Source organism: Pristiophorus japonicus, chromosome 5, assembly GCF_044704955.1.
Source record: "Pristiophorus japonicus isolate sPriJap1 chromosome 5, sPriJap1.hap1, whole genome shotgun sequence".
Classification (NCBI taxonomy): Eukaryota; Metazoa; Chordata; class Chondrichthyes; family Pristiophoridae; genus Pristiophorus; species Pristiophorus japonicus.
The window spans coordinates 57,782,996-57,927,174 of NC_091981.1; the positions used below are offsets into that span (position 1 = coordinate 57,782,996).

Sequence of the window (144,179 nt, forward strand, 5' to 3'; positions counted from 1 at the left end):
GGGCCTCACAGGGTTATTGCCCGGTCATTGAACATTCAACAGTTCACAGCTTGACTACCTGATTTCCCATCATGCCTGGGCAGCCATTTTATGTGTGGCCACTTTAAGCTTATATGCGTTTAGATATATCTAGCAGGTGCCTAATGCCTAGTGTTCTGGTATATTCTAAAGGTGCCTACTCCTACAACACCCACAATGGGCCTTTAGCACCCTAAGAGGATTGTGGAACACTTCCCTTAGCACTCCACCCCTCTCATGGCACTAAAAAGGAATATCCCGGTTGGAGGCGGTAAACATCGACCGGCGCTAAAGTTAGCGCCCAGTCGGTGTCATGGTCACAAACCGGACTATAACATATTTTTAGCCCAGGATTCAATACTTTTATTTCATAACTTTAGAAACTTGTCCTCCCAGAGCCATACTGGCCAGAGTGTTTGTTTTGGATCGATAATAATAGACCCAGGTTCGGGATCTGGATGAATGTTAAATAAGAGACACGACAAATGAAGTAAAGAATAAAATACCGTTTACTGAGAGAAAAAAACATTAATAATACAGTTTACGAAGAAAAGAGAAGTAGGATAAGATGCAACAAAGCTCACGGCCTTCAGCCCGTCGGGAACTTCACAACGATGGCTGGTCTGGAGCATTAGGGGTCACGGCACCGCTCGCGAATCATGGTCCAAGGTGAAGTTCAAAGAGCTACGGGACAGTGATGTACCGTTATACTATCAAATAAACATACTATTGAACAAAACATGGGTGCATGTGGCTTATGGCCAACTCCTAATCTGTAAGGCCCCAGGTGCTTGTCCACAAAGCATGAGATCTCGAGCCGCGGACCGTCTCATAACAAGCTGGTGTGCGTCCCAAGGTCGCTTTCTCTCTCTCTCTCTCTATATAGCAACAACAATCCACAAAGCATGGAGCAGAGACACACTGTGAATGACTAAATATCATAATTAACAGTATGTGATTAACCCCATAACAATACAGTGTTATAAATGTATAGACCAGAAATTCTCCATTCCAAGCGGGCTTAAGAAAGGGCTTAAGAAAGGCAACAAGCCTGGTGGAGGAAGCAGTTGTAGGCAACAAAGATTACTTCCACAAGAAGGTGACATATTAGGGTAAGACCGTCTTTTGGCTTCAGGAGAAGAGTCCTTTTGTTTCAACTGGATCAATAGGACACATTACATACAATAATATTTTTATATAAACAAAACAAGAGTCAGCATTGTTATGTATTGTCATTGCATTGTATGCATTTGATATAGCTTGTCCTCACTATATTTATAGAAGTATTTTATTTTTGGTCAGCCAGGTGTCCAACACAAGGAGCTTCATCATTTTGTTTAAGAATCTCCAAATCAAGCTGCTGAGAAATCTACACTTACTTGCAGGGTTTCTGGTTGCTCAATATGGAGTTGGTGAGCCAAGGCAAGTGTGCAGGAGGTTAATTACCTAAAACTGCAACTTGTTAAAGTTATTTCTTACTGTATGTCCACCGAGGAATTGCTACCCATATGATCATTGGTTTGCTGCATTATCTGGAATCAGGTGGGAAGAATCCCAGGTCCGAGTGGCAGACCTACCCATCCGGGTTGCATTGCTAAGCCTGACTGGCTGGTTAATCATTAACAATAAACTGCAGTACTTGTGGACCTGCTTGGTTCAGATACCAGAGTACCAAATCTACTACAGAGCTTAATTTGTTTCTGAGCTTTTATCATTCGACATGACATCTACTCCAGAGATCTCACTTAATGGAAACATTATTGAATACAACCTCACTTATACATTTAGGCTATTTGGGAAGATGTTGTCAATAACAGGGTATAGATTTTCTTTGGGAATGATTCCCTGCTAGAGTTACATTTATTTCCTCTGGTTTTAGGAAAAATGTTTCCTTCATTTCTTGTGCCACTACAAGGTCATTAATTTCATGAAGGCTGTTGAAGTTCTTTACACCTCCATTGCCGAGGCGTGTAGCTATTCTTCGGAGTCGTTCAGACTGATGGCGCATCATGTGACAACATTATGCTAGAAACCTCCCAACATTGAAAACAAGATTACGGAGAAGATTTCAATTAACAGAAAAAATGTAATTGTTTCCTTACGGCCTCTCGTTCTCAGGTTAACAAGCCAAATCTTTTGTCAAATAAAACCTGCACTATTACTGTTTGTTGTTTTTGATTGCTATGGACGAGATCTAGCAATCAATCCCAAAAATGACAAACTGCTTACTGAACAGGTTATGTGAGATGCCCACCATATTTACCGATTGTTTCCAATGGTGAAAAATGACACACTTTTACATCCCTAAACTAGATTTTATTTATAAATAATACATAGAAGCAGAAAGACTATTATTAAGCAGTGCAATACTAATACATGAATTGGAATTGACCCACACGGAATTAGCATAACCTATTCAGCAAGCTGGCTCACAGACTTTGGGCACATAACTCTTTCTTTGGATAAACCAACCAGACTTTCTGGTTTCTGTTTTCTGTGCGTAATCTTTCAGGATTTCATATAAAATGCATGAGTCACACATGCTCATGGAGCCCAAAACTAAAACCTAGCAACCAGATCGGTGACATCTATTCAATAAATCAATGCAAACAATATTTGCAGATAAGGAAACAATTAGGTAAATGTAAATAAAAGACAAGGTCACGCAACTTGTTCTCATAATTTAACCCTTTTAGCCCAGGTAATATTCTGGTGAATCTGCATTGCACCTCTTCCAAGGCTAATATCTCCTTCTTCAGATGTGGTGCTTCGAACTGATCGCAGTTACTCCAGATGGGGTCTGTACAACTGAAACATAACTTCCTCCCCTTTGTATTCCAGCCCCATTGAGATAAAGGCCTCCATTCAATAGTCTATTTGATCACTTTTTGTACCAGTCCATTAGCTTTTAGTGATTTGTGCACATGGAGACCAAAATCTCTTTGCTCCTCCACAGTTCCTAGCTTCTCATCATTTAGAAAATACTCCGATCTATCTTTCTTAGGTCTAAAGTGGATGTCCTCATTTTCCCACGTTGATATCTAGCTGCCACAGTTTTGCCCACTCACTTAATCTGTCTATGACCCTTGTAACTTCCTGCACCTATCTGCACTATTTACTGTGCGTCCAAACTTAGTGTCATCAGCAAATTTAAATGTACAACTTTCTATTCTTTCATCTTAATAATTGATGATCATGAAAAGCTCAGGCCCTTGAGGAACAAATCCTTGAGGAACACTTGTCACAGCCCACCAATCAGAGTATGTACCCTTTATCCCTATTCTCTGTCTCCTACCTCCCAACCAATTTTCAACCCATGTTTCAAGGTTGCCTCTAGTTGGACGTGCTATAATTTTTGCTAATAATCTCTTATGTGGAACCTTATCAAATGCCTTCTGGAAGTCCAGAAAATAACATCCACAGACATTCCCTTATACAGCATAATAGTGACCTCCTCAAAAAATTCAACGAGATTAGACAGACATTGCTTAAGAACATAAGAATTAGAATTCAATAAGATCATGGCTGATCTTCGACCTCAATTTCACTTTGCTGCCCGATTCCCATATCCTTTGATTTCCCTAGAGTCAAAAAATCTATCTCAGCTTTGAATATACTCAACGGCCTGGATTTTATTAAATTTGGCGGGTCCACGGCGGGCAACGTCTGTGGCAGGACACGGCCCCGATGCTGGCTCCAGTCTGCTCTGAAAAATGAATTTCCCTTGATGGGGCTTCTTTCCTTAAAGGAACCATATCCAAATTTATTTTGCATTTGTGCTGTCAGTATTCAACAGCATTGAGGTGCTGTAAACACTGACAATGACTGCACAAACAGACAGGGCTGCACCCAGGCTCTCCCAATGGTCTTTGGCCCTCCATTCACCACAATACTTACGCAGCTGTCAATCTGCTCAACCGCTCTTTCACGTATCTGGTGTACAACTTGTTTAGTCATCCATCACCAGATCTGTCTGGACCATACAAAGCCTCATTCTCCTCTGCCAAAATTGTCCCTACTAAAATGTAGAGTTTTTGAATAAAAACAAAAAATGTTGGAGATACACAGCGGCAGTTGGTGAGAGGCGGGAGCGGCCTATAAAAGGCCCAGCGGGAGATCGAGAGCCAGCGGCAGTTGGTGAGAGGCGGGAGCGGCCTATAAAAGGCCCAGTGGGAGATCGAGAGCCAGCGGCAGTTGGTGAGAGGCGGGAGCGGCCTATAAAAGGCCCAGCGGGAGATCGAGAGCCAGCGGCAGTTGGCGAGAGGCGGGAGCGGCCTATAAAAGGCCCAGCGAGAGATCGAGAGCCAGCGGCAGATGGTGAGAGGCGGGAGGGGCCTATAAAGGCCCAGCGGGAGATCGAGAGCCAGCGGCAGTTGGCGAGAGGCGGGAGCGGCCTATAAAGGCCCAGCGGGAGATCGAGAGCCAGCGGCAGTTGGCGAGAGGCGGGAGCGGCCTATAAAAGGCCCAGCGAGAGATCGAGAGCCAGCGGCATATGGTGAGAGGCGGGAGGGTTCTATAAAAGGCGTACCGGTGCAGCTACAGCGGGAGAGAAAGCAAAATAGAAGTAGAAAGGAATCAAAAGGTGACATCACAGCCAATGGGGTAAGTGATTGGCTGGTGATTGGTGAGTAGCTTTTCTTTTTATTTTTATATCAGTAAGCGAACTGTAACATTGTTATTACCAATTTAAGGGTATCTAATGGTTAAGGCATGGCAGGAGAGCTCGGTCACGTGATATGCTCCTCCTGTGCCATGTGGGAACTCAGGGACGCTTCCGGTGTCCCTGAGGACTACGTGTGTGAGAAGTGTATCCACCTCCATCTCCTGATGGACCGCGTTGCGGAATTGGAACTGAGGGTGGATTCACTCTGGAGCATCCACGATGCTGAGAATGACATAAGTGGCACGTTTAGTGAGTTGGTCTTACCGCATGAGAAGGATCCACAGCCAGCTAGGGAATGGAAGACCATCAGGAAGAGTAGTACAAAGAAAGTAGTGCAAGGGTCCCACCTGGTCATCCCCCTGCAAAACAGATACACTGCTTTGAGTGCTGTTGAGGGAGATGACTCATCAGGGGAGAGCAGCAGCAGCCAAGTTCATGGCACCGTGGCTGGCTCTGTTGCACAGGAGGGCATAAAAAAGAGTGGGAGCGCGATAGTGATAGGGGATTCAATGGTGAGGGGAATAGATAGGCGTTTCTGCGGCTGCAATCGAGACTCCAGGATGGTATGTTGCCTCCCTGGTGCAAGGGTCAAGGATGTCTCCGAGCGAGTGCAGGACATTCTAAAAAGGGAGGGAGAACAGCCAGTTGTCGTGGTGCACATTGGTACCAACGACATAGGTAAAAAAAGGGATAAGGTCCTACGAGACGAATTTAAGGAGCTAGGAGTTAAATTAAAAAGTTGGACCTCAAAAGTAATAATCTCGGGATTGCTACCAGTGCCACGTGCTAGTCAGAGTAGGAATCGCAGGATAACACAGATGAATACGTGGCTTAAGCAGTGGTGCAGCAGGGAGGGATTCAAATTCGTGGGGCATTGGAACAGGTTCTGGGGGAGGTGGGACCAGTACAAACTGGATGGTCTGCACTTGGGCAGGACCAGAACCAATGTCCTAGGGGGAGTGTTTGCTAGTGCTGTTGGTGAGGAGTTAAACTAATATGGCAGGGGGATGGGAACCAATACAGGGAGACAGAGGGAAACAAAAAGGAGACAAAAACAAAAAACAGAAAAGAGATGAGTAAAAATGGAGGACAGAGAAACCAAAGGCAAGAAACAAAAAGGGCCACTGAATATAAAAGGGCTGCAGGAGGAGTAAAAACTAAAAATCATGGTTTAAAAACGAGGATGAAAACACTCTACCTAAATGCACGCAGCATTCGAAATAAAGTAAATGAATTGACGGCACAAATCATTACAAATGGGTATGATTTGGTGGCCATTACAGAAACATGGTTACAAGGTGGCCAAGACTGGGAATTAAACATACAGGGGTATCTGATGATTCAGAAAGATAGGCAAGAAGGGAAAGGAGGTGGGGTAGCTCTGTTAATAAAGGATGATATTAGGGCAGTTGTGAGGGATGATATTGGCTCCAATAAACAAAATGTTGAATCATTGTGGGTGGAGATTAGAGATAGTAAGAGGAAAAAGTCACTGGTCGGCGTAGTTTATAGGCCCCCAAATAATAACTTCATGGTGGGGCGGGCAATAATCAAGGGAATAATGGAGGCATGTGAAAAAGGAACGGCAGTAGTCATGGGGGATTTTAACCTACATATCGACTGGTCAAATCAAATCGCAGGGGGTAGCCTGGAGGAGGAATTCATAGAATGCATATGGGACTGTTTCTTAGAACAGTATGTAACAGAGCCTACAAGGGAGCAAGTCATCTTGGATCTGGTCCTGTGTAATGAGACAGGAAAAATAAACGATCTCCTCGTAAAAGATCCTCTCGGAATGAGTGATCACAATATGGTTGAATTTGTAATACAGATTGAGGATGAGGAAGTTGTATCAGAAACGAGGGTACTATGCTTAAACAAAGGGGACTACAGTGGGATGAGGGCAGAGTTGGCTAAAGTAGACTGGAAACAAGGACTAAACGGTGGCACAATTGAGGAACAGTGGAGGACTTTTAAGGAGTTCTTTCATAGTGCGCAAAAAAAATATATTCCAGTGAAAAAGAAGGGCGGCAAGAGAAGTGATAACCAGCCGTGGATAACCAAGGAAATAAAGGAGAGTATCAAATTAAAAACCAATGCGTATAAGGTGGGAAACTAGAAGATTGGGAAAATTTTAAACGACAGCAAAGAATGACTAAGAAAGCAATAAAGAAAGGAAAGATAGATTACGAAAGTAAACTGGCGCAAAACATAAAAACAGATAGTAAAAGCTTTTACCGATATATAAAACGGAAGAGAGTGACTAAAGTAAATGTTGGTCCCTTAGAAGATGAGAAGGGAGATTTAATAATGGGAAATGTGGAAATGGCTGAGACCTTAAACAATTATTTTGCTTCCGTCTTCACAGTGGAAGACACAAAAACAATGCCAAAATTTGCAGGCCACAGGAATGTGGGAAGGGAGGACCTTGAGACAATCACTATCACTAGGGGAGTAGTGCTGGACAGGCTAATGGGCCTGAAGGTAGACAAGTTCCCTGGTCCTGATGAAATACATCCCAGGGTATTAAAAGAGATGGCTGAAGTTATAGCAGATGCATTCGTTAAAATCTACCAAAATTCTCTGGACTCTGGGGAGGTACCAGCGGATTGGAGAGCAGCTAATGTAATGCCTCTGTTTAAAAAAGGGGGCAGGCAAAAGGCAGGTAACTATAGGCCGGTTAGTTTAACATCTGTAGTGGGGAAAATGCTTGAAACTATCATTAAGGAAGAAATAGCGGGACATCTGGATAGGAATAGTGCAATCAAGCAGACGCAGCATGGATTCATGAAAGGGAAATCATGTTTAACTAACTTACTGGAATTCTTTGAGGATATAACGAGCATGGTGGATAGAGGTGTACCGATGGATGTGGTGTATTTAGATTTCCAAAAGGCATTCGATAAGGTGCCACACAAAAGGTTACTACAGAAGATAAAGGTACGCGGAGTTAGAGGAAATGTATTAGCATGGATAGAGAATTGGCTGGCGAACAGAAAGCAGAGAGTCGGGATAAATGGGTCCTTTTCCGGTTGGAAATCAGTGGTTAGTGGTGTGCCACAGGGATCAGTGCTGGAACCACAACTGTTTACAATATACATAGATGACCTAGAAGAGGGGACAGAGTGTAGTGCAACAAAATTTGCAGATGACACTAAGATTAGTAGGAAAGCGGGTTGTGTAGAGGACTCAGAGAGACTGCAAGGAGATTTGGATAGGTTAAGCGAATGGGCTAAGGTTTGGCAGATGGAATACAATGTCGGAAAGTGTGAGGTCATCCACCTTGGGAAAAAAAAACAGTAAAAGGGAATATTATTTGAATGGGGAGAAATTACAACATGCTGTGGTCAAAGGCACCTGGGGGTCCTTGTGCATGAATCCCAAAAGGTTAGTTTGCAGGTGCAGCAGGTAATCAGGAAGGCAAATGGAATATTGGCCTTCATTGCGAAAGGGATGGAGTACAAAAGCAGGGAGGTCTTGCTGCAACTGTATAAGGTATTGGTAAGGCCGCACCTGGAGTACTGCATGCAGTTTTGGTCACCTTACTTAAGGAAGTATATACTAGCTTTGGAAGGGGTACAGAGACGATTCACTAGGCTGATTCAAGAAATGAGGGGGTTACCTTATGATGATAGATTGAGTAGACTGGGTCTTTACTCCTTGGAGTTCAGAAGGATGAGGGGTGATCTTATAGAAACATTTAAAATCATGAAAGGGATAGACAAGATAGAGGCAGAGAGGTTGTTTCCACTGGTGGGGGAGACTAGAACTAGGGGGCACAGCCTCAAAATACGGAGGAGCCAATTTAAAACCGAGTTGAGAAGAAATTTCTTCTCCCAGAGGGTTGTGAATCTGTGGAATTCTCTGCCCAAGGAAGCAGTTGAGGCTAGCTCATTGAATGTTTTCAAGTCAAAGATAGATAGATTTTTAACCAATAAGGAAATTAAGGGTTACGGGGAGAGGGCGGGTAAGTGGAGCTGAGTCCATGACCAGATCAGCCATGATCTTATTGAATGGCGGGGCAGGCTCGAGGGGCTAGATGGCCTACTCCTGTTCCTAATTCTTATGTTCTTATGTTCTTATGACCCCCTCCATATGCTTATGGAGAGAATCACAGCACGCAAGAAGGTCCTCTTCCATTCCCATTGGCGGAAGAGACCTCCCCAGGAGATCAATGCAGCCTGGTTGCACATTGCAGAGGAGGGCACAAGCAGAGATGTGGTCAGGGGAACCTAGGTGCAATGCCGCAAACATTTCAATGGCCTCAGTAGATCATGAAATGTTAGTACAAAACCACACTCGACCTCATCATGCTATGCCTATCATCACATCCCCATTACTCTGCCTTCCCTTCCCTACTCCTGCACATCCTTACACCAACTTACCTTGCACCTCCACCCATCCCTCTCTGTCTATATTATCACATCGCCATCTCACTAGCCACCCTTCACACTCACCCTCATCTTAGTGCAATCATACCAACTAACAACACACAAGGTTAGGCACTTGAGTGTTTTATGCAATGTTCATGTAAAAAATCTGTTAATTGGTGTCAAACATTGAAACCTTTATTTTCAACACTTTGTGCGAGAACCTCCACTTTTTTTGCATGATTAACGTCCACTTAACACCCATTTTACCGCTGAAATGACGTATAACGTCCGTATATTGCCCATTTTGGCACAAAATAGAAACTGACGGGCATTTTTCAGAAACTTATCGCCGAGCATTGCTTTCCCCATGTGCTTAACACCGGGAAAAAATATTACCGCCTGCCCACGTTTTTTGGGCGGAAACACCTTTTTGGGAAGGTGGCTCAACCGTGGCTATCAAGGGAAATCAGGGATAGTATTAAAGCCAAGGAAGTGGCATACAAAATTGGCCAAAAATAGCAGCGAACCCGGGGACTGGGAGAAATTTAGAACTCAGCAGAGGAGGACAAAGGGTTTGATTAGGGCAGGGAAAATGGAGTACTAGAAGCAGCTTGCAGGGAACATTAAGGCGGATTGCAAAAGTTTCTATAGATATGTAAAGAGAAAAAGGTTAGTAAAGACAGACGTAGGTCCCCTGCAGTCAGAATCAGGGGAAGTCATAACGGGGAACAAAGAAATGGTGGACCAATTGAACAAGTACTTTGGTTCAGTATTCACGAAGGAGGACACAAACAACTTTCCGGATATAAAAGGGGTCAGAGGGTCGAGTAAGGAGGAGGAACTGAGGGAAATCCTTATTAGTCGGGAAATTGTGTTGGGGAAATTGATGGGATTGAAGGCCGATAAATCCCCAGGGCCTGATGGACTGCATCCCAGAGTACTTAAGGAGGTGGCCTTGGAAATAGCGGATGCATTGACAGTCATTTTCCAACATTCCATTGACTCTGGATCAGTTTCTATAGAGTGGAGGGTAGCCAATGTAACCCCACTTTTTAAAAAAGGAGGGAGAGAGAAAACAGGGAATTATAGACCGGTCAGCCTGACATCGGTAGTGGGTAAAATGATGGAATCAATTATTAAGGATGTCATAGCAGTGCATTTGGAAAGAGGTGACATGATAGGTCCAAGTCAGCATGGATTTGTGAAAGGGAAATCATGCTTGCCAAATCTTCTGGAATTTTTTGAGGATGTTTCCAGTAGAGTGGACAAGGGAGAACCAGTTGATGTGGTATATTTGGACTTTCAGAAGGCTTTTGACAAGGTCCCACACAAGAGATTAATGTGCAAAGTTAAAGCACATGGGATTGGGGGTAGTGTGCTGACATGGATTGAGAAATGGTTGTCAGACAGGAAGCAAAGAGTAGGAGTAAATGGGTACTTTTCAGAATGGCAGGCAGTGACTAGTGGGGTACCGCAAGGTTCTGTGCTGGGGCCCCAGCTGTTTACACTGTACATTAATGATTTAGATGAGGGGATTAAATGTAGTATCTCCAAATTTGTGGATGACACTAAGTTGGGTGGCAGTGTGAGCTGCGAGGAGGATGCTATGAGGCTGCAGAGCGACTTGGATAGGTTAGGTGAGTGGGCAAATGCATGGCAGATGAAGTATAATGTGGATAAATGTGAGGTTATCCACTTTGGTGGTAAAAACAGAGAGACAGACTATTATCTGAATGGTGACAAATTAGGAAAAGGGGAGGTGCAACGAGACCTGGGTGTCATGGTACATCAGTCATTGAAGGTTGGCATGCAGGTACAGCAGGCGGTTAAGAAAGCAAATGGCATGTTGGCCTTCATAGCGAGGGGATTTGAGTACAGGGGCAGGGAGGTGTTGCTACAGTTGTACAGGGCCTTGATAAGGCCACACCTGGAGTATTGTGTACAGTTTTGGTCTCCTAACCTGAGGAAGGACATTCTTGCTATTGAGGGAGTGCAGCGAAGGTTCACCAGACTGATTCCCGGGATGGTGGGACTGAGTTCAGAAGAATGAGAGGGGACCTCATAGAAATGTTTAAAATTCTGATGGGTTCAGACAGGTTAGATGCAGGAATAATGTTCCCAATGTTGGGGAAGTCCAGAACCAGGGGTCACAGTCTAAGGATAAGTGGTAAGCCATTTAGGACCGAGATGAGGAGAAACTTCTTCACCCAGAGAGTGGTGAACCTGTGGAATTCTCTACCACAGAAAGTTGTTGAGGCCAATTCACTAAATATATTCAAAAAGGAGTTAGATGAAGTGCAGGGGGATCAAGGGGTATGGCAAGAAAGCAGGAATGGGGTACTGAGATTGCATGTTCAGCCATGAACTCATTAAATGGTGGTGCAGGCTAGAAGGGCCGAATGGCCTACTCCTGCACCTATTTTCTATGTTTCTATGTAACATCAGAATGGGCAAAATCAACGCCCATAATATCGCCCAGCATTAATTTCCGCACTGATTTAACGCCGAGATTCAAGAATATCGCCCGCCCACTTTTTTTTGTTGTAAAGAGCATAATTACCAAAACTAGCAGCCATGAGATCGCTCAGTATCAATTTCACCACCTCGCACACATATTGCCCACAATATCGCTCGCCCAAAAAAACACCCACAAATAGGGGAACTAACCAGAACTAATCACAGCGTTATGGACGCCACGTTCTAGATCACATGTCGCGTCATTTAAAAGGCTGATGTGCTTCAACCTCGGCAGAATTCGGATGTACTCTGCAGGTCATTGGAGTTGAAGTTGACCACACTGTGACCGATTGGAATTGAATAGGTGTCTTCATCAGGACATTCCTTGTTTGTGACCAATCGGTGGAAAATAGAGAGCTACTACAATGTGGTCTGTCCTTTCTCACCCTCTCTTGGTGACCAATTACATGCAGCAGACTTGAGATCACCGAAGGAATGCGCCACTGCATTATGTGCCCAATGAAAGACGTGACAGACTGATGAGGAGGACCAGACGTTACAACCCCCACATGTACAAGGAGAAGCATTCTTACCTCGACTTGCCCGACACCACCTGCCTTCAGAGACTGCGCTTCCACAAAGAGGTTATCACTGAGGTATGCTAGCTGATAAGGGCAGATCTGCAGCTTGCCAGCACCATCAATACTGCACTGTCGGTCTACGCCTCGGGTTCTTTTCAGGCCACAGCTCGGAGACATTTGCGGACTTTCTCAGCATGCCACGCATTGCTGCATTAGACAGGTCACTGAAGCCCTGTATGCACACAGGAGGGACTTGATCAGCTTCCCTATGACCAGGGAGGCACAGAGTGAGAGGGCTCTAGGATTCTCCAGAATTGCAAACATCCCCAAGGTGCAGGGAGCAATAGACTGTCCACACGACGATGTGGGCACCTTTTCAGGATGCAGAGATTTTCAGGAACCACAAGGGATTCCACTTCCTGAATGTCCAACTGGTTGTCAACCACCAGCAAATTATATTGGCAGTGAATGCTCAATTTCCGGGTAGCATCCATGATGCTCACATCCTGCGTGAGAGCACTGTATCTGACTTGTTTAACAATGAGCCACAAGGTCAATGCTAGATGCTTGGTGACAAAGGATATGGCCTCGCCACCTGGCTGATGACCCCCCTGCATGACACCCACACCAAATCCGAGAGGCGATACAAGAGCCACAGAGCAACTTGCAATATGGTGGAGAAAACCATTGGAGTGCTGAAGCAGCGTTTTAGATGCCAGGACCACTCATGAGGCGAGCTCCAATACCACCCTGAGCAGGTAGCTCAATTCGTGGTTGTGTGCTCCATGCTACACAACTTGGCTATCAGGAGGGGACAAGAATTGCCCGATGAGCCTGGCAGTCCACCTCACCAGAGAGAGGAAGAGGAGGATGAGGAGGCGGACGCTGACATCGGCCCACACAATCAGGCTGACACTGAAGCCATGCCCCCACCCCCCTGTAGACCGCATGAAAGGACCCATGGTGGCATGATAGCTGCAAGAGTCTTACGTCAGGATCTCATCAATGATTGCTTTGCCTGAAAGAACATTGGTGTTATTTACAAGGCTGACACACTGCTGGGTGTGCAGGTCATACATCAATCGTGGACATCACCTTGGTGACAATTAAAGTTTAAGTTGATTGAAGTTAAGTGTCATTATACCTTTTGATGTTAAGGAATCACCAGCTTGTAACGATGCAGCTATCTGAGCCAATGCGCTACAAGGTTTTGTTAAATAAAAAACATATAAACCGAACATTAGTCTGAAATCATCAGCATTTCTGTTCAAATCAACCCTTCCCCCCCACTCCCCACCGCCCCCGCTTCTCCTCCCCACCCCTACCCTTTCCCCTTTCACTCCGGACTCCAAGCCGCCTGGCCGAGGGACTCCTCAAATGATGCTTCATTGGGGTGGCGGGGAAAGGGTGTGGTGGCTGAAACACTGCTTGGATGAATACAGGAGAGGGCGGTCCTGAGGTGGGAATGTGCTCCGAGCCAGAAGCAAGATGTTGCTCCTGGCTCTCATGTGTCGTTGGCAATGGGGGTGCGGCATCTTGGGTTGCAGTGCCATGCTCCGGGACCACTGGGAGCCCTCTGCCACCAGTGTTCCTGACTACCAGTTGCAGGGCCCCCTCCATCCCTTCCATGTTATATCTTATTTGTTGGACAAAAATTCAGTGGCAACTATGTTCTTGGTGCTTAGTGAGCTTTTTGCTGCTGGTGAATCTCCCTCGTGCCTCCCACAACATCCAGACAAGCACACACCACAGCCACACATGCTTTCAGTGCCTCTGAGCTTCCTCTCTATCTCCTCTTCAGCACATGTCATGATGACCCTTGACCTCCTGAATCACAGGAATCGTGCGTTGCCATGCCATTGCTAAGGACGGCAACACTTTATGGCAGAAGTTCAGAAAAATTTTATGCTACCGCCCATTTCATATCGCTCACGGTAATGCCCATTTTCAAAAATGGAGACTAGGTGCTTTGAGAATGGGCAAGAAGCTGGTGATCTGAAAACCCTTTTTTACCACCCACACCAAAAATATCGCCCAAGAACAAAAGTGGAGGTTCTAGCCCTTGGTGTTCTTGGACAGATTTGTGTGCTCCTTTGGAAGTGGCTAAATAAGTTGCAATGAATGGTGAGACATAAAGGTACCTCCTCCCCACCCCACCCCACCCACAATGGTGATGAGTGTGAAAAGAATGGCTTGGGCATTATAGGGATGCTTTATGGTGCTGGTGTGGGGTGATGTCAACCTGATACATCATGTGGCATCCAGGGTGTACAGCGTCGTGAAGTTAATCTGGCCATGGTGAGGCATGTGGTCGGGTGCTGATACCTTCTGTCCTGTGCAGCATCAGGTGATTGCAGAGAAGGTTGGTGGCGTTGTTGGTACTGCTGGTGTGCCTGGTGCTGCTGGTTTTGGGGCTGATAGTTGTGGGATTCTGAGGACCAAGATAAGGGAATGTAAAGGGAATCCATGCTGATGGAGTAGATGTCAGGTGAAGTAGAGGTGACAGAAGCGATCTGTCAATGGTGAGAGAGGTTATGAGGTCAGACTGAATGGAAACTTGTGTAAAGACTTGTAGCATGGTGAATGCAGCGAGGAAGAGCTTGTGGCCAAGGGAAGACATCTAAGGTGGAGCTTTTACTGAGTTGTCGACTCAACAGCTGATTCAATGGCCACTGAACTCCCACATCAGCTTAACAGATGTGGTCCACAAAAGTGTGAACCCAGTGGGCAAGCATGTACAATCAAAAGGTGAGCTCAAATGCATTGTTAATGATCTCTAAACAAGGTCATAATGACATGAATTGGGTCCCCCTGCTACTGCGTGTCAGATCTGCTCAATGCTGACAGACCCGACATTGGGAAAGGTGCGTGGCGGCAGGATTCACAGCGGGATCCAGACCCACTGGGGGAAAAGAAACACTTTCCCACCCAACCTGCCACCGATCGTGCTCTCTGAACACCAATATTTCAGAGTTTCTCACCAGTTAAAATTATTCTGTTGTTCTATTCTTTCTACCAAAGTGAATAAGAACATAAGAAATATGAACAGGAGTAGGCCATATGGCCCCTCGAGCCTGCTCCACCATTCAATAAGATCATGGCTGATCTGATCAAGGACTCAGCTCCATCTCGCTGCCCACTCCCCATAACCCCTTATCCCTTTATCGTTTGAATAAATTTAAGACAGAAATAGACAGTTTCTTAATGTCTCAGCTTCCATAACGCTGAGGCAGCGACTTCTACAGATTTACAACCCTCAGAAGAAATTTCTCCTCATCTCTGTTTTAAGTGGGCGGCCCCTTATTCTAAGATCATGCCCTCTAGTTCTAGTCTCCCCCATCAGTGGAAACATCCTCTCTGCATTAACCTTGTCAAGTCCCCTCATAATCTTATGTCTCGAAAAGATCACCTTTCATTCTTCTGAATTCCAATGAGTAGAGGCCCAACCTTTCCTCATAAGTAACCCCCTCATCTCCGGAATCAACCTAGTGAACCTTCTCTGAACTGTCTCTAAAGCAAATATATCTTTTCGTAAATATGGAAACCAAAACTGCATGCAATATTCCAGGTGTGACCTCACCAATACCCTGTATAGCTGTAGCAAGACTTCCCTGCTTTTATACTCCATCCCCTTTGCAATAAAGGCCAAGATTCCATTGGCCCCCCTGATCACTTGCTGTACCTGCATATTATCCTTTTGTGTTTCATGCACAAGTATCCCTAGGTCCCGCTGTACTTTGCAATCTTTATTTATTTAAATAATAACTTGTTCTTTGATTTTTCTGCCAAAGTGCATGACCTCGCACTTTGCAACATTATACTCCATCTGCTAAATTTTTGCCCACTCACTTAGCCTGTCTATGTCCTTTTGCAGATTCTTTGTGTGTCCTTCTCACACATTGCTTTTCCTCCCATCTTTGTATCATCAGCAAACTTGGCTAAGTTACACTCAGTCCCTTCTTCCAAGTTCTTCCAAGAATAACCTCACATTTCCCTACATTATACTCTGCCACCTTATTGCCCACTCACACATCCTGTCTATATCCCTTTGCAGGCTCTTGAGTCCTTCTCACAGCTTACTTTCCTACCTAGCTTTGTATCATCAGCAAATTTGTATACATTGCACTCAGTCCCTTCATCGAAGTCATTAATATAGATTATAAATAGCTAAGGCCCAAGCACTGATCCTTGTGGCACCCCACTAGATACAGCCTGCCAACTGGAAATTGACTCATTTATCCCTACTTTCTATCCATTAACCAATCCTCTATCCATGCTAATATATTTCACCCAACCCTATGATTGTGTTCGCCGTGGTTCAGTGGGTAGCACACTCGCCTCTGAGTCAGAAGGGCGTGGGTTCAACTCCCACTCCAAGGACTTGAGCACATAAGTCTAGGCTGACACTCCAGTGCAGTGCTGACAGAGTGCTCCATTGTCAGAGATGTTCTTTTTCTCTCAGGTGGACATAAAAGATCCCATGGCACTATTTCGAAGAAGAGCAGGGGTGTTATCCCCGGTGTCCTGGGACAATATTTATCCCTCAATCAACATAACAAAAACAGTTTATCTGCTCATTATCACATTGCTGTTTGTGGGAGTTTGCTGAGTGGAAATTGGCTGCCGCGTTTCGCACATTACAACTCGATAAGTACTTAATTGGCTGTAAAGCACTTTGAGATGTCCGGTGGTCATGAAAGGCACTATATAAATGTAAATCTTTCTTTATCTTGTGTAGCAACCTTTTATTTGGTACGTAATCGAATGCCTTTTGGAAATCTGAATATACGACATCCACTGGTTCCCCTTTATCTACTCTGCTACTTAAATCCTCAAGAAACTCTAATAAATTTGTTAAACACGATTTCCCTTTCATAAAACCATGTTGAATCTGCCTAATCATATTATGATTTTCGAAGTGCCCTGTTACCACTTCCTTAATAATAGATCCCAGATTTTCCCAATGACTGGAGTTAGGCTATTTTCTCTCTTCCCTACTTCACAAATCCATGCTGACTCGTCTCTGACCAGCTCAATTAGTCCAAGTGTTCAAGTCATTCTGTTCTAATGGCAGATTCTAGTAACTTCACAAGAACTGTTGGTGGGCTGACAGGTCTGTAGTTACTCGATTTCTCTCTCCCACCATTCTTAGATCATGGAGTGACATTTGTAATTTTCCAATCCAACGGCACAAACGGGAAACAAGAGAGCTTTGGAAAATGATGACTAACAAGTCTGTAATTTGAACAACTTATTTTAATACCCTGGGTGTAACACCATCAGCTCTTGGAGATTTGTCTATCTTAAATCTCATTCTTTTCCCTATTATCAATTGTTTTACTTATATTAAATCGATTGAGTTACTCCCCCTGATTTATTTTTAGTTTCCCTTGGACCACTGGTATCTTGCCCTTTTCCTCTATGTGAAGACCAATTCAAAGTATTCTTTTAACAAGTCTGTCAGTTGTTTATTGTCGATTACAGCATCATAAAAACATAGAAACATAGAAAATAGGTGCAGGAGTAGGCCATTCGGCCCCTCGAGCCTGCACCGCCATTCAATAAGATCATGGCTGATCAATCCCTCAGTACCCCTTTCCTGCTTTCTCTCCATACCCCTGGATCCCTTTAGCCGTAAGGGCCATATCTAACTCCCTCTTGAATATATCCAATGAACTGGCATCAACAACTCTCTGCAGCAGGGAATTCCATAGGTTAACAACTCTCTGTATGAAGAAGTTTCTCCTCATCTCAGTCCTAAATGGCCTATCCCTTATCCTAAGATTATGTTCCCTGGTTCTGGACTTCCCTAACATCGGGAACATTCTTCCCGCATCTAACCTGTCTAGTCCCTTCAGAATCTTATACGTTTCTATGAGATCCCCATTCATCCTTCTAAACTCCAGTGAATCGAGGCCCAGTTGATCCAGTCTCTCCTCATATGACAGTCCAGCCATCCCTGGAATCAATCTGGTGAACCTTCACTGTACTCCCTCAATAGCAAGAACGTCCTTCCTCAGATTAGGAGACAAAAACTGAACACAATATTCCAGGTGTGGCCTCATTAAGGCCCTGTACAACTGCAGCAAGGCCTCCCTGCTCCTATACTCAAATTCCCTCGCTATGAAGGCCAACATACCATTTGCCTTCATCACCGCCTGCTGTACCTGCATGCCCACATTCAGTGACTGATGAACCATGATACCCAGGTCTCGATGCACCTCGCCTTTTCCTAATCTGCCGCCATTCAGATAATATTCTGCCTTTGTGTTTTTGTCACCAAAATGGATAACCTCACATTTATCCACATTATACTGCATCTGCCATGCATTTGCCCACTCATCTAACCTGTCCAAGTCACCCTGCAGCCTCTTAGCGTCCTCCTCACAGATCACACCGCCACCCAGTTTAGTGTCATCTGCAAACTTGGAGATATTACACTCAATTCCTTCATCGAAATCGTTAATATATATTGTAAAGAGCTGGGGTCCCAGCACTGAGCCCTGCGGCACTCCACTAGTCACTGCCTGCCATTCTGAAAAGGACCCATTTATCCCCACTCTCTGCTTCTTGTCTGCCAACCAGTTCTCTATCCTCATCAGTACATTATCCACAATACCATGCGCTTTGACTTTGTACACCAATCTCTTGTGCGGCACCTTGTCAAAAGCCTTTTGAAAGTCCAAAAACACCACATCCACTGGTTCTCCCTTGTCCACTCTATTAGTTACATCCTCAAAAAATTCCAGAAGATTCGTCAAGCATGATTTCCGTTTCATAAATCCATGCTGACTTGGTCCGATCCTGTCACTGCTTTCCAAATGCGCTGCTATTTCATCCTTAATGATTGATTCCAACATTTTCCCCATTACTGATGTCAGGCTAACCGGTCTATAATTACCCGTTTTCTCTCTCCCTCCTTTTTTAAAAAGTGGTGTTACATTAGCTACCCTCCAGTCCATAGGAACTGATCCAGAGTCGATAGACTGTTGGAAAATGATCACCAATGCATCCACTATTTCTAGGGCCACTTCCTTAAGTACTCTGGGATGCAGACGATCAGGCCCTGGGGATTTATCGGCCTTCAATCCCATCAATTTCCCGAACACAATTTCCCGCCTACTAAGGATATCCTTCAGTTCGTCCTCACTAGACCCACTGTCCCCTAGTACATTCGGAAGGTTATTTGTGTCTTCCTTCGTGAAGACAGAACCGAAGTATTGGTTCAATTGGTCTGCCATTTCTTTGATCCCCATTCTAAATTCACCTGAATCTGACTGCAAGGGACCTATGTTTGTCTTCACTAATCTTTTTCTCTTCACATATTTATAGAAGATTTTGCAGTCAGTTTTTATGTTCCCTGCAAACTTCCTCTCGTACTCATTTTCCCCCTCTTAATTAAACCATTAGTCCTCCTCTGTTGAATTCTAAATTTCTCCCAGTCCTCAGGTTTGCTGCTTTTTCTAGCCAATTTATGCCTCTTCCTTGGCTTTAACACTATCCTTAATTTCCCTTGTTAGCCACAGTTGAGCCACCTTCCCCGTTTTATTTTTACTCCAGACAGGGATGTACAATTGCTGAAGTTCATCCATGTGATCTTTAAATGTTTGCCATTGCTTATCCACTGTCAACCCTTTAAGTATCCTTTGCCAGTCTATACTAGCCAATTCACACCTCATACCATCGATGCTACCTCTCCTTAAGTTCAGGACCCTAGTTTCCGAATTAACTGTGTCACTCTCCATCTTAATAAAGAATTCTACCATATTATGGTCACTCTTTCCCAAGGGGCCTCGCACAACAAGATTGCTAATTAGTCCCTTCTCATTACACATCACCCAGTCTAGGATGGCCTGCCCTCTAGTTGGTTCCTCGACATATTGGTCGAGAAAACCATCCCGAATATGCTGCAGGAAATCCTCCTCCACCGCATTGCTACCAGTTTGGTTAGCCCAATCAATATCTAGATTAAATTCGCCCATGATAACTGCTGTACCTTTATTGCACACATCCCTTATTTCTTGTTTGATGCTGTCCCCAATCTCACTACTACTGTTTGGTGGTCTGTACACAACTCCCACTAGCGTTTTCTGCCCTTTGGAATTCCGTAGCTCCAGCCATACCGATTCCACATCATCCAGGCTAATGTCCCTCCTTACTATTGCATTAATTTCCTCTTTAACCAGCAACGCCACCCCGCCTCCTTTTCCTCTCTGCCTATCCTTCCTAAATGTTGAATACCCTTGGATGTTGAGTTCCCAGCCTTGGTCACCCTGGAGCCATGTCTCCGTGATGCCAATTACATCATATCTGTTAACTGCCATCTGCGCAGTTAATTCTTCCACCTTATTCCGAATACTCCTCGCATTGAGGCACAGAGCCTTCAGGCTTTTCTTTTTAACACACTTTGTCCTTTAGAATTTTTCTGTAATGTGGCCCTTTTTGCTTTTTGCCTTAGGTTTCTCTGCCCTCCACTTTTACTATTCTTCTTTCTATCTTTTGCTTCTGCCTCCATTTTATTTCCCTCTTTCTCCCTGCATAGGTTCCCATCCCTCTGCCATGTTATTTTAACTCCTCCCCAACAGCACTAGCAAACACTCCCCCTAGTACATTGGTTCCGGTCCTGCCCAGGTGCAGACCGTCCGGTTTGTACTGGTACCAATGTCCCAGGAATTTGAATCCCTCCCTGCTGCACCACTCCTCAAGCCACGTATTCATCTGAGATATCCTGCGATTCCTACTCTGACTAGCACGTGGCACTGGTAGCAATCTTGAGATTACTACTTTTGAGGACCTACTTTTTAAATTTAGCTCCTAGCTCCCTAAATTCATCTCGTAGTACCTCATCCCGTTTTTTACCTATATCATTGGTACCTATATGAACCACGACAACTGGCTGTTCACCCTCCCTTTTCAGAATGTCCTGCACCCGCTCGAAGACATCCTTAACCCTTGCACCAGGGAGGCAACATACCATCCTAGAGTCTCGGTTGCGGCCGCAGAAACGCCTATCTATTCCCTTTACAATCAAATCCCCTATCACTATAGCTCTCCCACTCTTTTTCCTACCCTCCTGTGCAGCAGAGCCAGCCACGGTGCCATGGACTTGGCTGCTGCTGCTCCCCCCTGATGAGTCATCCCCCTCAACAGTACCCAAAGTGGTGTATCTGTTTTGCAGGGGGATGACTGCAGGGGACCCCTGCACTACCTTCCTTGCACTGCTCTTTCTGCTGGTCATCCATTTACTATCCGGCTGTGTACTCTTTTCCTGCGGTAAGACCAACTCACTAAACGTGCTATTCACGTCATTCTCAGTATCGTGGCTGCTCCAGAGTGAATCCACCCGCAACTCCAGTGCCGCAATGCGGTCCGTCAGGAGCTGGAGATGGATACACTTCCCGCACACAGTCATCATAGAATTTATAGCACAGAAACAAGTCATTTGGCTCAACTGGTCTATTCCAGTTTTTATGCTCTATGTGAGTCTTCTTCCACCCTACTTCATCTAATCCTATCTGCGTATCCTTCTATCACCTGTGTCCTTCTTTAATGGGCCCATACTTCCCTTAGCCAATCTCTTTCTCTCAATATATGTATAAAGACTTCTACTGTTAGTCTTGGTTTCATTAGCAAGTTTTTTTTCCGTATTCGCTTTTGTCAGCTCTTAATATTTTATTTGTATCCTTTTGTTTCTTTTTATAGCTCTCGTAGCATGCTGGATTTCCACTTCTCTTTGCATTTGTGTAAGCCTCTTCTTTTAACTTTTTACCGTAGCTTACATCATTTGTTGACAATGGTTCCTAACTACACCAGTGGAGATTTTGCCTTTTACAGGTATGCACTAGTCTTGTATTGTACCAAATACTCCTTTGAATACCTTGCAAGGTTTGTTTGTCGGTTTTCAAAATCAGATGGGGTTTTGCTTTTACAAAAAGGCAAACAAATTTTCCCTCCAACCTGGCTGAAACCTCAGAAACCTGGCTGAGGGATAATGACAGCGTCCTGCTAAATGAAGCCTCCCTGCCTAGCTATACTTTCCTCAGGTGATAGAAGGATACGCAGATAGGATTAGATGAAGTAGGGTGGAAGAAGACTCACATAGAGCATAAAAACTGGAATAGACCAGTTGAGCCAAATGACTTGTTTCTGTGCTGTAAATTCTATGACGACTGTGTGCGGGAAGTGTATCCATCTCCAGCTCCTGACGGACCGCATTGCGGCACTGGAGTTGCGGGTGGATTCACTCTGGAGCAGCCACGATACTGAGAATGACGTGAATAGCTCAGACTGTCGCAGTGGTGGTGTGATTCTTGTCACCAAATCACACCTTGGTCAGTCCCCCTACTCTTCTGGCACTGTCTCCTCCTTTGAGCACCTCACCTTGTTCCACCCCATCACCTCTCATTTAAAATCCTCATTCTCAACCGCACACAAAAGTACCATAAACATTTTCTCACTGAGATAGCTTCACTGCTTTCCTCCCTCAGCCTCTGCACCAAATGACTTCTCATCCTCAGTGATTTCAACCTCCATCTCAATTCATCATACTCTCTCTCCTGAGTTCACTGCCCTCCTATCCACCCTTAATCACTCCCTCCAGGTGAACTCCCCAACTCATTCATGACCACCTCCTCAACCTTGCCATCTCATCTCATGTGGCCTCGCTACTCCCATCATGTCAATCACAGACAAGGTCATCTCTGGCCACTTCCTTCCATCGCACTCCACCCACATCCCCCTTCCCCCTCCCAACTCTACTTCCTTCTGTGTCCACCCCGGAAAAAATTCTCTCCCAACTCACTAACAACTGCCTTTTCAAAATCCCAACTGTCCAGTCTTTGGCCCTCCATTCACCATATTTCTGCAGCTACTGATCTGCTCTACCATACCCTCATCACCACCTTTTATGCACTAGTCCCCATTAAAACCATTACTCTCACTCACCCTGGCTGTTCTCCCTGGTTCAGTCCTCATCTCCACTCCCTTATGTCCAAGGGACGCAGATTTAAACGGATATGGCGGACAACTGGTTTTGCCATTCAGTGCCAGATCTGGCTGGACCACAAAGCACTATAGGGTTCTGCTCTCGTCTGCCAAAATTGCTCACGATTCCAGAATCATCATAGGCAGTCCCTCGAAATCGACTTGCTTCCACTCTAAAAGTGAGTTCTCAGGTCCAGTCCAATGCGGGAATTACAAGTCTCTAACAGGTGGGGCTGAATGGTTGAAGGAAAGGATGGGTGGGGAGCCTAGTTTGCCGCATTCTCCTTCTGCTGTCTGCGCTTGGTTTCTGCATGATCTCGGTGATGAGACTCGAGGTGCTCAGCGCCCTCCCGGATGCTCTTCCTCCACTTTGGGTGGTCTTGAGCCAGGGATTCCCAGGTGCCAGTGGGGATGTTACACTTTATCAAGGAGGCTTTGAGGGTGTCCTTGAAGCATTTCCCCTGCCCACCTGAGGCTCGTTTGCCGTGTAGGGGTTCTGAGTAGAGCACTTGCTTAGGGAGTCTCGTGTTAGGCATGCAGACGATGTGGCCCAGCCAACAGAGCTAGTCGAGTGTGGTCAGCGCTTCAATGCTGGGGATGTTGGCCTGGGCAAAACCCCAGCCCTGCACAAGGTAGAAAAGGCCATCCGTCAGCTCAAGAACAACAAGGCATCAGGAGCAGAAAGAATCCCCACTGAGGCACTAAAGCACTATTGGCATGAATGCATGACCTCATCTCCCTTATCTGGAAGGATGAGAGCATGCCGGGAGATCTCAGAGATGCTGTAATTGTGACCATCTTCAAAAAAGGAGACAAGTCCGATTGCGGCAACTACAGAGGAATCTCCTTGCTGTTGGCCACTGGGAAAGTCATCGCAAGAATCCTCCTCAATCGTCTTCTCCCTGTGGCTGAAGAGCTCTTCCCAGAGTCACAATGCGAATTCCATCCACATTGCAGGGAAATGTAGGGAACAGCATCAACCCTTGTACATGGCCTTCTTTGACCTCACAAAGGCCTTTGACGTTGTCAATGGAGCTTCCTCACTATTACAGGATCATTCTGGAATGCAAAGATAATCCCTAGCTTCTTTTCTCTACTAAAAACCGTCTTCTTAAACCCCTCTCCCCTCCAACAACGTGCAAGGAGCTCATGGACTTCTTCGAGACAAAGATTGAGACCATCTGATCAGCTGCCACTGACTCTTCCCTTCCTTCCCCTAGCCCACAGGGCCAAACTTCTGATACTGAACTCGCATCTTTCTCCAGTTTCCATCCGATTTCCCCTCATGCAGTCTCTGAATTCATCTTGCCCATGAGACCCACTTCCTGTTCCCTTGACCCTATTCCCACTAAACTACTGATCACCCAACTTCCTTTTCTCGCTCCCATGTTAGCTGATGTTGTTAACGGCTCTCTCTCTCTCACCTCAGGTACTGTCCCATCTCCTTTAACCATCATCACCCCTTTCCTCAAAAAAGAACCTTCGACCCCTCTGTCAAACTGCAAACTTACCGTCCCATCTCCAACCTCCCTTTACTCTCCAAAGTCTTTGAATGTGTTGTCTCCTCCCAAATCCGTGCTCATCTTTCGTGGAATTCCACGTTTAAATCCCTCCAATCAAGTTTCCGCCCCTGCCACAGTACCAAAACGACTCTTATCAAAGTCGCAAATGACATCCTATGTGACTGTAACAAAGGAAAACTATCCCTCCTCATCCTTTTCAACCTGTCTGCAGGCTTTAACACGGTTGGTAACACTATTCTCCTCCAACATCTCTTCACCGTCGTCCAGCTGGGTGGGACTGCACTCGCCTGGTTCCATTCTTATCTAGCTAATCGTAGCCAGAGAATCACCTGCAATGGCTTATTTTCCTGCTCTCGCATAATTAGCTCTGGTGTCCCCCAAGGATCTATCTTTTCTTCCCCCCACATTTCTTATCTACTTGCTGCCCCTCGGCGACTTCATCCGAAAACACGTCAATTTCCACATATATGCTAATGACACCCAGCTCTGCTTCATCACCACTTCTCTTGACCCCCTTCACTATCTCTAAATAGTAAAACTTCTTGACTGACATCCAATAATAGATGAGCAGACATTTCCTCCAACTAAATATTGGGAAGACCGAAGCCATTGACAAACTCTGTTGCCTAGCCACCGACTCCATCCCTCTCCCTAGCATCTGTCTGAGGTGAACCAGACGGTTTGCAAACTTGGTGTCATATTTGACCCTGAAATGGGCTTTCGACCACATATCCATGCCAATAACTAAGACCGCCTACTTCCACCTCCATAACATTGCCCGACTCCGTCCCTGCCTCAGCTCATATGCTGCTGAAACCCTCATCCATGCCTTTGTTAGCTCTAGACTTGGCTATTCCAATGTACTCCTGGCTGGCCTCCCACCTTCTACCCTACATAAATTTGAGGTCAAACCAAAACTCTATTGCCCGTGTCCTAACTTGCATCAAGTCGCGTTCACCCATCACCCTTGTGCTCGTTGACCTTGTAAGAGAAATTTGGCATTGGGGTACCAGCGGGGCAAGGGTTAAAGTGCTGATTCCTGCACCGACCCATAAGGAGCTAAAAGGCCTCTCTTCGGCCTTGTACCAATGCTCCAGAAGTTATCAATTCAATAATATTCTGACAAGATACGATGTGAGAACCTAAACAGACATTGATAAGACCTTGCGAAGAGACCCGAGATAGACTTCATGGCACCAAAGGAAATGTATAACAAATTCCAACCTAGAGATACCATTCTGGGAACGGTCTAAGATGGTCACGAGATCATGGCCCGTCAGTCAGAGCTCATGACCTGTCATAGAAACAGAGAAAATAGGTGCAGGAGTAGGCCATTCGGCCCTTCTAGCCTGCACTGCCACTCAATGAGTTCATGGCTGAACATGCAACTTCAGTACCCCATTCCTGCTTTCTCGCCATACCCCTTGATCCCCCTAGTAGTAAGGACTTCATCTAACTCCTTTTTGAATATATTTTAGTGAATTGGCCTCAACAACTTTCTGTGGTAGAGAATTCCACAGGTTCACCACTCTCTGGGTGAAGAAGTTTCTCCTCATCTCGGTCCTAAATGGCTAACCACTTATCCTTAGACTGTGACCCCTGGCTCTGGACTTCCCCAACATTGGGAACATTCTTCCTGCATCTAACCTGTCTAAACCCATCAGAATTTTAAACGTTTCTATGAGGTCCCCTCTCATTCTTCTGAACTCCAGTGAATACAAGCCCAGTTGATCCAGTCTTTCTTGATAGGTCAGTCCCGCCATCCCGGGAATCAGTCTGGTGAACCTTCGCTGCACTCCCTCAATAGCAAGAATGTCCTTCCTCAGGTTAGGAGACCAAAACTGTACACAATACTCCAGGTGTGGACTCACCAATGCCCTGTACAACTGTAGCAACACTTCCCTGCCCCTGGTACTCAAATCCCCTCGCTATGAAGGCCAACATGCCATTTGCTTTCTTAACCGCCTGCTGTACCTCCATGCCAACCTTCAATGACTGATGTACCATGACACCCAGGTCTCGTTGCACCTCCCCTTTTCCTAATCTGTCACCATTCAGATAATATTCTGTCTCTCTGTTTTTACCACCAAAGTGGATAACCTCACATTTATCCACATTATACTTCATCTGCCATGCATTTGTCCACTCACCTAACCTATCCAAGTCGCTCTGCAGCCTCATAGCATCCTCCTCGCAACTCACACTGCCACCCAACTTAGTGTCATCCGCAAATTTGGAGATACTACATTTAATCCCCTCATCTAAATCATTAATGTACAGTGTAAACAGCTGGGGCCCCAGCACAGAACTTTGCGGTACCCCACTAGTCACTGCCTGCCATTCTGAAAAGTCCCCATTTACTCCTACTCTTTGCTTCCTGTCTGACAACCAGTTCTCAATCCATGTCAGCACACTACCCCCAATCCCATGTGCTTTAACTTTGCACATTAATCTCTTGTGTGGGACCTTGTCGAAAGCCTTCTGAAAGTCCAAATATACCACATCAACTGGTTCTCCCTTGTCCACTCTACTGGAAACATCCTCAAAAAATTTCAGAAGATTTGTCAAGCATGATTTCCCTTTCACAAATCCATGCTGACTTGGACCTATCATGTCACCTCTTTCCAAATGCACTGCTATGATACCCTTAATAATTGATTCCATCATTTTACCCACTACCGATGTCAGGCTGACCGGTCTATAATTCCCTGTTTTCTCTCTCCCTCCTTTTTTAAAAAGTGGGGTTACATTGGCTACCCTCCACTCGATAGGAACTGATCCAGAGTCAATGGAATGTTGGAAAATGACTGTCAATGCATTCGCTATTTCCAAGGCCACCTCCTTAAGTACTCTTGGATGCAGTCCATCAGGCCCTGGGGATTTATCGGCCTTCAATCCCATCAATTTCCCCAACACAATTTCCCGACTAATAAGGATTTCCCTCAGTTCCTCCTCCTTACTAGACCCTCTGACCCCTTTTATATCCGGAAGGTTGTTTGTGTCCTCCTTAGTGAATACCGAACCAAAGTACTTTTTCAATTGGTCCGCCATTTCTTTGTTCCCCGTTGTGACTTCCCCTGATTCTGACTGCAGAGGACCTACGTTTGTCTTTACTAACCTTTTTCTCTTTACATATCTATAGAAACCTTTGCAATCCGTCTTAATGTTCCCTGCAAGCTTCTTCTCGTACTCCATTTTCCCTGCCCTAATCAAACCCTTTATCCTCCTCTGCTGAGTTCTAAATTTCTCCCAGTCCCCGGGTTCGCTGCTATTTCTGGCCAATTTGTATGCCACTTCCTTGGCTTTAATACTATCCCTGATTTCCCTTGGTAGCCACGGTTGAGCCACCTTCCCTTTTTTATTTTTACGCCAGACAGGAATGTACAATTGTTGTAGTTCATCCATGCAGTCTCTAAATGTCTGCCATTACCCATCCACAGTCAACCCCTTAAGTATCATTCGCCAATCTATCCTAGCCAATTCACGGCTCATACCTTCAAAGTTAGCCTTCTTTAAGTTCTGGACCATGGTCTCTGAATTAACTGTTTCATTCTCCATCCTAATGCAGAATTACACCATATTATGGTCACTCTTCCCCAAGGGGCCTCGCACAACGAGATTGCTAATTAATCCTCTCTCATTACACAACACCCAGTCTAAGATGGCCTCCCCCCTAGTTGGTTCCTCGACATATTGGTCTAGAAAACCATCCCTTATGCACTCCAGGTAATCCACCTCCACCGTATTGCTTCCAGTTTGGTTAGCCCAATCTATGTGCATATTAAAGTCACCCATTATAACTGCCGCACCTTTATTGCATGCACCCCTAATTTCCTGTTTGATGCCCTCCCCAACATCACTACTACTGTTTGGAGGTGTGTACACAACTCCCACTAACATTTTTTGCCCTTTGGTGTTCTGCAGTTCTACCCATATAGATTCCAAATCATCCAAGCTAATGTCCTTCCTAACTATTGCATTAATCTCCTCCTTAACCAGCAATGCTACCCCACCTCCTTTTCCTTTTATTCTATCCTTCCTGAATGTTGAATACCCCTGGATGTTGAGTTCCCAGCTCTGATGATCCTGGAGCCACATCTCTGTAATCCCAATCACATCATATTTGTTAACATCTATTTGCACAGTTAATTCATCCACCTTATTACGGATACTCCTTGCATTAAGACACAAAGCCTTCGGGCTTGTTTTTTTAACACCCTTTGTCCTTTTAGAATTTTGCTGTACAGTGGCCCTTTTTGTTCTTTGCCTTGGGTTTCTCTGCCCTCCACTTTTCCTCATCTCCTTTCTGTCTTTTGCTTTTGTCTCCTTTTTGTTTCCCTCTGTCTCCATGCATTGGTTCCCAACCCCCTGCCATATTAGTTTAACTCCTCCCCAACAGCACTGGCAAACACTCCCCCTAGGACATTGGTTCCGGTCCTGCCCAGGTGCAGACCGTCCGGTTTGTACTGGTCCCACCTCCCCTAGAACCGGTTCCAATGCCCCAGGAATTTGAATCCCTCCCTGCTACACCACTGCTCAAGCCACGTATTCATCTGCGCTATCCTGCGATTCCTACTCTGACTAGCACGTGGCACTGGTAGCAATCCTGAGATTACTACTTTTGAGGTCCTACTTTTTAATTTAGCTCCAAGCTCCTTAAATTCGTTTCGTAGGATCTCATCCCTTTTTTTAACCTATGTCATTGGTACCAATGTGCACCATGACAACTGGCTGTTCTCCCTCCCTTTTTAGAATGTCCTGCACCCGCTCTGAGACATCCTTGACCCTTGCACCAGGGAGGCAACATACCATCCTGGAGTCTCGGTTGCGGCCGCAGAAACGCCTATCTATTCCCCTTACAATTGAATCCCCTATCACTATCGCTCTCCCACTCTTTTTCCTGCCCTCCTGTGCAACAGAGCCAGCCACGGTGCCATGAACTTGGCTGCTGCTGCCCTCCCCTGATGAGTCATCCCCCCCAACAGTACCCAAAGCAGTCTATCTGTTTTGCAGGGGGATGACCACAGGGGCCCCCTGCACTACCTTCCTTGCACTGCTCTTCCTGCTGGTCTTCCATTCCCTATCTGGCTGTGAACCCTTTCCCTGCGGTACGACCAACTCGCTACACGTGCTATTCATGTCATTCTCAGCTTCGTGGATGCTCCAGAGTGAATCCACCCTGAGCTCCATCTCCGCAACGCGGTCCGTCAGGAGCTTGAGGCGGATACACTTCCCGCACGTAGTCATCAGGAACACTGGTGTCGTCCCTGAGTTCCCACATGGTACAGGAGGAGCATAACACGTGACCGAGCTGTCCTGCCATGACTTAACCCTTTGATAAGCAACAACAATACTAAAGTTTACTCACTGTAAATCCGGAGTAGTTCTGATAAGCTAGTCCAATTAGAGAAGTAGCACTGATAAGGTAGTCCAATTAGAGATCTAGGGAGGTCTTATCAGGGAACGGAGGGGTTTCTGAAATGTATAAAAGTTGTATGATTGTGCGGTTCGGGGAGCAGCTCCACTCGCAGGCGGCTGTGATGAGGGATGTTCCCGGACGTTCATAATAAAGATCGTTATACTTTGCCATCCGTTTCTGTCTGCTAACTTCGAGAATTGCTACGTGGGCTGGGGCGAGCGTCGACCCTTTATATCAATGGGCCCGCTCGTGGGAAAAGAAGCCTTCCCTCTCCCCCATCAACATTTGGCACTGCGAGCAGGGTACGGACTTCCCAAACGGATCAATGACCCAGCTGTTGGGGTGAGTATGTTTTAATTTACCACCTTCAAGTTAGAGCTGTGACATTGTAAACCGCAAGGGAAGGACATCCGTACAAAAGAACCATCTGTAGTGAGTCCCGGAGGGACTGAGATGGAGGACAAGGATGATCTAGGGGTGAAAGGGGGTCAAAAGATGCATCCTAAAATGCACGCGTGGAGGTAGCACGGCAGTGCGAGGGTACGACGCAAGGGAAGATATAGAGGAAGGTCTATTGACCTGAAGCGGTACGAGCGCACGGTGCAGGGATGAGAGAGTGAGGACATAGAGACAACGTCCCGGCAGTGACGGGATATATTGACCCAAAGCGTGGCAGTACGAGTGGACGGCACCAAGGGAAGACATATAGATAGTGTCCTGCATACCTAACATGAATTTAAGGGAGTACCCAAGACCCACATAACCCCGAAGAAGATGGCTAACACGGCTATTAAAAAGGCGAATAAAACCAATCATTAATTGTAACTTGCGTAACTACGTAATGCCATAAAAAAGCTGATAGTGACAATCTTAAAAATAGAGCCGGCCAAACAATTAATAGGCTTTGTTGAATGAAGAGAGATTTTTGTGAATGTCTGTCGTTGAGTGAGAGTCATTGTGTGATTTTTTGACTGCGGAATGAATTGTTCATGTTTCTGAAAGCCTGTTTGGAAAAATAGTGCAGCTCCACCCACTTTTCCAAACAGAGTGAAAGTTTTTTTTTAAACCCTTTGTAGTGTTGTCCTGTATGTGGGAAGTTTTAAGACATTTTAAGTTAGAAACGCAGGTGTGGATTTATTCGGATAAAGATTGAAATTACAAAATTTGAGATATTAAGAGAAGGCACAGCAAAATACTGAGATGGATTAAAAAAAAATTATTAAATTAAATCTGATCTCAAAGAAAAAAGGAGGATATAAAACTAAAAGGTTTGGAAACATTCTGGTAATACTTTCAGGGATCAGGTCAAACTCCTGGGTGAGTGGTGAACTATCTGCAAAGGTGTAAAAGGGACTTTTGAAAAATGTTAAAACAGCAAGCTTTAGCAGTTTAGAAAAAAACATTGTAACGACCTTGAAACTGGAACCTTTTGAGATAATGAAAAGCAGCCCTCAAAGCCTACGTGCTAGACTCCGTTCTAGTTATGGAGAAAAGAAAAAGATAAAGAAGCCACTTTGAAAGTAAACAAATTGAATGAATTTGAAAGAAGATTGTCTGATGATTTTAAATTAACAAATTTACGGAGTCATGAGCCCTCCGTGTAAAATACAAAACCTAATTTGAAGAAAGGTGATCTGAAAAAAAAAAGACGTAATGCACTAATTAGGTGCTGGGAAAAAAAGGGGGTGTTTGCGATGGAAAAAGACATATCTTACAAAATACTAGTTGATATCGGCTGTTAAAAAGATATTGGTTTAATTGGGAAAAAAAAGAATTTGAAGAGATAAAAGACACTCTCCATTAATAATGATTTTAAATTACGAGAAAGTTTCACTGCAGTTTGAAAGATTTCCAAAATGTACGTTGTTTATCAAGAAAAGTCCCGAACAGTCTAAACAAGCAGAAGGTTTTGAAAATAACGAGGAGAAAAGATCTAAGCTATGCGAACTCAGCACAGAAAGAAAAAAAACTGGGAATCTTACTGAATTTTAAAATTCTTATAGAAAATGGAACTGGCACGGATGTTTAGATTTTGTGCTGAGAGAGAAATAAAACAAGATTTGCCCAGTGAACAGGACCGAAAAAACCCCCCGAAATGTTGGAATGTATACAGGTTGTGTGAAAATTGGATTTCAGTAAACAAAATAGCTATTAAAAATGTGTGGTCTTGTTTTAAATCAATTAAAAAAATCTTTGGCAAGTACTTGAATTAGAAGTTTAAAAAAAATTGGAGTTTAATCTAAAATGTCATCTTTCCTGATGAGAAGACTTTTATTATGATGGCTTTACTAATGATTTCTGCTGTTTTAACGGATTCCTAATTTCTAAGCAAGTTTTGAAGGCACAAGGACTTAAAAAAAGAATTTTTCGGATGATTACGCGAAGTCACGTAATGACATCAGGCTTTCTCACAAACCTGTCAAGGAGTTAACCCTTTCCATTGACAGCTGTTTTATACTGGACATTATTAATTTGGATTTCTTAATAGAATAAAAAAGACTCACCTAACAGATAGAGGAAATGGTGAGATAGTCAGAATAAAAATAAAACAGAACCAGCCTATGTAATAATACTCCCCTGATACAAATAAAAGAAAGATACTCAAACAAAAGAAATTCAAGAATTAAAAGCTAAGATAAATAAGCTGGAAGAGATTTTTTTTTAAACAGGGCCAGACGGATAGTGCAGTGCGCAGCCATAGTACCATCACCTATGGCAATAGAGCCAATGTACCCCACAGTGGGTAAGTGTAGTCCACAAACCCCAACCTAACCTTACCTCCGATTTCACAGAGTGACCGCAACATGCATGGATAAAAGATGAGTAGACCAGAAGCTAACACCTGGTGACGACCAGGCTATTTGTTTAAAATTTGCAGATAAAACACTCACCGAGATGGGACCGCAGCGACTACTTCAACTCTGGAGACTCAGGATACTGAGAACCTTAAGGCCCACGCAAGCACTGGATAATACAGATGGACTACAAGAGATATAGCACATGCAGGAAAGACACAACTACATGAACTAGCTTTGTTTAGTTTAACTGCTGAAATATGCATCCCAGCAGCCAAGGACTGGAGCAAGGACAGAACTTATTTTAACGCATGGCTATGTATAGTGTATTAAGTAAGGTTGTAATGCAGCAGGTTGCCGAAGCCATGGGCGTCAGTAGATTCCGAGGACAGGAGCAAGTTCATAGGACCAAAAGGGGAAGGGCGCAGAAATCCAACTGGATGGAATTTCAGTTCTAGAAGCTCATGCCTGGACGGACGAAGCTGCAAAACAAGCAGCCAAATCCACCCCGCAAGAAACAGAAGGGTGGGAACAGAACAGAGCAAAAGGGGGTGGAACCCCAGGATGTTTAGGAAAACTGGCCAATGGGATAAAATGAAGACCAAGGGAGGTCTCTGGAATATAAGGTGTATGTCCTGAAGCGTGACACGGTTACAACACGGAGAAGCCGGTATTGATCATGCGCAGCGCAAACAAGAAGGAATACAACCTGAAAAGGGGGCGCGGATGGAGTGTGGAGGAAAGATGACAATAAAGGTCCGGCTGGGACACCAAACACGCCCAAAAGGACCCTGGGAAGCCCTATCACTGCCCCGACAACCACCCTGGGGACAACAACTCTTTCTAGCACAACCACGCAAGTCCCCCCATAAGCCCATAAAGACTGCAGCCAAAGGGGGGTTAGTAATAAAAGAATCTAAAGAAAAGATATAATTTGGGGTGCGTCAGTGACTACTTAACCTAAAGAATATCATTTTTCCTAGCTTCTGTGGGAATGAAACTATAAGTCTATACCAGAACCTGACACAACGGATCCTTGAAGGCCCGGAACCCACTACCCTGAGATCTAATGTCAGAAAGGGAACAGGGCAAGGTCGAACAAAAAGGGGAATACTGGAAACACTAGGCACGGGTTATGTGGCAGGGGTTACGACGATGAATTCCATAGACGTGTATGCAATATACGACCGGGTTAACAACTTAATGGCGTAGTCTTGAGGGGTTTATTGGGGAGGGACTTGGATAACCAAGCCCTACAAGCGCGGTTGGAAGATGGCGCGGAAGGGGAACTGTTACAAGTGGCCCATACATTACAGAAGCATGCCAAGACAAATTTGATCCATGCAATGGGGAACGACATAAGTAAACGATTACAAGCTGAGATAGTTTGCTCCGGGTATGGGGCCTGGATTAAGTGAAGTACAACATAACTTGGAGCAACTCCAGAATGGGGACATAGCAGATTGGATCCCAAACAGCATACTTAACAATTGGACTCTAGATAAAAAAATGAACAACACGTGCGAGGTACGAAGGAATAGTCACGCATGGGTGCCAAATTTCAGATGTATTACTGGGCGGGTGAATATGATCAGATTTATGTTGTCCATACCACAGTATGATGTAACAAGGGAGACCCCTTATACCAGATTGATAATATTGGTGAAGTGAGAAACCAAACTCGGTTGCGTTACCATCAGCCTGCCAGACGGGTGGTTAAAATTAATAGTACCAAAGTCATTGACATAACTGACTGCTATAAAATTAACCAAGTGGTTTTATGTCGAGGTACGTCATGAAGGACGAATGATGATTGCAGATTCCACCAAATAAACGGATGCATGCTGAGTATCACTCCTCTCGAACACGATTCCGAAACAATCGCTGCTCCACAAGGGAATGGAGATTTGATGCGTGAGCACAGGAGCAGCCAAGCTAATGATTAAGACCAGGAGAGGAGTCACCCCCTGTGTCATCACCAACCCTAACTTCTGTTTCAGGCCCATGGGAAAATTAGACATAAATGGATACCACATACATCCCAAGACAACGGAAATCATCCACGGAACGGTCACGGATACCCTCCGAGAGGGGTACAATGAGGCGGTATGGGAACCGCAAGGCACCGGAATTAAATGAGGAACAATTAAGTTTGGTGCAAGGAATCCAGAATCAAAGACGACAGTATATCCAGCTGATGGAAGAAGTAGACAACCTACAGAGAGACACTAACGCGATGCTGGCTGATCAGCTCTGGTACTCAAAGCTATGGGACATTGGACTTGATATTCAAATTCACCCACGGATAAAGAATAATATCATATGTACTTGTAGTAATACAGGGCCTGGTTCGGATGGTCATGATGGGATTAACATGTGCACGAATTAAACAGGTCAAACGATACGTCAGGGCACGCACTATGATTAAGGCCATAAGGGATGAAAATTTAAGCAGTCCTACAGAAAGGACTTACTTTTATATAACTCTGCGGGAAAGGTCTCAGGAGGTCCCGAAGATTGGGAGATGGCCACCCAGGTGAACGGACCTATCTGGAACTTGCCTGCAGGGAGATAGTTATTGGGAAATATGGCCAGCTTGGCGTATAACCAAGGGCGAAAAGGGGGGAATTGTAAGAGAAATTTTGCATTAGGGGTACCAGCGGGACAAGGGTTAAAGTGCTGGTTCCTGCACCGACCCATAAGGAGCTAAAAGGCCTCTCTTCGGCCTTTATCAATTCAATAATATTCCGACAGGATACGATGTGAGAACCTAAACAGGCATTGATAAGACCTTGCGAAAAGACTCGAGATAGACTTCATGGCACCAAAGGAAATGTATAACAAATTCCAACCTAGAGATACCATTCTGGGAACGGTCTAAGATGGTCACGAGATCATGGCCTGTCAGTCAGAGCTCATGACCTGTCAATCCGGAGTAGTACTGATAAGGTAGTCCAACTAGAGATCTAGGGAGGTCTTACCAGGGAACGGAGGGGTTTTTGAAATGTATAAAAGTTGTATGATTGTGCTGTTCGGGGAGCAGCTCCACTCGCAGGCGGCTGTGATGAGGGATGTTCCCGGACGTTCGTAATAAAGATCGTTATACTTTGCCATCCGTCTCTGTCTGCTAACTTCGAGAATTGCTACGTGGGCTGGGGCGACCGTCGACCCTTTAGATCAGTGGGCCCGCTCGTGGGAAAAGAAGCCTTCCCTCTCCCCCATCAACAACCTACATTGGATCCCAGTTAAGCAGCCCCTCAATTTTAAAATGTTTATCCTGGTTTTCAAATCCCTCCTAGGCCTCGTCCCTCCCTATCTCTGTAATCTCCTTCAGCCCCACAACCCCCCCGAGATATGTGCGGTGCTCTAATTCTGCCCTCTTGAGCATCCCTGATTATAATCGCTCAACCATTGGTGGCTGTGCCTTAAGCCACCAAGGCCCTAAACTCTGGAATTTGCTCCCTATATCTCTGCGCCTCTCTACCTCGCTTTCCTCCTTTAAGAAGCTCCTTATAAACTACCTCTTTGAACAAGCTATTGGTTGTCTGTCCTAATTTCTCCTTAAGTGGCTCAGTGTCAAATTTTGTTTTATAACACTGATAATAGTGTGGATTCTGTGGAAAGATAGCCAGTGAAGTACTGGGTTTCACTGCAAAGCCTGCCATGCTCATTAGCCTGCCAATACTCCCCACTAGGTTCACACATAATGGGGCAGAAATCCCGGCCTCCTGGGTCCGTACGAAGTTTCTACGGACTCGGGAAGGCATCGGAAAAGCCGGTTTTCAGTGCGCAATCCTCATCTCAGGAGCAAGGATATTTGCTTGGGCAAGATTGGGATTTACCCATATCTTGCCCAGCAAATGTCCTCAAAATTCTTGCGCCTGATAAAAGCAGGCGCATAGCTTACTTTTACAGGCGCAAGTGTTTAAAAATACACAAAAACATTTTAAAATAAAGTGATAAAAACACATTATATTGTTTAAAAACCCTCTCCACTACGGTAAGTTTATTTTAAAGCATAAAAAAATATTTATCCGATTTTTTTTAAGACATTAATAACTTTAATTTAAATTAATCTTAAATATGTAGTGTATATTTTCTATTTTTTATTAGCATTTTGGGTGTTTGGTGGGGGTTTCTCATTTATAATAATGAGAACTCCAACTTACGGATTGCCCATTATTATGAATGAGAAAATACTGTACCTTAATTGGCTGTCTAGAGCCATGTGACTCCAGCTCCAGCTTACGGACATCCCAATGAGCATGTGCTGCGATGCGTAGGGAGTGTAGGCCTCAGGACCGGGATCTCGAGCGGGCACAGAAGGAACAGGCAAGTGCGCATTTTTTTCCTTTTTCCAGTCTTTTGCCCAGGATTTCTAGGCCAATGACTATCTACATGGTTGAGGTAGCACAGAAGTATGGAACTGTGCCGAGCACAGCCAGTTTCTCTAGAACAAACAAAAAACCCTCCTGGGTTTTTGTGCAAGGTTTGCCAACATGCATGATTTGAGTACACGTGGCTGATATATCACAGGCTGTCATCATCATAGGCAGTCCCTTGGAATTGAAGAAGACTTGCTTAACATGAGTTCTTAGGTGGCTGTACAGTCCAATGTGAGAACCATAGTCTCTGTCACAGGTGGGGCAGATAGTCATTGAGGGAAGGGGTGGGTGGGACTGATTTGCTGCACGCTCTTTCCGCTGCCTGCGCTTGATTTCTGCATGCTCTCAGTGACGAGACACGAGGTGCTCAGCGCCCTCACGGATGCACTTCCTCCACTAAGGGCGGTCTTTGGCCAGGGTCTCCCAGGTGTCAGTGGGGTTGTCGCACTTTATCAGGGAGGTCCTTGTAATGTTTCCGCTGCCCACCTTTGGCTCGTTTGCTGTGAAGGAGTTCCGAGTACAGCGCTTGCTTTGGGAGTCTCGTGTCTGGCATGTGAACTAGGTGGCCTGCCCAGCGGAGCTGATCAAGTGTGGTCAGTGCTTCGATGCTGGGGATGTTGGCCTAGTCAAGGACACTAATGTTGATGCGTCTGTCCTCTCAGGGGATTTGTAGAATCTTGCGGAGACATCGTTGGTGGTATTTCTCCAGCGACTTGAGGTGTCTACTGTACATGGTCCATGTCTCTGAGCCATACAGGAGGGCGGGTATTATTACAGTCCTGTAGACCATGAGCTTGGTGGCAGTTTTGAGGACCTGGTCTTCAAACACTCTTTTCCTCAGGCGGCCGATGGCTACACTGGTGCACTGGAGGCGGTGTTGGAACTCGTTGTCAATGCCTGCTCTTGTTGATTGGAGGCTCCCGAGATATGGGAAGTGGTCCACGTTGTCCAGGGCCGCGCTGTGGATCTTGATCACTGGGGGACAGTGCTGTGTGGTAAGGACAGGCTCGTGGAGGACCTTTGTTTTATTGATGTTTAGCGTAAGGCCCATGCTTTAGTACACCTCAGTAAATACTGGAGTTCAGCCTCTGTATGTGCGCAGACACAGGCGTTGTCCACGTACTATAGCTCGGCAACAGAGGTTGGGTGGTCTTGGACCTGGCCTGGAGACGGCGTAGGTTGAACAGCTTCCCACTGGTTCTGTAGTTGAGTGACATGCTGGAGTGGAACTAAAGTGTTATTGTGTTCTTCAGCTTAGTGATAAATTAGCCTATCCAGACGATTGTAGAAGGAAGTTATTAAAAGTTATTCACTTGACCTTGGCTGTTGTTGCATCTAATTGTACAGAAGGAAAAATAGAAATGGAATGTACCCAGACGAAGGAAACTTTGATTCAAGGAAGCAGAATCTGAGCTATTTCATAGGATGTTTGTAGAAGTCAAGGGCCTATAGCTTTATACTTTGGTTAAAATTCCTGGCATGATTAATAACATCTTGAGCTGGATTTTGGGCTTTTTGGATTTTGGGGTGTGAATCGCGTCGGGACATTAAAGTTAGTGCCTGAAAATAGTTTGCGCCTCCAACTGCAAGTTTCAGCGAAAATGAAAGTTGGAGGACCGTTGGTGTTAAGTCAGGCATCACACAACGGACTTTGTGCATCCAAGCCGAAATTTGCAGTGGTAAAGAAGTTTCATTGTTGTTTAGTGCTCTGCAATTTATGACTCATCATTTGCCATTGGCGTCTTGTGCATCATTTCAATGTTCACCGGAGATGTGCATTTATGGTGGCACATAGCGTGTGCAGTATTAGCTCCATCCCTCAGTTTCCTCCATTTAGGACAGCCGGTCAATTACGAGCTGGCGACGTGCGAGTGTTGGTCTGGCAGAATCTCAACGCTGCCTCCCTTGTGGATGGGGTGGCTATTCAATGGGGGCCTCGCCAGGCTCGTCTTTGTTGTCCTCCTCCTGAGGTGGGCATGCAACCCCCACTGGCAATGCCTGGCCCCTCATGAAGGCTATGCTGTGCAACATGCAGCACATCACAATTAATTCGGATACCTGTTGAGGGGAGTATTGAAGGCTGCCTCCAGGCATGGGTCTGCCTGTAGGAGTTGGCATATCTTTGTCAGCACTTTCTTTCGGAGGTGCAGCTCCTCAGAGAGCTGGAGGTCTGAGCGTTAGTGCCTGTAAACCCACGAGGGGTAAGCCCTCCTCCCTGGATGTCTTCGGTGTCTCATCATCCGTGAGATGACATGGCCAAGAGTCCTTCCTCTAGCTTGACACCACCTGGCAATAGCATGAAGCATAATACACTGGCGAACTAGTAATGCCGTAACTAGTAATTCTCTCACTGAAGTTGTAAGGGCACTGTAATGGCAGATAAAATTGAAGTTTGGAAGTTGGAGCTTCACACAGCATTATGTGCGCAACTGTTGTAGTCAAGATGACCTGCGATGTAGAATCTTCATCCCTCTATTTAAAAATGCTGCCAATACCGCCTGCCGCACCCTGGGACCGCCCGTTTTTTTTCCAGGCGTTTCCTGGGGCAGTCATTAAATGAGGCGTTAAGGCTGAATGTTCCATCTGGGGCACTAGCGCAGCATTGTACGATAATTGACGTCATCATCACGCTAAAAACGGAGAGCGTGGCAGTACGTTTTTGCGCTGGCGCAAACCAACAGCCGAATCTTCCGCCTGGGTAGTAAATCCTGGATCATAACGCTGAAAAACAGCATTTAAAACCCCACCGGGGCACTAACCAAAGCGCAAATGAGCTGAAAGTCCAGCTCCTTGAGTTGCTGCCCATTTTTAAGTAGTGTGTCCAGAAAGTTCTAAAATGAAAGTTGGACGCTGAAAATCTGATTTAAAAGAAAATAGAAATTCATTCTTTCCTTTTATTAAGTTTCTTCTAATGCAGATGCATTTGGTTTTGAAATTGTTAAGATTTTTACATTAATTTACATCAAAGAAACTTCAGAACTCCACGCCATTGTTATGTATGCAATAAAGGTTCAAACTGAGTACTGTTTAGCTAAGCAAGGTACAACCTTGGCTCTGCTTTATTAAGGCCCAAAGTGCCCGACTCTCAAAATGGCTGGCCTTTTATACCTGAGCAGCACCATGTGCGTGCTGCTTAGTGGCCTCCAACAATTACGCCATCTGGTGGCTACAAAAAGAATGTACATCCATGACAACACCCCCCTCTGAGATCTTCACAGTCTTTCACAGGTTGAGACGGTCCAGTGCTTTGCACTCCTGGGTTGACCGTCTCAGTTCGATTCCAGTCTTGGGTGAGTGTGCGGGGTCTATTGCAGCTGATGGCTGGATGACTGACTTGTTGGGGGTGGCAGTGGCCATGTCAGGAATTGCAAGTCCATTTTTATTGAACGTATCAGTGATGGAAATTCCGGGTTCACTGATGACCCTTGAGTCCTCTGAAGACTGCTGGTAGGTTGGTCGTTGATGGTTTCTTCGTCCGACTAATCTGGCCCATTTGTGTGCCTCAGCTTTGTCTGATCCATGTGTTTCCTGCAAGTTTGCCCATTCTGGAGCTTAATAAGGAATACTCTGTTGCCCTCCTTGGCCATGACCGTATCAGCAATCCATTTGGGAACCTGACCATAGTTCAACACATATACAGGATCATTAACAATAATCTCATGATTATTTAAATCTGGGTGTACCAGAGATAGCTTGGTCTTAAGACCTCTTTTCATCATGAGTTCAGCAGGCGAGACCCCTGTGAGTGTGTGGAATCTTGTCCTGTAAGTCAGCAGTATGCAGGACAAGCGGGTCTGCAGCGACCCTTGGGTTACTCTCCTCATGCTTTGCTTGATAATTTGAACTGCACGTTCAGCTTGCCCGTTGGACGCAGGCTTGAACGGTGCTGACCTTACATGTTTTATGCCATTAAGTTTCACAAACTCCTGAAACTCCTGACTGGTGAAGCAAGACCCATTGTCGCTCACCACTATGTCAGGCAGACCATGTGTCACGAACATGACATTGAGATTCTCTATGGTTGCCGTGGATGTGCTGGATTACATAATTATACATTCTATCCACTTCGAATAAGTGTCCACCACCACTAAAACTATCTTGCCCAGGAAGGATCCTGCAAAATCTACATGGATGCTGGACCAAGGTTTGGATGGCCATGACCACAGACTCAACGGCGATTCCGCTGGTGCAATGCTGAGCTACATGCAAGTGTTGCATTGATGCATGCATACTTCCAGATCAGATTCAATTCCTGGACACCATACATGGGACCTGGCAATGGACGTTCTTCATCACTATACCAGGATGTGTGCTGTGTAACTCACACATGAACTTCTCTCTCCCTTTCTTGGGCATTACAACGAGATTGCCCCACAATATGCAATCTGCTTGAATAGACAGTTCGTCCTTGCGACGAATATATGGTTTGGCCTCCTTGCTTAGGTATGGCAGACCAATCCCCTTTGAGGATGCAATCCTTTACCACCGATAAAATCGTGTCCTGGCTGGTCCAGGTCTTAACTTGTTGAGCTGTGACAGGGGTTCCTTCACTCTCAAAAGCATCCATGATTAACATGAGATCCACCGGTTGTGGCACTTCCACCTTTGGTCTGGACAACGTCACAATTCTCTGTGCCAGGTCTGTGACGAATGACATAATCATAGGCAGATAATGTCAGCGCCCACCTTTGGATGCGGGATGAAGCGTTTGTTTTCCAAGAGCAAAGGTATCAATACCATGAAATGAGCGGCTTGTGATCAGTCTCTAATTTGAACCTCAGACCAAACAGATATTTAACACCATAGACACATGCTAAAGCTTCCTTTTCTACCATGCTGTAGGCTCTTTCCGCTTTAGACAAACTTTTGGATGCATACGCGACAGGTTGAAGTTTCCACGACTTATTGGCTTGTTGGAGTATGCAACCAATTCCATATGACGACGTGTCACAGGCCAAAACTAAACATTTACATGGGTCATAATGTACCAGGAGCTTGTTCGAGCAAAGCAGATTGGTGGCTTTCTCGAAAGCTCTGTCTTGCGATGCGCCTCACACCAGTTGTCGCCTTTTCTCAATAGCACGTGCAGTGGTTCTAGTAAGGTACTCAATTTAGGTAGGAAGTTACCAAAGTAGTTCAGTAGACCCAGGAACGAAGGCAGCTCCGTCACATTCTGTGGCTTGGGTGCATTTTTGATGGCCTTGGTTTTCACATCAGTAGGTCTGATGCCCTCAGCAGTGATTTTCCTCCCGAGGAATTCGACCTCCGGTGCCATGAAGACGCACTTCGAGCGTTTCAGTCTGAGTCCCACTCTATTCAAACACTCTTCCAGGTTGTTCAGATGTTCCTTGGAGTCACGACTGGTGATCAGGATGTCATCTTGGAACACGACGGTTTTGGGAACTGACTTCAGTAGACTTTCCATATTCCTCTGGAATATTGCTGCAGCCGAGTGAATTCTGAAAAGGGCACCTGTGGTAAATAAACAAACAGTCTTTTTTTCATGTTAATGCATGCAAGTCTCTTCGACGTCTCGACCAACTCCTGCGTCATATACACCGACGTCAAGTCCAGTTGTGTACGACTTCCCTCCGGCTAGCGTCGCAAACAAGTCATCAGCCTTCGGTAATGGGTACTGATCTTGTTTCTAAACCCTGTTGATCGTAGCCTTGTAGTCTCCACAGATTCTGACTGTGCCATCAGTTTTCAGCACAGGAAAAATGGGGCTGGCCCATTCATTAAATTTGACCGGTGATATGATCCCTTCATGCTAGAGTCTATCCAGTTCAATTTTGACCTTCTCCCTTATCATATACGGCACTGCCCGAGCTTTATGATGGACGGATCTTGCATCTGAGTCCACGTGGATCAGCACCTTGGCTCCCGTGAAGTTGCCGATACCCGGTTCGAACAACGAGGAGAACTTGCTCAATACTTGTGCACATGTATCTCCCTCCGATGGCAATGCCTTTATGTCATTCCAGTCGCATCTGATTTTCTCCAACCAGCTCCTGCCGAGCAGCGTTGGGCCATTGCCTGGAACAATCCACAGTGGTAACTCGTGAACCGCACCGCTATGTGACACATTAATTTGTGCACTGCCAATCACTTTTATCAGTTCTTTAGTGTACGCAGCTTGGTGTTAACAGGGCTCACCTTGGGCCTCACAGCCGTAGTATCCCACAGCTTATAAAATCCCCTCTCATTCTTGATCGATTGACTCGCCCCTATGTCCCGTTCCATTGATACCGGTATCCCGTTAAACTTCACATTATTCAAAATTGCTTTACTCTTGGTTATGAAGGAGTACAGTTCCATAAACTTCCTCCTCTGGCATCTCGGATTGCATATCCGGATCCGCGCTAGTCTGACTCTCATCCTCCACACAGTGTATCACAGCTCACTTGCTCATCTGTGGACACTTGTGTTGGAGATGCACCACTCTCAGACAGCCTTTGCAACTATATTGCTTAAATCGGCACTGCTGGTGGCGATGATTTCCCCCACAATGCCAACACGGAGAAGTCAGATACATTCCTGCTGGCGGACTTTGGACAGCCATCGATTTCGTGAACGCAGCCGGATAGGCCCTGCCATGTGCCGCTCTGCCGACCCAATCGCATTTACAGTACTTGCCGTGGTTCGCTTCTTCACCGCTATTTGCTTTAGACTCCTGTACGTCATCATACATGATTGGGCGATCTGGATGGCCCTTTTTAAATCTAATTCCTCCACCGCCAGAGGTTTGCGCAGGATCACCTCGTGGTTGATACCGATAACAAAGAAGTCCCGCAGCATGTCTGCCAACACCGTCCCAAACTTGCACGGTTATGCTAGATGTCTCAGGTCGGCAACGAATTCCGCTGCGCTCTGGTCCTCTGATCGAACGTGTGTATAAAACCCGTATCTCGAGATGATGATGCCGTGTTCTGGCTTGAGGTGCTCCTGTACCAATGTACACAACTCCTCGTATGTTTTCTCTGTTGGATCATTAGGCAGGAGTAGATTCTTTATCAGACTGTAAATCTTTGAACCGCATGAGGAACACGGCCCGGCACTGATCTGCATCGTCGACCCCCTTCATTTTGTTGGCCACAAAGTACTGGTTCAAACGGCTCAAAGTCTGCCCAATCTTCTCCCTCCACAAATCGCTCTAAAAATCCAATCGTGCTCATTTTGCAGATGAAGGTTCTTATATTCTCTTTGCCAAATGTTATGTATGCAATAAAGGTTCAAACTGAGTACTGTTTAGCTAAGCAAGGTACAACCTTGGCTCTGCTTTATATAGGCCCAAAGTGCCTGGCTCTCAAAATGGCAGGCCTTTTATACCTGAGCAGCACCGTGTGCGTGCTGCTCAGTGGCCTCCAACAATGATGCCATCTGGTGGCTACAAACAGAATGTACATACATGACAGCCATGTTCCCACCCTTTGCCCCAATTCTATTCTATCTCCTGTCTAGTTTTGTGTTTGATAAAGATGGCAAACTTAGTCATACAGAGAGATGCAGAAAGCATCTTAATGATTTTAAGTAGGACAAGTCTGTCCATAGTTATAGTCTAAGATGTAATGAGGAAGAGATGTTGGCACCTACTACATCGAACGTAGCAGATATATGCAGGAAGGAGGAAACTCCAGTGAACATGTGACTCTAGTAACAATATAAATATAAAACGTGCTTTTCAGAATATACATGTTTTATAATGTACAGCAATTGATTATAACACTGAGTAAATTGTCCATGTATTTGGCCTAGTCCCCTGTATTATTTGAAAGCATAGTTACCTCAATTTTTGGATTAATGTGAATCAAGGATAGACTAGGTCAGCCATATATTCACTTCTTTGCAGTATCGAGGTATCTAACCATTGACCTATGTTGACCCTAAAGAGATGATAATGTTGAAAAAGAACTACTCAAACATAGAAGCTTATTGGTCACTAAGACAAAGAAATTGGTTGTTCATTAACTGGTAGTAGCAGCACTTCAAATAATCATACAGACTGTTAATTTTTAAGTAACTGCGCATGTACAAAAGTTGCAGAGATAATTGCATAGCTAAAATTGACACGTTAGTGTGGTTTGGGAAAAGTAATTGATTGGACAGAATGCTTGAAGTGATGCTTTAATCCTGTTAAAAGTGTACTCCAGAGGCTTGAACCAGTGTATGACAGAGAAAACTAAAGAATATCAATACAGTGCTCCCCAATCAAAGAGAGCACAGGACATATTTTGTCTTCTTTGATTTGCGATTCTAATGGAGCAGAAGAAGCTCGGGAATCCAGTTCCGCTGGTTTTGGGTACTAGTGATTAATGAAGCAGACAAGAGCTTCTTTTACTTATGCAAAGGAGATGGGGAAGGGTGCTGTGCCATTTTTTGGCCTGTAGGATCCTGGATGTCAAGTTCCAAGCATACCCATGGAAACCTGGCAGGAAGCAAAACTTGGGCAGACTTGCTCGTGGTAGAAATATTAATAGGCTTTTAACCGTATTTTACAGGTTAAATGTTTCAGGCCTTGAAAAGACCCTTCTTGCTTTTGAATGTGTTTTCCAGCTAGCACTTAGGCTTTCAACAGCCCTTTGTGCCAGTTGTCATTATTTATTTATTTCCCCTACCCCTCCCCCCACAAGCTCCATTTATTGGCAGCAGCTGCTTGGCAATTAGAGATTCTTTAAGCTGCTGTGATTGCAGGAAGAACTCCTGGCACAGTTTGCTTTGGCAAGGGGAGCCTTAACCATCATAAGAACATAAGAACATAAGAATTAGGAACAGGAGTAGGCCATCTAGCCCCTCGAGCCTGCCCTGCCATTCAATACGATCATACTGATCTGGTCGTGGACTCAGCTCCACTTACCTGCCCTCTCCCCGTAACCCTTAATTCCCTTATTGGTTAAAAATCTATCTATCTTTGACTTGAAAACATTCAATGAGCTAGCCTCAACTGCTTCCTTGGGCAGAGAATTCCACAGATTCACAACCCTCTGGGAGAAGAAATTTTTTCTCAACTCGGTTTTAAATTGGCTCCTCCGTATTTTGAGGCTGTGCCCCCTAGTTCTAGTCTCCCCCACCAATGGAAACAACCTCTCTGCCTCTATCTTGTCTATCCCTTTCATGATTTTAAATGTTTCTATAAGATCACCCCTCATCCTTCTGAACTCCAAGGAGCAAAGACCCAGTCTACTCAATCTATCATCATAAGGTAACCCCCTCATTTCTGGAATCAGCCTAGTGAATCTTCTCTGTACCCCTTTCCAAAGCTAGTATATCCTTCGTTAAGTAAGGTGACAAAACTGCACACAGTACTCCAGGTGCGGCCTTACCAATACCTTATACAGTTGCAGCAAGACCTCCCTGCTTTTGTACTCCATCCCTTTCGCAATGAAGGCCAATATTCCATTTGCCTTCCTGATTACCTGCTGCACCTGCAAACTAACCTTTTGGGATTCATGCACAAGGACACTCTGTGCGGAGGGGAGCGGGTAGGTCCGAGGGCCTCCTCGTAGGACTGCTCCTGGGCACGGCCAAGGGTGCCATCAGCCGGTCCAGGCAGCGGGCGGTCGAGGGGGTCGTTCAACCTGACTGCCTGCCTCTCTTCCGCTCTTACATCCGGTCCAGGGTGTCCTTGGAGATGGAGCACGCGGTGTCCACCGGTACGCTCGCGGCCTTCCGCGAGAGGTGGGCACCGGAGGGACTGGAGTGCATCATCACGCCCGGCAACCAAATTTTAATTTGATTTTACGTTTTAAAGTTTAATTTGTTTTAATTGCCGGTGCTTTTAGTGTCCCCCTTCCCTTTTATAGGGGGCACTGGGGAAAATTGTGATTTTAGTGCCCAAAAAAAAACCAAAAAAAAAAAAGAAAAACACAAAAAAAAAAACCAAAAAAAAAAAAAGGGGGGAAAAAAAGGGCCTTGAAAATGTCTGGAGTGTCACCCAGGTCGGGTGGCACCGTTTATTGTTTTTATGTTTTCACAGGTGAACTCAAAAGAGTTTCATGCACAAGGACACTCTGTGCGGAGGGGAGCGGGTAGGTCCGAGGGCCTCCTCGTAGGACTGCTCCTGGGCACGGCCAAGGGTGCCATCAGCCGGTCCAGGCAGCGGGCGGTCGAGGGGGTCGTTCAACCTGACTGCCTGCCTCTCTTCCGCTCTTACATCCGGTCCAGGGTGTCCTTGGAGATGGAGCACGCGGTGTCCACCGGTACGCTCGCGGCCTTCCGCGAGAGGTGGGCACCGGAGGGACTGGAGTGCATCATCACGCCCGGCAACCAAATTTTAATTTGATTTTACGTTTTAAAGTTTAATTTGTTTTAATTGCCGGTGCTTTTAGTGTCCCCTTCCCTTTTATAGGGGGCACCGGAGAAATTGTGATTTTAGTGCCCAAAAAAAAACAAAAAAAAAACAAAAAACACAAAAAAAAAACCAAAAAAAGGAAAAAAGGGCCTTGTAAATGTCTGGTGTGTCACCCAGGTCGGGTGGCACAGTTTAATGTTTATGTTTTGCAGGTAGACTCTAAAAGAGTTTCATGCACAAGGACACTCTGTGCGGAGGGGAGCGGGTAGGTCCGAGGGCCTCCTCGTAGGACTGCTCCTGGGCACGGCCAAGGGTGCCATCAGCCGGTCCAGGCAGCGGGCGGTCGAGGGGGTCGTTCAACCTGACTGCCTGCCTCTCTTCCGCTCTTACATCTGGTCCAGGGTGTCCTTGGAGATGGAGCACGCGGTGTCCACCGGTACGCTCGCGGCCTTCCGCGAGAGGTGGGCACCGGAGGGACTGGAGTGCATCATCACGCCCGGCAACCAAATTTTAATTTGATTTTACGTTTTTTAAGTTTAATTTGTTTTAATTGCCGGTGTTTTTAGTGTCCCCCTCTCCTTTTATAGGGAGCACTGGAAAAAAGGAAAAATTTGATTTTAGTGCCCCAAAAAAAAAAAAACCACAAAAAAAAACCCCCCCAAAAAAAAACTAAAAAGGGCCTTGTAAATGTCTTGTGTGTGTCATCCAGGTCGGGTGGCACGGATACATGTTTTATGTTTTCGCAGGTAAACTCAAAAGAGTTTCATGCACAAGGACACTCTGTGCGGAGGGGAGCGGGTAGGTCCGAGAGCCTCCTCGTAGGACTGCTCCTGGGCACGGCCAAGGGTGCCATCAGCCGGTCCAGGCAGCGGGCGGTCGAGGGGGTCGTTCAACCTGACTGCCTGCCTCTCTTCCGCTCTTACATCTGGTCCAGGGTGTCCTTGGAGATGGAGCACGCGGTGTCCACCGGTATGCTCGCGGCCTTCCGCGAGAGGTGGGCACCGGAGGGACTGGAGTGCATCATCACGCCCGGCAACCAAATTTTAATTTGATTTTACGTTTTAAAGTTTAATTTGTTTTAATTGCCGGTGCTTTTAGTGTCCCCCTCCCCTTTTATAGGGGGTACTGGAGGAAAAAATGTGATTTTAGTGCCCAAAAAAAACCCCCAAAAAAAAGAAAAACACAAAAAAAAACACAAAAAAAAAAGGGGCCTTGTAAATGTCTGGTGTGTCATCCAGGTCGGGTGGCACCGATTAATGTTTTATGTTTTCCAGATAAACTCCAAAAAGAGTTTCATGCACAAGGACCCCCAGGTCCCTTTGCACCACAGCATGTTGTAATTTCTACCCATTCAAATAATATTCCCTTTTACTGTTTTTTTCCCAAGGTGGATGACCTCATACTTTCCGACATTGTATTCCATCTGCCAAACCTTAGCCCATTCGCTTAACCTATCCAAATCTCCTTGCAGTCTCTCTGAGTCCTCTACACAACCCGCTTTCCCACTAATCTTAGTGTCATCTGCAAATTTTGTTGCACTACACTCTGTCCCCTCTTCTAGGTCATCTATGTATATTGTAAACAGTTGTGGTCCCAGCACTGATCCCTGTGGCACACCACTAACCACTGATTTCCAACCGGAAAAGGACCCATTAATCCCGACTCTCTGCTTTCTGTTCGCCAGCCAATTCTCTATCCATGCTAATACATTTCCTCTGACTCCGCGTACCTTTATCTTCTGTAGTAACCTTTTGTGTGGCACCTTATCGAATGCCTTTTGGAAATCTAAATTCACCACATCCATCGGTACACCTCTATCCACCATGCTCGTTATATCCTCAAAGAATTCCAGTAAGTTAGTTAAACATGATTTCCCTTTCATGAATCCATGCTGCGTCTGCTTGATTGCACTATTCCTATCCAGATGTCCCGCTATTTCTTCCTTAATGATAGTTTCAAGCATTTTCCCCACTACAGATGTTAAACTAACCGGCCTATAGTTACCTGCCTTTTGCCTGCCCCCTTTTTTAAACAGAGGCATTACATTAGCTGCTCTCCATTCTGCTGGTACCTCCCCAGAGTCCAGAGAATTTTGGTAGATTATAACGAATGCAGCTGCTATAACTTCAGCCATCTCTTTTAATACCCTGGGATGTATTTCATCAGGACCAGGGGACTTGTCTACCTTCAGTCCCATTAGCCTGTCCAGCACTACTCCCCTAGTGATAGTGATTGTCTCAAGGTCCTCCCTTCCCACATTCCTGTGGCCTGCAAATTTTGGCATTGTTTTTGTGTCTTCCACTGTGAAGACGGAAGCAAAATAATTGTTTAAGGTCTCAGCCATTTCCACATTTCCCATTATTAAATCTTCCTTCTCATCTTCTAAGGGACCAACATTTACTTTAGTCACTCTCTTCCGTTTTATATATCGGTAAAAGCTTTTACTATCTGTTTTTATGTTTTGCGCCAGTTTACTTTCGTAATCTATCTTTCCTTTCTTTATTGCTTTCTTAGTCATTCTTTGCTGTCGTTTAAAATTTTCCCAATCTTCTAGTTTCCCACCTTATACGCATTGGTTTTTAATTTGATACTCTCCTTTATTTCCTTGGTTATCCACGGCTGGTTATCACTTCTCTTGCCGCCCTTCTTTTTCACTGGAATATATATTTTTTGCGCACTATGAAAGAGCTCCTTAAAAGTCCTCCACTGTTCCTCAATTGTGCCACCGTTTAGTCCTTGTTTCCAGTCTACTTTAGCCAACTCTGCCCTCATCCCACTGTAGTCCCCTTTGTTTAAGCATAGTACCCTCATTTCTGATACAACTTCCTCATCCTCAATCTGTATTACAAATTCAACCATATTGTGATCACTCATTCCGAGAGGATCTTTTACGAGGAGATCGTTTATTTTTCCTGTCTCATTACACAGGACCAGATCCAAGATGGCTTGCTCCCTTGTAGGTTCTGTTACATACTGTTCTAAGAAACAAATGTTTGCTAAAGTGAGGTACCTGTCTGTAGATGGGGGGAGGGGGCACAGAGCACTGCTCTGGCAGCTTGGCACTCCTCTGGAGTTCTTCCTTGCTAGTACAGTAGCAATCAAATAAAGTACTTAATAACATATTCACTTTTGTCCTGTTTGGTCCTTGATATGTCTGTGGTGGACTAAGGATTAAATAGTACTCAAGCAGCATTGTATTTTATTCCTGTTAATTGAGTTGGTTAATGGAGGAGAACTCAAAAGCTAAACTAATCCCAATAAATCTCCCGGCATCAATATAACTCTCAATCCATTTCTGCTAAAGATATATCATACATCACCTAAGTGCAGATGAGGACAAAGGTCGCGATTTTGTCTACCAAGGTGGATTCAGTGCAGCCGGGGTTGGTAGTGGGTTGCAACCCTACTCCTGGCTCCATCCCACTCTGTGAAAATAATCTTCCAGTGATGGGGCTTGTTAAGCCCGCCTCACGAGGTACCTGGCCAATTAAAATGAAGTGGGTCTGATGATGTCATTTGATGACACGTCATCAGCCAGTTTCCTTAAAGGGACCATGACCACATTGACAGCACAACTGTCAAAATCAATGTTCTGCAGCATTGAGGTGCTGCAAACACTGACAAGCACTGCACAGAGGTGTACGGCTGCACCCAGGCTTACGGAGGAAGTCACAGCATGCAGGGAGGTTCTCTTCCCTTCCAATGGGCGGAAGAGATCTCCCCAGGAGGGCACAAGCAGGGATGTCGTCAGGAGGATCTCGCAGCAATGGCGCAAACCTTTCAATGATCTTAGTAGATCACAAAACATTTCTGCAAAGCCACACTCAACCTCATTCTGCTGTGCCACTCATCACATCTCCATCACTATGCCTTCCCTACCCTACTCCTGCACATCCTTACTTACACCAACTTACCTTGCACCTCCATCCATCCCTATCTCACCCTCATCCTTTTCCAATCATACCAACTAACAACAAACAAGGGGAGGGACTTGGGTGTTTTAGCCAAAGTTTCTGTTAATGTGTTGTCAAACATTGAAATCTTTATTTTCAACCCTGTGCATTCTTGGACAGATTTGTGTGCACCTTTGGAAGTGGCTTAGTGAGTTGTAGTGAATGGTGAGATGTAGCTTTATCCCCCGCAATGGTGATGAGTGTGACAGAAATGGCTTGGGCATTGTAGGGATGCTTTATAGTGTTGGTGTGGGGTGGTGCCAACCTGGTGCATCATGTGGCAGTCAGGGTGTACAGCGTCCAGTGAAGTAAATCTGGCCAAAGTGAGGCTATCCCTGGCATCCTGGGCAGCAATGTGGTCAGGTGCTGATGCCCTGTGTACTGTGCAGCATCAGGTGATTGCAGAGAAGGTTGGTGCTGTTGTTGGTGCTGTCGACCCGCTGTCAATCTTTTATATTTTGACAGTGGACCCGCCTCCGAACCTGCCCTCTCAGCACCAGCAAAATTCCGGCAAATGATTCAAAAGATATCACAGGTTCCAGTCCAACATCCCTAGACACCAAAGCAGCCAACATGTCTTATATTTTCTTTCAGTACAATTGTATATCAATAGTTTGTCACCAGCCTTGTACGTAAAAACACACAAGGTTGAGTTGTGAGTGGCAGTTCTTTCAAAGCATTTTTAGGGGTATGGTGTGTAAAGTCCTTACTCTACAGCATGAAACCACATGAGGCACATTCCAAGGACATGGCCACTCTGTGACCTTAACTCTTTATTACAGGACTCCAGAAGTGATGACCCTGCGTGGGACCTCCCTTTATATACCTGTGTGATCAGGTAAGGAGTGTCTCCCACAAGTTCGCCCCCTGTGGTCAAGGTGTGCATCTAAGTTGAGTGTATACAGTAATACAGTGGTGTTACATTGTAGTTACAAACATGACTTCACCTTCCCCCCCCCCCCCCCCCCCAAAGTCTTACTGGGATCATAGGTTTAGTCTTTCAGGTGGTCTATGCTCCCTCATGGAGCGCCGCAGTTGGGGCTCTGGTTGTTGGACAGTGACGAGTGTCTGTTACCTGTGGTGATTCCGGCCTGTCCGGGCTGACCTCAGGGACTGTGCATTCTTCTGATTGTTCTTGTTACACGTTCGCGGGCGGTAGTGTGAACTCCATCTCATAGTCTTCTTCAGGTTCCTCCATGTCCATGCTGAACCTCTTTTTTTACTTGGTCCAGATGCTTACGGCATATCTGGCTATTGTTGAGTTTTACCATGATGACCCTATTCCCCTCTTTGCCAATTACAGTACCCTCAAGCCATTTGGGCCCCATGGCGTGATTGAGGACGAATACAGGATCATTTATTTCTATATATCTCCCACTTGAATTACGGTCATGGTACTCGTTTTGTGACTTGCACTTGCCCTCAACTATGTCGGTCAGGACTGGGTGGATGAGGGACAACCGAATTTTGAGTGTCCGTTTCATGAGTAGCTCTGCGGGCGGGACCCCCGTGAGCGAGTGCGGGCGGGATCTATAGGCCAGCAGGAAGCGCGATAGGCGGCATTGTAGGGAGGGTCCTTGAATCCTGAGCATACCTTGCTTAATGATTTGGACTGCCCCTTCCGCCTGGCCATTGGAGGCCGGCTTGAACGGCGCAGTCCTGATGTGGTTGATGCCATTGCCTGACATAAACTCCCGGAATTCATAGTTCGTGAAACATGGGCCATTATCACTAAACAGGATGTCCGGCAAGCCATGGGTTGCAAAGATCGCATGGAGGCTTTCCACGGTGGTGGATGATGTGCATGAATTCAGAAAGATGCACTTGATCCATTTCGAGTACGCATCTACTACAATGAGGAACATCTTCCCCATGAACGGGCCCATGTCGTCAACGTGAATGCGTGACCATGGCTTGGTGGGAGAGGGCCACGGGCTGAGCGGGGCCTCCCTGGGAGCATTACCCAGTTAGGCACAGATCGTGCACCTGCGAACAGTGTCCCAGGTCGGAATCAATTCCAGGCCACCAAACGTGTGACCAGGCAATCGCCTTCATCATCACAATGCCTGGGTGCTCGCTGTGGAGTTTCCTGATGAATGCCTCCCTGCCCTTCTGGGGCATGACTACCCGACTGCCCCATAGTAGGCAGTCGGCTTGGATGGAGAGCTTGGATGTGGAACGGTCTGACCTCCTCAGGGCATGCTCCGTGTGCGGGCGCCCAATCCCCAGTCAGGACACATTTCTTAATAAGGGATAGGAGGGGATCTCTGTTTGTCCAGATTTTGATCTGGCGGTCTGTGATGGGGGAACCTGCACTGTCAAAGGCATCGACAGCCATGACCATCTCAGCGCTTTGCTCAGCTGCCCCCTTGGTGGTGACCAGTGAGCCTGCTGAGCGCCTCAGCGCAGTTTTCAGTGCCGGGCCGGTGCCGGATAGAGTAATCATAAGCTGCTAGCATGAGAGCCCACCACTGTATGCGAGCTGATGTGTTGGCATTGACAGCCTTGCTGACTGACAACAGGGATGTGAGTGGCTTGTGGTCCGTCTCTAATTCAAACTTCCTACCGAAGCGGTACTGATGCATTTTTTTTACACCATAGACACATGCAAGCGCTTCCTTCTCAACCATCCCATAGCCCCGTTCTGCTTGGGCGCGCGACCTGGAGACATAAGCCACAGGTTGTAGCTGACCCTCAGCATTACCCTGCTGCAATACGCACGCAACCCCATAGGACGATGCATCACATGTCAGAACTAAACATTTACAGGGGTCGTTCAGGTTCAACAACTTGTTTGAACAAAGTAGGTTTTGCGCCCGATCAAAAGCTCGTTCCTGACAGTCCCCCCAAAACCAATCGCAACCCTTACGCAGGAGCACGTGTAGCAGCTCCAACAACGTGCTCAAGTTCAGCAGAAAGTTCCCAAAATAGTTCAACAGTCCCAGGAATGAACGCAGCTCCGATGTGTTGCAGGGCCGAATCCCATCTGCAGCAACCCTCCTGCCCAGAAACTCAACCTCGGGAGCTAAGAACACACATTTATACTTCTTGAGTCGCAGGCCTAGCCGGTCCAGTCGGTGTAGCACCTCCTCCAGGTTGTGGAGGTGTTCCTCGGTGTCTCGACCCGTGATGAGGATGTCGTCCTGGAATACGATCGTTCTCAGAATGGATTTAAGCAGGCTTTCCATGTTACGTTGAAAAATCGCGGCCGCTGATTGAATGCCAAACGGGCACCTGTTATACGCAAACAGTCCCTTGTGCGTAGTGATGGTGGTCAGTAGTTTGGATTCGTCGGCCAATTCCTGGGTCATATAGGCTGAAGTGAGGTCCAACTTGGTGAACAGCTTGCTGCCTGCCAGCGTGGCGAAGAGGTCCTCTGCTCTTGGGAAGCGGGTATTGGTCTTGTAGGGACACCCGATTGATGGTGGCCTTGTAGTCGCCACAGATCCTGACAGAGCCATCCGCTTTTAGAACGGGAACAATGGGGCTCGCCCAGTCACTGAATTCAACAGGTGAGGTGATGCCCTCTCGCAACAGCCAGTCCAATTCGCTCTCGATTTTTTTCCACTATCACATACGGCACCGCTCTGGCTTTGTGGTGCACTGGCCTAGCGTCCGGGGTGATGTGTATCACTACTTTAGTGCCTTTGAAAGTCCCGACACCCGGTTGGAATAGTGACTCGAATTGTTGTAGGACTTGTGAGCACGAACTTCGCTCCACCGAGGACATTGCGTGAACATCCCCCCATTTCCAGTTCATCTCGGCTAACCAGCTCCTCCCCAATAGTGCGGGACCATTGCCTGGGACAATCCAGAGTGGCAGCTGGTTCACTAACCCATTGTGTGTGACAGCCATCATTGCACTGCCTAGCACCGGAATGACTTCTTTGGTGTAAGTCCGTAATTGTATCTCAATACGTTCTAATTTCAGTCTACTGGCTTTGAGTGGCCATAGCTTTTCAAATTGCTGATTGTCCATAAGTGACTGGCTGGCTCCAGTGTCAGCTCCATGCGTACTAGGATACCGTTCAACAAAACCCTCATCATCATGTGTGGCGTTTTGGTGTATGAACTGTGAATATTCGCCGCATGGACCCGCCGAACCTCAGCGTCCATCAATTTGCCCCAAAAGTCATCCTGCCTCACAGAACCCTCTTCTGGTCCATCTGCCTCATATATTAGTCTGGTTTCAGGTTTTCTGCACATTCGAGCTAAATGGCCACTGAGATTGCAGTTTCTGCAGACAAACTGTTGGAATCTGCAAGATCTGGCTGAGTGTTTTCGCCCACACCTCCAGCATGAGTTAAAGTTTCCATTGTTGGGGACAAAAGGACTATGGCCAGGAGTTCCGTGCTGACTGTCCCTTTGACTGCTCTTAAGTACCCTATTAGTGGGTGTCAATGGCCCCATCCCGGACCGCATTGTCCGCTGTGATAGCGTGAACGTCCGTTCAGCCTGCCATTGTCTCTGTTGAGGTCCTGCTCTGGGATCTATTGCTGCCTGGTAAATGTCAGACTACCCCTGCCTACCTGCGGGGCTCTGAGTAGCATTGATGATGTTGACTCCCTGATCCATCGCCGCATTAGAGGCAGAATTGCGCGCGTAAATCATTTTTGTCTCTTCCTCCCCGCCATGAAAGTTTGAGCTAACAACGCTGCCGCTTCCAAGGTCAAGTCCTTGGTCTCAATTAACTTGCGAAAAATTCCTGCATGACCGATACCCTCGCTAAAGAAGTCCCTTAGCATCTCCCCACTGCAGGCGTCTGTGAACTTACAGAGGCTGGCCAAACATCGGAGGTCCGCTACAAAGTTCGGTATACTCTGTCCTTCACGACGTCGGTGGGTGTAGAATCTGTGTCGAGTCTTGTGTATGCTGCTCACCGGTTTGACGTGCTCCCCGATTAATTTGCTAAGCTCTTCAAAGGTTTTGTCCGATGGCTTTTCGGGTGCCAGTAAGTCCTTCATGAGCGCATAAGTCTTTGGCCCATCGCTTGTCGGCCGCTGCATCCCCCAGCCCGACTTTAGTAACGAAACTTTGCTGAAGCCTCTCGACAAAATCGTCCCAGTCTTCCCCAACACAGTACCGTTCCTCTGTGCTACCGGTGGCCATTCTCGTGGGTCGTGAATTCCCGTTTCTCGTCGCCAATGTAAAGTCCTTACTCTACAGCATGAAATCACACGAGGCACATTCCAAGGACAAGGCCACTCTGTGGCCTTAACTTTTTATTACAGGACTCCAGAAGTGATGACCCTGCGTGGGACCTCCCTTTATATACCTGTGTGATCAGGTAAGGAGTGTCTCCCACAAGTTCTCCCTCTGTGGTCAAGGTGTGCATCTAAGTTGAATGTAATACAGTGGTGTTACATTGTAGTTACAAACATGACATGATGCCTTCCAAAAAAAAAGGCTGTGCAGTTCTATGGTTGAGTTCTTTCACTCTAGTACATGCCTGTAATGTGTGGATTATGTCAAGATCCTCAAAGACCTTGCCTATTACCAACCCACACAAAGCTGAACAATGTGCAGCAAGAGCTGGTTTAACCCTTCATACACCATGGACAACTTTACCACAAGTGGCAATGATATGTTTACTTGCAGGCAATAAGCACTGATTCTGGCAAGTATTTTCACATCACAACTGGTTTGGGTGCTGCAACCATGCCAAACTTCACAGACTAAGGGCTGTATTTTCCCCTTTGTCGATTTTTGCCGCCCAGCAGGATGTACAGCCAATTTTTTTTGTGCCCGTTTGCACTGCAAAAAAAATACAATTTTCGCCAAAGTAAAATAATTTGCCGCTGCGGTACCCAAAGTTAAATCTAGGGGGTAGAGCTTCAAATGTGCACTGAAAAGTCAGTGAGCATGCGCCGGTACAAAAAAAACCTTTTTCCAAGTAACGAGTGGGTCCACGCATCCACAGTGAACTTCCTGGTCTGGATCAGCAACTTGTGGGAACACATCAGGATCGGAGCTGGACCGTTAAATTTTAGATTGCAGAAGATGGATCTCAGGGAAGGACAAGGACAAGGGGGAAGGGCCAAGAGAATTCTAGCACAAGAATTTGAGCCCCTGGTAGACATAATTCAGAGGAAATGGGATATGCTTGAGAACAAAGGGACAAAATAAACTGAAACCCTCTCTACTAGCAAAACTTTGGGACCAAGTTGCAGAAGAGTTTAATGCAGTGGCTATGACCCCGAGAAGCGGCACGCAGCTCAAAAAGTGGCAGGACCTTGGCCAAGCAGTTACTGTAAGTAATGTTTTTATTTATGCACTGCAATTACATTTGTAAATGTGACTAATATGTGTGTGTTTGTGTGTGGCCACCACAGCAGAAGGACCCTCTTAAAAAGTTCTATTTTTATCTTCGCCAAGGAAGGTGTCAGAGATATACCGAGAAAGGTCAAAAACTGGCACTCCTCCGACCCGTGCTTGGAATCCCGTGAGCAGAGATTCAGTGGTGGGGTGGAGTCGCAATTTGCCCATTCTCAAAAACATTCTGTGGGAAAAATTAACTTTCCGAGTTCTCTGCAAAAATCATCATGAATGTGTGTTTTAAATTGTCTTCTTCCCTTGTTCCCACAACTCAAATATACTCAGCGCCGTATTCCTTAAGTTAACGAAGGGCTTTTCCGATCGGTACTTAAAACCACTGTGCGCCGCCCTGAAAAATCATGTTGGTGTTGGCGAAAGCGAAAATCGGTTAAATGGCCAAAAACGGTGCGGAAATCAGTTTTCACCCAGACCTGCGCCAAAAGATCCGTCGTACAAAAAATCCAGCGCTGACAATCACCACCGGCGTACAAACTTTGAGAAAAGTTGCAAAATCAAGATTGCTCCAAAAAAACAGCACCCAATGGTGGCAAAAATAAAGCCCACTAAGAGTCAAGTGTTTATGCTTGAACTGTATAAAATACTAATTAGGCCAGAGCTAGAATACTGCATAGTTCTGGTCACCACATTACAGGAAAGATGTGATTGCTCTAAAAGGGTTCAGAGGAAATTATGAAGATGTTGCTAGGACTGGAGAATTTTAGCTATGAGGAAAGATTGGATTGGCTGGGGTTGTTTTCTTTTGAACAGAGGAGGCTGAGGGGAGACTTAATTGAGGAGTTTAAAATCATGAGGGGCCTGGATAGAGTTGTTAGAAGGACCTATTTCCCTTAGCAGAGAGGTCAATAACCAGGGGGAATGGATTTAAAGTAATTGGTAGAAGGATTAGAGGGAAGTTGAGAAGTTTTAACACCCAGAGGGTGCTGTGGGTCTGGAACTCACTGCCTGAAATGGTGGTAGAGGTAGAAACCCTCATTGCATTTAAAAAGTACTTGGATATACACTTGGTGTGCCGTAACCTACAGGGCTACAGATTATGAGCTGGAAAGTGGGATTAGGCGAGATAGCTCTTTTTCGGCCGGCAGTCACAATGGGCCCTTTCTGTGCTGTAAGCACCCAGTGCTAATACGTAAGCAGCCAGTGTATGTATATATATATGCTTATATCAATATCATTAGTATATATGCCAATCTGAGTTCTGTAAATTCAAAGCATATTACGAGGGGAGTTTCAAAATGGCAGCCAGTTACTTAAAGGGAGAGACAATTCATGTAACCTATGAAGAATCATTAAAACACCCTCAGTACTTGTAATAAATCCACATTGAAGCTAAATTAAAATAAAATTAGGTTTCCATTTTTGTTTTATTTTTAAAACATCATTGTACAAGTGCAATGTGAACAAAATATTTGAAGATCTATAGAATACAGAATGGAGTCCACAAGTGAGCAAACTCAATATTACCATACTGTCAGTGTTTTCCCTGATAGTCCGTGAAAGTGGAAAATCGTTCATATACTATGGAATATGGAAAATCGTTCAATATACTATGTCGTACATTAATAAAAATAATTCCACCTGATTAATTAGCAGCAGTAACTTATGCAAATTAGATTCATGTCTGAAAGAGGTGGGACTTTGAATAATGTCTCCCTATTCAAAAAACAACGGCAGGAAAGCTCAGGCACAATTTCCTCAATCTACAGAAAGTTTAGGTACTAAATTGAAGCATATAAATAATATTTAACTGTTCAAGTTCACAAGAAAAGGTGGATTTTAGGGCCTTGATACAGGCAAATTTTGATTAAAAGGGAACTCATTTTTCTTATATTGTTATGACTTATAAAGGTGTAAGGAAACTATTTTAAGAACTAAGTGATTCATATAGGCTCAGAATTTGTGGTGGATAATAGCGAACGAAATGTGTTCACAGTTATTGTCCCTTTTAAAATTATCTCAATTTTAGGATTTAGTGCATGCTTAACATGGAAAACCTGAAGTTGCAGTCAGTAATTCACTGCTCGGACACTGGCTGTGTTGCACCCCTCTCCCCCATAGCTGGCATCTGCTTAATCAGCGAAACTGATGAAAATGTTGGCTTTTCTGCGGTAATCAATCACTGTTAAATACCTTATTAAAAGGTAGATCTTGTTGGATAAGGTGTAACTGGGGTTTTAACAGCGTGTTGACTGCTAAACAAAGATTATGGCTCTGAAAACCTAATTTAATTTTGTGGAGTGTCAAATTTCTCTATTTTAATAAAATCACAATTTTTTTTTTAAAAAGAAACTTTAAAAAAAAAATTAATTTTTGAAGCTTGTTCATATTTATTTCAGGTTTACCTTTTCTCTATATGATCGCCCCAATCTTTTGTTTCCCTCTCTCTAATCTTTTTAATAAGTTGGAATAAAAGGAGCTTCTTCACTTCCTGGTTCCCGGTCTGTGAGAATTCTGCATCGTGATTGGCTGCTTATTGATGCCACAGCAGCTCACGCTAGGGATTCCCCATTAAATTAGACTGATCTCAAGGAACATCAGAAAAGCCGAACTTCTCACCAGAGATCAAGAGATTTTTGTGGGAAGCTTTCTAGCTTTCTTCGCGGCCAGCAGCGAACGCTGTTGCTTCACCGCTGACCGCAAATTACGGATGATAGTATTTAAACACTACATACGAGAAATGTGAATATAATGCATTCTCGTTCTTTACAAAATTAAAAGTTATTCGGCATTGCTAATTTGGACTTGCGTACTTCTCCAATCTACATGTCCTTTCACCGTAAAATGATTTCATACATAGTAGCCTTTAGGTACATCTATCTGTTGACTCAATATATACTTTTTTTTTCTCACTGCAAAACCTAGGTGAAATAACACAGCCCATCGTGCAGTGCAGAGATAATTAACTTACCTGCTTTGCATGTCACTGCACGTGGCAATTTTCTGTACGAGGCTAGATTTCCAATTGGCAATATCTAAACATCATTAAAATAACATTAACTGGAAAATCTAGGCCAGGGTTTATCAGCAGTAACTGTCTCAGGCTGAACTGGACAGTTCATAATCTCACCGTTGTATTCGATTCCAAGCTGAGCTTCCAATCCCATACCCTTTCCATCATAAAAACTTCCATTTCCGGTATATTATCTGCCTCTGTCTCTATCTCAGCCCATCTACTGCCAAAACCCTCATTCACGTTTTTGCACTTCCAGATTCAACTTTTCCTATGTTCTCTTAGTGGACTCCCATCTTTCACCTTCTGTAAACTTTATCTCATCCAAAACTCTGCTGCCCATATCCTATCCCACACTAAGCCCCGCTCACCTATCAGCATGTCTTCAGTGACCTACATTGGCCCCCAATTCTCAAATTTAAATGCTTCAGCCTTATGTTTAATTCACTTCAATGCCTCACCCACCCTATTCTCTATAACTTCCTCCAGTCCTACAACTGCTCCCTTACCCCCGTGGTCTCTGTTCCTCCAACTATGTACATCCCCCCTCCATTTGTCCTACCATTGGCTATTCCTTCAGCCGTCTAGGCCCAATGCTCTCGAATTCCCTCCGTAAACCCCTCTGACTCTCCACCTTCCCTCCCTTCTATAAGGCAAATCTTAAAACCCACCTCTTTGACCAAGCTTTTGATTACCCCTTCTCATGTCTCCTTCTTTGTTGATTACACCTATGTGAAGAACCTTGGGACATATTTCTGTTAAAGACGCAATGCAAGAGCAAGCGGTGTTGCATGCTAATAATGGGGAGATGAGGTCAGAGCCTGTTACTGACTTATTAGAAGGTCACTCTTGCCATTTATAATGGTTTATTTGAACACACACACTACTTGTGCTGGGACCAATGTCACAATTCCAGATAGTGTTGATTTAGTGCAGCAACTCCATTTGCAATTCTGGACATTCCATTAATACCAGTAAAAGAAATTTACATGGGTATGTTAGATACTGTATGTGCACCTATACATGCACACATTTTGTTTTATTTTTCTTGCTTTATTTGTCATTCATATTTTATTTCCTGCCTCGTTCCTGTAAAATATACAGATACCTGTAGATATGGTAGTCTTCAATGATAAATTTTGCCTTAAGTCAATCTTGAATGAAAGCTTAACCTGACTCATGCAGTAAGTTCTGCAATTCACTGTCCAATATTAATTACACTAGATAATCCATAATATTTTAAATGTGTGGCTTTTCTCAATAAAAAAAAGTGTAGTTTTACTGTATTCCCAACTTTAAAAAAAATCTTCACAAGATTATCATAGTAAAATCTAGTCAATCTCTCGTAGTGAAGACCACGTGCAGTCCTCAGGGGAAGTGAGGGTAGAAGGCAAGAGATAATTGAACCAGGGCACACAGACATAATAGTACCCATTTTAAAGTCACACTGTCTTTATTTTTCGATAATACTTTGATCTTATATTTAGTTAAATTGCCAAAAAAAACGGGCCTGAATTTGCAGTCGGAGGCTTCCCGTGGGCGGATGCCTCCATACGTCAAAAAATCTACGAACCTACCTGGTGGTCCTGAATCCACGGAGACTCGCGCTCCTGGGCCTCTATCCATAGACATGTGTAGAGGCCCACATATACCCGGGGGCACAGGCGGCTTGCAAACGTGCCTGGGATCACGTGGACCAATGAAAGAAAGAGGAACCCCATTCATGCTTATGGGGTTTCCATACGTACAGATTCCCCATAAGCATGAATGGGGATCACATAAAAATCACAAACATAATTTAAAAAATTACCTATTTAAAATTAATTAAAATACAATATAATTAAACATTTAGTCTGAATTGTGCACCACTGACAAGTATAGAGAGAAAATGGTTTCTAAGAAGCCAATGATTTGTGGATGGAAACTATAACTCACTATTAGCAATTTATTACATATTCTAGCAAGTCTTAAATACGAAACAATTGCTTATTAAAGTACATTTAGTAAGTGATTCATATCTTAAAATCAAGCGTGTAATGGAAGGCCTATCAGGGTGTACAAATTTCCCCACTTTTTATTTTTGGAGGCTAAATATGAATACAGTTTAAAGAAAGTGTTCTGGTTAGTCCACATCAATATATCTTCCACATACATTTTGACATTGGCCTGGATTTTCCAATCAGTGTTATTTTAATGCCGGTGGTGTCCCATTTAAAATAAATCGAATTAGTGTTGGCCACAAAATATGTCAATCAGAAAAGCTGGGCTACTCTGTTTAATTCTTATTCATTATCATATATAGTGTACATCTAAAGGGTACTTCAGATCTGGTTTGAAAAACAAAAGGTGGAAAAGCACGCAAGGTCCAGGCAGACACCTACCTGTTGATTAAGATCGTAAAGCTTTGGGACAATTAGTGTTATTAAGAGCTATATTATATCATCAGTGATTCATTTTGGAATACTAGCAGCTGAACACTTAATATATCTGTACAACATCCCCTTGTCTGCGATCTTAACAGAGGTGTTAACAGTTTCTTAAACGATAAGGGGATAAGGGGTTAAGGGGAGTGGGCGGGGAAGTGGAGCTAAGCCCATGATCAGGTCAGCCATGATCTTATTGAATGGCGGAGCAGGCTCAAGGAGCCATATGGCCTACTCCTGTTCCTATTTCTTATGTTCTTATGTTTAAAATAAATAAGCTAACACCTGCATTAAAATAGCCCAGATGAATCTAAAACTAATAATCAGCAATAGTAATTCTAGACTCAAAACAGTAATGAAACAAGTAACAACTACATTATTTTGTTAAGTTTACCATAATATACATGATTAACCTTTAGTTTTTTTCTCCACCTCAATGGGATATATTCTCCCATATGAAGTAATATGTACATCCTAGAATATTAAAATGAATATAATTCTCTATTAAAAAAATATGGAAAATTCCTCCAGCCCTACAATTCCTCTTCCAGCACAAAGAACTCTGTGTTTCTCTGACTTGAGCATATTGTCCATCGTTGTCTGCATGTTCGTATTACGCATCCCACTTTTCTTTCGCCCTACCATTCGTGGCTGTGCCTTCAGCCATCTAGGCTTTACACTCTTGCAACTCCCTCCTTAAATCTCTCCGCTTCTTTCCACTGTTTTTAAGTCCCACCTTAAAACCCATCTCTTTGACTTCACCTCTTGTGATAGCTCCTTCTTTGGCTTGGCATCCTGTTTTATTTAAGTATGCTTCTGTGAAGTGCCTTGGGGCATTTATCTAAATTAAAGTGATGTATAAATGCAAGATATAAGATATATATTCCTTACCAGTAATCAGTTATTTTTAGCAATACCCAGTGCTGTTACATTTTTCAGTATTAACTGTGATTTATCTGCTCAATTACTACTTATAATTCTTACAATATTTTCATCATAGTCATAAAAACCTAGACCAGCAGAGGCTCTAAGACCAGACCTTCTTTGGTCTCAGGTGACCTATTAGAATGAAAATAATTAATACCCTCCATTTCCTATTAACAATAAAATGAATACTGCAGTTTACATGACTCTTAGTTTCAGCTTTCATTATAACCATAAATCTTATGAACCTTATCACCTACTTTTAAAAGTTAAATTATATAATATCCAGCTTCTTAACCTCATTCTCCAATTGTTACATCCTCAAAAAATTGTAATAAAGTATGTTAAACATTAGTTTCCATTCATAAATGCTTGTTAACTTGGATGTTCTAAAGTTGCTGTCTTAATAATACATGCCAATGTTTGCCCACCATAGTTACCACATTCACAAGTTTATAATTCCTAGGATTATGCACCATACTCATAAAAGGGAACAAAATCCAATTATTTCATACCATCCTGTGTCTAGGAGTTGCTAGTCTGATTCTCCTAAATAATTTTTTATGCATTCCATCATGGTTTGGTGCATTTTGATCGTTCAAGTAGTCCAGTTTCATGAACTTGGATGCAACCTGTTCCTTTGGTTGTCTGCTTGGGAATAGTTACAATGTATTCTATAGTGAAAAGAAAATAATGTATAGTTCCACCATGTTGGCAACCTTCCTTTCTCATCCTTAGGCAGGGGTACCAAGCGAAGGAGGCACTGAGCAGGGGAAAGTAAACGAGGAAAAATCCAGGCTGCTCTTCGAGCAGATGATTGTATAAAGGTATTGGGGCAGAGACCTTGGGTCAGTTGGTCATCCATTCATCCGCTTTGCTCATAAATGGTGTGCAGCACAGAAGACAAGAAGTTAAGAGAAAGAAGAAAGAATAAAACTTTCAATGAGATACAAACTGAAAGATAGAGAAAAGACACAAGGAAAGCAGCTAAATCTTAAAGAAAAAAGTAAAGGAAGATGAGAAAACATTTTTTTAATCTAACTTCACTGATAGAAAAGCAAAGTACTGCAGATGCTGGAATCTGAGACCAAAACAGAAAATGCTGGAAATACTCAGCAGCTCAGGCAGCATCTGTGGGGAGAGAAACAGAGTTAATGTTTCTTCTGACAAAGGGTCATCGACCTGAAACATTAACTCTGTTTCTCTCCACAGATGCTGCCTGACCTGCTGAGTATTTCCAGCATTTTCTGTTTTAGCTATCACTGATAGAAAAGCGGCTTCATTTTAGGAATTAAAAAAAAAAATCTGGGATATGAAAACTCTTTCTGTTCCTCGCTTCCTGTACAGTCAAGGATCTGCATACCACATCAAAGGGATTCTATATGTTGCAGTCATTGTTTTCAAGGTTAAAGAAACACCCTTTTTTAATACGCCATTCTTGGCGAATAGGTACTTCAGACTGAGACAGCGTCCTTGGTCTTAGCCACTGTTCCATGCACTGTGCCACCAGTGGGTGGCTGTTGAATTCAAATTTGTTTGCAAATAAACTGTCCTTTTGAGCAAGCCATTCCAAATCTCCCAACCCGTACACACAGATGCTGCGAACATAATGACCTGAAGGAAACAAAACAAATTGAAAAAGCATTTTAATTTATGTACAGTGATAGTGGTAGGTTCTACAACTATAACACTGCAATCTTACTGTTGCAATTCAAAAATTAAATTGCATTTTTCTCCAAACTGATAATGACCAGATAATCTGTTTTTGGTGATGGTTGAAGGATAAATATAGTCCAGGACACCAGGGAGGACTTCCCTTCACTTCTTCAAAATAGTGCCATTCGGATCTTTTATATTGAAATGATTAGGGTTTATATAGAAATAAGGTTAGTGCCATACTGCAGAACCCACACCTCTACTACTGGTTACAAGAAGCATAGGTTTGGCATAGCCTGCTGCAACACAACCAGAAAATTGCCAGGAATCCCCAAGTCTGGCAATCTGGAACAACCTGCTAAAATGGATGTACTCAGCAGTTAGCTTCAGTGAGACAACGGTTTTACATCCGGCACAGAGCTGGCTGCACGAGACCAGTGCGTCCAGAAACAGCTGCCACCAACTTAGCAATAAATAAAACCAGCTAATACCACCAAATTTTTAAACACTTCAAAAGAAGTAAGATATTTACCTCATGTAAGATAGTCTTCAAAGACATATACCACTTTAGCGTTAAGATTCAGTGGAATTTGTATTCCGATTTGACACCTTATTTTATTATACCTGGTTTCAATTAGGGGAAAAACATTTCCACCTTCTGCTACTTGTTCTTGTGGTCTCACATTCTGACAGAGAGTTATACTGCACGTATACATTATACGGGGTATGTGTTTCTGTGTACATTATATCAATCTGAATGAGGAGCACGTCTGTTTGTTTTTAGTAAATTGGTCTACAAGGTTCATCAATTCACATTAAGTTGGTTGGTGACCATTTTCTATTAGTCTGGACATGAATTACCCTGGATTAATTGTGAAGCCTACTGATGTGAATAACATAGCTTTCCTGATTCATTAGAATTTATACCTTTGTCAAGGAGCTGCGGAGTGGAATGGCTGCCATTTTGAAAATTCCGCTCCTGCAGTATCCTGGCGGTAACCCACTACCTCCCTACTGCTCCGCTGCTGCCGATCCATCCTAAGTGTGTTATCAGTGCACGCACCGCCGATGTTCCCACCAGATCGTGAAATTCCGTTGAGAAAATCTTCCTCCCACTGCTCGGTGCCACCGGCAGCTTTTTCTGTCGGTGCACTTGGAGCGTGCTCAAAATGGCGGTGCGGCTCCCATCAAAGGGCCGGTGCGGCCGCCATCTTATCATTTTTGTCGGCCGACTGCCATGTTGGGTCGACAATTATTCCCCTGGGTTCGGCCGGGCCACCAACAGGCAGCCTGGCACCCGCTCTTGGGTGCCAGGACACTGGCCCAGCTGAAACCCTCCCTGGTGGCCCAGTAGAACAAACTTAAAGAATTGCACCGATCTCCCCTTTAAGTGAAGGGGAGAGGTGTGGTGACGCGGCACCATGATGACGTCATCAGCACGACACTGATGACACTCCACCCGCCCGAACTTCTGCCCCTCTAGTGTGCGAGCTTCCGCTCACCGCCACACATTTGACCCCATTATGATCGACTTCCGGTCCGCTGGAAAAAAAAAAGGCAAAGAGTGGAATTTCGCTCAAGATGCCACCGCATCAACTGCGCCAGTAAAAACACTCAAAACACGGTAGGTGAGCCGCGATTCCAGCGGTGTGCAATTTTGGCCCTCAAGACTCTTATTATCTCATCATCATAGGCAGTTCCTCGAAATCGAGGAAGACTTGCTTCCACTCTAAAAGTGAGTTCTTAGGTGACTGAACCGTCCAATATGGGAATTACAGTCTCAGTTGGGACAGACGTTGAAGGAAAGGTTGGGTGGGATTGGTTTGCCGCATGCTCCTTCTGCTGCCTGCGCTCATTCTCTGCATGCTCTCGGCGATGAGGCTCGAGGTGTTCAGTGTCCTCCCGGATGTTCTTCCTCCTCTTAGGGCAGTCTTTGGCCAGGGACTCCCAGGTGTCGGTGGGGATGTTGCATTTTATCAAGGAGGCTTTGAGGGTGTCCTTGAAAAGTTTCCTCTGCCCACCTGGGGTTCGCTTGCCGTGTATGAGTTCCGAGTACAGCGCTTGCTTTAGGAGTCTTGTGTCAGGCATGTGAACAACGTGGCCTGCCCCACGGAGCTGGTCGAGTGTGATTGGTGCTTCGATGCTGGGAATGTTGGCCTGATCGAGGACGCTAATTTGGTGCGTCTGTCCTCCCAGGTGATTTTCAGGATCTTGCAGAGACATCGTTGGTGGTATTTCTCCAGCGATGAGGTGTCTACTGTACATGGTCCACGTCTCTGAGCCATACAGGAGGACGGGTATCATTACAGCCCTGTAGACTATGAGCTTGGTGGCATATTTGAGGACTTGATCTTCGAACACTCTCTTCCTCAGGCGGCTGAAGGCTGCGCTGGCGCACTGGAGGCGGTGATGGACCTCGTCGTCGATGTCTGCCCTTGCTTATAATAGGCTCCCGAATATGGAAAGTGGTCCACGTTGTCCAGGGCCGCGCCATGGATCTTGATGACTTTGGGCGGGCGGGCGGGGGTGGGGGTGGGGGGGGGGGGGGCAGAGCTGTGTGGCGGGGTCAGGTTGGTGGAGGACCTTTGTCTTATGGATGTTTAGTGTAAGGCCTATGTTTTCATACGCCTCAGTGAAGATGTTGACTATGACTTGGAGTTCTAGGCAGTATGTGGCCTCCTTTTTCTTCAGGATGTGTTTACGATGGATGCACATAGAGCAAGGGCAGCACCCAGATTGAATGATGCAGCCCTGGAACAGTAATGCCACCTCTCGCAAATTAATGCAAGACACGCGATTTTTAATTAAAATTTAACCCAACTCGCAATTCAACAGCAAAATCTCGTTATTTTCTTTCTTGGGCGGGAGTTGAACAGTACGGCAGTACTCCAATTGGTCAGTGCGTGACAGCGTCGCTCACATTGGCCACGGAGATTGGAATGCTTCCTGGGGCATGCACTATTTAAAAGATGACAGGTGAACTGACTGTGTTGCTGGGAGAGATCAGTCTTGCCTTGCCTGGGTTAGCACTGCACCCCGCTCACACCTGGATGATCATTGTACAAGGTAAAAGCACTCTGTGATCGCAATCCACCGATGGTGGGGTTGGCAATACTGCTGGAATTACTGCTAGGTGCAGTCAGGAGCTGGAGGGACATATATTTCCCCATAAATGGGAGGAAACCTGTTGCTCTCACCAAGTAAGCATGGTTGGAGGTAGCTGAGGAGGTGAGCAGCAGGAGCATTGTGCAGGAAGAGAGTACATTTCCTGATTGCCCTACACCCTGACGTACCAAGCATTCTCCATCATATCACTCGTCACACCCACTCAAATCTCCACTGCACCCAGCCTTCATTTTTCTATGCACTTCATCACTTCCCCATCCATCATTTCCACTCACCCCAATCCTTATGCAATATCATAGTCACCCTCACCGAATGCACTGCATCTATTGGTGAATACCTCACCTTCACTCACTGATATGTTCTTTTGCCCCTTGCAAGAGAATAGAGCGCAGAACACAAGGGAGATGGACAGGATTGGAGATGGGCTGCTACAAATAGTCCAGCTCTGATGCAGAGGCAATCGTACTTGAGATAAATGGAATATCTACGTCCCTCTCGGTCAGACATGGCGAGATAGGGAACTCACAGATAGCTGGTGACAAAATTACAAATATCTCTGACACACGTTGACTTTCTTTCATCAATGACTGAACTATGAGAAGACGGAGGATGGCGACTGTCAAGATCGTGACTTTAGCATGACTTATTCATATCCCTTTCCTTCGTCTTCTATGGTTTTCACGCATGCAGCAATTCGCTGGAGATGCAGTTGGGCAATTCCCCAGAGGACCTCATTCCTCCTGAGGTGCACCGTCACAGGACATACAGCCAGGCACCAGCACAAATACTTGCACTTCGGTGGGCCCATTTAGAGAGTTAGTTGGATTTATACCTGGCGAGTCACAACTCACAAATGAGCATGAGCAGACACTGGTGGCAGGAACAGCTGGGGAGAGTCCACATAGGGGGGAGCAATCTTCTCCAGACGCTGAACCCCTAGCGCTATCGTTGAGAAGGAGAATGTTAGAGGTGAGTCAGAAACTTCGCCAGGTACAGAAAGACATGCCATGGATACTTTGCACAATAATGGAGAGGATGGAAGTGTCCAACTCAATCACTTAGGGATTACTGGAGCAGGTAATTGTGAGAAAGTCTGTTATGGAGAGTGACTGCCCACATGAAGCTACAAGCAAGGTTAGGTTAGGTTAGGTGAGTGGGCAAATGCATGGCAGATGAAGTATAATGTGGATAAATGTGAGGTTATCCACTTTGGTGGTAAAAACAGAGAGACAGACTATTATCTGAATGGTGACAGATTAGGAAAAGGGGAGGTGCAAAGAGACCTGGGTGTCATGGTACATCAGTCATTGAAGGTTGGCATGCAGGTACAGCAGGCGGTTAAGAAAGCAAATGGCATGTTGGCCTTCATAGCGAGGGGATTTGAGTACAGGGGCAGGGAGGTGTTGCTACAATTGTACAGGGCCTTGGTGAGGCCACACCTGGAGTATTGTGTACAGTTTTGGTCTCCTAACCTGAGGAAGGACATTCTTGCTATTGAGGGAGTGCAGCGAAGGTTCACCAGACTGATTCCCGGGATGGCGGGACTGACCTATCAAGAAAGACTGGATCAACTGGGCTTGTATTCACTGGAGTTCAGAAGAATGAGAGGGGACCTCATAGAAACGTTTAAAATTCTGACGGGGTTAGACAGGTTAGATGCAGGAAGAATGTTCCCAATGTTGGGGAAGTCCAGAACCAGGGGACACAGTCTAAGGATAAGGGGGAAGCCATTTAGGACCGAGATGAGGAGGAATTTCTTCACCCAGAGAGTGGTGAACCTGTGGAATTCTCTACCACAGAAAGTTGTTGAGGCCAATTCACTAAATATATTCAAAAAGGAGTTAGATGAAGTCCTTACTACTAGGGGAATCAAGGGGTATGGTGAGAAAGCAGGAATGGGGTACTGAAGTTGCATGTTCAGCCATGAACTCATTGAATGGCGGTGCAGGCTAGAAGGGCCGAATGGCCTACTCCTGCACCTATTTTCTATGTCTATGTTTCTAAGTCCATGTAGGCCATTGTAGGGTACAAGATTGTTTTGGATCATTTAAATGTGATGAACTTTTGACTCTTTGGCTAATGAAAAAGCAAAGCTGCAAGTTAACCACAAACAACAGACTTTTGTCTACTGCTTAGGAAACAGACACAGAACAGGAAATGTCATGTTTTTGGACACTGCAACAAAAAGTAACAATGCCAGAGGTGCCCTTTTGATGGGAATCGAAAACTGAAAAACAAACACCTTAAAACTGTAAAAAAAAGGAGAATTAACTATGCTATCGTAAGGACAGGGTACATTAAGAAGGAAGAGTTGCTTCGGTAGACACTCCTGGCCCTCCCCAGAACAACGGTCTGGTCAATCAGTGTTCTGAACCCTGTTCCCAGTTGGGAATATTATTTAGATCTGTTGCTTATTGTTGTTTGGCAATCGAATGAAATATTTAATAATCTTAGGAGGATTGTATAATGCAAAAGGGGCAGGGGGTGGAAGGTGCAGGAGGATGTCGATGGGGCACCATTGCCATACCAGCTGCTTACATTACTGCCAGGGTTGCCCTAATATTGCAATGGCTCACTTATTGTGAAACATAAATGAAATCCTGCAAACCGCTCCTTGCAGGAACACCAACACTCCACTCCCTGCCCCACCCCCACCTTGCACTAAGCAGTCCTTCAACCCATTGCACATCTGCCCAATGGGTCCCAACATGTATTGGCATTCATCATGAAACAAGTGAAAGGGCGAGTTGGTCCTCGGGACTCAATAATGCGCAAGATGTGGAAGTGGGGCAAATCATTACATTTTATGTGGCATTATATATGAAAAAAGGAAACTTAACATAACATTGTCAAATACCCATGTATATACGCTGGGTGAATTACAATTTCTTCAACTTAAGCTTCCTACCACTTTTACGTGGCTTCAGCAGAGGTAGAGGCAGGCAGCTCAGATCATTGCCCTGACTGCTAAGATGCTTTTGGTCTATGACCTTTGGGTTTTGACCCCTTTCATCATTATCTCTATCCTGGGCCAGCAACACATCACTCCTACCACTCAGCTGCAGACCAGATTAGTGAAGATCAGTGACATGTTGCAAGGCCACGGATAAGATACCGGTCATCCTGTTTAAGGCGACAGAGAAGTTGGCATCCAAAATCTGCATCGTCATGGTCCATGGCCTGCATGGACTCATTTGAGAGCTTTGCTTGAAGCTCCATGGAGGCAGACTCTCTCTTCATGGCCCGTGCAATTCCCTGCACCACCAATCGAGTTGGACTCCTCCATCCTTTCCTCTATTGTGCAGAATGTGTGTGACAAATCTGTCAGTACATGGCGAAGTTGCTGATGCACTTCTAGTGTTCATCTTCTCAACGATAACCCCTGGGGCTCCAGCTGAGCAGAGTTTGGAGAGGATTGTGCTCCACCTGACACAGACTCTCTACAATTGTCCCTGCCACCAGTGGTTGCTCGTGCTCACTTGTGAGTTATGAATCACCAGCTGAAAATCCAACTGAGTGTCTAAGTGGACCCACCGAAGTGGAGTATCTGCATTGGTGCATGGCTGTACATCCTGTGACGGTGCACCCTCAGTAGGAATGAGGTCCTCTGAGAAACTGTCCTCATGGATGTCCTGCGACACGTGAAGTCCCTGGGAAACAAAAGAAAGGAATATGATTTAGCTGCGGCAAAGTCACAATCTTGACAATCATCATCCCCAGCTTTTTCATAGTTCAGTCATTGATAAAAGAAAATCAGCATGTGTGTCAAGAGATATTTGTAATTCAATCACCAGCTCTCCGAGTTCCCTGTCTCTCCATCGGCGACTGAGAGGGACGTAGATGTGCCACTTATCTCCAAGGCAAACTCCTCTGCATTCAGAGCTGGACTATTTGTGGCAGCCCACCTCCAGTTATTTCACTCCCCCATGCGTTTTGCGCTCTCTTCCTCTACAAGGGGTGGAAAAAACAGACCTGTGACTGGGTGAAGGTGATGGATGCATTGCATTCAGTGAGGGTGACTATGAGACAAATGCACCACATTTCATAAGGATTGGGGCAAGTGTCAACATTGAATGGATAAATGGGGAGGCAATGATGAAGTGCATAGAAAGTGAAGGATGGTGCTGCTGAAAGTTATCCCACGTACTCAAGTACGAATAGGCAAGAGTCAAATGTAGCAACTCCCTAATGTTCGCAGGTGTATAACCAGCCCAAACCTTGCAGCTTACCAGCATAGAGCAACCAGAAGTTTCATGCTTTTTGTCTGGCCAAGACCACCCTGCCTGCTATGGCATTGGCTTCCTGTGTAATGCAAGGCGTTATTAGAATTGGAAATTCCCAGACCCTAGCGATAGGTCCATGCCTTCAAGTTCCATCAATGAGGCAGACTGGCTGGTCAATCATTAACAGCGTCCTCGAGTACTACATAACTGTCTGGCTGAGCCATCAAATTACTAAGTTTGCAACTGAACTTTTTTTCCAATGTCCCACAGTGATCCTACATCTTTCAACCCCTTAACGAGACCCCTCTTACTTACCTCCCCTCAAAATGAAAACTAAGCTGAATTCTGGAGTGACGCTCCATTTTATCTTTGCTTCTATGTTAACACAAGTTTTAATCTACACTAGGTGCTGCAATGCTTAGCTTATAAGCTATAAGCAAAAGTGTTGGCACACTGCGGAGATTATTGGAGTTTACCTTTACAACCATTGTGGGATACCCGAGCCTGGTCCAGCCATTTAATTGATCTTATGTTGCCTTCCCACTCAGCATTGGGATCTGCTCCCGGTGCATCTGTTAAAAGAAAGAGTGCTACTTAGTTCATTCAAAGCAAATATGTTTTTCCTATCCTGAAAAAGCCACTTTGGTATATTTTTTCAAATAAATCCTGTGTAGCCCCATTTAGGTAGGTTGGAAATGCATCATTGGACCCCCCCAACAGGGTGGTCTGCAATTAAAGGCAATGGATATGCAACACTGTCATTAGAGGTTGATTCTTGTGCATGTTCTGACAACAGAAATATGCAACTTGCTTGGCACTACCACTTTTTCCACTTACATCCTTGGCAATGAATTAGAAACGTTAAAGGAAAGTGATAATTCCAGAGCTCTGGCTGATGTTCCTCTACACACGAGCTTTGACATTTGTGCATATGTTCTAATCAAGATAACTCCAAAAAGCATGTTCTTGTCTTCTACATACATGCTTGCTATTACAGCTCAAAAGCACCAAACCCAATGGTGTTTTGCAGTTTAGTATGACCACTAAGCTGTACTGTTATCAAGGGCATGTTTTTTTAAAAAATCATTCAGTAACTTTGAGACTAATGTAACACCAACAGCAGCAGAAAGCCCCACCTATCACCATCCCAGCTTTACCACCACTGGTAGGTTTCTGACTTTTTCCCGTCACCTCTGTGCTCTGGGGATAGAGAATAACGACTCTATTAAGGAAGTGGGACAGTTAAATAACAATGGAGCATGTCAACAGTGTCACTTTTTTTATTATTATTTTGCCTTGTGTGACTACTGGCAATGAGAAGGCCAAATAGACCTCTGATCTCTGTAGCCATTATTATAGCCTGTGCTCCTGTCCTCAGGCAGTGCTCCAGATACGTATACCAACAAAAACTGTTTTTGTTGTTGAAAGATTTAAAAATAAAACACCTTTTCTGCACAAATGGAATCAGTTTTCACCATGGGACTTGTTATCCTAGCACTGCCTTAGGAGTTGAGCGAATTCGTAGCAGACCTTTATGTGCATTTATATTGCACCGCTGAGGGGAAAAGGTAGATTCCGGGTTACAGCAATGTTTTTAGTTCCATTATTGGACATATACTGAACTGTCCTGTCCCAGGTTACATGGACACTGCAAGGAACAATGCCATAGTTACCTATTTTCAACATTTGCAAATTAAGTCTGTCTGATTTTTTTCCCCATTGATTGTTGTATTGATGTCATCCTGCCGACAGCTTATTAAAAGACTAGTGTTTGGTAGCCTTGTGGTTGTTCTATCAGAAATCCAAAGGTCATATTTTCAAATCCCATCATTGCAAGTTGTGAAAGTGAATTCAATAAATCTGGCAACATGTGGGCTGGCATCAGAAAATGACCATGAAAGCTGCTGGATTGTCATAAAAACCCAACTGGTTCACTAACGTCCTTCAGAAATAGGAATCCATCACCTCTATCTGGTCTTGCCTACAAATGACTCTAGTCCCACACTAGTTGATTGACTAATACCCTCAGAGGCAACTAGGATTGGGCAATAAACACTGCCTTGCCAGTGTCGCCTGCATCCAAAGAACAAAATAAAAATGTAAATAAATTATTTTATTAAACATTAGCAGATGCCTGAATCCTGAAAGGCCGATCACCACATTTGTAATGCCGTAAATACCCCTGATTCATCCAAATCCCAGTGACTATTGCTAAATTATCCTGACCTCAAAAAAACTCACAGGCCCCCACATGTGCACAACTACCGTAATGTACCAATGCAAACACTGTGACAAACTGCAGTTATATTATAAAATATACACATGTAAAAAAAATTTACTTTGCAAAAATTGTAATGCAGATGTATCTTTAATAAAACTTAGAGAAAACAACTCTAGTGGATGAGTAGTCTTGAATCTGCAGCATGGTTATGTTTAGCTGCTAATTTTGCTTGTTTTGCCATTAAAATCACTGATGCAAATAGGCAAATCTCATCATTGTATCAATTTATAAACTGCTAACAATTAGAACAATTGTAACCGTTTGTAAAATTCAAGCTCCAGGTCAAAAGACTGTCTTTCTTTTGTGGGATTTATTTCCATCTCTCACAAAGTGTGCTGTCTGCAGTGTGATAGATACGCGAAACACAGAGAGTCTACCATGGTGTTGCACTCAGTGTGTCGGAAGGTATGATGCATAACAGCAGGAGTGTTACACTGTGTAATCCGCAATATATTATTTCTACTAAGGTAGAGTTGTTCCCTTTAAAGCAACAAAATCCAATTATTGCTAAGTTTAAAAAAAACAAGCTCAGATTAGTCAAGAGTTTAATTGTTATTTGGCCAGGGAACTTTGCAAATTGTAAAATGCTTGGTTAGTTTTGGCTCGAAGTCAGAAGCACCCGGCATTAAAGAACTGACTTTTAAAAAAAAAGATTGTTCTGCATCTTTAAGTTTGTCATCAGGAGCATGCTGCATGGAATGCACTGATATTACCAGTGGTTCTCAAGAAACTTTGCTTGTGGTGATTCAAAAAATATGCTGTTCCTGGGGACTGGATGGCGCTGATGTGTGGAAGTGGGGAGGAGTGGACATCTGCAGAGCAAGAATTTAGGATGGGATCTCCCTCGAAACAACAAAGTGTTCTTTGTTATTTCCTAGAAACAAAAATATGCACTGCAGCTGCTCAAGTAAGCCAGGTTATTTTTGTAATATAGAGCTCCCTCTAGTGGACTGTGTCTCAAACAGCAAATAAAGGCATAATGGATTTAATAAGCATGAGCTGGATTATAAACATCTTAACACAATGATGTGAATAGGAGAAAATAATGATCTCAAATGAACTGTAATTCAGAATTTTTATTCAGTAGCTTAGTGTATGGCAAACTGAAAAGTTATCTATTGTTAATGTTTTTCAGCTGCTAGTAGCTTTTGTTATTGATTAATTTAGTGGCTTGGTGACCATACACTTTTGGTACAGCTGGAACAGGTGCACATATTTTTCATGAGATCATTATTTTTGAGTTCACAGCTGATGCAAAAGAAAACACAGCTGCTGTAAGTCACTCCCTTTGTCTATCAATTTCTGAGCTAGGTCCTCTCACTCCCTGTGAATTCAAATTTAGTTACTTGATAGTTTAAATATGAAACTTTCCTGAAATAAATTTTGAAAATAATTCTTCATTTCACTTTCAAATCAATTAAGAAAACTAAGAAACTCAGAAATCACATTACAGCATGGGAAAACAGGCACTTTCATGGTCTACACTGGAAACAAAACATTGATGCATGCTGGGAAATTCAGCCTAGTTTCAGATTGGCACCCTGGGAATTGCGGGAACAAGAGGAAGATGCTAATTCCCCTTGGTTAACACAGTAATATAACTCTGGGAAAAATCTAAACTCCTCGTCCAGATGTTTTACAGAGGCCGAGACCTCGGAATAAAAATATTAACAAAGACACAAAAGACAATGTAATAGGTAAATATAATCACATTTTGCAAAAATATGTAATCTTCTAATGTTTTAATGATGTTTTCACTCTCATTTTGAGCCTGTAACCAGCAGGCTTGGGTTTAAATAGAAAATGACAAAAATATATCAGGAGATTTTCTTCCTTCCTTTTCTGGCTCTACAATTAGGACTGGCTGCTTCAATAAGCTCATTGTACTTTTGTTATTGGTACACTTCGAGCCAGGAGGTGTGTACAGGCATACCATTCTTAATGGCCCAGAAATTGCGGTCGGAGGCTTCTGACCTGAAAAATTTCTACGTAAGTACCTGGTGGTCCCGGAGGAGCGTGGGATTCCGTTGGGCGTCGTTCTCTTCCCGCGCTGCGAAGAGTGCTCCCCTCCTCCAGGTTCCCACACACAAGATGCAGTCAAATGTGACTGCTCGACCATTCAGGTACAGTTTCCACAGTTTCTCATTAATAGCAATGAGAACTCAGTATCTACGAGTTCTCATTGCTATTGATGAGAAAAAACAACCAAACACACTAAACACTATAATAAAAAATAAAAAACACACCTTACATAATTAAAATTAATTTAAATTAAAGTTAATAAATGCCTTAGAAAAATTAAAATATTTCCAATTTTTAAAAAAGTTTTGTAATTAGGATTAAAAATAAACTTACCTTAGTGGGCAGGGTTTTTAACAATAAAATGTGTTTTTAAAAATGTAATTAAATTATATTTTTGTATGTTTTAAAATTCTTACACCTGGAAAAGTAGTCTATGCGCCTGTTTTTAATCAGGCACAAGAGTTTTGAGGACATTTGCTGCAATCTTGCCCTTGCAAATGTCCTCGCTCCGGATATGCGTTGGATCTGTCACATTATGCGCACAAAACCGGCTTTTGCAATGCCTTCCCGGGTCCGTAGACACTCAGTACTGACCCGGGGAGGCCGGGATTGCCAGGCCAATATATTACTAGAAGATTTGCCACGGCATTGCTCACAAGGAATCAGCAGACAGTTGTGTAGATTGTCCGATCAGTTACAACCAATAATCAGACAAAACTGATGTGAAACACAGGTAGAGATTGGCTACAACAGATATTTGCCATTTAGTGTCCCACTTAAATTTGTGCTCAGTTTCACAGTTGCAGTATTTAAATGGGATGTCAATACATTATTTAGACAATGTAATATGCAACAATTTACACTGTGGCAGCGTTAATTCATAAATTAGCCTTATAGAATGGCTATCCAGGGTTGCTAGAGGCTATATTGTATGCAGTACAAGTTGAGCATCCAAAGTCCGGAGTTCCTAAGTTCGGAATGTTCTGAAATCTGGACACCGGGCCGATCCGTGGTGGGGTAATCCGGAATACAGACATTTTTTTTTAAACCGAGTTGGGCCTAGGGAGGGGGGAAAACACAAAATAAATTCCAAAAAAAGTAAAAATTCATAAAACATTCACAAAACCCTTACCTACTAAATTGCTGAAAAATAAATAAAAAATAAAAACTTGAACTTACTTTTTTTCAGGTCTTCAACGCAGGCTTTTCCCGACCGCCGACCCGGTTCAGCCGACCGCCCTGCTCTGCCCCTGACCTCCGCGTTTCCGGATTCGGGACGTTGGAAAGACGTTCAGAAATCTGGAAATACACAAAATCCGGAATGGCCTCGATCCTGAGGTTTCCGGACTTAGGACTCTCTACCTGCACAGGGTCCTATATTTAAAAAGATGCCTACAAGAACTTTAAGACTGTTTCCCCAAGTTTTACATAGAAAATACAGCATAGAAACAGACCACTTGGCCCAACTAGTGCATGCCTTTTTTTTGCTTCACTTGAGTCTCCTCCCGTTCTACCTGATCTAACTCTATTAGCATTACCCACTATTCCCTTCTCCCTCAGATGCTTATCTAAATGCATCTATACGATTCGCTTCAACCACTCCCTGTGGTAGCAATATCCACATTTTCACCACTCTCTGGGTAAAGAAGTTTCTTCTGAATTCCCCATTTGATTTCTTGGGTGACTACCTTCTAATGATGGCCTCTAGTTTTGCTCTTCTCCACAAATGGAAACACTCTCTTGGTCTATTCCATCTAAACCGTTCAGAATTTTAAAGACCTCTATTAGGTCAACCCTCAGGCTTCCCTTTACAAGAGATAAAAACAGCCCCACAGCCTGTTCATCCTTTCCTGATTATGTGTACCCTCACAGTTCTGGAATAATTCTTGTAAATCTTTTTTGCACTATCCCCAGTGTTTCTATATTCTTTTTATAATATGCTGACCAGAAGTGTACACAATAGTCCAAAGTGTGGTCCAACCAAGGTTCAAGTAGAGCATAACTTCCCTACTTTTCAACTCTATCCGTCTAGAAGTAAACCCCCGAGTGCTTGGTTTGATTTTTTTATGGCCTTATTAACCTGTGTCGCTACTGTTACTGATTTGTGTATTTGTACTCCCAGATCCCTTTGCTCCTCCACCCTATTTAGATTCTGGTTTTCCAAGTACTATATGATCTCCTTATTTTTATAGTCAAAATGTAATACCCAACACTTTGAAATTCATTTAGACAGACAGACTGGAATTTATATAGTGCCTCTCACAACCTCAGGACATCCCAAAGCTCTTTGCAGCCAATAGAGTACTTTAGAAGTGCAGCCAATGTTGCAAATGTAGGAAATGTGGCAGCCAATTGGCACACAGCAAGCTCCCACAAACAGCAATGTGATAATGACCAAATAATCTGTTTGTGATGTTGATTGAGGGATAAATATTGGCGAAGACACCAGGGATAACTCCACTGCTCTTCATCAAAATAACACCATGGGATCGGTTGAAAGAGCAAACAGGGCCACGATTTAACATCTCAACAAAAAGACAGCTCCTCTGACAGTGCACTGAGAGTGAGAGAAAGAGTGTGTGTGAGAGAGAGAGAGAGAGAGAGAGAGAGAGAGAGAGAGAGAGAGAGAGAGAGAGAGGAGGGAGCGGGAGGGCGAGGGGGGGGACCGGGAGCGAGCGGGGGCGAGGGAGGGCGCGGGGGGTGGAGGGCGCGATGGCGGGGCCGAGGGAGGGGGCGCGATGGCGGGGGCGAGGGAGGGGGCGCGATGGCGGGGGCGAGGGAGGGGGCGCGATGGCGGGGACGAGAGAGGGGGCGCGATGGCGGGGGCGAGGGAGGGGGCGCGATGGCGGAGGCGAGGGAGGGGGCGCGATGGCGGGGGCGAGGGAGGGGGCGCGATGGCGGGGGCGAGGGAGGGGGCGCGATGGCGGGGGCGAGGGAGCGATGGCGGGGGCGAGGGAGGGCGCGGGGGGCGGGCACGATGGCGGGGGCGAGGGAGGGGGCGCGATGGCGGGGGCGAGGGAGAGGGCGCGATGGGGGGGCCGAGGGAGGGGGCGCGATGGCGGGGGCGAGGGAGAGGGCGCGATGGGGGGGCCGAGGGAGAGGGCGCGATGGCGGGGAGAACGCAGGGGCGGGGCGAGGGAGAGCGCGCGAGCGCAGGAAGAACGCAGGGGCGGGGCGAGGGAGAGCGCACGGGAGCAGGGGCGAGCGAGAAAGAAAGAGAGAGAGTGAGTGATTGCGAGAGAGTTGGAGAGAGAAAGCAAGGATTGGAGGGAAGAGAGGAAAGTGGAGGGGGAGGTCAGGAACTGAGAGAGAGGAAGCCAGGAACTCGAGTGGAAGGGGTAAGTTGCACGAGAGCACAGTGGAGATGGTGGAAGAACGTGATCCAGGTCTACACAGGGGTTTGAAAGCAAGAACGTGATCCTGATTTACATCACTTTACACCTGCACCACATTCTCCCTCCGCTCGCCCCAGACCTCCCTCGACCTTCCGTTTTGGGGTGATGTATCCTTGGTCACTTTTACGTCCCCAAGAACCAGGAAAGGTCAAAGAAGTGCTGTGCCAGAATTTCAATCGTTAGGTTGGTGCACATTGTTTATAGCTCTTGGTCTCCTAGCAGTGAGATGAGCTAGCTGTTTCATCTGTTCAGGTCTGCAGGTCACTCCAATTTATTTGGAAGTTGAGAGCACAACTGTGTGCACTAAGCATGTAAGCAGAGTGCCATGAGCTATGTGTAATTTGGCTGACACAAGGCAGTATTTCATGGCCCATAATTTCCTGGATGTGGTGACTAATACCATAAATTACAAAGTTTCGTGTCCTGAACTTCCTGTTGTGAACTTACTTCAACATTTCCTGGAAACGTGACTTGAATACACTGCAAAACACATAATACCGAATCAGAGACCTCAGAGGTGGCGCAGTGAATGGCTTACCCCACCAGCATCAATTAAGCAGATCAATATTAACACGACTCGAGTCATTGAATTGTGAATTTCAAATCCTCAGTGCACTGAACTTGTTAAAGCCCAGGATGCCATGTCCTTTATTAACTGCTTTGTTAACCTTTCCTGCAGCCTTCAAGCACCCCCCAGATCTCTGTAGTGTACCCCCTTTAAAAGTGTACCATTTAGTGTATATGGTCTCATTCTTCCTACCAAAACGTATCACCTCACACTTGCAGATAATTGTTTGAGTTATGAACTCGTACATCTATGTTCAATTTCCAATAACATTTTAGATTTAATTTTCTTTTATATATATATATATAATATATATATGGAAACATTAGTAATCTAAGCTAGCTAAAATGTCTCAGATTAAACAAGTGGAGGTGGGTGCAAAATTGGACCTCATTTCAGCTGTTTCTCAGATGTGAAACAGGGGCAAAAGAACCAATTTCATGGGCCTTTTTTGAATTACTGGAGAAGAATATAGAATCATATAATGATACAGCACAGAAGGGGGACATTTGGCCCATCATGCTTGTGCTGGCTCTTTGAAAGAGCTAGCTAATTAATCCCACTGCCCTGCTCTTTCCCCATAACCCTGTAATTTTTTCTCACTTCAAGAATTTATCCAATTCACTCCACCATCCTTTCAGGCAGTGTATTCCAGATGACCACAACTCGCTGTGTAAAAAATGTTTCTTCAAATCAAATCTCCTCTTCACCTTCTCTGATCCAAGGAGAACAACCCCAGTTTCTCCAGTCTCTCTACGTGACCGAAGTTCCTTATCCCTGGTACCATTCTAGTAAATCTCTTCTGCACTGCACCCTCTCCAAAGTCTTGGTTTAGATTAGTTATGGAGCAGGACAAGGAACAATCTAGAATAAAAAATACTTAGCAGGAGGAGGGCTACTTTAAGTGAATTGAGGAGGAATCTGGCCTGGGTAAATTGGAGTCAAAGACTGGCGGGCAGAAATGTAATAGAGCAATGGGCAGCCTTTAAAGAGGAGATGTTTCGGGTACATCCTCGGTCTAGGTACATTCCTACAAGGGGGAGAGGGAGGGAAACCAAAACCGGAATTCCCTGGATGACAAAGGAGTTGGAAAGTAGGATGAAGCAGAAAAAGACGGTGCATGACAGATGTCAGCTTGATAATACTTGAGAAAATCAGGCTGAATATAAAAAGTACAAAGGAGAAGTGAAAAGGGAAATAAGAGGGGCAAAGAGATAGAACAAGAATAGTTTGGAGACTAACAAAGGGGAATCCAAAGGTCTTGTAGGCATAATAACAGTAAAATGATTATCAGAGGAGCTGTGGGGCCAATTAGGGACCAAATGGAGAACTATTGGTGGAGGCAGAAGGCACAAGGCATGGCTGAGGTACTAAATGAGTACTTTGCATCAAGGAAGATGACTTTGCCAAAGCTATGGTAAACGAGGTTGTTGCTGGGATACTGGATGATATATAAATAGATAAAGAGGAGGTACTGGAAAAGATGGCAGTAATTAAAGTGGGTAAGTCACCCAGTCCAGATGAGATGCATCCTAGGTTACTGAGGAAAGTAAGGGTAGAAATTGCAGAAGTGCTGGCCACAATCTTTCAATCATCCTTAGATACAGGGGTGGTGCCAAAGGACTGAGGATTGCAAATGCTATACCCTTGTTCAAAAAAAGGTGAGAAGAATAAACCTGGCAATTACAGGCCAATTAGTTTACTAATAAAAGAGAGCCAGCACGGATTTGTTAACAGCATATTGGGTTTGACTAACTTGTTTTGAATTTTTTGATGAGAGGGTGGATTGAGGACAGAGCAGTTGACGTTGTGTATTTGGACTTTCAAAAGGCATTTGATAAAGTACCACATATTAGGCTGGTTAGTAAAATTGAAGCCCATGGGATAAAAGGGGCAGTAGCAGCATGGATAGAAAATTGGCTAAGGGATAGAAAACACAAAGTTGTGACAAATGACTGTTTACCAGACTGGAGGGAGGTATACAGTTGTGTTCTCCAAGGTTCAGTACTACGACCACTGCTGTTTTTGCTATACATTAATGACTTGGACTTGGGGTACAGGGCAAAATTTCTAACTTTGCAGATGACAGAAACTTGGAAGTGTAGTAAACAGTGAGGAAGATAGTAATAGACTTCAAGAAGACATAGACAAGCTGGTGGAATGGGCAGACACATGGCAGATGAAATTCAATGCAGAGAAGTGTGAGGTGATACATCTTGGTAGGAAGAATGAGAGACCATATACACTAAATGGTACAATTTTGAAGGGGGTACATCACAGAGAGATCTGGGGGGTGCTTGAAGATTGCAGGAAAGGTTAACAAAGCAGTTAATGAAGGACATGGCATCCTGGGCTTTATAAATAGAGGCATAGAATACAAAAGCCAGGAAGCTATGCTAAACTTATATAAAACACTAGTTCGGCCCCAGCTGGACTCTAATGCAGGGCCCCACACTTTAGGAAAGACTTGAAGGCTTTGGAGAAGGGGGTAATGTATTGACGTGGATAGAGAATTGGTTGGCAGACAGGATGCAGAGAGCAGGGATAAACGGGTCCTTCTCAGAATGGGGTGCCGCAGGGTTCAGTGCTGGGACCCCAGCTATTTACAATATACATTAATGATTTACATGAAGGAATTGAGTGTAATATCTCCAAGTTTGCAGATGACACTAAGCTGGGTGGCGGTGTTAGGAGGATGCCAAGAGGCTGCAGGGTGACTTAGACAGGTTAGGTAAGTGGGAAAATGCATGGCAGATGCAGTATAATGTGCATAAATGTGAGGTTATCCACTTTGGTGGCAAAAACATGAAGCCAGAATATTATCTAAATGGTAGCAAATTAGGAAAAGGGGAGGTGCAACGAGACCTGGGTGTCATGATACATCAGTCATTGAAAGTTGGCATGCAGTTATAGCAGGCGGTGAAGGCGGCAAATGGCATGTTGGCTTTCATAGCTAGGGTATAGCTCTAGAGTATAGGAGCAGGGAGGTCTTAATGCAGTTGTACAGGGCCTTGTTGAGGCCTCACCTGGAATATTGTGTTCAGTTTTGGTCTCCTAATCTGAGGAAGGACATTCTCGCTATTGAGGGAGTGCAGCGAAGGTTCACCAGACTGATTCCCGGGATGGTGGGACTGACATATGAGGAGAGACTGAATCGACTGGGCCTGTATTCACTGGAGTTTAGAAGAATGAGAGGGGATCTCATAGAAACATATAAAATTCTGACGGGACTGGACAGGTTAGATACAGGAAGAATGTTTCCGATGTTGGGGAAGTCCAGAACCAGGGGTCACAATCTAAGGATAAGGGGTAAGCCATTTAAGACCAAGATAAGGAGAAACTTCTTCACTCAGAGAGTTGTTAACCTCTGGAATTCTCTACTACGGAGAGTTGTTGACGCCAGTTCATTAGATATATTCAAGAGGGAGTTAGATATGGCCTAATGGCTAAAGGGATCAAGGGGTAAGGAGAGAAAGCTAGAAAGGAGTACTGAGGTGAATGATCAGCCATGATCTTATTGAATGGTGGTGCAGGCTCGAAGGACCGAATGGCCTACTCCTGCACCTATTTTCTATGTTTCTACAGAAAAGACTTACTAGAATGGTTCCAGGGATGAGGGAATACAGTTACATGGATGTGACCTGGTGTGATTATGGAAATGTGACCTAGTGTGTGTATATGGAAATCTGTTGGTTATACTAGATTATATTAAAGGGAACCCAAAAGTATTTTATAAACACAAATAGTAAAAGAGTAGTCAAAGGACAGGTGGGGCCAATTAGGGACCAAAAGTGAGATTTTCTTCTTGAGCTGTGTGTCTAAATAAAGAGGAGGTATTTAAAAGGTTGGCAGTCCTCAAAGTAGAAAAGTCAACCGATCCGGATGGGATGCATCCTAGGTTAATGAGGGAGGTAACGGTGGAAATTGCAGAGGCTCTGGCCACAATCTTTCAATCCTCCTTGGATATTGAAGCGGTGCCAGAGGACTGGAGGATCGCAAATGTTACATTGCTTGAATACACCGAGAGGTAAACAGTCTACTCTGTATTTGCATTACACGGAACATAGCCCCCAAAAGACCCAATGAAAGCCAATGGCTCACAATCCATGTGTGATAGGAGGTTTAGGAATGCTCTGATGGTCATATCAAAAGCTGAATCTTTTTGCTATACAGTGGATCCCTGAACAATATAATTTTTATACAGTGGAATGTCATTATATTGAAGTAATTCTTGCCGCATCAGAGTTTCTACCTCGCTCCATCTCAAATTTTCTCCCCATTTCTCCCGAAGGCATTAAATCAGGCTGGAGTATGATTCCATAGACTGGAGCTTCTCCTCAACCTTACCATTACGTTGACTTGTCCTCCTCTTCCCATTAGTGCAAAGGCCAACTCCCCCAGGCAGTGGCCAGGCTAACAGGTGTTAAAAATATGAACAAAGAAAACAGTACTTGCCCTGGAGGCAAACTAGATTTGCCCACAAAGAGGGTTTGCAGAGCTGTGACAAATAAAGCCCCATCTGCTTCAACTGAAAGCTGAAAAAGGTGAATGATTTAGTTTCCCTTGATCTGTACAGTGTGGACAATGGCTTTTTATGGACCACAAAATGAATTATTAGCATTTAGATTTTCATTATGAACAGGAAATAATTTCACTACAGCAGGAGTGTCATGCTATGCAGTGGGACAAAGAATATTACTTTTAATTCAGGAGCTATTTTTGACAATTGTGAGGTAGGTCATGTGGTCAGGAATCGAAGTGCTGTCAACCTCCTTCAATTAAATTTCACAAAACAAATCCAAAATAAAAACACACCCAACGAAAAACCCAGAATACCAACACTTAATCTTGAAATAGAACGAAATGTGCAAATGTAAAAAGAAAGCCATTTCACTTCCCCCCCCCCCAATGCATTACTTCTCTCTCTCTCTCTCTCTCTCTCTCTCTCTCCCCCTCCCTCTCCCAGCTTTGCATTTAAATCTCGACATGGCATCACCCCATCCTACCACTGTGATCTTCTTCGACCTCATATTTTAGTTTGTATCTGCTCTTCTGTCTCTGGCCTTCTATGCATTCCTCCCTCTGCTCTACATTCTGTGCTGGCGAGAAAAGTACTTTTTGCAGGCTTTTCTGTAGAAGACATTTTACTTTCATTTTACTTTCAAAGTTGATGCTGTCAGTAGTTTGTGCAACATAAAAAGACATACTGTCTATTGTGGTTACCTTATGTTTAGGAGATCATGGCATGGGAATAGTTGGTTAATTGTTTGTACCTATTGTCGAATGTAAGGGAGTTGTTAGGTGGTTGCTTGGGAAACATTGTTAATTAATTAACTTGCAGGCACAAAAGCAGGCTCAAGTTCTCATAATATAATGAGTGATTAATGTATACAAGGTAGACTTAAAGTATACGATATTGGAATGCTTCTCTGAATGAGGCTGGACTGCTCAAGTATTACTATAAGGTCATTCGAGATCGATCACCTCAAAACCTTGATGATGTTTAGCAGGTTGTATCGCAATGTCTTAGTTACTAAGTTATTATAACTTGTATTTTATTGTAGCTTCTTTTATAACTGTAATAAACATATGTACTTTGGAAAAGGCTCCCTCTAATCTCAGTGTATCAAAGAATCTAACATAAATTACTCAGGAATCATGCCTCTCTACCTTGAATTCTCTTCCTAAATCCTTCCATCTTGCTACATCTCTCCATGCCATAAAGAACCTACTTGAAATCCTCACTCTTTAACCACTCTTTACTCCCTAAACTCCTGCTTGGTGCCTATTGCCCCGTTTATGTGAAGCATCCTAGGGCATTTCACTATGGTAACAGTGCTAGCAGCAAACATGTGGGAAACTACCCGATGAACAAAGTGTGCACTCTTTACTTTTGTGTCAATGGGTATCATGCCATTGCCACCATAGTGGTTTGTTTGACTGAAGGAAGGGAAGGATTGATTGATACCTGATGCATCCCAGAGACAAAGCTGAAATCAGTCCTTTCTTGGAAGCTCGCTCAGTAGGAACACCACTCTGTTCAATTGTGGATCAGAGGTAACAAACTGCTTTAGCTTGTGTACAGTCAATATTAAGCGAAGGGGTGTATGAAATAGGGAGCAACACAAATCAGCAGTTACTGAGGCAAAGAGGCCTGCAGATAGAAACATAGAAACATAGAAAATAGGTGCAGGAGTAGGCCATTCGGCCCTTCTAGCCTGCACCGCCATTCAATGAGTTCATGGCTGAACATTCAACTTCAGTACCCCATTCCTGCTTTCTCGCCATACCCCTTGATCCCCCTAGTAGTAAGGACCTCATCTAACTCCTTTTTGAATATATTTAGTGAATTGGCCTCAACAACTTTCTGTGGTAGAGAATTCCACAGGTTCACCACTCTCTGGGTGAAGAAGTTCCTCCGCATCTCGGTCCTAAATGGCTTACCCCTTATCCTTAGACTGTGACCTCTGGTTCTGGACTTCCCCAACATTGGGAACATTCTTCCTGCATCTAACCTGTCTAACCCCGTCAGAATTTTAAATGTTTCTATGAGGTCCCCTCTCATTCTTCTGAACTCCAGTGAATACAAGCCCAGTTGATCCAGTCTTTCTTGATAGGTCAGTCCCGCCATCCCGGGAATCAGTCTGGTGAACCTTCGCTGCACTCCCTCAATAGCAAGAATGTCCTTCCTCAGGTTAGGAGACCAAAACTGTACACAATACTCCAGGTGTAGCCTCACCAATGCCCTGCACAACTGTAGCAACACCTCCCTGCCCCTGTACTCAAATCCCCTTGCTATGAAGGCCAACATGCCATTTGCTTTCTTAACCGCCTGCTGCACCTGCATGCCAACCTTCAATGACTGATGTACCATGACACCCAGGTCTCTTTGCACCTCCCCTTTTCCTAATCTGTCACCATTCAGATAATAGTCTGTCTCTCTGTTTTTACCACCAAAGTGGATAACCTCACATTTATCCACATTATACTTCATCTGCCATGCATTTGCCCACTCACCTAACCTATCCAAGTCGCTCTGCAGCTTCACAGCATCCTCCTCGCAGCTCACACTGCCACCCAACTTAGTGTCATCCGCAAATTTGGAGATACTACATTTAATCCCCTCATCTAAATCATTAATGTACAGTGTAAACAGCTGGGGCCCCAGCACAGAACCTTGCGGTACCCCACTAGTCACTGCCTGCCATTCTGAAAAGTACCCATTTACTCCTACTCTTTGCTTCCTGTCTGACAACCAGTTCTCAATCCATGTCAGTACACTACCCCCAATCCCATGTGCTCTAACTTTGCACATCAATCTCTTGTGTGGGACCTTGTCGAACGCCTTCTGAAAGTCCAAATATACCACATCAACTGGTTCTCCCTTGTCCACTCTACTGGAAACATCCTCAAAAAATTCCAGAAGATTTGTCAAGCATGATTTCCCTTTCACAAATCCATGCTGACTTGGACCTATCATGTCACCTCTTTCCAAATGCACTGCTATGACATCCTTAATAATTGATTCCATCATTTTACCCACTACCGATGTCAGGCTGACCAGTCTATAATTCCCTGTTTTCTCTCTCCCTCCTTTTTTAAAAAGTGGGGTTACATTGGCTACCCTCCACTCCATAGGAACTGATCCAGAGTCAATGGAGTGGACTGGCTGTTAATCAGAACTAAATATAAACTGGGTGACCACTTTGAGGAGCACCTCCGTTCAGTCCACAAGTGTGACCCTGATCTTCTGGTTGCCTGTCACTTTAATTCTCCACTCCATTTTCACTCTGACCTCTCCGCCCTCGGTCTCATACACTGTTCCAACGAAGCTCAATGCAAGTTCGAGGAACAGCACCTCATCTTTCGGTTAGGCACTTTACAGCCTTCTGGACTCAACATTGAGTTCAACAATTTCAGAGCGTAGCCACTGCCAATCTTTGGCTCCTTTCACCTCACTGCCGCTTGTTTCTTCTTTCTTTTTTTCTCCTTGTCTCTAATGGCAGTTGGTCATTATCTTTCACACCCTATCTTGACTAATGTTTTTCTAACTTCTGGCATTACCATTTGAATTTGTGCCATCATGCCTTTTGGCTCTCTAATCTCTCCCGTCTTCCAACCTATCACAGACTTTCCCTTTTGTTCTTTCTTCCCCTCACCCTTTCAGTGCTTGTTACGAATCCGTTCTTTCCAAACACCCTCCAGTTCTGAAGAAGGGTCATCAACCTGAAATGTAACTCTGCTTTCTCTCCACAGATGCTGCCTGACCCGCTGAGATTTCCAGCATCTTTTGTTTTTATTCCAGATTCCAGTATCCGCAGTATTTTGCTTTTGTGCTAAATATGTTACATGGTTACACAGAAACTGATTAATGTCAATGTATCCTGACAAATACCCTGTACAACTGCTCGTTAAGAAGCCAGGGCTAAGGTCGAAGACAACTTGAATCTTTCTCATCTCCGAATCCCTGCCTCAGCTGTTTCTCTAAGCACTTTTTATATAAATTTATGAGCTGGTAACTTTTTTTTTAAATGAACAACGAGACACAAAATTACAACTTTTAGTCCTACAGTACTACATTTGCCAAAATTAATCCTTAAAATGGGACAAAAATGTAATGCCACCACAAAAAGACTTCGAGAGATCAGAAATACATTTTTTTTTACTCAGAGAGCGGTTCGAATCTGGAATTCTGTCACAAAGTGTTGTTGAAGCAGACACCATGAATTCTTTTTAAAAAGTAATTAGTTTCTTGAAAAAGATTATAGGGTTTGGGGTGAGAGTTTAGACTAGCTCACTCTAACATGCTTGGAGTCTGAACAGGATTTCTGATTCGAACAACACTTCATTGGCAGTCATTTTCTTAGTTGGGGCTTACTTCTACATTGCGAGAGATCACTCTTTTGACAATCTGGCGAAACCACGAGGTCTGCATTAAATACTGTACCTGCAATGCGATTTAATGTGACCCAGTAATGCTCATCGGGGCTGTAGGTGTCCCTCGACCACTGCAACAAGTCCTTCGCCCGCTTGTCCCGCAGCACAAAGTTCACAAACTCTCTGGTGAGAGCATAGTAAGCGGAGCCGAAGTAAAGTTTCAGCCCGTGCGGCACGCTCCCCGCCTTTTTGACTTGTGTCTTTATAACGTAGGACTCGGCCGGGGAGATGTACTCCCGGTGGACGTGGGTGGTCCGCTGCTTCACGTGGTCCGGCTGCAAGATCCCCGGGGTGATGTTTTTATTCTTCCACTGGCTTTTCAAGTGCTGCACCAGCTCGCGGTTGGTCTTCAGCGGGTAATCCTGGCCGCACAGGTTGAGCGCATACTTCCACTTGACCCGGGAGAGCGCCAACTCCTCCATGCAGTTGATGTCCGCCTGCAGGCGCGAGAACCCCCCGTACACCACATTCTCCGCCCGCGAGGCCAGGAACACGTTGCCGAAGCAGCCGGCCAGCTCTTGCACCCCTTGCCTGAAGTCCGCCGACGTCTTGTTGTCGACGTGGATGCAGTAGACATTCTGCGGCGCGTAGATGGCCCTGAAGAGCCACTCGAGGGTCTGCAGGTCCTTGTGGACGGCCAGGATGTAAGCCAGCGGGAAGTCCGCCTCCTCCTGGGACAGAGTCTCCGTGATGTAGGAGTGGGCAGCCAGCAGTCCCGAGCAGTTGACCGGCGCGTCTGCACCCCCCTCGGGCCGGTGGATCTGCTCGCACTCGGCTCCGATGACAGCGGCTGCCGGCTTGCCCTGAAAGAGCGCCGCGCACAGCTCGCCCGGATAGTCCCCGCACTCGGCGCAGTCAAACTTCCAGCCCTGGGGTGCGGGGCTCTTGACTTTGCTGGTGATGTAGATACAGAGGCAAATGACCGCGCTCACAGCGGCGCACAACAAGAAGTTCAACTTTGCCGAATTCATCTGCGTCCTTCGTGATGTATTAAAGTCTCAGCGTGCCCATCTTCTCCCACCCACCCCATACGAAGTACGAGTTGCACAGCGATCTGACACTGGAGTTGGTCTATCCCCCTCCCCTCTATTTCCTGCCCGTCGTGCATTGGTCTGCGGCTCCTCTCTGCACGCAGCTCCACCCAGAACCTACAAAAGGCAGGAGCTGTTCTCCGATCCATATTCGGAGAACCGGGCATACGTGATCGCGATTGTCGCAGGAAGCCAGAACGTGTAGTCTTCCTGAATGTTACGTGACCTCGATCAATTCTGTGAGTTCACGGAAAGCTTGGATAGTCACCAGTACTGTGGGCCCAAGTTTCCACATGATTTGCACCTGATTTTTAGGAGCAACTGGTGGAGAACGGACTATCTTAGAAATCGCAATTCTCCACATTTTTTTTTCTGCAGTTCTAGTAAGGTAGAACAGTTCTAGTTTGGAACAGAATTTTTTCTTCAAAAGGGGGCGTGTCCGGCCACAGTGACAATGTACTCCAAACTAAAGTAGAATGGAGCAAGTGAAGATTTTTATAGAACTGAAAAAACTTGTTCTACACATTAAAAAATCAGGCGCAGGTTACAAATCAGGCGTCCAGAACGAGGTGGGGGGGAGGGAACTCATTAAATTCTACAATAAATCCTTATTTATACTTATACAATTATTATACAAATAAATCCAACATGAATAAACATTTATAAGCAAAGAAAAGATTAAATAAACCATCTTCCTACCTGTGTGAAAGTGCTTCAGCCAGGGAGAATGCTGCAGCAAGCGTCACAAAACGAGGCAGCCGTTACCGAACGCGGGCGGGAGGGAGGGGAGGAGGGAGCCAACCGAACGCAGGGGGGGGGGGAGCCGACCGAACGCGGGTGGGGGGGGGGGAAAGGAGGGAGCCGACCAGACGCGGGGGGGGGGGGGGAAAGAGAGAAGGCTGCAGGAAGCCTCAAAAATTGAGGAGCCATTTCCCTACGGCAAAAGGGGGAGGTCGTCGGGAAACGGCTGGCTCAACTTTCTGAGGCTTCCTGCACCCTTCTCATTGCTACAAGAAGCCTCATTGCTGATGTGCTGATGGCAATGTACTTTTATAAAAAAATGTTCAAAAACTAAACAGCTACAAAGAACTACAAAAATGGCCGAGTGCCAATGTTTTTTTCACACTGCGCGTGTGCGAACGCTCCAACGCGCACGCGCAGCGTTGCCGGCAGGAAAAAAACTAATTTAAATAGTACCCGCCCCCTCCCACTTACAAAATCGGCGCGAGTGTAGGCTCCGCCCCCCTGGGCGCCGCGCCAGGCAGACAAGGAGCTGCAAAGCGCTCGAGAATTGCGAGGTTTTTTTTAGGCGCCGTTTTAGGCGTGAAAAACGGGCGCCCAGCTCAGAGGGGCGCCCGTTTTTTTTCGTGTGGAAACTTGGGCCCTATGAAACTGAAACCTAATCAGGCCATTCTTTTTCACAAGATACTCTTATAGATGAGGAAAGCCAGTAAGCCCACCTGACTTCATATATTCAGAACAACCGTACACTCCACACATTGCTGTATTTAATGGGGGTGGCGGGGGGGGGGGAGAATATGTGGGGTTTCCCCTGCCTCACCAAGCTACTTTTGCAGAAGCCCTGCTTATGCGCATAAAGGGAGTCTCTGCCAAACCTCTACCAAAGTTACAGCGGTGGAGCAGAAAAAAGCACATGCTCCATGGTTTCTTAAAAGATTCCAGGCTTTCATCTCCACCACGCTGCCTTGGCCTCCATTCCAAGTAGGTTAACCAACACTGATTGGAGGGAATGTTTTTGCATTTACCTTGTAAAGCTTGGGTCCTCTGTTGTCCAGTATCTTTATTTGTGGTTTTGTGTCAGCAACTGTGCGAGAAGTTCTGAGAACCAGGAGGCCACCCACAAGCAGATGAAGAGGGGAACCAAAAGTGGGAACAGGATTCACAGGGAAATCGAGAGATGGGAGGAATTTTGATTCCACCAGTAACTAATATAATTCGCTGGAATTTCACTGATACTGGTAACACACAGATTCCCTTCATAATCAACAGTAATGCAAGAACTCGCTGAAAGTCTATATGTAACTGGTAGTAATAGGTGTAACGTCCCAATATCCTACCTGTAATCCTGTAGCTCACTGATATTTCATTCTAACTACAGCCAGAACCCTCCTGGACTGCACAAGGTGTGGTCAGGCTCCCCAATCAATGCCACTTGTAACAGGCACCAGAGCTCTCCCTGTGTCCTTGGAATCAATTTGAATTCAGATTCGGTGTGAAGGTGACAACTTTGAACTAGAAGCCTTAATCAGAGCTGATCTGTACTTCCACTTCACATGTCAAAACCAGCCGGCACAGACTGTCCTGAACCAAAGAGAGTGATCGCACAAACAGCAACAGGCTCAAGTTTGGCGCAATTCACACAGGGAACATCGTCCTAAACTCAGCTGAGCACCAACATTTCTAAACCACTCCCTGGGCTCAAACTCAATAGAACAATAGAAATTACAGTGCAGGAGACCATTCAGCCCCCGGTGCTTGTTCCGGTGCTGGCACTTTCTCCTGTAATCCTATTCCTTCCAAATCTGTCTATCTTCCTTCTTTTCAAATACATCCTATTCCCTTTGAAATTATGTTTTAGTCTCTGCCTCAATAGCCACTGAAGGTAAAGCATGCCATGGTCTAATAGTGCTCAGTTCAAAAACCTTCATTCTCACTTCCCCCTTGCTTCTTCCAGTGAAAACAATTGGTTTCCATTCCCTTGTTCCCCAATCACCTACCACTGAAAACAATCATTCACTATTTATCCTCAGTAATGTCCCCAGGTTTCACTCACTACTGGCTGCTCCTCTCTGGGCGCTGCTCCCACTCACCATGTTTTGCTTTTCCTGCTCCCAGCTCTGTAGGAAATGCTAGGCCCTACATCCACCCCATTTCCCACTTCCCACCCCTAGCCAAGCTCCAGTCAGTTCCACCACCAGTTCTATACATTTACTATCTTTTATACCACCATAGGAGCACCTCTTAGTCACCTCCTTTCCAAACCAAATAGCTCAAGTCTCTCCGGTCGTTCCTTATAACTCAGACCCTTAATGTGACAGATCACCTTTGACTCCTCTGCACTGCCTCACCTCTAGTGCTTAAATGTCTTCCTTTTTTCTCAGCAACCAGAACTCGACACAGCACACAAAAGTGTGGTCTGACCAGAGCACTGTACAATTTGACTACAACTTCCTCGGACTTGTAATCTATTGTTTCAGCTATGTTGTATAACATCCAATTAGCTTTGTTGATTATCACTTTGCATTGCTTGGGCATTTTGTTGAGTATTGAATCTACTAAGACTCCTAGGTCTCTTTCAATCTCATGCTTAACGATTTCAACACCACTCAAAGAGTGTCATCCATTTTTCCCTGCATTATACTTGTCTGCATGGAACATCCCAAGAACAAATCCCTTGTTGTTCCTGAGAAGATGGTGGTGGGCCTTCTTCACTGCTGACCATTGGCTTGCTAGGCCACTACAGAAACATGTATTGTGACACTGGAGCCACGTTAGGCAAGATCAGAGATGGATTGCAATTTCCATTCCCTTAAAGACATAAGTGAACTAGTTGGGTTTTTAACAACAAAACAGCAGATTTAATTTGTGATGTCAGACCATCAATGGGTGAATGGCACTTCTGCCCGCCCTCACCCCCAGTGGGATTCCAAAGTTAATGCCTTTTGGGGTGGAGACCCGTCATTTCTGTTTCCTCTCATTTCCATTGTTGCCAGTTCTCTCCTACCCCCTTTATCCCAGATTTCTGCCCCAGACCGCAAAGCAATTTGGGGACAATGTACATCCAACTGGTAGATGGCCCGAGGCTTGGCTGGAGGGCAGGCATTAGGAAGGTGACTTCCAAAGTTATTTTAAAAGTTAAAAGTTGATAAAGGTCCCCAATTTATTTCAAAAGTTTCTAAGAGTTGTTAAAAAGTTTTTAAAAGTTTCTAAGAGTTGTTAAAATCTAAGATGTAGATCAATAATAGATTATAAAAGTTTCCCCAATTTAAAAAGTTTCTAAAAGTTGTTAAAAGTCAAAGATGTAGATTAATAATAGATATTTAAAAGTATTTCGATTGAGAGTCTAAAGTGTAAGTTTTAAAAGTTCTCCCAAATTGTTTAATAAGTTTAAAAGTTGGTTCAAAGTTTAAAAATTAATTAAAAGTTGGTTGGGATATAAGACGATGCCACGCCTCGGTCCCTTCAGCGGATTGAACACCGGCCTCGGAGTCCCTTCAGCCGGTTCCACGTCCTCGGGTCCCTTTGGCAGGTTGTCCCGGAGTCCCCTCGGCCGGTTGGACATCCCCCGAATCTGGTGCAGAGTCCCTTTGGTCCGGCCGGTGCAGAGTCCTTTCATCCCGGGATAGAAACGGCCGGTAGGGGGTCCCTTCGGCCAGGGACAGAAGTGGCCAGTACTGCAAATGTTGAGTTTTTGTTTTTGTTGGCCCAGGAGAAGCACTAGTTAGGTCATTTGCCAGCCCATACAAGGCCTCCGGCAGCGTTCAGACCTCTCCCCAGCGGTGTCCAGGCGTTCGGGCCCCCCGAGTCTGGGAACGTGGAGTCCGTGGCCTGCGATGCGGTCGGGTCCGGGCCAGGTGTACGGGCGGGCTCCAGGCGGGCGGTGTGTCCGGGCGGTGTGTCTTGGTCGTCCTTGCAGCAGGGCCGGCCCTAATTCGTGCCCTCCAGCCAAACCTTGGTCCATCTACCATCAATGGCACTACCCGGCACCGAGCTTCCGGCCAACACTTCGCCATGGGCAATTAGGCTTATCGAGCTGTTGTCTTGGACCCCCTTGCCACTGGACCAAGACCTTGTTCAGCTAAGCCCGTGTGTTGAATCTCCACTTCGTCGGTATGAAATTCGGGACCTGGAACATCAGGACCCTCATGGACAATCCCAACAGCAACAGGCTGGAATGCCGCACAGCCATAGTTGCCCGGGAACTCAGACGTTTTGATATTGGCATCGCCGCCCTAAGCGAGACCCGGCGGGCAGGGGAAGGCTAGTTGAAGGAACATGATGGAGGTTACACCTTCTTCTGGAAAGGGAAACCAGAGGCAGAACGCTGCCTTCATGGAGTCGGCTTTGCCGTCAAGAATGAGCTGGTCGACCGCAAAGACTCCCCCTGTGGGATAAACGAATGCCTCATGATTCTCCGTATCGCCCTATCTCGGAACCAATGTGCCACAGTCATCAGTGCATACACCCCCACACTCGATGCAACGGATGAGTCTAAAGAGGGTTTTTATTCCAACCTCGAGACATCCTTGTGCTGCGTCCCCAAGGGCGACAAATTGATCCTCCTGGGTGATTTTAATTCCAGGGTTGGCAAAGACACAGCCCTCTGGGGAGGCTTGATTGCCAGAGAGGGGGTAGGGAAAGCCAACTCCAGCGGTACCGTACTCCTGACAAAATGTCTAGAACATGAACTCCTCATCACCAACACCCTGTTCCGCCAGAGGGACAAATACAAGGCATCGTGGCAACACCCTCGCTCCAAACACTGGCACCTGCTTGACTATGTCATCATCCGAGCCAGGGATCGCAAGGATGTGCGCATCACTCGTGCCATGACAGGAGCTAACGATTGCTGGACGGACCACTGCCTAATCCGATCCATCATCAACATTAACATTGCCCCAAAGCAGAGGGGACCTCAGAAGCAGCTCCGCAAAAAAGTTAATGCCGGGGCACTTAGAGACCCAGCTAAGAGAGCCCTATACAGCCAGTGCCTCACAGCCAATCTGGCGTGCCTTGATGACCCTGAGATGCTGAATCCCCACAGCACAACCAGTGCCTGTGAGGAGACACTTGGTCACTCAACCAGAAAACATCAGGACTGGTTTGATGAAAGTGATCAGGAGATTGAATAACTAATAGATCGCAAGTGCAAAGCATTTCTGAGCCTCAAGCAACAGCCCAACTCGGGAGCAGCAAAACAACATTACAGATGGTTCAAGGCTCAGCTCCAACAAAAAACTTAGGACCTAAAGAACAGGTGGTGGATGGAGAAAGCACAGGAGATACAACAACTGGCCGACAGCCACGATATGCGAGGATTCTTCGCTGTAGTCAAGGCCACCTATGGTCCAAACTCCCAAGTCCCCACCTCACTCCTGGCCAAGAATGAGGAAACACTCATCAAGGACACTGAGGCTATCAGGGCCCGATGGAAGAAGCACTTTGAAGATCTCCTCAATCGAGACTCTGCCTTTGACTCGAGTGTCCTTGATTCCATCCCGCAGCATGCGACCCGCCACCAACTTAGTGAAACCCCAACATTGTACGAGGTAGGCAAAGCCATAAAACAGCTTAAGAATAACAAGGCTACGGGTGCGGATGGAATCCCTGCTGAGGCGCTAAAATATGGTGGAGAGGCACTATTGGCGCGGATACATGACCTCATCTGGAAGGAGGAGAGCATGCCGGGAGATCTGAGAGATGCAGTGATTGTAACCATTTTTAAAAAGAGGGACAAGTCTGACTGCGGAAACTACAGGGGAATCTCCCTGCTTTCAGCCACTGGGAAAGTTGTCGCTCGAGTTCTCCTCAATCATCTTCTCCCTGTGGCCGACGAGCTCCTCCCGGAATCACAATGTGGATTTCATCCCCTATGGGGCACAACAGACATGATCTTTGCAGTGCGTCAGTTGCAGGAAAAATGCAGGGAGCAGTGCCAGCCCTTATACATGGCCTTTTTTGATCTTACAAAGGCGTTTGACACTGTCAACCGTGAGGGTCTATGGAGCGTCCTCCTCCGTTTCGGATGCCCCCAAAAGTTTGTCAACATCCTTCGCCTGTTTCACGATGACATGCAAGCTGCGATCCTTACCAACGGATCCATTACAGACCCAATCCACGTCCGGACCGGGGTCAAACAGGGCTGCGTTATCGCTCCAACCCTCTTCTCAATCTTCCTTGCCGCCATGCTCCACCTCACAATCAACAAGCTCCCTACTGGAGTGCAACTAAACTGCAGAACCAGTGGGAAGCTGTTTAACCTATGCCGCCTCCAGGCTAAGTCCAAGACCACCCCAACCTCTGTCGTTGAGCTGCAGTATGTGGATGATGCCTCAGTGCACATTCAGAGGCTGAACTCCAGGATAGAGTCAATGTATTCACTGAGGCATATGAAAGCATGGGCCTTACGCGTAACATCCGTAAGACAAAGGTCCTCCACCAGCCTGTCACCGCCGCACAGCACTGCCCTCCAGTTATCAAGATCCACAGCGTGGCCCTGGACAACGTGGACCATTTCCCAGATCTCAGGAGCCTCTTTTCAACAAAGGCAGACATTGATGCGGAGATTCAGCACCGCCTCCAGTGTGCCAGCGCAGCCTTCGGCCGCCTGAGGAAAAGAGTGTTTGAAGAACAGGCCCTCAAATCTACCACCAAACTCATGGTCTACTGGGCTGTATTAATACCCGCCCTCCTGTATGGATCTGAGACCTGGCCGATGTATAGAAGGCACCTCAAGTCGCTAGAGATATATCACCAACGATGTCTCTGCAAGATCCCGTAAATCCCCTGGGAGGAAAGGCGCACCAACATCAGTGTTCCCGACCAGGCTAACCTCCACAGTATTGAAGCACTGACCACGCTCGATCAGCTTCGCTGGGCAGGCCACATAGTACGCATGCCAGATACGAGACTCCCTAAGTAAATGCTTTATGCGGAACTCCTTCATGGTAAACGAGCCAAAGGAGGACAGCGGAAATGTTATAAGGACACCCTCAAAGCCTCCCTGGTAAAGTGCGACATCACCACTTGACACCTGGGAGAGTCTGACCGAAGATCGCCCGAGGTGGAGAAAGTGCATCTGGGAGGGCGTTGAGCTCTTTGAATCTCAACGCAAAGAGCATGAAGAGGCCAAGCGCAAGCAGCGGAAGGAGCGCGCAGCAAACCAGCCCTACTGACCCCCTCCCCCAACAAATGTCTGTCCCACTTGTAACAGGGTCTGTAGCTCTCATATCGGACTGTTCAGCCATCAAAGAACTCACTTTGGGAGTGGAAGCAAGTCTTCCTCGATTCCAAGGGACTGCCTATGATGACATGCAACTGAAGCAAGAAGAGCCACCTCAATTCCATTTCCTTTTTCCAAGGGCAAAGGCTGCTAGTGGTAAACACAAATGACCACTATTGGTGAGGCTTGCCATCAAATGTTGTTCTTCCATGGGTCCACAGTACTCTTGGGCCACTTGTATAGGCCAACAATCCAATTTTCTTGATAATCATCAGGGAACATCTCTAGCTAGAATTACGTAGTCTCAAATACAACCATGAGCAACTGCAGCATTGTGCATGAACGGTTATTCCAGCTGCCGCTGGTTTCTGCACCTGTCCCATAGTATAAAACAGACCAAATTTGGAAACAGGAAACTGCATCATATCAGGAGGTGGAAATGGGGTATTATGTTGTCATTCGTACAACTAACTGGCAAACAGATATTTTTAGTAAAACAAAATAGCTCACTGCAGCATATCACATCTGGAACTTTTTCCTTAAGGGCATACCGAAGGAGAACAATACTACTGAAGCTCACATCAGCAAGCAATGCAGTGTAATTTCAAAATTCTCTACTTTGTGCTGCAGCTGGGAAACAAACTAGTGACACTAAAAGGTAATTACAATATGCTTTATTAGGATATAATGGCGACTCTAGCTTATTGGAGTTTGTGTAATTTGACTGGATTTGTAAGTCTGAAAATGACAGCCGGCGTTAGCCCTAAAATCTGCACTATTGGAGGATTAGTAGGTAGTTATGTTGAGGGCAAGGTGGACACATTTCCTGGCAGTTTCTCGCATGTTGCCAAATTGTTGTTATGAGGAAATGGCTTCTGTGCAGTACAATGATGAGGATACGTGTTAGGGTAAGTCATCTTGTTGCATTTGACATGGTCAATGAATCCAAACACCCCCGTGATTTTTCCTCTATGGTATATTTCCATGGTACTATAGGTATTTCAGCCTGGTTCAATTCCTGCCTAACTCAATGTAGCCAGCATATCCCCTGAAATGGTTTCTCTTCCCACCTCAAGACTCAGTTCTTGGCCCCTGCTGCCAATTGGCAATATTATCCAGAAATAAAGGGTCAACTTCCATATCTATGCTGACACCATCCAATTCTATCTACCCAGCACCACTACCTTCAACTCTACAACCACCACCATGTTGAACAACTATTCCTATCTTGACGCCAAGTTGTGGATGAGCCATAACTTTCCCCAACTCAACATCAGAAAAACCTGTTTGACCTCTAACAAATCTGCACCCGAGTGTCTCATTGCATCCCCTCTCCCCTGCTTGCTCTCAGGCTGAACCTGAGGTTGCACAACCTCAGTGAATCTGTTTAAGCTGAGTTTCATACTTTATTTACTATCAACCAGACTGCCTATTTCCAGCTCCATAATATCGCCTACATCCTCACTTACCATACCACCCCAACCGCACCATTTTCCAATGCATGGAATGTGGGATATGTTGCTAGGCTTCATTTTCAATTAATATTATTGCAGAGGCATCAGTTTGCTTACTCAGCTGTTTACTAAAACGTGAGATGTTGCACATTTAAATGTATACTTTTTTGAACATTGCAATTGTAAGAGGAGGACCAGTAGAAAAGATCTGCCCTTGATGTCAGGTGGCATGCAAGGTCCTGCTGGTACAAACACAATGGTTCTATTGTACCAGGCACAACTACTTGGGAATGGTGAAAGAATTGTGCCTAAGGAGGCCAAATCGCAGCAGGGAGGTTGTGACAAAGCTGTGCCGTCTCCTTTAGGAAGACTTTTGGACAAGGTCCAACATGCCTACAGCACAGGAGGTGATCACCAGATTCATCTTGGTCTTCAATTTTTATGTATGTCCTTCCAGGCTAGCTGGGGATTACAGAGTCAGCTAGTTTGCTATCCACCAGTACATTATTCAACAGAGCCAACAACTTCATCACTTGCATTACTAATCAACAGCAGTAACATGACATAATTACAGATTTACAGGCTTTTCCAGAAATCCCAAAGATTGCATCCATATTATCTCTCTACATAGCATTGTGTCCTTCATACACAGCAGTTTACACTTGTGTAGCATTCATCAAGTAGAGAATTACATCTTACAATGCTTGATTAATCGGTGGAGACTGAATAAGAGCGATTAAAGGAGAAAGGGAACAAAGGCACAATCAAAAAGAATGGTTTTAAGTGTTATGTATGTAAACATTGTAACTGTAAGACTTGCCACCAGAGGGCACAACTGTTGGAGGCCCAAGGGTCACCTCGTGGAAGGGAGTATAAAAGGATGTCTGCAATACTACTTAGGCACTCTGGAGTTGCATTAAAAAGACTAAGGTCACATCAGTTTTAGCTCACAGTATTCAGTCTTCTGGAGTTCTTCCATATTTAACAATTGGCAACGAGTAACAGATTACGAACTTTCACGCGGTCATGGCTGTCATTGGTATTTTAGAGAGATTTGTAGAGGGTGATGATTGGAAAGCCTTTGTTGAGCGTCTCGATCAGTACTTCGTGGTCAACGAGCTGGATGGGGACGATAAAGCAATCAAGCGCAGGGCAATTCTCCTCACTGTGTGTGGGTCCACAATATACGGCCTCATCAAGAATCTGCTAGCACTGGAGAAACCAGCGGAGCAGACATATACAGAGTTGTGTACGCTGGTTTGGAACCACCTCAAACTGAAGGAGAGCCTCTTAATGGCCAGGTATCACTTCTACACGCACCACTGCTCCGAGGGCCAGAACGTGGCGAGTTATGTCGCTGACCTGAGACGCCTTGCGGGAACTTGCGAATTTGCTGGATTTTTAGGGGAAATGCTATGGGACTGTTTTGTGATTAGCATCAGCCACGAAGTCATTTTCACAAGCTGGTGTCCGCCGAATCCCTAGACCTGAGCAAGGCCTTCACGATAGCCCAGGCATTCATATCCACAAGTGATAATACCAGACAGATATCTTCGAAGCTCACCGGCAAGTACTGTGCATAAAGTAATGTCGCTAGCAGGCAGAACTGCATATGGCAGGAGCTGTGAGCTAAAACTGATGTGACCTTAGTCTTTTTAATGCAACTCCAGCGTGCCTAAGCAGTATTGCAGACATCCTTTTATACTCCCTTCCACGAGGTGACCCTTGGGCCTCCAACAGTTGTGCCCTCTGGTGGCAAGTCTTACACAGTTACAATGTTTACATACATATGTAATGTCTGTAGCTGCAAGACCTAAGATGACTCAGAGTCCGCCATCGGGTGTGAATGCAAATCCATTAGCACCATGTTGGTGCTGCGGGGGTAATCATCGAGCCCATCAATGTCGATTCAAGCACTACATGTGCGAAGGCTGCGAAACAATAGGGCACCTCCAGCGAATGTGCAAGAGTGCTGCGACTCACCACGTGGCAGAGTCAGCAGAGGATCATTAATCCAGCGCGGATCACGCAGAACAAACAAGAGAGGCAATTCAACCTGAGGAAGAAGTGTATGGGGTACACACCTTCACCAAGAGCCCTCCTATCATGCTGAAAGTCAAATTGAACGGTATTCCGGTATCAATGGAGTTGGACATTGGGGGCGAGTCAGTCAATTATGAGCCAGAAGGTTTTTGAGAAACTGTGGGGCAACAAGGCACAAAGGCCCAAACTGAGCCCGATTCAGACAAAGCTGCACACCTACACCCAAGAGCTCATACCAGTCATTGGCAGTGTGGAAGTTAAGGTATCGTACGATGGAGCTTGTGCATGATTTATCACTGTGGATTGTACCAGGCGATGGCCCGACGCTATTCGGCAGAAGCTGGCTGGGAAAGGTTCAATGGAACTGGGACGACATCAAAGCACTATCTTCAGTGAATGATGCCCAAGTGCTGAGCAAGTTTCTGTCGCTATTTGAACCAGGCATCGGCAACTTCACAGGCGCCAAGGTGCAGATCCATCTAGTCCCTGATGCAAGGCCCAAACGGTTCCATATATGATGAGGGAGAAAGTCGAGATCGAACTGGACAGACTTCAACGAGAGGGAATCATATTGCCAGTCGAGTTCAACGAGTGCGCCAGTCTGATTGTTCCCGGTGTTGAAAAGCGATGGCACAGTCAGAATCTGCGGAGACTACAAGGTAACGATCAACTGAGTCTTGTTACAAGAGCAGTACCCACTACCCAAGGCGGATGACCTGTTTGCAACGTTAGCGGGGGGGAAGTCGTTCACCAAGTTGGACCTAACCTCCACCTACATGACACAGGAGCTGGCTGTATCTTCGAAAAGATTGATGTGCATCAACACGCACAAAGGTCTGTTTATATACCACAGGTGCCCTTTTGGATTCGTTCGGCTGCTGCCATCTTCCAGAGGAACATGGAGAGTCTGCTGAAATCGGGTGGTGGGCAATGGCGGCTGACTGCGCGTATTGGCGTCATTTTCGTTTCCAGGTCCATGGCGAATAGTGCCATTGGGAACCTGCAGCGTGGGATAGACCTAGGGCAGAGTATCAGGATCAGTGCCTTCACCCTCCTGAGGTGACTGGCCTATACCTTGTGGGGATACCTGGGGCAGGGCATCAGGATCAGCGCCTTTACCCTCCCGAATTCGCTCACTTGCTAATTTTGGGGACACTCTATTCCCGACATCTCACAACAACATTTTGTTCTTTACATGAGGACTGGACCGACATCTCACAACAACATTTTGTTTACAATCTTAATCGGTTCGTTACATTGATTGCCATGCGTACAATGTCTCTTTAAGTTCAGTTGGTTGCAGGTCTCCTTTAAGAGAACCCTGCTGGCTTTACCCCAATCAAATCCTGTTAGACACCAAGTGTTGGTCCCTCAGCGTTGCACCTCGTGATATGGCTGCGGCCATCTTTTTTTCAGCCACGTTGCACCTCGCTGCAGCAGGGATGCCATCTTGCCTCTGTCCTCGAAGTCGACTGCCTTGATTCTTCTCTCCCACAATTCTGCCACAATGCTGGAAGAGTGCCTGTGAATTTGATCTTCCTCCCCAGGAGTCCTGCCACTGGAGCTGGGAAGGTACTTTTAGGTCGTTCCAGTTGGATCATTGCCACGCAGTCGTGATGGACGGTCTGGGCCTCAGGTGTTGCACTGGTCTGTTCTCTGGTACCTGGCCCAAGCGAAGGTGAGGTTTTGCTCTGCCTCTGAGCACGGGGGACATCAATTGCTGGGGTGAAGAGGTCTTCCCATTTCCACTGGATCTTCTCCATCCACCTTCCAAGTAGCGTTGGACCATCTCCTGCAACAATCCACAGAGGTAACTTGTGCACCACGCCATTATGGATTACATTTACATCCGCACGACCAAGGACTGGGATTAGCTCCTTGGTGTAGGTGTGCAGCTTTTCCTGTACTGGAACCAACTCGGGCCGTTTTTCGTTCCATAGCCTCTCAACAGCATCTTGGCTCATCACTGACTGGCTCGCTCCCGTGTCCACTTCCATGAAGACTGGAACGCTGTTTATCTCGACTTCCACCTTCACTGGAGGACAATCAGTGGTGCAGGTATACACTCCATACACTTCTTCTTGGGGCTGAGCTGCCTCTCTGGCCCAATCATCATACTCCCCGCTGGATTCAAAGTCATCTACTGACTCCTCTGCTCGACAGTGAGTCGTATTTCTTTTACACATACGCTGGAGATGGCCCTTCATGTTACAGGCTTTGCATATGTACTCAGCCAACCGACACCGGTGAGCCCTATGGTTTCCTCCACAACACCAGCATGGTGCTACTCGATTAGCACCCTGCGATGGACTCTGAGTTCTGAAACTCCGAGGTCTGTGCTCTCTGCCCTGGGCAGAGCCACATTCTGTGTACAGTACTTGCCGGGTTTGAGTCCACAGGATGAATAATTTGCTTGGTGCTGCAGGTTGAGGTCATGAATGCCTGACTGATGCTAATGGCCTTCTGCAGGTTGACTGGTGGCGACAGATAATAATTTGTGAAGGAGGCCCTCGTGGCCAATTCCCATAATCAAGATGTCTCGCAATGCTTCGTTGAGTTGCGTGCCGAAATCGCACGGTGCCGCAAGTCTCCTGAGGTCAGCAGCATATTTTGCAATCTCCTGGCCCTCAGGTCTGCGGTGAGTGTAGAATCTGTGCCTGGCCATGAGGATGCTCTGTTTTGGTTTTAGTTGGTCACGAATTAGTTCAGTCAGCTCATCCTTGGCCTTCATGGGTGCCAGCAAGTCCCTGACGAGGTGGTAGACCTCAGGCACACAACTGGTCAGCAGTATAGCCTTGCACTTTTCTGCCAATGTGTCCGTCTCCCCTGCCAGGTCATTTGCCACGAAATATTGCTCGAGCCTTTCTATGAAGGCATCCCAATCATCACCCTCTGCAAAGTCTTTTAGTGCACCAAAGGTAGCCATAATCGCATGAAAGTCTGTATTCTCATCACCAGTTGTTAAGTCTGTAATGCACTTATGAATGACTCCATGAGGCAATGTGTTGTACTCAAACTGTAGTGACCTTGGTCCTTTATTCGTAACTCCAGAGTGAGGCACAAGCATGGTGGGCAGCCTTTTATACTCGTTCACTGGGATTCCTCCTGCGGAATTGTTAATGAAGAGAGCACTCAAAACCAAGGTCTTCCTAGTCCACCCGGATCTAAATGATCATGTGGTAACCCGGCGTCAACGGCAAAACATGTACCACCACGATCGCGCGGTTGTATCACGTGGCATTGATGTTAGCGACCCTGTGTTTGTCCTTAATTACGGTCATGGTCCTAAATGGGTCGCTGGAACTGTCTTGGCCAAGGAGGGGAAGAGAGTGTTTATAGTCAAACTATTGAATGGACAAACATGCAGAAAGCATTTGGATCAGACCAAACTGCAGTTCACCGACAACCAGGAACAACCTCAAGAGGACATCAACATCATTGATCCACCAACACACACCCAACCAGCAATCGACCTCGCTGTCCATCAAGAGGATGAACCCACCATTCCCAACTGTCCTGTCAGACCAGCTGCACCACAGTGCAGCAATGGTCCGACCAACTCACCCATGCCAGAGTTTGAACTCAGACGACCAACCAGGGAACTTAGGGCCCCGGATCGTCTCAACTTGTAAATAATTTGTATCAAAGACTTTGGGGGAAGTGATGTTATATATGTAAACATTTGTAACTGTGTAAGACTTTCCACCAGAAGCTGCAACTGTTGGAGGCCCAAGAGTCACCTGCACACCTCGTGCAAGGGAGTATAAAAGGTTGTCTGCCATACTGCTTAGGCACTCTGGAGTTGCATTAAAGAGACTAAATTCACATCAGTTTTAGCTCACAGTACTCAGATTTGTGGAGTTCTTCCATACTCAACATTAAGGATAGAAACATAGAAATTTACAGCGCAGAAGGAGGTCATTTTGGCCCATCGTGTCCGCGCTGGCCGACAAAGAGCTGCGCGGCCCTTAATCAGCAGCCCTAAAGATTACATATAAACCTATGAACAATGACAGAAAGGCAAAGAACACCCAGCCCAACCAGTCCGCCTCACACAACTGCGAAACCCCTTATACTGAAAACATCTACACTCCACCCCAACCGGAGCTATGTGATCTCCTGGGAGAGGCAAAAACCTGATTAAAAACTCAGGCCAATTTAGGGAGAAAAAATATCTGGGAAAATTCCTCTCCGACCCATCTAGGCGATCGAAATTAGTCCAGGAGATCACCCTGGCCATATTCTATTCACTGCAGTACTTACCGTTATATCTGCACCGTCCAACAAAAGGTCATCCAGTCTAATCCCAATTACCAGCTCTAGGTCTGTAACCCTGCAGGTTATGACACTTCAAGTGCCCATCCAACCATCTCTTAAAAGTGGTGAGGGTTTCTGCATCCACCACTCTTCTAGGCAGCGAGTTCCAGATCCCCACAACCCTCTGCGTAAAGAAGCCCCCCCTCGAATCCCCTCTAAACCTTCCACCAACCACCTTAAAACTATGCCCCCTCGTAATAGACCCCTCCATCAATGGCAATCGACCCTTACTATCCACTATGTCCAAGCACCTCAATATTTTGTACACCTCAATGAGGTCTCTCAACCTCCTCTGTTCCAATGAGAACAAACCCAGCCTATCCAAATATGTCCTCATAACTAAGATTCTCCACTCCAGGCAACATCCTAGTAAATCTCCTCTGCACTCTCTCTAGTGCAACCACGTCCTTCCTATAATACGGCAACCAGAACTGCAAGCAATACTCCAGCTGTGGCCTAACCAAAGTATTATACAATTTAAGCATAACCTCCCTACTCTTATATTCTATGCCTCAGTCAACAAAGGCAAGCATTCCATATGCCTTCTTAACCACCTTATCCACCTGACCTGCTACTTTCAGGGATCTGTGGACAATCACTCCAAGGTCCCTTTGTTAATCTACACTGTTAAGTGGCCTACTGCTTAATGTTTATACCCTTTCTTTATTAGCCCTCCCAAAGTGCATCACCTCACACTTCTCTGAATTAAATTCCATTTGCCACCGCTCTGCCGACCTGACCAGTAGAATGATATCCTCCTGCAGCCCATGACATTCCTCTTCATTATCAACCGCACAGCCAATGTTAGTGTCATCTGCAAACTTCTTAATCATACTTCCTATATTCAAATATAAATCATTGATATATACCACAAAAAGCAAGGGACCCAATACTGAGCCCTGCGGAACCCCACTGGAAACATCCTTCCAGTCAAAAAACATCCATCAACCCTTTGCTTCCTACCTCCAAATCAATTTTGGATCCAACTTGCCACTATGCCCTGGATCCCATGGGCTTTAACCTTCATGACCAGTCTACCATGCGGGACCTTATCAAAAGCCTTGCTAAAGTCCATATATATTACATCGTATGCATTACCCTCATCGACCCTCTTGGTTACCTCCTCAAAAAATGTAATCAGTTTAGTCAAACACGATCTTCCCTAAACAAATCTGTGCTGATGGTCCCTAATTAATCCTTGCCTATCCAAATGCAGATTTATCCTGTCTTTCAGGATTTTTTCTAATAGTTTTTCCAGCACTGAGGTTAGGCTGACAGGCCTGTAATTACTCAGCCTATCCCTTCTCCCTTCTTAAACAAGGGTACTACATTAGCAGTCCTCCAATCCTCCGGCACCATGCCCATATCCAAAGAGGACTGGAAAATGATGGTCAAAGCCTCTGCTATTTCCTCTTTTACATCGCTCAACAGCCTGAGATGCATTTCTTCTGGGCCTGGGTACTTAGCTATTTTCAAAGCTGCTAAACCCCTTAATACTTCCTCTCTCACTATATTTATTTCATTCAGAATATCACACTCCTCCTCTATAGCAGTATCTGCATTACCTCTTTCCTTTGTGAAGTAAAGATGCAAAGTATTCGTTAACATCTTCCGCCTCCACACAAAGATTACCCTCATGGTCTCTAATAGGCCCTACCCTTTCTTTTGTTACCCTCTTACTCTTAATATATTTATAGAACATCTTAGGGTTTTCCTTAATTTTACTGGCCAAGAATTCCTTGTGCTCTCTCTTAGCAGTCCTAATATCCTTTTTAATTTTGCCTCTTAACTTTCTATATTCCTCTAAAGATTCTAAAGTATTTAGCCATTGATGTATGACATAAGCGTCCCCTTTTTTTTAATCCTCCCCTGTAAGTCCCTGGACATCCAGGGGGCACTAGAATTATTTTTCCCAGCCTTTTTCTTTAAGGGCACATGTTTGGCCTGAGCCTTCCGGATCTCCTCCTTGAATGCCTCCCATTGTTCCGACACTGATTTATCCACAAGTAGCTGTTTCCAGTCCACTATGGCCAAATCATTCCTTAACTTAGCAAAATTAGCTTTTCCCCAATTTGGAAGTTTTATTCCAGGCCTATTCTTGTCCTTATCCATAACCAACTTGAATCTGACTGAATTATGGCCACTGGCACCCAAGTGCTCCCCCACTAATACCACTTCAACCTGCCCAGCTTCATTCCCCAAAACTAAATCCAAGACCTCCCCCTCTCGTGTTGAGTGTACTACATACTGACAAAAAAAATTCTCTTGATTACATCTCAAGAATTCCGCACCCTCTATATCCTTCACACTAAATTTGTCCCAATCAATATTTGGATAGTTAAAATCCCCTACTATTATTATCCTATGGTTTTTGGACTTCACAGCAATTTGCCTACATATTTGCTTCTCTATCTCCCTCCCACTTTGTGGGTCTATAATACACACCCAGCAGTGTGATCGCCCCTTTTTTATTTTTCAATTCGACCCATATGGCCTCATTTGATGATCCCTCTAACATATCATCCCTCCTCACCGCTATAATGGTTTATTTAATCAGTACTGCAACCCCGCCCTCCCCCCTTTTTAACCACCTCTCTATCTTGTCTAAAAATCCTGTAGCCAGGAATATTGATCTGCCAAACCTGCCCCTCTTTCAGCCATGTTTCTGTAATGGCTATGGTGTCATACTCCCAAGTGTCTACCTGTTCTCTTAAAGGCAGAGAAGGCAGAGAGGAAACGATGAGAGGATGGTGCACGCAGAGACACAGCTGGCAGAGATATGAACTGAAAGGATTTCATTCTCTTAATGTCTAGTTGCTTTGTGGGTGAATTTCTACTTCTCCTGCAGCTCTGACACTGTCTTCAAACCTGTGCCAGCCTTATTTGAAAGGCACTAATTCAAGATGCCATTCAATGAGTGTCACAGCTGTGAAGGCATCTCAAGTCGCTGGAGATATATCACCAACGATGTCTCCACAAGATTGTGCAAATCCCCTGGGAGGATAGGCAGACCAACATCAGTGTCCTCGACCAGGCTAACATCCCCAGCATTGAAGCACTGACCACACTCGATCAACTTCGCTGGGCAGGCCACATAGTTCGCATGCCTGATACGAGACTCCCTAAGCAAATGCTTTATGTGGAGCTTTTTCATGGTAAACGAGCCAAAGGAGGACAGTGGAAAAGTTATAAGGACACCCTCAAAGTCTCCCTGGTAAAATGCAATATCATCACTGACACCTGGGAGACCGTGGCCGAAGACCACCCGAGGTGGAGAAAGTGCATCTGGGAGGGCGTTGAGCTCTTTGAGTCTCAACGCAAAGAGCATGAAGAGGCCAAGCGCAAGCAGCGGAAGGAGCGTGCGACAAACCAGCCCCACCAACCCCTTCCCTCAATGAATGTCTGTCCCACCTGTAACAGGGTCTGTGGCTCTCGTATCAGACTGTTCAGCCATCAAAGAACTCACTTAGGGAGTGGAAGCAAGTCTTCCTTGATTCCGAGGGACTGCCTATGATGATGTCACAGCTGTACCATTTCTTAAACCTTTAAGTAACATGTACAAAGTAACCTTGTCCAAACTACTCCTACACAGTCCCTTTCAGTACCTTCAATAGCATTCTTTTGCTCGCTCCTACTTTATTCTAACCAATGGCATATAAATACTCAGCACAATGTATAGACCAAGTGCAGTGCACTTCATCCATTGTGTGGCCTTGTGAACATTGCCAGCATGATTTGTCTCAATGCTTCCCATTTGTTTCAGATATTGGACATCTAACCTAACTCAATCTACTTCTTCTAAACTGATTCCCTTGTGGAAAACATCAGATACTAACCAGCTGCAGGGTTTCACTGACAACCTGCTTGGATTCTGGTTCTCTCAGACCTCCTTTTACTGGTGTGGCTGGATAGTTCTGCCCTGTGTTTTGATACAGCCAATGTCAGTTGCAATAGGGATGCTTAATGACACTAATGTGGTGTTGGCTTGAAAGCCAGCTGCCTAATCTGCAACTGTTCTGGGCATCAACTGCTGCTGGGCTCTCACGCAACATGTTGACAGTTCTGTGAGTCTGCCAAACTTCGAGCAGCTATGAGGTCTATAGAAACATAGAAACATAGAAAATAGGTGCAGGAGTAGGCCATTCGGCTCTTCTAGACTGCACCGCCATTCAGTGAGTTCATGGCTGAACATGCAACTTCAGTACCCCATTCCTGCTTTCTCGCCATACCGCTTGATCCCCCTAGTAATAAGGACTTCATCTAACTCCTTTTTGAATATATTTAGTGAATTGGCCTCAACAACTTTCTGTGGTAGAGAATTCCACAGGTTCACCAATCTCTGGGTGAAGAAGTTTCTCCTCATCTCGGTCCTAAATGGCTTACCTCTTATCCTTAGACTGTGACCCCTGGTTCTGGACTTCCCCAACATTGGGAACATTCTTCCTGCATCTAACCTGTCTAAACCCATCAGAATTTTAAACGTTTCTATGAGATCCCCTCTCATTCTTCTGAACTCCAGTGAATACAAGCCCAGTTGATCCAGTCTTTCTTGATATGTCAGTCCCGCCATCCCGGGAATCAGTCTGGTGAACCTTCGCTGCACTCCCTCAATAGCAAGAATGTCCTTCCTCAAGTTAGGAGACCAAAACTGTACACAATACTCCAGGTGTGGCCTCACCAAGGCCCTGTACAACTCTAGCAACACCTCCCTGCCCCTGTACTCAAATCCCCTCGCTATGAAGGCCAACATGCTATTTGCTTTCTTAACCGCCTGCTGTACCTGCATGCCAACCTTCAATGACTGATGTACCATGACACCCAGGTCTCGTTGCACCTCCCCTTTTCCTAATCTGTCACCATTCAGATAATAGTCTGTCTCTCTGTTTTTACCACCAAAGTGGATAACCTCACATTTATCCACATTATACTTCATCTGCCATGCATTTGCCCAATCACCTAACCTATCCAAGTCACGCTGCAGCCTCATAGTATTTTCCTCGCAGCTCACACTGCCACCCAACTTAGTGTCATCCGCAAATTTAATCCCCTCGTCTAAATCATTAATGTACAATGTAAACAGCTGGGGCCCCAGCACAGAACCTTGCGGTACCGCACTAGTCAATGCCTGCCATTCTGAAAAGTACCCATTTACTCCTACTCTTTGCTTCCTGTCTGACAACCAGTTCTCAATCCATGTCTACGAATTCCTTCTTTAACATTTTCTGCACCTGATATCCCAGCATCTTTAAGATTAGAGCCTGTTCATGAGAGCTTCTCCCACTATGTTGTTTAAAGTTGCTGAGGTGACAGGGAGTGAGGGAGTGTTACTGCAAGTGGAGAACAACTTTATTCCAATTTCAAGGCTTCTGCTCACACCACCTGCTCACAGTCATGGGGCTCTACTTGCCATGGGGCTCACCTTGTGCTTGAGTATGACAGAGAGATGGAGCAGAAGCAGTGAAGAAGAGGACAAGATGCTATCAGAGGGAGGAGGAGAAGCTCTCAGAAGGTCTTGCCTACCTAGGGTCTTGTGAGAGCACTTCTCCTACCTCCAGTTAAGCCAGGAGCAGTGCTTTAGGTGGCTGTGCTTCACCAAGGAGATGGTCACAGTAATCTGCCTCCTCCTGTAACCAGACCTGGAGCCTCAGCTCTCCCAATGGCCCTCAAGGTCACCGTTGACTTCAATTTTTTCAACTCCGGATCCATCCATCTGCAGCAGGAGACATAGCTATCATCTCCCGGTTCACTAATCACCGCTGCATCCGGGAGGTCACAAAGGCTCTCTACTCCAGAGGAATGGATTTCATTGTCTTCTCCCTGAACAGAGAGAAGCAGGATGAGTGTACATGTGGCTTTGCCAGGATAGCGGGCTTCCCCTGGCGCAGGGTGCCATCAGTTGCATACATGTGGCTTTGCGGGCACCGTATACCAATCCTAAGATGTTTTGTAATGGTAAAGGCTACCACTCATTTAATGTGCAGCTGTTGTGTGACCACACCCAGTGCATCATGATGGTCAATGCCTTCATCCTGCGCCAGTCCGGTGTGCCAGAAATCTTCCAGCCACCACATCAAACCCGAGGATGGTTGCTCAGAGACAAGGGCTATCTGCTCTGCACCTGGCTAATGACTCCCCTCTGCAACTCCACATCTCGTGTCCAGCACTCAAATAATGACAGCCATGCTTCCATTAGGAACATCATCGAGCAGACCATTGGGATGCTCAAGCAACTGTTCCGCTGCATTAACCGCTCGAGAGGAGCCTTTCAGTACACGCTGGAGTGAGAATCCCATTTAGTGATGGTCTGCTGCATGCTTCACACATATGGATGCAGCCCTTGCCACCAAAGGTTCCGGGACCACCGAAGGAGCAGGGAGAGTAGGAGGAGGAAGGGAGGAGGCAAGCAGCACAACCCCGTTCCAGACAGGCTGTCTGTGAGCACCTCATCAGACTCCGATTCCAGTGAATGAAACTCCAGATCCCTTTTGCTCACCACTTCCTTTTCATACCATCTCTCTGTCCCGGAACATCACAGCATCCTCCTGGGCACAAAGCAGAAATGAGGACCACCACAAAACACACACTCCAAACAGAATTCATAAATTTATCAAATTCAAACCCCTTGTTTATTCCATTAGTATCTGTCTTCCTTGTGCCTATTTCTCGTCTCGAGTTCCAACGAAGTGCTCCCCCTGTGGCTGCAGCATGGCTGGTGGAAGGCTGCTGGCTTTCAGTGTGGGAGAGTACAGATGGCCTTGCAGGGCGACCTCTGGACCTAGAATGCCTGGCTGTAGACTGCAACACCTCTGCATGGACAGCAGCAATCTGGCCTGGCTGGCTGACAGACAACAGCAAGGGCACTGGTGGAGTGGCAGTAGTGGGAATAGGAATGCTGTCATCCCGAGAGAGGACAGCAGGTTCTTACACCATTGAGCCACTGCCACTCTCTCAAGGGTGGTGCATCAGCAATCCTAGTAATCTGTTGCTGGATAGAGCTGGCCTGTGGTGACACCCTGCAAACAGTGTTCCCTTTAAACTACATGGCAGCGCAGCAATCTGCAGGTCCCGCGCAGCTGGCTCAATGGCTTTCTAAAAGCAAAAATCACACATGTTCAATAATTTGAATGAGCCATGCAGCCCCTTAAAGGGTCCATGAACCCAAAAGCATTAATGGGAACATTGTCTGCAAGCCCCTTTTGAGACTCGTAAATCCAGTGATGTTGACAGCAGTGTGACGTTGGGTTGCTTCCGCCTGTACTACAATGTAAGCTGTGAGATCGCCTATCACACTCACTATGATATTTGGCTCCACAAGGTCTCTTTTGGAGTTGTTCATTATTTCCAGCCTGGAAATAATGGGCTCCAATCTCTGCGCAAAACCCCGTGCAATGTTGGAGCCGGACTCCTCCATGCTCCTTGACACTGATGAGAGGCTCACTGGCAGGCTTGCCATTGCACCTAGCATTTCCGTGGGCATGCCCACCACCCTTCTTTTGAAAGCCGTCACATCGAGATCATCATCTAAGTCGTATGGAACAGAACTCATGCACAAACTTTCCTTAGGGGAGCTGGTACCCATGCTACTCTTTCCCCCTGGCCTGGCTGCAGCCCACTCATGCCCGGTGACTCATAATGTGCAGATCCTGCCTTTATACTACCTTCTAAGCTGGTGTCTGCAAGTCAGATGCAGTGCTATGTCTCCTTCTTCTCCTCCATCACTGTGTTCCTGATGTTCAGAACAGGCTGGGTTTCTGGCAGTTCTTGGGTATCTGATAGCAGAAAGGGACAAGGGTCCAGTTGTGGTGAGGGAAAGGGGCCGAAAGATATCCGTGCATACATCATTAGCAGCTTGTAAATGGGAATAGATTGTGGGATGAGGGGGAAGTGGGATGTGAGAAGAAGGATTAGGTTTGAACATACCGTCAATATCAGCAATGCTTCAACTTCTCCACTTGTACGGACTCTATCACTGCCTCTCCAATAATTTGGAACATTGATTCCTCCAGGTCTATTAGGGTCTGAATCCTCACTTAGCCGACTCCCGTCTGCTGTTGCTCATGGCGGTTGTGTACCACCTTGGTCTTGAAGAGAAAGGGAAGTGTTTCAGTGCGTGTAGTGCAATGTGCTTGGGTGAATTGCCTGCCATGGTTGAATAGCTGTCAGTATGTGCAAGGTGTGAGATGTGGGTGTGAGTGTTGCAGCAGTGGTAAGTGTGTGAGGGTGAAGTATAGCCATGATTGTGAGGTATGAGTGGTTATAGCTACAGATGGTTGGTAGATGAGTGATGTGAGGCTTGTGGTGCAGATGGTGGGATATGGCATTTGCTGAAGCCTTCACTCACCTTGAGCAGCTGTGTGAGGTCATTAAACCTTTTGAGGCACTGGATATAGGTCCTGGGGACAACACTTGTCGCTGAGATTGATTGTGAAATCTCCTCCCAGATCCTTACGCTGATGGCCTTTGAAGGTCTCTTGCCCCAATGTGGGTAAAGGACATCCCATCGACGTTGTACCCCCAGGATCAAGACCTCGAGTGCAGCATCGGAGTACCGTCTCAACCTTTCTCTAGGTTGTTGCTACATTCTTTCACCTGACAATGAAGTGCAGCAAAGCACCTCCCCTTTAAGTAGACCAAACATTATTGCTCAACAGATTGCACCCGATATTGGCCCCCTGTTGAGCGCTAAGCCATTTAGCAGCACGTATAGCGTTGAGATCAGCGCTGCAATCATGTGAATGACCGGGTGTGACATATTCACAAAGCACAAGCACACACAGCTCCTAACATGGCAGGCAGCTCTCTTGGAAGCCTCCAGAAATCTGCCTGGTTCTGTTTAATTATTAACTGCGCAATTGCAATACACAATACGTCCACATCCATAGTGTGGAGCTATAAACATTACAAGCTTACAGACATTACACTTCTCCCTCCTTAATGAAGAAGTTATTATAACAAACATCATACATAACTTTCATGTTTATACATAACACAGGATATAAACTTATTTTTTTCCATATTTACAAATGTAACTTTACCACTTGTTTTCTGTTTCGAAGAGGATACCTTCGCTCTCGAACAGAACCTTCCAAACATGGTGTCGAATCTAAACTCATTCGAAGCTCATCCTGAGGAACGTTTTCCTCCATGGAATTTCCTTGATTTTCATTTGAACTCACTCTAACTTCAGGCTCTTTGTTTTCCTGACTCGGACTCAGACTTTCATTCTGATTCTCTCCTGGATTTGTTTCCAGTACATTGGATTTAGGATTTGCTACTGGTGTATCAAAACTATCTGATGAGTCAGAAATAATTGAATCATTCCCACCTTCAACTCCTTCCATGTCTGAGGGTAAAATATGATCAAATTGAACAAACCTAACCTGTCCATTATCAAACATCTTTACCAAATATGTGCGAGGACCACATATCTTCACCACTCTTCCTGGTCACCACTTTAACCATTTATGGTCATGGTTCTTCACTCTCACCTTCTGGTTTAATTTCACACTTCTCTCTTTTACTCTACTTCTATCATGATTCTCTTTCTGTCTTAATTCTCTTCTATGGACTGTGCCAAATTTGGCTTTAACAACGAGAATCTGGTTCATGGCTGTCGTTTGAGAAACAACTCTGCTGGTGTTCTACCAGTAGTTGTATGAGGAGTATTTCGTTATGCAATCAAAAAATTAGCCAATTTGTGATACAATGACAACTGTCATTTCCTTGGTTTTGGATCTAACATTTGTTTTATGAGGGCACGTTTTCCAATTTGTACAGTGCACTCTGCTGCACCATTCGAAGCAGGATGGTATGGTGGAACCTTGGTATGTTTCACACCATTTTTGCTCGTGAATTGTGCAAATTCTTCTGAACAAAATTGTGGTGCATTATCTGAAACAATTTCTTCAGGGAGGCCAAATGAAGAAAATAATTTTCGTAAAATGTCCAGTGTTTTACTTGTTGTTATTTTCCATATTGGAAACACCTCAACCCACTTCGAATGGCTATCAATCACAATGAACAATTGTTGTCCTTCTAACTCAGCAAAATCATTATGTAGCTTTTGCCACACCCTGGGAGGCCATTTCCATGGCTGTAATGGTACTGGTGGTGGTTGTTTGCTTACCGATTGACATGTCGTACACTGATTCACGATGTATTCTATATCTTTATCAAGACCTGGCCACCATAAATAACTGCGTGCAAAACTCTGGGTCAAGCACATTCCCAGGTGCTGGTCATGGAGGTCTCCTAATAATTTGGACCTGAATTTATTTGGTATAACCACTCTTGCACCCCACATGATACAATCTTTATCGACTGATAATTCATTCCTACGAATGAAGAATGGATGTGTATCTTTGTCTGTTACCTGGTTTGGCCATCCATTTGGAATACACTCATACACCTTTGACATCACTGGGTCACATTTGGTTGCTCTACCAACCTCTTCAACTGTGACTGGCAGTTCATCAATATATGAAAAATAAAACACTTCTTCCCTTTCGGGTGTAACTTGTGATGGGGAAGACAATCTAGACATAGCATCAGCATTACTGTGATCAGCTGATCATCTGTATTCAATATCATATGTATATGCTGACAAAATCAAAGCCCATCTCTGCATTCGGGCTGCAGATAATGTTGGAACTGGGGACTTTGGATGGAGGATTGCTGTTAGGGGCTTATGGTCTGTAACGATGGTAAACTTACGACCATACAAGTATTTGTGAAACTTCTTGACCCCAAAAATTAATGCTAAAGCTTCCCTTTCAACTTGCGCATAATTACTCTCACTGTGACTGAAAGTGCGTGAAGCAAAAGCAATTGGTCTCTCCTCCCCACTACTTAATACATGAGAGATTACTGCCCCAACTCCATATGGAGAGGCATCACATGCTAGCTTAATCTTCTTAGATATGTCATAGTGAACTAACATGGTGCTCTCTACCAATTTGCTTTTACACTCCTTGAATGCTGTATCGCATTCTTTTGGCCACTTCCAATGGACCTGTTTTTTCAAAAGTTCATTCAGTGCATGTAATACTGTAGCCAAATTTGGTAGGAACTTCCCATAATAGTTCAAACGACCCAAGAATGAACGAAGTTCAGTGACATTCCTGGGAGTGGGTGCATTTCTAATTGCATCCAATTTTTCCATGGTTGGATATAAACCATCTTTGTCCACTCTGTACCCTAAGTACTTCACTGAGTTTTTAAATAACTCACACTTACGAGCAGACACTCGTACTCTGTGCTTCTCTAGCCATTTGAGGACTTCATTCAATATGTTATTATGAATTTGCCTATTTGGTGCTGAAATTAGTATGTCATCCAAATAACATACTACCCCTTCAATACCTTGCAAAATCTGGTTCATTACCCCTTGGAATATGGCAGGGGTGGAAGACACTCCAAACGGTAGCCTATTAAATTGATATAGGCCTAGATGAGTATTTATAGTCAAACATGACTTGGACTCCTCATCTAGTTCAAGCTGTAAGTAGGCATTCATAAGATCCAGCTTTGAGAAGATCTGACCACCTGTCACTGTTGTGAACAAATCTTCTATATTCGGCAATGAATTGGGGACATTACCCTCTAGAACCTGGTTTACGGTTACTTTATAATCACCACACAATCTTACCTTACCATCGGACTTAGGTACAACAACAATGGGTGTAGCCCAATTACATCGATCTATCTTACAAATAATGTTCTCAGTCTCTAGTCTTTTGAGTTCTTGCTCAATTTTCTCCTTGAGTGCATATGGTATGGAACGTGGCTTGTAGTAAACCGATCTAGCGTCTTTCTGTACCCTGACACTCGCCTTGAAGCCTTGGATTGGACTGCCCGTTTTGCAGAACACCTTCGGATACTTCTTGATAACCTCATCCGTTGATGAAAATCTCGCTTCCACACAGAAAATCTTACTCCAATCCAGCTTCAGTGAGCTCAACCAATTTCTTCCTAGTGAGGCAGGCTTAGCTCCTTTCACTACTATTAGAGGCAAGCTCTGAAATTGATCTTTATATTTCACCGGTACGGTGATACGACCTACCACAGGAATTTTATCTCCCGAGTAGCCTCGCAGCTCTAACTTGGATTTCTCCAGTTGGAAATCATGCAATTTGTCGAGGTACAGTGACTCCGGTACTACACTCACGGATGCACCCGTGTCAATTTCCATTGGTATCTTGAATCCCGCAACATTTATGTGGATTTTGATGCTTTCCAAATCACTGTCTGTTAACCTCGTGCTCCTGATGACGTGTAACTCGTCCTGTTGTTGTTCTTCCATGCTATGTAGTCTCTTGGGATTTCTACTCATAGCTTTGAATGTTGGAGTCATAGCTTTAAAAACTGCTTTACCCTTCAGTCGGCATGCCTTCGCAAGATGCCCAGTCTTCCTGCAGAAGAAACACTCTGCCTTATGGACAATTTTGAGCAATGTGTTGTCCCAGGCACCTATAGCATGACTTCGATGCTCTGTTAGAATTTCCAGTTTCTGAGACTTTGGGCCCACACCATCTTTTACCTTGAACCTGTAGGTGATTTACCTCGGTTGACTGACGACCGTAATTATTATTTAATTCTCGGGAATATTGTTCGGCCATGCCCATCGATCTTGCTGTCTGACAAGCAATCTCAAAAGTCAAGTCATCCGTCATCAATAACTTCCTTCTGATCGCATCATTTTTCACCCCACAAAACAAAACGATCCCGTAATGCTCGGTTTTGAAAGTTTCCAAAATTACAGTGCATCAATAGCTTTTTTAAAGCTACGATGTAATCACTGATAATTTAATCAGCCTTTTGATTCTGAACCCCGAAACAATAGCTTTCAGCAATTTCTAACGGTTTGGGGTTATAGTGCTGCTCCAGCTTCATTAAAATCTCTTTGTGTTGTGTCCTTTGGCTCGTCAGGCACAAGCAGATTTACAAGGGTTTCGTATAATGCCGGACCCGCCTCCGATAAGAAGATCGCTTTCTTAAGTTCCAACACAGCCCGGTTCCGGACTGCATTGTCTGGAACTTCGATTATGTTATTTGCCGTGAAATACATTTCTAGCCGATCCACATACGCTTTAAAACGTTCCCGGTCATGTCTATATTCTCCCAAATGTCCGATTACACCTGCCATTTTAATCTCTAGCTGTTCACACCGTGTGCTGTATTTTACCTCGGATTTTGTAGCTTTTTCCAAAGTCTCTCAGTCGGCTGGCTGAATCCTTCACCAACAAAATTTTAGTTTTAAATCATCCGAAAAATCCCATCTCGCCACCAAATGTGATTTATTCACAGAGCACAAGCACACACAGCTCCTAACATGGCAGGCAGCTCTCTCAGAAGCCTCTGGAAATCTGCCTGGTTCTGTTTAATTATTAACTGTGCAATTGCAGTACACAATACATCCACATCCATAGTGTGGAGCTACAAACATTACAAGTTTACAGACATTACACCGGGCAGCGTGAATTTTTTGTGATGCCTGCACCACTTAGAAGGGGCGCAGGCAAATAGCGCTGGGCGGTGCTCCGCCCATTTTCAGGCCCTAATCAAATTTTTAGGCCAGGGTTACAAAGCATTCACAAACACATAATCATGGGCATACTACTATTTATGAGCTGAAAAGACTTGTAATCACTCTCCTTTAACAATTCAATGTATGAGTAAGTACAAAGCACTTACTGTACACTTACAAAGCTTTGCTTTCATTAGGCATGATACGACAAGTGGTCAGTGGATCACATTGCCAATTTTGTGATGTCTAATGTGGATTCAATTCAATCAATGCAGTACATAGTTACAATTATAAATCATATGAGTGCTACACATATATTTCATAAACAATGATATCAGTCTCAGTCACTTAATTATGGTAATTACTTAACTATTTATTTAAAAATTACAGCAATCAGAGCTGTAATTTACTACAGTAAGCAATACTGAAATAAAACATTGGTAGAACCCTTGTTTAGATTTCTTAAGCTACAAAAACAAACAATAAAAGTAACTTGCATTTATGTAGTGCCTTTCACATCCTCAGGATATCTCAAATCGCTTCACAATAAAGTGCTTTATTTAAAGTCTATTGACTGTTATAATGTAGGTAAATGCTGCATCCAATCTACGGCCAGGAAGGTCCCCCAACAGCAATCAAAAAAATGATCAGGTAATGTTTTGTTGCTGTTGGTTGAGGGATGAGTGTTGGCTCAGACACCAGGAGAATTGCCCGGCTCTTCTTAGAATAATGCCATGTATCTTTTTGCATTCACCTGAGAGGACAGACACATCATCAGGTGTCAGCCTAGATTAATGATTTAGACGAGGGGATTAAATGTAGTATCTCCAAATTTGCGGATGACACTAAGTTGGGTGGCAGTGTGAGCTGCGAGGAGGATGCTATGAGGCTGCAGGGTGACTTGGATAGGTTAGGTGAATGGGCAAATGCATGGCAGATGAAGTATAATGTGGATAAATGTGAGGTTATCGACTTTAGTGGTAAAAACAGAGAGACAGACTATTATCTGAATGGTGACAGATTAGGAAAAGGTGCGGTGCAACGAGACCTGGGTGTCATGGTACATCAGTCATTGAAGGTTGGCATGCAGCTACAGCAGGCGGTTAAGAAAGCAAATGTCATGTTGGCCTTCATAGCAAGGGGATTTGAGTACAGGGGCAGGGAGGTGTTACTGCAGTTGTACAGGGCCTTGGTGAGGCCACACCTGGAGTATTGTGTACAGTTTTGGTCTCCTAACTTGAGGAAGGACATTCTTGCTATTGAGGGAGTGCAGCGAAGGTTCACCAGACTAATTCCCGGGATGGCGAGACTGACCTATCAAGAAAGACTGGATCAATTGGGCTTGTATTCACTGGAGTTCAGAAGAATGAGAGGGGATCTCATAGAAACGTTTAAAATTCTGACGGGTTTAGACAGGTTAGATGCAGGAAGAATGTTCCCAATGTTGGGGAAGTCCAGAACCAGGGGTTACAGTCTAAGGATAAGGGGTAAGCCATTTAGGACCGAGATGAGGAGAAACTTCTTCACCCTGAGAGTGGTGAACCTGTGGAATTCTCTATCACAGAAAGTTGTTGAGGCCAATTCACTAAATATATTCAAAAAGGAGTTAGATGTAGTCCTTACTACTAGGGGGATCAAGGGGTATGGCGAGAAAGCAGGAATGGGGTACTGAAGTTGCATGTTCAGCCATGAACTCATTGAATGGTGGTGCAGGCTCGAAGGGCCGAATGGCCTACTCCTGCACCTATTTTCTATGTTTCTATTATGTGCTCAAGCCTCAAGAGTGGGGCTTCTGACTCAGAGGTGAGCATGCTACTGTGCCAAGGCTGGCACTCACTCCTATTATGGGAAGAGACTATCCTACTACAACACTTCAGGCTGGTTTGGTTGCAGTATTAAATATTTATTAATCCTCACGTCAGCGGGCTCAAGGAACCTTTGGCTGTGAAGGATCCCCCAGTCAGTATGCATGGTCCAGATTAGAGTAATAGCTCAGATTTTTTTTAAAAATTGATCTGCTGGCCACAGCACACATGGCAAGATTTGACCATGACATCAAGTGCAAGATGTAATTGGTGCTAACTAATCCTTCTACATTAAAAAAAATTACCACAGTAATGTGCCTCTGTATTTTCCTTGGTTCTAGATAGGACTTTGCCTGGGTGATAAAGGTTCCTGTCGGCACAAGGTTACAAGTGCCCTTGTAAAGTGCACCAGTATCACTTGATTTTGATTTGTAACATATGTTTCCAGGAGTACCCCTTGTGACCATCCAAGGCCTCCTCTTAGGACTGCTCCTGGTCCTGGCCAAGGTGGCCATTAACCGGCCCAGGCAGTGGGCGGTCGAGGGGGTCGTTCAGCCTGACTGCCTGCCTCTCTTCCGCGGTTATGTTCGAGCCAGGATGTCCCTGGAGACGGAGCATGCGGTGTGCACCGGTACGCTCGCGGCCTTCCACGAGAGGTGGGCACCGGAGGGACTGGAGTGCAGCATCTCAACAGGGAATAAAATTTTAATTTAATTTGATTTGATTTGATTTGATTTGATGTGATATGGTTCCCTTTAATGTTTCACTGTTAATTGGTGATTGTTGGTGCCCTCAAAAAAAAGGGCCACTTGATTGAAAGTTACTTTTAAAATAGTTGTGACCATCCAAGTGTTAGATCTTCGAAGTTATAACATTAACTACTATTTATATTAAATGTTGCTGTTGTTATATTTGTGTATTATACCACTGTATATACATTGTCAACAAACTGTTGCCAATATCCAATAACCAAAATAAAAATAGTTTTACCAGTTCTTTTAAGGGAAATGTTGGGCCTTGGGAGCAACTTTGTTATAGAGATGAATTCTGCCATGTAACTAAGTTGCCAAGAAATGCTATCAGGGTTAGGGTTGGATAATTACCAACAATGGAGATAAAAAGTACATTTGTAAATTACTCGACTACAGCCTTTCCAAATCATTCATTCAGCAATAAGCCGCTTTATCTATGATTGCTATTTAATAAGTTACAATCATTGATTATGTCCTGGGGGAAGCCAAATGCATACACGCCAATCTACTAAAGTTGGAAAAGCCAACACAGCCCTCAAAAAAGCTGACAGCACAAAAGATTGACATACTACCAACAAAGAGCCCCGAATAAAATTATATTTAAAACATTTTATTTGTATTTTAGGATCACATTTTGTAATTCTGTTTGTTTAACTGTGAGAACTGAAACCCAGTAGGTTCACGCATGATATACAAAAAAAAATAGTTAGAATGAGAGTACAGTGGGACATAAACTTGTCATGACTTAAATTGCAGCTACACTCAATACTCCATTAGTTGTATTATAGGGAAAAACTGAACTACACAGTTTTAATGCAATTTTCATTTGCATAACATTTTTACTCCCATTAAAGCCTCCTCTTACTCATTCTTGCACACACCTTCTAGCTGGGAGGACCAAGGTGGATTACATCACTCACCTCATGCATTCTGCTCCAGTTGGAAGAGCTCACTTCACAGTTCAATTTTCAATCTAGGGCACTGCAGCATAAAGAAACGTCACAGTAAAAATACAACAGTAGTGAAGTGTGGTTCACTTCACACTTCACTACTACTGGCTTGTGAATGGAAATGGCAAATAACTATACCAGTCTAGTTCACTACACTTTTATCATGACAACAAAAAGTTGCCCATAGACAATCTGTTTATCAGGGGCGACCCACACCTCTGGAAACTCTCTCATAGGTGGGGATAAAGTTATACTGCATCCACCTACAATACTTCACTCTCCAAGACTTGTCTCGGAGTCCTGAACAAAAAACATAAGGGTTCAATCCAACACCTTCAAACTCATCATTTCTTAAGACAAAAGAAAGTTTCTGACCAATGGTATCCTTTATAAAAAAGAAAAACTGTACATGTTACCTTGCGATGGTCTTTAATTTCCACTGTATAACACTTTTCTTAATGCTCAACAGGTCACATTTAACAGCAGATTCTGATGAAGTGAACTTATCTTTACCAAGACATGGAAAGTGTTATATACGTGGATTTGTATTTACTCTGTACAGCCACCAGAGGGCTCATCCCCTGGAGACCCAAGGGATCCCATAATCCCTTGGGAGCATAGGTATTTAAGGAGGCTTCACAGGTTGGAGAGGCACTTGGAGACCTGCAATAAAAGTCTATGGTCACACTTTACTTTGAGCTCACAGTGTGAAGTCTGACTCTTTCTCCATACACAACAACTGGTGACGAGATACAGATAGCGAACCCAAAGATGCAGAGAACAGTGGGCATCCTGGAGAAATTCTCAGAGGGAGATGATTGGGAAACTTTTGTGGAGCGACTCGACCAATACTTCGTGGCCAACGAACAAGATGGGATAGAGAGCGCTGCCAAACGAAGGGCGATCTTCCTCGCTGTCTGTGGGGCACCAACGTATGGCCTCGTGAAGAATCTGCTCTCTCCAGCGAAACCCATGGAGAAATCGTACGATGATTTGTGCACACTGGTCCGAGAATATTTGAACCCGAAGGAAAGCGTTCTGGTGGCGAGGTACCGGTTCAAACCTGCAAAAGATCTGAAGGCCAGGAAGTGGCGAGTTATGTCGCAGAGCTAAGATGCTAAGATGCCTTGCAGGACATTGCGAATTTGAAGGACATTTGGAGCATATGCTCAGAGACTTTTTCGTACTTAGCATTGGTCACGAAACCATACTTCGCAAACTTTTGACTGTAGAGACCCCAACCTTGAGTAAGGCCATAGCGATAGCCCAGGTGTTCATTGCCACCAGTGACAATACAAAGCAAATCTCTCAGCACAAAAGTGCTGCTACAAGTACTGTGAACAAAGTGATGTTGTTTTCGAATCGTAACGTACAGGGCAGGTCACACATACCTGCAGCTGCACGTCCACAGATGACTCAGAGTCCAACATCAAGAGTGATGAATGCTAGGCCATTAATACCTTGTTGGCGCTGCGGGGGTGATCATCATTTCCATTCATGCCGATTCAAAGAGTACGTTTGCAAGGACTGTGGAACAATGGGACACCTCCAACGAGTGTGCAGGCAAGCTGCAAAGCCTGTTAAACCTGCAAACCACTATGTAGCAGAGGAGGACAGATCCATGGAGGATCACAATGAACCAGAGCCTCAGACCGAGGAGACAGGGGTACATGGGGTGCACACATTCACCACGAATTGTCCCTTGATAATGCTGAATGTTGAACTAAACTGACTCACGGTGTCAATGGAGCTGAACGCAAGCGTGAGCCATTCCATCATGGGCAAAAATACTTTTGAAAGGTTGTGGTGCAACAAGGCCTCAAGGCCAGTCTTAACTCCAGTTCGCACGAAACTTACATGAAAGAACTGATTCCTGTAATCGGCAGTGCTACCATAAAGGCCTCCTATGATGGAGCGGTGCACAAGCTCCCGGGCTACTGGGTAGTACTGGGCGATGGTCCCATGCTGCTCGGCAGGAGCTGGCTGGGAAAGATAAGCTGGAACTGGGACGATGTCCGAGCGCTATCGCCCGCTGACTACACTTCGTGTGCCCAGGTTTTAAACAAATTTCCTTCGCTGTTCAAACCAGGCATCGGGAATTTCCAAGGAGCAAAAGTGCAGATCTACCTAATTCCAGGGGCACGACCCATCCATCACAAGATGAGAGCAGCACCGTACATGATGAGAGAAAGGTTAGAGATCGAGCTAGATTGGCTGCAACGAGAGGGCATCATTTCACCGATCGAGTTCAGCGAGTGGGCCAGTCCTATTGTTCCAGTCCTCAAGGGAGACGGCACTGTCAGAATCTGTGGCGATTACAAAGTAACTATCAATTGTTTCTCCCTGCAGAACCAATACCCACTACCAAAGGCCGACGACCTCTTTGCAACGCTGGCGGGAGGAAAGACGTGCACAAAGCTGGATCTGATTTCAGCCTGCATGACGCAGGAACTGGAGGAATCATCGAAGGCCCTCACCTGCATCAAGACGCACATCTTTTTATTTATAACAGATGCCCATTTGGAATCTGATCAGCGGCGGCGATATTCCAGAGAAACATGGAAAGTTTACTGAAGTCGGTCCCGCACTCCGTGGTCTTCCAGGATGACATCTTGGTCACAGGTCGGAACACAGTTGAGCACCTGCAGAACCTGGAGGAGGTTCTTAGTCGACTCAACCACATGGGGCTCAGGTTAAAACGCTCGAAGTGCATTTTCCTGGCGTCTAAAGTGGAGTTCCTGGGAAGGAGGATTGCGGCGGACTGCATCAGGACCATCAATGTGAAGACGGAGGCAATCGAGAACGCACTGAGGCCACAGAACGTGACAGAGCTTTGGTCGTTTCTCGGACTCTTGAACTACTTTGGTAACTTCTTACCGGGTCTCAGCACACTGCTAGAACCACTACATGTCTTACTACGAAAAGGGGGCGAATGGGTTTAGGGCATCAGTCAAGAAAATGCCTTTGTAAAAGCGAGAAAATTGTTATGCTCAAACAAATTGCTGGTGTTGTATGATCTATGTAAGCGTTTGGTACTAGCATATGGTGCATCGTCATATAGCATCGGTTGTGTATTGCAACAGCTAATGATTTCGGGAAACTGCAACCGGTTGCTTATGCATCTAGGAGTCTGTCTAAGGCGGAGAGAGCCTACAGCATGATTGAAAAAGAAGCAATAGCGTGTGTCTATGGGGTAAAGAAAATGCATCAATACCTGTTTGGGCTAAAATTCGAATTGGAAACTGACCATAAGCCACTTATATCCCTGTTTTCCGAGAGTAAAGGGATAAATACCAACGCATCGGCCTGCATCCAGAAATGGGCGCTCAAATTGTCCGCGTACAACTACGCCATCTACCACAGACCAGGCACAGAAAACTGCGCCGATGCTCTCAGTAGGCTGCCATTGCCCATCACGGGGGTGGAAATGGCGCAGCTCGCAGATCTAGCCATGGTCATGGAAGCATTTGAGAGTGAGCAATCACCCGTCACTGCCCGGCAGATCAAAACCTGGACAAGCCAGAACCCCTTATTATCTCTAGTCAAAAGCTCTGTGCTTCACGGGAGTTGGTCCAATGTCCCAGTGGAAATGCAGGAAGAGATAAAGCCGTTCCAGCGGCGCAAAGATTAAATGTCTATACAGGCAGACTGCCTTCTGTGGGGCAATCGAGTAGTGGTCCCCAAAGAAGGGCAGCGACATCTTCATCAATGACCTCCACAGTACCCACCCAGGCATCGTAATGATGAAAGCGATAGCCAGATCTCACGTGTGGTGACCCGGTATCGATGAGGACTTAGAGTCCTGCATTCACAGATGTAATACATGCTCGCAGTTAAGCAATGTACCCAGGGAGGCGCCGCTAAGTTTATGGTTTTGGTCCTCCAAACCGTGGTCTAGGGTACACGTCGACTATGCAGGCCCGTTCTTGGATAAAATGTTCCTTGTGGTTGTAGACGCGTACCCCAAGAGGAGTGAATGTGAGATAATGTCGGCTAGCACATCCGCTGCCACTATTGAAAGCCTGCGGGCCATGTTTGCCACACATGGCTTACCCGATGTCCTGGTGAGCGACACCGGGCCATGTTTTACCAGTGCTGAGTTCAAACAACTCATGAGCCGTAACGGGATCAAATATGTCACATCTGCCCTGTTTAAACCAGCGTCCAATGGTCAGGCAGAGAGAGCAGTGCAAACCATCAAGCAAGGCTTGAAGAGGGTAACTGAAGGCTCATTGCAGACTCGCCTATCCCGAGTCCTGCTTAGCTACCGCACAAGACCACTCACTCACTAGGATCCCACCTGCTGAACTGCTCATGATAAGAACACTTAAGACAAGGCTCTCGTTTGTTCACCCTGATCTACATGAACAGGTAGAGAGCAGGCGGCTTCAACAAAGTGCATACCATGATAGCGCAAATGTGTCACGCGAGATTGAAATCAATGATCCTGTATTTGTATTAAATTATGGACAAAGTTCTAAGTGGCTTCCTGGCACTGTCATGGCCAAGGAGGGGAGCAAGTGGATTGAGTCAAACTTTCAAATGGACTCATTCACCGGAAACACTTGGACCAAATCAAACCCAGATTCACGGACTATCCTGAGCAACCCACCTTGGACCCTACCTTTTTTGATCCCTCAACATACACACCAGTGGCAACCGGCACCACGGTTGACCACGAGGCAGAACCCATCATCCACAGCAGCCCTACAGGGCCCAACACACCAGGCAGTCCAGCAAGGCCAGCTGCACAGCAGCCCAGCGAGGGCCCAACAAATGATTCAACAGCACCAGCTTTCACACCGAGATGATCAACCAGGGCAAGAAGGGCCCCAGATCGACTCTCGTTGTAAATAGTTACACTATTGACTTTGGGAGGGAGTGTTGTTATATATGTGGATTTGTATTTACTCTGTACAGCCACCAGAGGGCTCATTCCCTGGAGTCCCAAGGGATCCCATACTCCCTTGGGAGCACAGGTATTTAAGGAGGCTTCACAGGTTGGAGAGGCCTGGAGACCTGCAATAAAAACTAAGGTCACATTTTACTTTGAGCTCACAGTGTTCAGTCTGACTCTTTCTCCATACACAACAGAAAGAATCAACAATACTGAACACTGGGCCCTTTAAAAAACACAAGTCTAAACCTGTTACAAATAGCTTATTGTTCTATTTAAAGAGGGTTCTTTGTTTTAGGGAAACAAAATGCGGCAACTGTCTCTGAATGTTAATGTGGCCAGGAATCTAAAAGCCTGCAAACACCATTGTGCTGATTCAGGACACAGTCCTTTAAGAAATCATCCTGAGCAGCAGATTAATAAAATACAATTTCTTTATATAAAAAGCCTGAGCTTACATTTTTTTATTTGTTCACGTGCTGTGGGCACAGCTTTATTTTTAAAAAGGCCATATAAAAAAATCTCTTCAAGATCAGGACAATGGAAACTACGATGCACTCAGCTTGCTGCACATCACAAAGGATGTGGAAACAAGGGCTGGAAAATAGGCAACAAGGGAGTTTGGCACTACTAAATTGTATATACTTCAATGTAAGAAGTATAGGGAATAAGGCAGATGAGCTGAGAGCACAGGTAGACACTTGGCAGTATGATATTATAGCTATTACTGAGACATGGCTGAAAGAAGGACAGATATGGCAGCTCAACATTCCTGGTTACAGGGGTTTCAGACGGGATAGAGAGGGAGGTAAAAAAGGAGAGGAGTTGCATTATTTAATTAAAGAAACAATTACAGCTGTGAGAACGGATGACATGTTAGAGGGGTCATCAAATAAGGCCATGTGGGTTGAATTGAAGAACAAAAAAGAGGCAATCACACTACTGGGAGTGTACTATAGACCCCCAATCAGTCCGAGGGAGATAGAAGAACAAATATGTGGACAAATTGCTGTGAAGTGCAAAAACTACAGAGCTGTAATAGTGAGGGATTTCAACTACCCTAATATTAACTGGGGGGAAAGCAGTATGAATGGTACAGAGGGTGCGGAATTCCTAAAATGCATTCAGGAGAACTTCTTTAGCCAGTATGTAACAAGCCCAACAAGGGAGGAGGCGGTTCTGGACTAAGTTTTGGGGAATGAAGAGGGGCAGGTGGAAGGGGTATCACTGGGAGAGCATTTTGGTCCTAGTGATCATAATTTAGTAAAATTTGGGGTAGTTATGGAAAAAGACAAAGGTGGACCAGGAATAAAAGTTCTCAATTGGGGTAAAGCAAATTTTGTTGAGCTGAGATGAGATTTGGCCAAGATAGGACAGGAGACGGCTACTTGATGTCAGTATAAAAGTATAAAAGGCCAGCCATTTTGTATATTAGTCACTTTGGGCCTTAATAAAGCAGAGCCAAGGTCATACCTCTTGGAGTTAAACAGTACTCAGTCTAACAGTTATTGGCTACACAACATTTGGCGACGAGGCAACAAGGACCTTTGCATGCAAAAATGAGCACAATTGGATTGTTGGAGCGATTCGTGGAAGGAGAAGAATAGGCAGATTTTGTGAGCCGTTTGAGCTAGTTCTTCATGGCCAATAAAATAGAGGAGGTCGGCGACGCAGATTGGCGCCGGGCGGTGTTCCTCACGGTTTGCGGTCCAAAAGTTTATGGTCTGATAAAGAATCTACTCCTGCCTGTGAGTCCAACAGGGAAGATGTATGCAGAATTGTGTACACTGGTACAGGACCACCTTAAGCCGGACGAAGGCATCATCATCATCTCGAGATACAGATTTTACATGCATGTTCGCTCAGAGGGCCAGAATGCGGTGGAATTCGTTGCCGACCTGAGACAGCTAGCGGGATTGTGTAAGTTCGGGGCTGTGTTGGCAGACATGCTACGGGACTTCTTTGTCATCAGCATCAACCACAAGGTGATCCTGCGTAAACTACTGGCGATGGAGACGTTGGCCATCACGATCGCTCAGTCATGCATGACGACGGATAGAAGTCTAAAGCAGACATCAGTGAAAAATCAAAACTCAGCAAGTACTGTAAATATGATTGATTCGGTGTTCAGCAGAGCGGCACATGGCAGGGCCCACCCGACTGCGTACCTGTGGCTGCCCAAAGTTTGCCAGCGGGAAGGCATCCGATTTCTCTATGTTGGCGTTGTGGGGGAAATCACCGGCACCAGCAGTGCTGATTTAAACAATATAGTTGCAAAGGCTGTCTGAAAGTGGGGCATCTCCAGCACAAGTATTCGCAGATGAGCAAGCGTGGTGTGACACACCACATAGAGGATGATGGTCAGACTAGCGCGGATCTGGATACGCAATCCGAGATACCAGAAGAGGAAGTGTATGGACTGTACTCGTTCCTAACTAAGAGCAAACCGATAATGATCAATGTGAAATTTAATGGGATGCCGGTATCGATGGAACGGGACACGGGGCGAGTCAATCGATAATGAGCCAGAGGGCACTCAACAAGCTGTGGGATACTAAGGCTGTGAGGCCCAGGCTGAGTCCAGTCAATGCCAAGCTAGATCATCTCCAAACAGTCGTGCTGAGCGGTCTGTGTCTCGGGTGCCGTGCTGGTCTGCTCTCCGGGGCCGGGTCCACTCTCAGGTGAGGGCTTGCTTTGCCTCTGAGTGCAGAGGGCTTCAATCGTTGGAGGGGTGAGGTCTTTCCACTTCCAATAGATCTTCCCCATCCACCTTCTGCCGAGCAGCGTTGGTCCATCACCTGCAACAATCCACAGAGGTAACTTGTGCACCGCGCCATCATGGAGTACCTTTACATTCGTACTACCAACGACTGGGATAATGTCATCGGTGTAGATGCGCAGCTTTGCCCGAACTGGGACTGTGTAAGTTCGGGGCTGTGTTGGCAGACATGCTCCGGAACTTTTTTGTAATCGGCATCAACCATGAGGTGATCCTGCGTAAACTACTGGCAGTTGAGACGTTGGACTTGAACAGGGCTATCACGATCGCTCAATTATGCATGATGATGGACAGAAGTCTAAAGCATATATCAGTGAAAAATCAAAACTCGGCAAGTACTGTAAATATGATTGATTCAGCGTTCGGCAGAGCGGCACATGGCAGGGCCTACCCGACTGCGTACGTGAAACCTGTGGCTGCCCAAAGTCCACCAGCAGGAATGCATCCGATTTCTCCGTGTTGGCATTGTGGAGGAAATCACCGACCCAGCAGTGCCGATTTAAGCAATATAGTTGCAAAGGCTGTCTGAGAGTGGGTCATCTCCAATGCAAGTGTCCGCAGATGAGCAAGCATGCTGCGGCACACCACATTGAGGATGATGGTCAGACTAGCGCGGATCCAGATACGCAATAGCAGAGGAGGAAGTGTATGGACTGTACTCGTTCCTAACTAAGAGCAAACCGATAATGATCAACGTGAAATTTAATGGGGTGCCAGTATCAATGGAACTGGACACGGGGGCGAGTCAATCGATAATGAGCCAGAGGACATTCGACAAGCTGTGGGATACTAAGGCTGTGGGGCCCAGGCCAAGTCCAGTCAATGCCAAGTTGCGCACGTACATCAAAGAACTCATAACGGTGATTGGCAGTGCCACAATTAAAGTGTCGTATGACGGTGCGGTTCACGAGTTACCGCTATGGATTGTCCCAGGCAATGGCCCAACGCTGTTCGGCAGGAACTGGCTTGAAAAAATCAGTTGTGATTGGAACGACATCAAGGCGTTGTCGTTGGAGAAAGATACATGTGCCCAAGTACTGAGCAAGTTCCCCTCGCTTTTCGAACCAGGCATCGGCAACTTCACGGGAGCCAAGGTGCAGATCCACTTGGAGTCAGATGCAAGACCATCATAAAGCTCGGGCAGTTCCGTATATGATGAGGTAGAAGGTAGAAATCGAATTGGACAGACTCCAGCATGAAGGGATCATATCACCGGTTGAATTTAATGAATGGGCCAGTCCCATTGTTCCTGTGCTGAAAAGTGATGGCACAGTCAGAATCTGTGGAGACTACAAGGCTATGATCAACAGGGTTTCGAAACAGGATCAGTACCCGTTACCGAAGGCTGATGACTTGTAGGCAATGCCAGCCGGGGGAAGTCATTCACCAAACTGGACTTGACGTCGGCCTACATGACAGAGGAGCTGGTCGAGATGTTGAAGAGATTTATGTGCATTAACACGCATAAAGGACTGTTTATTTATCACAGGTGCCCTTTTGGAATTCACTCGGCTGCAGCAATATTTCAGAGGAACATGGAGAGTCTACTGAAGTCCGTTCCCAGAACCGTCGTGTTCCAAGATGACATCCTAATCACAGGTCGTGACTCCGAGGAACACCTGACAACCTGGAAGAGGTTCTACATCATCTGGACAAAGTGGGACTCAGACTGAAATGCTCGAAGTGCGTCTTCATGGCACCAGAGGTCGAATTCCTGAGGAGGAAAATTGCTGCTGACATCATCAGGCCCACGGATGTGAAAACCAAGGCCATCAATAATGCACCCAAGCTGCAGAATGTGACGGAGATACATTCATTCCTGGGTCTACTTAACTACTTCGGTAACTTCCTAAATCGAGCACCTTATTAGAACCACTGCACATGCTGCTAAGAAAAGGCGACAACTGGGTGTGGGGTGCATCTCAAGACAGAGCTTTTGAGAAAGCCACTAATCTACTTTGCTCTAACAAGCTGCTGGTACATTATGACCCATGTAAACGTTTAGTATTGGCCTGTGATGCTTCATCATATGGAATTGGTTGCGTACTCCAACAAGTTAATGAGTCGGGTAAACTTCAACCAGTCGCGTATGCTTCAAAAGGTTTGTCTAAAGCGGAAAGAGCCTACAGCCTGGTAGAGAAAGAAGCACTAGCCTGTGTGTATGGGGTTAAAAAGATGCATCAGTACCTGTTTGGTCTTTAGTTTGAACTGGAGACAGATCACAAGCCGCTCGTTTCACTGTTCTCTGAAAATAAAGATATCAATACCAATGCTTCGTCCCGCATCTAGAGGTGGGTGCTGACGTTATCCGCTTATGATTATGTCATTTGCACCGGGAATTGTGCCGATGCTTTGAGCCGCCTGCCATTGCCAACACCGGAGGTGGAAACGCCACAACCGGCGGATCTATTGTTAGTTATAGATGCTTTTGAGAGTGAAGGAACCCCTGTCACGGCTCAACAAGTTAAGACCTGGACCAGCCAGGACCCGATTTTATTGATGGTGAAGAGTTGCATCCTCAAAGGTGACTGGTCTGCCATACCCAAGCAAATGTGCGAGGAGACCAAACCTTACATTCGTCGCAAAGACGAACTGTCTAATCAGTCGGATTGTATACTGTGGGGCAATCGTATTGTTATGGCCAAGAAATGGAGAGAGAAATTTGTACATGAGTTACATAGCACACATCCCGGCATTGTAATTATGAAAGCCATCGCCAGGTCTCATGTATGGTGGCCGGGAATTGACTCTGAGCTGGAATCATGTGTGCATCAGTGCAACACTTGCATGCAGCTCAGCAAAGCACCAGCGGAATCGTCGCTGAGTCTGTGGTCATGGCCGTCCAAACTATGGTCCAGGATCCACATAGACTTTGCAGGTCCCTTCCGGGGGAAGATGTTTTTAGTTGTGGTGGATGCATATTCAAAGTGGATAGGGTGTATAATCATGTCATTCATCACATCCACAGCTACCATTGAGAATCTCAGTGTCATGTTCGCGACACATGGTCTGCTTGACATCGTTGTTAGCAACAACGGATCGTGCTTCACCAGTCAGGATTTTCAAGAGTTCATGAAACTCAATGGTATCAAATATGTAAGGTCAGCACCTTTCAAACCTGCATCCAATGGGCAAGCAGAACGCGCTGTCCAAATCATAAAGCAGAGTATGAAGCGAGTAACCCAAGGGTCACTGCAGACCCGCCTGTCATGCATACTGCTGAGTTACAGGACAAGACCACACACACTTATCGGGGTCTCGCCTGCTGAACTAATGATGAAGAGCGGTCTTAAGACCAAGCCATCTCTTGTACACCCTGACTTGAATAATCATGTTGAATATAGAAGACCAAGTCAGCAAGGGTATCACGATCGCGCAGCTGTGTCATGCGATATTTTTGTAAATGATCCTGTATATGTTCTGAATTATGGTCAGGGTCCCAAGTGGATTGCTGGTACTGTCATGGCCAAGGAGGGCAACAGCGTATTTATTGTCAAGCTCAAAAATGGGCAAACATGCAGGAAACATATGGATCAGACAAAGCTGTGGCAGACAGATGAACCAGAACAGTCGGAGGAAGAGACAATCGACGACCAACCAACCTACTCCCAGTCATCAGAGGATTCAGTGGTCATCAGTGAATCGGGACTTTCAATCACTGACATGTTCAATGAAAATGGACTTTCAATTCTTGACATGGCCATTGCCACTCCCACCAGGTCAGCCACCCAGTCACCATTCACAGCTGACTCTGAACACTCACCCAAGGCTGGAGTTGAACTGAGGCAGTCAACCCGGAAGCGTAAAACACCGGACCGTCTCAATTTGCAAAAAACTGTTTTAATATCTCAGAGTGGGGTATTGTCATGTATGTATTTTGGGATCACTAGCCACTAGATGGCGTCACTGTTGGAAGCTATTGGGCTGCACGCACATGTGTGTGCAACCCAAGTATAAAAGGCCAGCCATTTTGTATATTAGTCACCTTGGGCCTTAATAAAGCAGAGCCAAGGCCACACCTCTTGGAGTTAAACAGTACTCAGTCTAACAGTTATTGCATACACAACAGGGATAGACCGAGTAATTACAGGCCAGTCAGCCTAACCTCTGTGGTGGGAAAATTATAGGAAAAAATCCTGAGGGACAGGATAAATTTTCATTTGGAAAGACATGGATTAATCAAGGATTATGGATTTGTTGAAGGAAGGTCATGTCTGACTAACTTGATTGAATTTCTCGAGGAGGTAACCAGGAGGGTCGATGAGGGCAGTGCGTATGATGTAATGTATATGGATTTTAGCAAAGCTTTTGATAAGGTCCCACATGGCAGACTGTCATGAAAGTAAAAGCCCATGGGATCCAGGGCAAAGTGACAAGTTGGATCCAAAATTAGCTCAGAGGCAGGAAACAAAGGGTAATTTTGTGACTGACAGTCGGTATCCAGCAGGGTTCTGCAGGGCTCAGTGCTGGTCCCTTGCTTTTTGTGGTATCTATCAATGACCTGGACTTGAATGTTGGGGGTATGATTAAGAAGTTTGCAGATGACACCAAAATCAGCTGTGTGTTTGATAATGAAGAAGAAAGCTGCAGACTGCAGGAAGATATCGATGTACTGGTCAGATGGACAGAACAGTGGCAAATGGAATTCAATCCGGATAAATGTGAGGTAATGCATTTGGGGAGGTCTAACAAGGTAAGTGAATACACATTAAATGGTACGACATTGAAAAGTGTAGAGGGACAAAGGGACCTTGGGGTGTAAGTCCACATATCCCTGAAGGTAGCAGGCCAGGTGGATAAGGTGGTTAAGAAGACAGATGGAATACTTGCCTTTATTAGTCGAGGCATGAAATACAAAAGCAAAGAGTTTATGCTTGAATTGTATAGAACAGTGGTTAGGCCGCAGCTGGAGTACTGCGTGCAGTTCTGGTCATCACATTACAGGAAAGATGTGATTGCACTGGAAAGGGTGCAGAGGAGATTTACAAGAATGTTGCCTGGGCTGGAGAATTTTGGCTATGAGGAAAGGTTGGAGATGCTGGGTCTGGTTTTGTTGGAACAAAGGAGGCTGAGGGGAGACCTGATTGAGGTGTCTAAAATTATGAGGCGCCTGGATAGAGTGGATAGGAAGGACCTGTTTCCCTTGGCAGGGGGGTCAACAACCAGGGGGCATAAATTTAAACTAATTTGGGGGGAGGTTTAGAGGAGATATGAGGGGAAATTTCTTCACCCAGAGGGTGATGGGGTCTGGAACTCACTGCCCGAAAGGGTGGTAGAGTCAGAAACACTCACCACATTTAAAAAATACTTGGATGTGCACTTAAAGTGCCGTAACCTACAGGGCTACGGACCAAGAGCTGGAAAGTGGGATTAGGCTGGATAGCCTTTGGTCAGCTGACGCAGACACGATGGGCCGAAATGGCCTCCTTCTGTGCTGCAAATTTCTATGGGCCCAAATTTGGTCGACTTACCGCCGGCTGCCCCCGATCGGCGGTCTCAATGTTTTCTGAGCGCTTTCCCCTGCGAGCGAGTTTGGTCAGGTCCTCTCGCCAGTGGGGAGAGAAGACCGCTGGGGAGCATCCACTGGTGTGCGCCAGTGCAACGCCAACAAATGTCCTCCTGCCCACTGAGCCCCCAGATTGGTCCGGGCGACCCTCCGCTCCAGCAGCAGAAGAGACTGCCGCATGGAGGCAGGTCATACCTGAACGGTCAGTATGAAGACCTGCAAAAAAAGGTGAGTGCACTTCTTTTCTTTATTTCTTTTGCAGGGATTTTGGTCGATTGGGTCCTCTGAAGGATTTCTGGTGTTTTTTTTAAATGTTTTGAAAATTTTTTTTTGCTGTTCCCCCCTCCCTGGGCCTGACTCTATCCTCGGCGGTACTTTGCCGAGGATCGCATTTGCCGCCCAGAATGGGACCTACTGCCCGCTGCCGCCCAGAATCAGCGTGTAAGGCCCATTTTTTCCGCCGGGTGGTTTTTCCCACATTTTTTCATGAAACTTCCGCCCAAAGTACCATCGGGATCTTAGCGGTCCTTTCGACGGTACTTAGGCGGAATTTAAGTTTCACCAAACTCGGGACCTATGATTCTATGATCACATGACTCTCAGTTCTGCACAACCACTGACCTCAGGGCATTAAAGAGAAGAAAATCAGCCGATGTCTCCCAGGAGTAGCATCTAGAGGAGAAACCATTTGAAGGAAATGAAGTGTTCGCACTAGAAGATAAATGGAACCAGGAGAGAAAGGTGCCATGACGAAATGAATGGTGAAGGTAGCACAGAGGTCGAGCAGGAATAGGAGGTGCGGAAACAGTTATACAAGATGTCATTGTGATTTTCACCAGAAAGGTCTTGGTGGTGTGAGCATTTGGATGGCGAATTGGAAGGATTTAAACAGGGAAATCTGGGAGAGATGAGAGATGATTGGTGGTAACAAAACAATCAAGCAATCTGGCAAGAAAGAGCTTATTCTATCAGTCTCACTCTGATTTGATCATCATCACAGACAGTCCCTCGGAATCGAGGAAGACTTGCTTCCACTCTTAAAATGAGTCCTTAGGTGGCTGAACAGTCCAATACGAGAACCATAGTCCCTGTCACAGGTGGGACAGATAGTTGTTGAGGGTAAAGGAGGGTGGGACAGGTTTTCCGCACGCTCTTTCCGCTGCCTGTGCTTGATTTCTGCATGCTCTCGGTGATGAGACTCGAGGTGCTCAGCACCCTCCCAGATGCACTTCCTCCACTTAGGGCGGCCTTTGGCCAGGGACTCCCAGGTATCAGTGGACATGTTGCATTTTATCAGGGAGACTTTGAGGATGCCCTTGTAACGTTTCCTCTGCCCAACTTTGGCTCGTTTGCCATGAAGGAGTTCCGAGTAGAGCGCTTGCTTTGTCTCGTGTCTGGCATGCGGACAATGTGGCCTTCCCAGCAGAGCTGATCAAGTGTGGTCAGTGCTTCAATGCTGGGGATGTTGGCCTGGTCGAGGACGCTAATGTTGGTGCGTCTATCCTCCCAGGGGATTTGTAGGATCTTGCAGAGACAAAGTTGGTGGTATTTCTCCAGAGTCTTGAGGTGTCTACTGTACATGGTCCATGTCTCTGAGCCATACAGGAGGGCAGGTATTACTACAGCCCTGTAGACCATGAGCTTGGTGGCAGATTTGAGGGCCTGGTCAAACACTCTTTTCCTCAGGTGGCCGAAGGCTGTACTGGTGCACTGGGGGCGGTGTTGAATCTCGTCGTCAATGTCTGCTGTTGTTGATAAGAGGCTCCCGAGGTATGGGAAATGGTTCACATTGTCCAGGGCCACGCCGTGGATCTTGATGACTGGGGGGCAGTGCTGTACGGCGAAGCCAGGCTGGTGGAGGACCTTTGTCAGGACAGATGAGGGAGGGGATGTCGGAGATTAGGGAGGGAATGTCGGACTTTAGAGAGGGAATGTTGGAGGCAGCTGATGCAGTATCGGGATAGATGAGGGAAGGGATGTCGGAGATAGCTGCTGCAATAAGTGGACACACCCATGCTGTCATTGTCCAACAGCAATTGGCAGCATCAGCTGCTGACACTCACTTTCCAATCCCCAGTCCAACCTCAGGTAGTGTGCCTCGGGTTCATCCACAGGCTGAAGAAGAATCCGAAGAGCCTTCCACAATGCTGTCTGCTAGGTCTGTCCCTGTCCAACCCCACCAACAACAAATGCCCTTTTGTGCAGAAAACAGAAAAAACCTTGGGGTCAGGGTGAGGAAGCAGAAGTCTGCCACAACGGACACAGGTAGAGGTAGAGGTAACAACAGGGGCAAGAGGGGAGCACAGCGCTAAAGTCTTTGAATAGGGGGAGGAGTGTTTTCTGCAGCTAGAGTTTGTTTTTGTTTGTTTGTTGCTACTAGTTGTTTTCTTCATTGAAAAGTTTAAAGTTTGTTACAAATTTTGAAATTAATGTTAAGTAAAACTGTACAAATGTTTAATAAACCTAATTATTTTTTAAATTTAAGCAGAATCCTACACATTATTTTTTTGAATTAAAGCAACATAAACCATAACAACATTACGTACATTATTATGTACATTTTATTTTCACACTAACAGGTGCAAAGAGTCAACACTGTCAGGCCGTTTAACCTTCAGGCAGCAAAGCGATCACGGATTAGCTGCTGACGCAAGTCTCTAGCTATGGCTATCGGTGCACGAGGCCGCCTCCTCCGCCGTTGGCCTGCGGGTTGAGGTGATGGCATGGGTTCGTCGTCTCCTTCTGATGCCGGTCCTCCTGCTGCTCCTCCTCTTTCTCCTCCGCTTCCTCCTCCTCCTCCTCTTTGTCAGCCTCCTCATCTGCCTCGCCCCCTTCCCCCACTTCTCCCCTCAGGAGGATCTTCAATGTCCAGTACCTGGCCCCTCATGATAGCCAAGTTGTGCAGCATACAGCACACGACAGTGAGCTGACCGACATGGTGAATGGTGTATTGCAGGTAGCCTGCAAAGTGGTCCAGGCATCGGAAACGCTGCTTCAGTATGCCAATTGTCCGCTCCATGATGCTCCATGTCTTTATGGCAGATGGAGTATAATGTGGGAAAATGCGAGGTTATCCACTTTGGCAGAAATAATAGAAAAACAAATTATAATTTAAATGGAGAAAAATTGCAAAGTGCTGCAGTACAGAGAGACCTGGGAGTCCTTCTGCATGAAACACAAAAAGCTAGTATGCAGATACAGCAAGTAATCAGGAAAGCAAATGGAATGTTGGCCTTTATTGCAAGGGGGGAGAGAGTATAAAATCAGAGAAGTCTTACTGCAACTGTACAGGGTATTGGTAGGCCACACCTGGAGTACTGCGTACAGTTTTGCTCTCCATATTTAAGGAAGGATATACTTGCATTGGAGGCCATTCAGAGAAGGTTCACTAGGTTGATTCCAGAGATGAGGGGATCAATTTATGAAGATAGGATGAGAGGTGATCTTATTGAAACATATAAGATATTGAGGGGGCTTGACAAGGTGGATGCAGAGTGGATATTTCCACTCATAGGGGAAACTAAAACTAGGGGGCATAATCTTAGAATAAGGGGCCGCACATTTAAAACTGAGATGAGGAGAAATTTCTTCTCTCAGAGGGTTGTAAATCTATGGAATTCTCTGCCCCAGAGAGCTGTGAAGGCTGGGTCATGGAATATATTTAAGGCAGAAATAGACAGATTTTTGGGCGAAAAGGGAGTAAAGGGTTATGGGGAGCGGGCAGAGAAGTGGAGCTGAATCCATGATCAGATCAGCCATGATCTTATTGAATGATGGAGCAGGCTCGAGGGGCCAAATGGCCTAATCCTGCTCCTATTTCTTATGTTCTTATCATTGAGGATGTGAATGTTTAATGGTCCACCACCATTCATGACTGGATGTGGCAGGACTGCAGAGCTTTGATCTGATTCGATTGTTGTGGGATCGCTTAGCTCATAGCATGCTACTTCCGCTGTTTAGTATGCATGCAGTCCTGTTTTTCAGCTTCTCCAGGTTGGCACCACATTTTTAGGTATGCCTGGTGCTGCTCCTGGCATGCTCTTCTGCACTGCTCATTGAACCAGGGTTGAATGCCTGGCTTGATGTTAATAGTAGAGTGAGGGATATGCCAGGCCATGAGGTTACAGATTGTGGTGGAATACAGTTCTGTTGCTGCTGATGGCCCACAGTATCTCATGGAAGCCAAGTTTTGAGCTGCTAGATCTGTTCTGAATCTATTCCATTTAGCCCAGTGGTAGTGCCACACAACACGATGGAGGATGTTCTCAGTGTGAAGACGGGACTTCGTCTCCACAACAACTGCAGTGATCACTGCTACCAGTATTGTCATGTACAGATGCATCTGCGACTGGTAGATTGGTGAGGAAGTGGTCAAATAGGTTTTTCCCTTGCGTTGGTTCTCTCACCATCCGCCGCAAGGCCAGTCTGGCAGCTAGCTATGTCCTTCAGGACTCAGCCAGCTCAGTCGGTAGTGGTGCTACCGAGCCACTTTTGGTGATGGACATTGAAGTCCCCAACCCAGAGGATATTCTGTGCCCTTGCTACCCTCTGTGCTTCTTTCAAGTGGTGTTCAACATGGAGGAGTACTGATTCATCAGCTGAGGGAGGGAGGTAGGTGGTAATCAGCAGGACGTTTCCTTGCCCGTGTTTGACCTGATGCTATAAGACTTCATGGGATCTGTAACCAATGTTGAGGACTCCCAGGGCCACTTCCTCCCAACTGCATACCACTGTGTCACCACCCCTGCTGGGTCTGTCCTGTCGGTGGGACAGGAAATACCCAGGAATGGTGATGGAGGACTTTTGCTGAAAGGTATGATTCTGTGAGTATGACTATGTCAGGCTGTTGCTTGACTAGTCTGTGGGACAGCTCTCCCAATTTTGGCATAACTCCCCAGATGTTAGTGAGGAGGACTTTGCAGGGTTGGCTGGGCTGGGTGTGCCTTTGTCGAGTTCAAAGCTGATGCTGAGATTGATGCCATGTGGTCTGTCATGTATTCAACTATCATTGTAACCCATGTATAAACTGACCTAAGTTGTACACCGTGAGAACACTGACCACTAGGTGGGAGACACTCCTAACCTGGACCTTCAGGTATAAAAGGGGAAGCTCCACCCACCTTCATCACTTGAGTGCTAAGGAATAAAGGACAGGTCACAGACTGACCTTCTCTCAAGCATGGACCTCGTGTGCATTTATACTGTGTAGTAAGGACGTATCAATGGCGACAAGAAACTGGGATTTAAACCATGCGAGCATGGCCACTAGCAGAACAGACGAGAGGTACTATGTTAAGGAATGGTTGGGACAGAGATTCAACATTGTTAAAGCAGCACACAGTTCTCCAGGCAGACAAGGGCAGTCAGGCATGCCCCAACATGTAGTCGAACCCAGAGGGGGAGTTCGACAGAGACAATGGCAAGCTGAACAGCGATTCATGCCATTGCAAGGGACAATGCAGCTAGTAATGGGGCCATCAACACCTGTTAATGGTGCACTCAAGGACAATAACAGGGGCAGTCAGGGACGATCGACTGGCAAGGGACCTTTTGTTTCAAACCGCAAATCATGCTGGAGGCGTGGAGGCATACATTCAGCCGGAGTTTGCAGAGATGAGCAAAATACCTGCAGAAATTGCAGAAATGGACACTGGGGGAAATCGCTGGAAGCTGAAGTTCAGCGAGTTCATGTGGAGCACGTATACAGTTCATACACCAGGACGCCACCGATAATAATGAAAGTGCTCCTCAATGGCATCCCAGTATCAATGGAGTTAGACACGGGTGCCAGCCAGTCCCTGATGGGTATCAAACAGTTTGAAAAGTTGTGGGCATCCAAGGCCAGGAGGCCAAAATTATCGCCGATTGACGCACAGCTACGGACTTACACAAAGCAGATCATTCCGGTGCTAGGCAGCGCCACGGTAGTCGTGACTCACAAAGATTCGGAGAACAGATTGCCACTCTGGATTGTCCCAGGGGACAGTCCCGCACTACTGGGGAGGAGTTGGCTTGCTGTCATGAACTGGAAATGGGGCGATGTCAATGCAATTTCCTCTGTGGAGCGAGTATCATGCTCACAGGTCCTGGACAAATTTGACTCATTATTTCAACCCGGATTGGCACTTTCATGGGGGCCAAGGTAGTGATTCACATAAACCCGGACGCCAGACCAGTACACCACAAGTCCAGAGCGGTGCCGTACATGATGCGGGAAAAGATAGAAGGCGAATTGGACCACCTGTTGAGGGAAGGCATCATCTTGCCAGTCGAATTCAGTGACTGGGCGAGCCCGATTGTGCCGATGCTCAAGGCGGATGGGTCGGTCAGAATATGTGGCGATTACAAGGCCACCATCAATCGGGTGTCACTCCAAGACCAGTACCCGCTACCGAGAGCGGAGGACCTCTTTGCGACGCTATCCTGTGGCAAACATTTTTCAAAATTGGACCTGACCTCAGCTTACATGACCCAGGAGCTGGCGAGTGAGTCGAAGAAGCTGACCACCATCACGACACACAAGGGGTTGTTTGAGTACAACAGATGTCCGTTCGGGATTCGCTCGGCCGCCGCGATCTTGCAACGAAATATGGAAAGCCTCCTCAAGTCTATTCCAGGGACGGTGGTTTTTCAGGACGACATCCTCATTACGGGTTACGATACTGAAGAACACCTCCACAACCTGGAGGAGGTGCTACGCAGACTGGACCGGGTAGGTCTGCGACTGAAAAAGGCGAAGTGCGTCTTCCTAGCTCCAGAGGTAGAATTCCTGGGGATGAGGGTAGCAGCAGACGGGATCAGCCCTACTGCATCCAAGACGGAAGCGATCCAGAGAGCACCCAGACCTCGTAACACGACGGAGCTGCGTTCGTTCCTGGGGCTCC

General features: G+C 45.5%; 1 protein-coding gene across 4 annotated transcripts; it reads right to left on the minus strand.

The window, feature by feature from the left end:
• Nucleotides 1-608: 608 nt before the first annotated feature.
• Nucleotides 609-91,325, minus strand: LOC139264356 (N-acetyllactosaminide beta-1,6-N-acetylglucosaminyl-transferase-like). Of its 4 annotated transcripts, none has more exons than XM_070880662.1 (3): nt 90,284-91,325; nt 73,550-73,645; nt 609-702 (listed from the first exon to the last, which is right to left on the minus strand). In XM_070880662.1, the coding sequence occupies exons 1-3, from the start codon at nt 91,242-91,244 to the stop codon at nt 695-697; spliced, it is 1,065 nt and encodes a 354-aa protein (XP_070736763.1). In that variant the 5' UTR covers nt 91,245-91,325; the 3' UTR covers nt 609-694. The 4 variants fall into 4 exon arrangements, with proteins under 4 accessions (XP_070736763.1, XP_070736761.1, XP_070736762.1 ...); XM_070880660.1 differs by lacking the exon at nt 609-702 and adding an exon at nt 59,130-63,985; XM_070880661.1 differs by lacking the exon at nt 609-702 and adding an exon at nt 59,130-64,940.
• Between the last annotated feature and the right edge of the window lie 52,854 nt (nt 91,326-144,179).

Excerpts from the sequence above, each read along its gene's own strand:
- LOC139264356 (XM_070880659.1), bottom strand. The coding sequence starts at position 91,244 with ATGAATTCGGCAAAGTTGAACTTCTTGTTGTGCGCCGCTGTGAGCGCG. Across the intron at positions 73,646-90,283 it reads CACATTAAATCGCATTGCAG|ATGCACCGGGAGCAGATCCC; the intron begins GTACAGTATTTA and ends TTCTTTTAACAG. Across the intron at positions 65,683-73,549 it reads ATCCCACAATGGTTGTAAAG|GTCATTATGTTCGCAGCATC; the intron begins GTAAACTCCAAT and ends TGTTTCCTTCAG.